This window comes from Oreochromis niloticus, linkage group LG3 (genome assembly GCF_001858045.2).
Source record: "Oreochromis niloticus isolate F11D_XX linkage group LG3, O_niloticus_UMD_NMBU, whole genome shotgun sequence".
NCBI lineage: Eukaryota > Metazoa > Chordata > Actinopteri > Cichliformes > Cichlidae > Oreochromis > Oreochromis niloticus.
Window position 1 is genome coordinate 31,260,982 of NC_031967.2, and position 142,965 is coordinate 31,403,946.

Consider the following 142,965-nt stretch of genomic DNA (forward strand, 5'->3'; position numbering starts at 1 on the left):
CTACTCTTTGAATGGGTGTTACATTTCAAACATACATCATATTATTTGTTTTTCCTTTTGCACAATGGCAATGCATTTGAGATTATTTTTTTCAGATATTCTATTCATGACATCACACAGAAATAGACAAATTAGTTTGCATCAAAGTGGTTATATAATGTAACATCAAATATTTAGACTTAATCCAAGCCAATTCTTAAGTCCTGAACAAACACTTCATAACAACAGCTGCATGTTACAGTAAGTCCTTCCTTTTGACAGAAGAAATAGTTTATTGAGCATGTATCTACAATATGCAGTTTTTCAAATGAGAAAATGAAAATGAAATAATCTTACCTAAAAATAATCAAAGTATTGAATGATAATGTAAAAATTAAAACATTACCTTGGTTTGATAGTTTAGTTAATGTTTTATCTCCATAGATTTTCCATGTCATGACATAGATACGGTCTTATATTCATACCTGTTGGTTGAAGGAAGTGTTTCTCAGGAAAATAATCTTGGTAAATTTTTCATTCATGTTCACTTATCCATTCATCTTTTGAATATTAACTTTGTCCTCATGTAAAAGCATTGTATTAGAATTTCTTTCATTTATGTAATATTCACATTATTTATTATATAATGCTTTGGTGCCACTGGGTTTTAGCATGTCTCAATGTCTCACACCTTATTCATGCCATTGAACAGCCGGGTGATTTTATCTCAAGTTGGAGGGAAGCAGACAATTCCACAGGAAGAGTCTTTTGTCTCTTCAACGCTGTGAGAGGTAACAAGAGAGTGTGAACTTTTCTTTGGGGGAAGACCAAAGGTGTGAAAACAGCAGTGTACTGCCTTTTGTTTCTGTGGAAAGTATTTAAACCCAGGGCTTTTCTGGGTTCAGGAGAGACTCTGCCAGTCATTCTTCCCGCAATGGTTCCTCTCACCAAGCTTAGATTTTTGTTCTTTTTTGATTAACAGAGGTTAGCTACCACTCACCGTTTGTCTGCAGGCTTTATTAAATGGAATCTTCCACAACAGCATCAAGCCCAACTTGTCTGACCTGGTTCCTTGTCTTTTGTTGCTTATGTAAGTTCAGTGGTCAGTGAGGGCAGGGACAAGTGTGGAGGCATGAGCTTGTGGGTGGAGCTCATCAGGATTTCCATATTTAATACCTGAAGTCAAATTAAAACTGGTTTACTTAACAATGTCTCTCCAACAGTTTGTCTGCTGTTTCTCTGTGATCGTTGTTCTCTTGTGCAAAGGTGAGAAATTTATTTTATTTGCAGTACTACACATTTTTCTTATTAGCTATAGCTTATACGAAGAGTTGACAGATTAATACAGAGATAGAAAACATTAACAGTATCCAGGCAGAAAAAAATGTGACCAATGTGTAAAGGGCTCACTTGGCATATTGCCTTTAAATTGCTGTAGGATGGGAAAATCACATTGTGTTATTTTATATAGATATTTCCAACTTATTCATCAATAGCTTCTGTGAAGCACTTTGTGATTTTTATCTTGAAAGGTGCTATATAAATAAAGTTTTACTTACTTACTTACAATAAACTGGCAACTACATGTTTAGCATGTGTTCAGCAGAGCTGAATTCAGTAACCTAATAAAAACCAGTGTTTATAAGGGAAGAGACGATACTGGCACAGGTGCAAATGACAAAATCTTTGAATTGCTTGCTGTTGAATAAATAAATAAAATTGAACTGTTAGAGACAAATGATATTAGAAATTGAATTTTTTAAATACATGGGCAATATCATAAGATGTAATGTAACATAATATAGTATAATATAATATATTAAATTTGATATTGGAAAAAATACTTTTAAATGTCCTGGTAGGACAGTTTTACTTTAGTTATGTTTTAAATCACTGACTTTTCCTAAAATTCTGTGAGCAGGTCCAATTTCAGTTTTTACATATTTGTTTCTTCTCTCTCTGACCCGTGCTGACAAAAGCAAATCGTGATGTGCAGCACACTGGTTTAACTAGTTATCGCTGTTTCAATTTTCAGATGGTCATTCACAGCAGCCTGGTAAGCATCCAAGAACAATTTTACACATTCTGCAAGCTTCAGGTTTCACCTTGATTATTTCCTCCTCTCAGCTGTAGACAATAGACAATACTCCTCCCATTTGTTTCAGCAACAAAGGAGTGCTCTGAGTCTTTCTCATTTGATATTAATCCTACTGTCTACACCCTTTGGATGCACTTTTTGTTAAGGTAAATGTTAAATGCCAAAGTTATGAAACTATGAAAAATGACTAAACATATTGGTTTTACGGCAAGGACAGGATACGATGCCAACATATTTTAGGACTGAATGTCTTGTCATGTCTCCCTCCCCTCACCCACTCGTGGCAAATGGCCGTCCCTCCCTGAGCCTGGTTCTGTCGGAGGTTTCTTCCTGCTAAAAGGACGTTTTTCCTTCCCACTGCTTGCTCAAAGGGGGTCATCCTATTGTTGGGGTTTCCTCTGTATTACTGTAGGGTCTTTATCCCCACAATATAAAGCAACGAGAGGCAACTGTTGTTGAGATTTGACTTTGAAAATTTTAATTTGGAGAGGACCGAATATCCGTAATATACTGACCAAGTCACAGCTTTGATTGAAGTTACCAGAGCCAACCAGTTAACAGAGCCAATATATTTGTCTAACCCTACTACATGCATTAAGGCATGATCATTTTTACACCAGCAATAAAATGTTGCATATTGTATTGCATTTTATATTACAACTGGCTCTCTCTGAAAATCTGAAGAATACTGCAGGAAGTCTACCTAAAATATAGTATTATTAAGCCCTGTTTGCAAAAAAACAGGAATCTTCACAAATATCAGCACCAAACTGAATAAAAAGCCACAGTCTGGGGAGGTTTGAAAGTTGACTTACAGTCAGTGGAGTTTGTTGTATAATCAGCATGTTTTAAGAATCTTTGCATCTTTTTTAGTAAAGGCACTTGCAGGCAGACACAATCAAAAACAACATGGCAGATAAATTGCCAAACATTACACCTAAAACGATAAGGAATGCTCTTTGCTTTACCTGTAAGTGGTTTTTATTGTGGCTGATCAGCGTACTCACCATTTAACTTGTGTCCATTTTTATTTATCAGCATGTGGCAAGGCTGCAAAACATGGCAGAATTGTAGGAGGTCAAGATGCATCCCCAGGAAGTTGGCCCTGGCAGGCAGGTTTATCCATTTTTGGCAGTTTTTCCTGTGGAGGGTCCCTCATCACTGACCAGTGGGTGTTGACGGCCGCTCACTGCATTTCATTGTAAGTCACCATTCTAAGTTTACATTTTTAGTGATAATAATGTTCCTGCATGGTGTTGCAGGAGTGAGCACTGTTTCCTGACTACAAAAAGTTCTGGGGTTTTTTCAGACTGGTGATTTGTAAGAAAATGGATAATGTTGCACATGTCTGGTTATCATGTCATCCCTTTTTTTTTTTTTTTTTTTAGCTATTTTTTGGTTCTAATCACTGATGGCTAATACTTACATGTTTAAAAGGCCTTAAGAAAATGTTGCTGTTGCTGTGATTTGACTCTATATAAATAGCACATTAAATCAAAGCCAGATGAGAAACTTTCCATCAACTGGAAATATATATATTACTGCGTTTGTTACTAAAGTGACTGTTATAAAGGTCAACATAAGATCCTATGAAAATAACTATATATTTTTTTCTTTTTTGTCAAGTTTTGATCTCTTCTTCACAGAGGTCCATTTGGGTCGCCACAACCAGTCAGGTTTAAACCCAAATGAGGTGACACGGACACTTGAAAACTTTGTTTGCCATCCCGACTACAACCATTTAACAAATGAGAATGACATATGCCTCCTGAAGCTGTCGGCTCCAGTGAAATTCACAGACTACATTCAACCCATCTGTTTAGCCTCACGAAAAAGCACTTTCTACAATGGGACCAGCAGCTGGGTCACTGGTTTCGGTACTACGTCAAGTAAGTTACAAAAGATTTAGTTTAGAAGTCCAGACGCTTGTCTTTCCACGTTCCTTAGACTACGATGACCTGGGTGACTGAGAACCTTCACAGACATACTGAGCTAAAGATGTTTAGATTTTCATTCATGAGTCAATCAGAGGGACAGCTCAGGTTGAGCGGTTTGGAGACATAGTTAGACAGATGGTTTATACAGTGGAGAAGAGATGAACAAGAGGGAATTGGACAAAGGGTATTGAATATGGAGCTGCCACGTAGGAGAGAAAAGAGCAAGACCACAAAAGAGCTTCATGGGTGTAGAGGAGGACATAGCAGGAAAGAATGCTAGGAATAGCATGAGATTGAGGCAGATGATCCACAGTGGAAGGAGAAGAAGATGGTGCTAGCTTCTTTAATAAAAGCTCTTGCATTTGAAATTTCTCCAATTAGATGGTTCACTTTCCAACATCCTGCAGGAGGTGGATGTACCAATAGTGGGAAGCAACGAGTGCAAATGCTACTATCAAGACATCATGGAGATCACAGAGAACATGATCTGTGCTGGGTTAAAAGCTGGAGGGAAGGATTCATGTCAGGTAACACCCACTGTTTGTTTACAAGACAGAGTGGGATGTTAATACAACAAACACTGCTAGTTACTTTTTAAGGAAGTAATGCATTATGTTACTTAATTATTTCATGTAGAAATCATTTGTTACACTACTTGTTACATTACTGCATCATGACCTCTTACTCAGACATGCAGATAATCTGTTTCATGTTGAATCAATTCATACTTCACCAGGATTGATCTTACCGAGACAAGTCAGGACCTCTAAAAGACGCCAATCTGTCTGAACTTTTATCGATTTCTTTTTACAGGGAGACTCCGGGGGACCACTTATGACAAAGAAAGAATCAGTCTGGGTCCAAAGTGGAGTTGTGAGCTTTGGTGATGGCTGTGCTGAGCCTATGAGACCTGGGATCTACACTAGTGTGTCCCAGTACCAGAAATGGATCAGTGACACCGTCACCGGCAAATCACCAGGCTTTGTTACCTTCACCTCGCCGGGCACTGACAGTGATTTAGACTTCACTTGTCCGATAGATGACAGTGTGTTTGGCAGTGGTGAAAACCTGATCCACTCCACTCGCTTCACCTCTCTCTGTGTTCTTGTTGTGTTGCTTCAAGCGTTTGTTGGAAGTGATGGAATTTAACTCATCACATTTACTCAAGTCCTGCACTGAAGCTTGAAATAATTTGTCTTTATGAAACTTTATAACCTAGAGGTGAAGGCTACACTTTTTCTTCCAATAGATTTATGGGGCAGCTTAAGTTTAAACTTACCCAATTTAGGATTTGAGTGTTTGAGAATACACAATTTAAAATCTTTATAAATGAAACACTAGATATGAAAGTAATGGTAAATACTAAAAATAGCTGAATCAGTGAGCATATTAGACATTATAACACAGAATAATTTTTATCTGAAAATGTAACATGTTTACTTATCTCTACTGACTAAAATATGGTGAATTGCTTTACTTTGTCTTACTTCATTTTAATCATTTAAGACATTTTAGTGATTAAAGCATGTATAATTGAATGTATTACTGATTTTTCTGTATTTCTCTTTCTGACTTGCAAACTGCTGAAAAAGCATTAAACAGCATACACAAAATTTGATGGGTTCCATATATGTGTGTTAGAAACAAATTGCCCTTTATGCAGGGCTCTAGGGTGCAACCAATTTGGTCACCTATGCGACTTAATTTCTCAATAGTGCGACTAAAAAAAAATCCTAGGTTGCGACCAGCCGTTCATTACAAAAAAAAAAAGTCTCCACAACTCTGAAAGTCTCTGAGTGGTCAACAACATACTCACATTATGCCTATATCGTGGTCTAAACCAATCAGAGATAGTCAGGGGCAGGACCTCTGTGATTGGCCGTGGTCCAGATATTCCTGTAGTCCTTCGCGTGTGCATGTTTGAAAGTGCAGGTGGATAGAAAGAGGTGAGTAGCTTGAATAAAGCGATATCGATTCATTAAATCCTGAATCAATTTTTAAATATAAATGTATTTTGCCAGAAATGCCAGAATCCCAGGTTAAAACTCACAAAACTATTTCAACAACCACCAAACAGCTAAAACAGCAAATGAGAGCAGGTAAACGGATTCTGCACAAAGACGTAAACACAAAGCACGGACCCGAAGCATCAGCTTTCTCACCCGACGCCACGTACACAGACACGCTGTCGGGACTGAAAGCTGACAGCTCACAGATCGGGCATCGGGTGTGCGCTCTATGTTTACATCTTTTCTTTGTGCTACATTCTGATGCTGCAGGTTTTGTCTCTCTCCAATCAAAATTGACTGATCCAGCGGCAAAAGAAGATCAAAAGTACGCTTCACATTTGATAAACATCATGAATTCCCTCTTGCTTTTGCTGTTTCGCTTCCACCACGATAAAAATCACATACACTTCCTGTGTACTTCAAGAACATTTTCTTGTCTCAAATCTCTGTTTTTTAGGGTTTTTTTTGCCTGTACCATTGGGTTCTTAAGCCATTAGAATTATTGTCTGAAGGCCAAGAAAAATGCCCAATGGATTTACTTTACCAAGTGGATCATCGCAGCCTTGCCATATTGGTCCATTTGATTGACCTTTGTTATTATTATTTATTTATTTATTTTATTTTAAGTTATAACAGACGGGACAGACATGACTGGAGGATAGGAAGGGGAACACCAAGGCCCTTTACCAGGGCCTTGGTGTTACATAGGGGCCACAACTGAAACAGGAATGCTGCCCACAGGGTAACTAGAAAAATCCAAAAAATCATTGGCAGCCCTCTGACACCTCTGGAGGCCATCGCCAGATCCTCGTGTCTCAGAAAAAACAGGGCTATCACAGGTAGCCCCTTGCACCCATCCCACCACCTGTTTGACCCTCTGCCCTTGAGTCAGCAGCTCAGGTCACCTCCAGATTCACTAACACTAACAGATTCGCCTGGGCCGTTCAGACTGTTAACAAACAACAATCTTTCTCCTTACATGCAAGATCTTGAATAATCAGGCTCCATCTTATCTCAAAGACCTCATACTACCGTATCACCTCGTTTGAGCACTTCACCCCGAGAGTGCAGGGTTAGGATATTTAAAAGTAGAATGGGAGGCAGAGCTTGTGAAAGCAGCCCCACATTATTAGCTTTTGTATTCATTTCTCTGCCTATCACATTTTAAATTTAATTAAAAATGTATGGACTATATTTCATGAGACAAATTTATTAGTAGTAGTTTTAGTAGTAGCAGATTTGGCATATTTAGCATGAAAACGTTGATTGATTGACAAAACAAAACACAAAATGTGCTCTGAATTGTGATCCAATGCAGATATGCCTTAAATCTAATAAAAGTATATCCAAAACCGAGATTCTGTGTCTCACTAAATTTAGTTCCTCTTTTTATTTCTTTTTAAGTTGGAAGTGTTCAAGGACACTTTTGAAATCCCAGGTTTTATTAACCTGGGTACTTTGCATACATGCTTAACTGTATATGCTTAGCTTTTTGGAGCATGACAATAATGTGGCAATTTCTGGATGGTAATATGTACATGAGCTAAGGACTGTTGTCACACCATAAAACCTTACCTTTCTGACCTGTTAAGCACTACCTTTTCTGCCCGCTCACTTCGATCTTCTTCTTCTATCCAACGTTATATGCCTTCCTCCCGCCTCACCACCATGGGAAGCAGAGCTTTTAGCTGCTCTGCTCCCAGGCTGTGGAACTGTCTACACCTAAGTATAAGAATCACTGGTTCTCTCCCCCAGTTTAAATCTCAACTCAAAACCCATCTGTTCAAATATGCAAATTCACTGTGAACCCACTGTTAATTTTATCTTGTGCTTTTGTTTTATTGTTCTTCATTGTGTCATTTTTCTATTATGTGTTTACAGTGTCCTTCGGTGTCTTGAAAGGCGCTTTATAAATACAATTTATTATTATTATTATTTTTACACAGTAAAATATTAAAAGGGTGGGGATGTGATATCACATAAACACAGGAACTGTTGTTCAAGTGAGATTCTCCACAGCAGAACAGATACAAGTTGTCATTATTATTGTGACAAAAAAACCTGCTAAGTCTATTCAAATAATGTTCATCCTTGCAGCTGAGCGGAGCAGGTGCTAGAGGACAAGAAGCATTTTAATTTACTTGGATTATCTTTGTCTAATATTAAGATTGATTTGATGATCTGAAATGTGTGACAGAACTACAAAGAAATCAGGAAGAGGCCAAATACTTCTTCATAGCATTGTGCATTAACTGCTCAAAAAAATATATAAAGGGAACACTTAAACAACACAATGTTACTCCAAGTCAATCACACTTCTGTGAAATCAAACTGTCCACTTAGGAAGCAACACTGGTTGACAATCAGTTTCACATGCTGTTGTGCAAATGGAATAGACAACAGGTGGAAATTATAGGCAATTAAAAAGACATCCTCAATAAAGGAGTGCTTCTGCAGGTGGTACCTATGCCTTCTCGCTGATGTTGTGGTCACATTTGAATGCTGGCGGTAATTTCACTCTAGTGGTAGCATGAGACGGAGTCTACAACCCACACAAGTGGCTCAGGTAGTGCAGCTCATCCAGGATGGCACATCAATGCGAGCTATGGCAACAAGGTTTGCTCTTTCTGTCAGCGTAGTGTCCAGAGCATGGAGGCGCTACCAGGAGACAGGCCAGTACATCAGGAGACATGGAGGAGGCCAGCAGCAGGACCGCTACCTCTGCGTTTGTGCAAGGAGGAACAGGAGGAGCAGTGCCAGAGCCCTGCAAAATGACCTCCAGCAGGCCACAAATGTGCATGTGTCTGCTCAAACGGTCAGAAACAGACTCCATGAGGGTGGCATGAGGGCCCGACGTCCACAGGTGGGGGTTGTGCTTACAGCCCAATACCGTGCAGGACGTTTGGAATTTGCCAGAGAACACCAAGACTGGCAACTTCGCCACTGACACCCCGCGATCTTCACAGATGAAAGCAGGTTCACACTGAGCACATATGACAGACGTGACAGAGTCTGGAGATGCCATGTAAAATGTTCTGCTGCCTGCAACAGCCTCCAGCATGACCGGTTTGGCAGTGGGTCAGAAATGATGTGGGGTGGCATTTCTTTGGGTCGCACAGCCCTCCATCTGCTCGCCAGAGGCAGCCTGACTGCCATTAGGTACCGAGATGAGATCCTCAGACCTCTTGTGAGACCATATGCTGGTGCTGTTGGCCCTGGGTTCCTCCTAATGCAAGACAATGCTAGAGCTCATGTGGCTGGAGTGTGTCAGCAGTTCCTGCAAGACGAAGGCACTGATGCTATGGACTGGCCCGCCAGTTCACCAGACCTGAATCCAGTTGAGCACATCTGGGACATCATGTCTCGCTCCATCCAACAACGGCACGTTGCACCACAGACTCCAAGAGTTGGCGGATCCTTTAGTCCAGGTCTGGGAGGAGATCCCTCAGAGACCATCCGCCACCTCATCAGGAGCATGCCCAGGCATTGTAGGGAGGTCATACAGGCACGTTTAGGCCACGCACATTACTGAGCCTCATTTTGACTTGTTTTAAGCACATCACATCAAAGTTGGATCAGCCTGTATTGTGTTTTTCCACTTTAATTCTGAGTGTGACTCCAATTCCAGACCTCCATGGGTCACTAAATTTGATTTCCATTGATAATTTTTCTGGGATTTTGTTGTCAGCACAGTCAACTATGTAAAGAACACAATATTTAATAAGAATATTTAATTCATTCAGGAGAGTCAAAGCTGTGCCGAATGGGGTTTGGAAATGACAGATCCAGTGAAGACATTTTACTTGTTTGCAGGTGGAGGTGCATGAGAGGGGAAGGTAGGGCTGTGGAGGTCTGGGTGAGTATACTAATGATCCAATTCAGAAGTCCAGGTAAGGAGGCAGGCGAGTGTAAGGTTGGAGTATTTGCTGGAGCTGAGGCTGTGATGGTGACAGGTGAGACCAGCGACCAGGCTGAGTAACTGCACATGGCTAGTAGATATGTTACATGCATAAAACTCATACATGAAGCACCATGACTGCGCCAAGAACTGACACTGGTTAGCAGATGATCTGGTGAAGAGTAGTTCTTAGCGCTGGTATTAAATACAGCTGTGATAATCAGCTCCAGGTGTAACTCCAGGGATAGATAGATGGCTTTTTGAGTAAAGGTTTAACTACTGCCAGCTTGAAGCCCTCTGGTACATACCTGATTATTAGAGATTGAATCATTAATTAATAACAGGACGTCTTTGAGCAGTCTTGTAGGAATGGGGTCTAAGAGACACGTTGATGGTTTCGAGGAAGTAATTACTGAAGTTAACACAAAAAGATCAATTGGCTGTAGATAATGTTACAGCTGTGAGATGATTATGAGTATTTTATTCTCTAATGGTTAAAATTTTATTTGTGAAGAAGTTCATGAAGTCATTACTAGTTAACGTTAAAGGGATTGTTGGCTCAATAGAGCTCTGACTTTTTGTCAGCCTGGCTACAGTGCTGAAGAGAAACCTGGGGTTGTTCTTATTTTCTTCAATCAGTGACGAATAGTAAGATGTTCTGGCTTTGCGGAGGGCTTTCTTATAAAGCAGCAAACTATTTCTCCAGGCTAAATGATGATCCTCTAAATTTGTGACACGCCATTTCCTCTCCAGCTCACAAGTTATTTGCTTTAGGCTATGTGTTTGAGAATTATACCACGGAGTCAGGTACTTCTGATTTGAGGCTGTATTTTTCACAGGAGCTACAGAGTCAATACTCCAAATTCATTTTTCATTAATAAACTAGGCACAAAGTAAAATGTTTCTTGGAAAAACATCTTATACCGTTAAAGCCTGTTTATTTCCCCTTAAACAATGTTTATGCATCTCAATCATTCAGGTAAGGAAATTCCCAAAAAGTTGATTCTGTTTATCTGGATAGAATCAATTGTAGCTTTTAGCGAAAGGAAACACTACGTCTAGATGGACAGAATCAACTTTTTTGGGGGTTCCCCTTAAACAATGCCACAATTTTAATGAAAATGTATTTGTATGTTGACAAGCAGAGTTGAGTATGTTTCAGCTGGCCTTTTTGTAAAAGTGACTGCATGCAACTGGGTTAGAGCACAGTGTTTAAATCTACAAATAGGATAAACGATGTGTATTCAGTTAACAATTAATGCAAAAACAACTGAATCAGCAAGCAGATTAGGTCATTTGAGACTTTTTTTCTAGAAACTGAAAATATATTGTTTCAGTTTCACAGACATGATGATTAACTAAAATTTCTGTCAACAGTTTTAATAACTAATTTTTGAAATTAGTTATTAAAACTTATTGAATTTTTGAGTTGGTGAATGAACTGCCATGCCAACAAATAGACCCTTTCTGTTGTTTGATCAAAACTGTAAAGAAATCTACTTACATTTTTGCAGGAATTTTAGTATCCAAACATGTTAAATGACAATAACATGCATAACTTAAATAGTATTTCTTGTCATTTGTTGTAATATTTTAAGTCAGTAAATGATGCCATGTCATGAACCATAGACTTTTGTGCCCGGGTTTATTTATTTAATAATATTTTTGGTAGTCTGTGTTTGTGGAGGTGTTTTTTGTTTGTTTGTTTTTTTTTCTTACAACAGATATTTTCAGGTTGGTTTCTTTAAGGTTATAGCCTTCTTTGTATTTCTTGTGTCTTTGACTCTCAGTGTGTCGTTTTTTGTTCCTTTTTTATTTTGTCCTTTGTTGCCTCTAATTGATTTCATTTGTGCTACCGTTATGTTTCCACTCCTCCCTAGTTACCCTTTATCCCTAATTTAAAGTCTCAGTTTGCCTTAGTTGTTGTTTTTTTTTGTGTGTGTCACAACTCGTCTAATGCACCTTAAACCTGCATTCTTTCTTGTGGCCAGCAGGTGGCAACTCCTGTCCTTTGTTTGCACCGCATCACATAAAATCATTTCTACCTGTGGGTATTAAAATTTGGGACTTTTCTTTATGACAATATTTTGTATATATTGTACATAGTATTGTTTTAACAATGGAATATTTTATTTGAATTTAACATGGAACTTTAAGTGCCTCCGTTTTGGTTGTTTTGTTTTGTTTTGTTTTTTACATAGGTGTTACTTTGTGTCTATAACAAAACAATTGCCCCCTTGGAAAAATGAAGGATTTTGAGTAAGATGTCTATCGAAGAAAGCAAAGAGTCTGTGAAGGAATATTTTTCCTGATGAATTTATGGTCACATTTGCTATTTTTAAGTCTTTCTGGATACAACATGATCTTCATCATGAAGGATGGACACACCTTCTAATTTTATGTTTTTTCTTTATGGATTTTTTATGACTATTTAAAATGTAGTCTCGCTGAAGGGATTAAAACTATGAACGAACACATTTGGAATTATGTAGTAAACAAAAAAGTGTGAAAAAACTCAAAACATGTTTTATATTTTTAGATTCTTCAAAAAAGCCACCCTTTGCTTTGATTACTGCTTTGCACACTCTTGGTATTCTCTTGATGAGCCTCATGAGGTAGTGACCTGAAATGGTTTTCCAACAGTCTTGGAGGAAGTTCTCAGAGATGCTGAGGACTTGTTGGCCCTTTTGCCTTAACTCTGTGGTCCATCTCATCCCAAACCATCTTTTTTGATAAGCGTAGGTGACACTCCATCACTCTCCTACTTGGTCAAATAGCCCTTGCACAGTCTGGAGGTGTGTTTGGGGTCATTGTCCTGTTGAAAAATAAATTATGGCACAACTAAAAGCAAACTGGATGGGATGGCATGTCGCTGCAGGATGCTGTGATTGCCATGCTGGTTCAGTGTGCCTTCAATTGTGAATAAATCCCCAACAGTGTCACCATCAAAGCACCCCCACACCATCACACCTCCTCCTCCATGCTTCACAGTGGGAACCATGCATGTAGAGACCGTCTGTTCACCTTTTCTGCATCGCAAAAAGACACGGCGAGTGGAACCAAAGATCTCAAATTCTCAGACCAAAGCACAGATTTCCACTGGTTTAAGATAAGATAACCTTCATTAGTCCCACACGTGGGAAATTTGATTTGTTACAGCAGAAAGTGGACAGTGCAAAGTTATATAGCAAAAATGAGAGAACACTGGAATAGAATAAGAATAAGATACTGTACAGAATAGTACCGAATAAAATAAAATACTATATACAATAGAATAAAATAATATATACAATAGGATAAAAATAGAATACAAATGCTATATACAACTGAGTAAAAATACAACTTTGTCAGAAAAGATTATTGCACATTAGTGGATGTGTGTGTTTGATCAGATGAAGTCCTTGTTGTGGAGTCTGACAGCAGTGGGGAGGAAAGACCTGCGAAATCTCTCCGTCCCACACCGTGGGTGCCGCAGCCACTGAAGGAGCTGCTCAGTGCTGTCAGAGTCTCCTGCATGGGGTGGGAGATGTTGTCCAACAGGGATGACAACTTAGCCACCATTATCCTGTCACGCACCACCTCCACTGAGTCCAGAGGGCATCCTAGAACAGAACTGGCCCGTCTTACATCTTACATCTAGCCCGAGCTACCCGTTGTTCTTTTATCAACTTTATTTGTTTTCACAGGGAGATGGAGGGGGAGCGCTCATGATCGAAACAGGTTCAGTCTGGATCCAAATTGGAATTGTGAGTTTCAGTGTCGGCTGCGCCCGACCTCTGAGACCCGAACTCTACACTCGTGTGTCCCAGTACCAGAAATGGATCAGTGACACCATCACCGACACAGAACCAGGCTTTGTTTCCTTCACCTCTACAGGCACTGACAGCGACTTGAGCTTTAATTGTTCAGCATTTGTACCACCTGCCCCTGCCCCTGTCCCTACCACTGCCCCTGTCCCTGTTCCTAACGTTGATGTGTGTGACAGTGTGTTTTGCAGTGGTGAAAATTTGATCCACTTCACTCCCTTCACCTCACTCTGTGTTCTCATTCCATTGCTCCATATGTTTGTTGGAAGCACTAAAATGTAACTCAACCCATGTACTCAAGTACTTTGCGTAAGTACAAACTTACATACTTTAAATCAGAACTCTTCCTTTATGCCAAGCAATTAAACAAGGAATATTATATATCTTATACCTAGGATCTTTTATGGGAAATCCTTATTTCTTTACTTTATTAACGAAAGTACGTCTTTAAAACATTATTATTAAAGCTTTGTGCTGTGTTAACATCAAATACATCAACAGCTGAAACAATGAGCAGATTAACATTTGGACACAAAATATTTTTTGTTAAAGATGATTTGTTATCCTTTCGTTAAAAATTTTCTCAATAACTGGTTTAATTTTCAATACTTTCTTAAGTTTTGACTGTATGTTGAATATTGTGGAGGGGATAATACATTTGCAATTGTCATTAGCAAAAATCATTTTAAAACAATTCCAGGGGGTGAATTGAAGTATTTCAGGTTTTAATTTTTTTTAATCATGTTTTGTTATAGAATTTTGTTAATCAAAATGTTTAATAATTAAAACATAAATAAAATAAAATAAAATAAAAACAATAAAAGCAGCTATGGTGTTTTCTTTAATGAAGCTTTCCAGATTTACAGACACATACATGTCAACATAACAGAAAAATGCTGCCTTTGGATTGGAGAATCTACATGGTGGAAAATATTTTCTGTGAATGGACTACTATTTTTATACACTCAAAAAACAGATTCAGGTCCGTCTTTCAAAGAACACATACAAATTTCGTTAGTTGTTCAGAAATGTAATTAAAAAATACCAAATTAATTTGATTTTCTTTGTGTAAACCTAAAGTTATTCTAAACCAGCAGAGGCTGATTCTGAACACAAAATGAATGAGTTTGTTGGGGCACTGGGGGTAGGGCGAGTACATTTTTGCACTTGCGCATTTGTAAACTCAAAGAAAAAAAATTCAAGCCCCTCTTTAAGCATTTAACATTTTTTTTAATCTCACTCAACGCAAATGTAGCACTCCAGTGTTACTGCAATTATTATTCGTGTGGTGAACCTAAATTATTTTCTCTTAAAGCAGTCTTTGTTACAAGAACACAAAGTTATTGAGTTACACAACGGTCCGCCCTCTTCGAAAATTTTGCGCTCTTTCAGGATCACCTAAATGAATGCAGCTGCTCTTGGCCTCTCTGTACTTTTTGGATAAAACTACACCTTCAGGTAAGGTAACATATTATTTTTTTTCATATATCCAATTGTGTATTTCTTTATGAGCGTATGGCAATGCTATTGACTATGTACACGTTAGCATATGCTACTTCCGGTGCGGAAACTCCTGTGGGGAGCTTTGTTTCCGGTGTCCTATTCGCGCCTTGTTTACGGTCCAAAACAAGTTAAGCAAATGAATGAATCAAGCAGCGATTTACATTTCTATAGATGTCTTGGGCATTTACCCAATATATCTGTAAATGATGTTCATCGACTTGTCGATATTTTTCCCCTGCACCTCAGAGCAAAAGAGAAAAGGGATTCAAATGTTATATTTCTCAGCTGTCCCTCGTTTATCGCGGGTGTTATGTTCTAAAAATAACCAGCGATAGGTGAAATCAAGTAGCCAGTTTTATTTTTTGACGCGTGGACATCGTGGACATACAGTACTGCACTTCAGAGTCACACTGCTAGCAATCGATGCAGTGATTCTGTACTGTACAGGAGAGACGTCACGGAGGAGATCGTCTGCAGGGATCAGGACGCAGGACACAATGTGATGTAAAAAAAAAAAAAAAAAAGCATGCAAACTTGCACTAAAAATCTGCGAAACAGCGAGGTGAAAGGTGAACTGCGTTATAGCGAGGGACCACTGTAATTTTGAAGGTAAGTCACAACACACCCTTCATAAATACTAATGTATAGAAACCCTTACCAGCAATCATTCATTTTTTTGTGTGGCTTTTTTTCATGGTTTGTTAACATGCTGTGTAGGTGTGTACTTGACTAGCTGATATTGACATAATGGGGAAACATCTGGTTTGACTGTTGTTCACCTGTAGTTTGACTGCTGAACATTTGCCTGTTTAAATGTCTTCTGCATGCAGTAATGCTATCAGGGCTCTGTGTGCAGGCGGATGGAGAGGTGGATCCAATCGCAGGACTCAGACACTGAATTGTAACTTAAACCTCAGCTTTATTGCTGGCACGAAAACAAAACATAAACTGAGCAATGGTAGCGAATACTGAACACTAACATGGAAACACACAGGCATAGTCTGATGGTACGACGCGACACCGGGTTGAGGAAAACACAGGGCTTAAATACACAGGGTAGTAATGAGGGAATGGGCAACAGAAGGGAGACACAGCTGGGAGAGATCAGGGCTAACGAGACGGGGGAACCAAGCTGCACACACTAACATAAGACAAAGACTTTCACAATAACACGGGAAACATGAATTACTGAACAAGCACGCAGACTTAACACTGAGAGACAGAAAATACCACATGGAACTCAAATACATGAACCCACAAATCCTAAAGCACGGAATAAACAGAAACATGAACTCTAATAATAACCATCATCATCACCACCACAAGAGAATGAGAAAACAATCCAAAACACCAAGATAACTGAAACACAAAGTACCAGAGAAACATAAAGAATAATCCATGATGCAAAAGTAAACCAAAACATAATAAACTCAAAATACTGGGTCCGACGGACCCAGAACCGTGACAAATGCAGTTCTGCTTGTGTTGAGCAATGTACACAACTGATCGATCTAAACTCTTTAAACGTCAAAATTGACCATTAGATTTTTTATGACCCAACAGTGGTGAGTGTTCCCACCTTCTCCTCTTTGTAACTTAAAGCAATCTTTCCGTTTTCGAGTTTTGGACATGACTTTGGAGTATATCTTCGCAGTAGCGATTGACCGCAAAGTAAAGCTACCGGAAATGTAATTAAACTTCTAGTTTACTATATTTATGTATGTTTTATTTCCAGGTGAATGCAGAGTTCCTGCAGATCACTACAAAACCCCTTCAGGCGAAGTTCTTGGCTCAGCTGGACAATTTAACAGACAAGCTGATGCAGATTTTTGAGGGGAGCAAAGGAGCAAAGGGCCAAAAGATCAAGGATATCATGGCGATCAGTAGTTTGGTCAGTACTAATGATAAACCCATCAATTAAATGCAATCAATGAATTACATTTTTTTCACCCTTTTTTTTCACCCTTGCATTAGTGTGATGACATCGACATAAAGAGGGAGCATACTCTTAAAAGCCTGGTGATCTACTTTAATGAAGATTCAGACCTACTGTTCAAGGAGTATCTGGTACGCTTATCACACTTTATTTTCTAGCTTCAATTTGAGTTAGGTTCATTGCACGCAAAATGCTCATATATTCAAATAAGACAATATAATTGTGAAATATGTATTATTCTTAATAGTCATTGTTGAAACTTGTACTGGAGAGCACTTTTTAAGGGGACAGATTCAGCAAAAATTCAATTGTTCATTTTTTGGGTGCTGCCATGTAGGTATCTACTGCCTCTATAAACACGGTAAATGTGAAGAAAACATTCATCCATTTTCTGTCAGTGTTTAAATTCAGTTTATTTATATAGCGGTATATCACAACAACAGTCATCTCAAGGCACTTCATAAAGTAAACACTCCAATGAAGTTCAGTTAATTATGCCAATTAGTAAAAAGTCTTCTATATAAGGAACCCAGCAGATTGCATCGAGACACTGACTAGTGTCACTGGCAGCAATCTTCTGGTTTCCGGAATAATGTGCCTAAAACAAGCTGTTTCAATAGGTTCCCAATTGTCATGAAATAAGGGAAATTGACCCAGCACACACACACACACACACGCACCTACACCTATAGACACTTGAGGAGCTGCTCCTCTATTTCAAGCCCCTCCCAAGGGGAGGTACATAATACCTAAACCCAAACTATAGCTAGGTTTCATTTGACGTAGACGTGACGTCGACGTAAAGCGCGAAAATTGACTGGCGGTCGGAAGTGAAAAAGATAAGCGCAAAATCACAGACAGACAGTACGCAAAATGCCTATGTCCTGTTGTGTTTACGGATGCTCCAGTAGGTCGACCAGAGAAACCGATAAACGGTATTTTAGGGTACCAAAAATAGCCCAACGAAGAGGAGAAAAATGAAAAATTCTAACCGAAAAATGTAGGAAAAAATGGATTTTAAATTTACGTTTACAGTCGGGAGGAGCAGAGTCTGCCAATGCCCGTGTCTGCAGCGACCACTTCGTCAGAGGTAATGTTATGTTTGCAAACGAACTTATTAGCATTAGGTTGTCGTTAAATTCTCGTTTACTTAGTGCTTTTAAGTTAGTAGTCTAATATTGACTTGATTGGGACTATAGGCTGCCCAAGTGCTTTGGATGACGAAGAGTCGGAGGACTGGGCTCCGACGGTCAATCTCGGCTACGAACGAAAACCCAGATCGGAATCAGTTCTCAAACGAGAGAAAAGAATGAAGCTTAAGGCAGAACAGCATCGATGTGCAGAGGCGATTTTGGATATGCAACAGACGGCTGAGAGCCCGGATTTGAGCCTAGTGACAGTGGAGAACCCCGAACTGCAGCTTCCAGCTGAGAATCCACAACCAGAAGACTTCAGTGTGAATGAGACATTCACTTATCCAGGTAAGATATTGTGCTGAGATGTAAAACAAACAAGAATCATGTCACTTCTCCATCCTCCTTTGCAATTACCCAAGTCTTCAGAGGTGTCTCGTTAGACCTCTGGGAATGGTTTACCTTGAAACAAACAACTGTCACTCTAACGAAGTCCTAAGGATGTGGCATGTTTGTTGACGTTAAAGCCGCTACCGCTAACTGTTAGCGTGTTTAAGATAAAGCAATATAAGAACAAACACTCACCCTTGCAAACACCAAACTGTATCCATCACGGAGACGTTTTGTTCCAAGGTTGTGGACCCACCCGCTGACAAAAAAATTGTACGCCTCCAGACTCTTGAAAGCTTTCATTTGCTGCCTAGTGTAGTAAGAAGTCTGGAGGACCAAGTAGTTGGTGATATCCACAGCCTCGATAGTAGGCAAATCCTTTACTTCTGTGGTGTATTCGGACATTTTCAAAGAATACGGATCACGTCCGATATATTTTTTAACTATCTGTTTATATCTCTCCCGAGAAACGGGGTCTAAAGTTGCACAATAGCTGCTCTCCTGACTCTCCACAGTGTCCTCCATGTTTACTTCCGCCCTCCACTCAAAAATCGCGCTGCCTCCGCACGTCATCAGAACCACGTGACCGCAACCCAACTATTGATAGAAAACAGATTGATGTGTTTTTTTTCATGTTTGGAGTGTTTATAGAGGCAGTAGAGACCCATATTTCAGCACAAAAGGAGACAAAGCTGAGTTTTGCATAATATTTCCCCTTCCAAGTGACAGAGCCCTTAAACCTGAAACATCCTGTTTTTCAGACCTCCTCCACTGAGGATGAACGGCTGAGATCCACTGCAGCAACTGTCATGGGTATTTACACCATCAGAAGAGAAGGCGTTCAGGAGCCAGAGGATGTTGGAGTTGTCATTGAAGGCACTACAGTTATGAACAACCTCGGTAGTGTCATCATGGCATTCATCGTCCTCTTTGGACTGATTTATGCACTTGATCTGAGCTATCCAAATGACCTCAAGTACACTTTCGAGTTTTGTCAGAAGATTTTAATGAATCTGGATGGACAAAGGCTCAGTACAAAGATGCAGCAAATGAAATTGAAGATGTTTGCTTAGGCAAACAAGACCCCAGCACAAAAGTTGATTTTGGCCTTTTTATCTCTTTTCTTCAAACTGTGACCTTTTTTTTTCCTTTCTTTTTTTTTGAAAAATGCAAGTTGTCTATTTTTGTCTGCTGTTCTGTTGTGAGTGATGTAACCTTTAATCTATACTACTATACATAGATAAAAGGACTGTGGGAATTTAGCTCAAAAAAAGTTTAATGGTTGTAACCAGCATCTTCTTTTTAATTGCTTTTGGGATTTTCAAAGAGACAAAACAAATGTTGACAAGTTTGGTGTCTTCCAGTGTTTTAAAGTTGGTGTTCCCGTTCTTATAAGCTTGTAAAAGTTTGAATGTAATTGGTTTTAGAGAAGTAAAGTTGAAAGTTTTTTTTATTTTTATTAAAATACCTCCCCTTTGGTAACACAAAATGTTCTTAATGAAAACCTTTTATATATATACATTATATATTTGTAATTAAGTATTTTTGGGTTGTTTAAAATGTTCGGTGACTGGCATAATATGGTGTGAATTGCAATGTTTAGTAGGTTATCATTGTGAATTTGCTGAAAACCTAACTGCAAGTGTCACTATAAATATATATACAGGGTGGGCCATTTATATGGATACACCGTAATAAAATGGGAATGGTTGGTGATATTAAAGTCCTGTTTGTGGCACATTAGTATATGTGAGGGGGCAAACTCCTCAAGATGGGTGGTGACCATGGTGGCCATTTAGAAGTCGGCCATCTTGGATACAACTTTTGTTTTTTCAATAGGAAGAGGGCCATGTGACACATCAAACTTATTGGCAATGTCACAAGAAAAACAATGGTGTGCTTGGTTTCATCGCAACTTTATTCTTTCATGAGTTATTTACAAGTTTCTGACCACTTATAAAATGTGTTCATTGTGTTGGATTGTCAATGCAACCCTCTTCTCCCACTCTTCACACACTGATAGCAACACCCCAGGAGAAATGCCAGCACAGGCATCCAGTATCCGTAGTTTCAGGTGCTGCACATCTCGCATCTTCACACCATAGACAATTGCCTTCAGATGACCCCAAAGATAAAAGTCTAAGGGGGTCAGATCGGGAGACCTTGGGGGCCATTCAACTGGCCCACGACGACCAATCCACTTTCCAGGAAACTGTTCATCTAGGAATGCTCGGACCTGGCACCCATAACGTGATGGTGCACCATCTTGCTGGAAAAACTCAGGGAACGTGCCAGCTTCAGTGCATAAAGAGGGAAACACATCATCATGTAGCAATTTCAAATATCCAGTGGCCTTGAGGTTTCCATTGACTATCGTTGTACCCCATATACCACACCAACTTCACCATTCACATAAAAGTTTGCCTCATCACTGAACAAAATCTTCTGTGTGAACTGAGGGACCTGTTCCAATTTTTGTTTTGCCCATTCTGCAAATTCTGGGTCATCCTCGTTGAGATGCTGCAGTAGCTGGAGTTTGTAAGGGTGCCATTTGTGAGTAGCTAATATCCGCTGAAGGGATGTTCGACTAATGCCACTCTCCAGTGACATGCGGCGAGTGCTACGCTGTGGGCTCTTGCTGAATGAAGCTAGGACAGCCACTGATGTTTCTTCATTGGTGACAGTTTTCTTGTGTCCACATTTTGGCAAATCCAACACTGAACCAGTTTCACGAAACTTAGCAAGCAGTTTGCTAACTGTAGCATGGGAGATGGTGGTCTCATAGGGTGTCTTGCATTGAAATCTGCTGCAATGACCCGGTTACTGCGTTCACCAGATATCAACACAATTTCGATCCGCTCCTCACATGTTAACCTCTTCGACATGTCAATGGCTGTGAACAAGGAGAAACTTGTAAATAACTCATGAAAGAATAAAGTTACATTGAAACCAAGCACACCATTGTTTTTCTTGTGACATTACCAATAAGTTTGATGTGTCACATGGCCCTCTTCCTATTGAAAAAACAAAAGTTGTATCTAAGATGGCCGACTTCTAAATGGCCACCATGGTCACCACCCATCTTGAGGAGTTTGCCCCCTCACATATACTAATGTGCCACAAACAGGACTTTAATATCGCCAACCATTCCCATTTTATTATGGTGTATCCATATAAATGGCCCACCCTGTACAATGATTCTTACGTGAAATCAGATTTTACAAATTCCAGTTTGTTTTCAGTCTTGCCTAGTAATACAAAGGTGTGTGCTATTCAGATTTGATATTCATTTCAAATGTAAGGCACTTTTTTGTGAGCACTTTGATTTTGTTAAGGTTAATTTGACCATGTGACATGTATGTTTATTCACAGTTTATTCAAGTGAATAAAACTGAGTTGAAAAAACAAATTTATTTTGTCATTTTTTTAATAATTAAATTAGTTTTCTGGTAATTAAAATTATGATTTAGTTGAACTTAAAATAATCATTTCAATTCGAAAGAAAATCTAGCTCAAATGAATGACATTGTATTGAGTTGAACCAACCAAAACCTTTCACATCTTATTAATGTAATTTTTTTCCTTTTAAATGTGTTTAAAAAATTGTGTTCTACTGACTCAATTTAATTAAATTGTCAGGATGTATGCAGATTTGGTTGAACCAAAATAAATGTATTACGTGGAAAACCTGCCATCAATCAAATTGAGTTCATCCAATGACTAATTTTTATGAGTGTATCCTGGCTCCCTGTTAAATCCATAATTGAATTCAAAATCCTGCTCCTCACATACAAGGTCTTAAATAATCAGGCCCCATCTTAAGGACCTTGTAGTGCCATATCACCCTATTAGAACACTTCGCTCTCACACTGCAGGCCTACTTGTTGTTCCTGGAGTATTTAAAAGTAGAATGGGAGGCAGAGCCTTCAGTTTTCAGGCCCCTCTTCTGTGGAACCAGCTTCCAGTTTGGATTCGGGAGACAGACACTATCTCTACTTTCAATATCAGGCTTAAAAATTTCCTTTTTGCTAAAGCATATAGTTAGGGCTGGACCAGGTGACCCTGAATCCTCCCTTACTTATGCTTCAGTCACCTTTCTCACTCACTGTCTCTGCATTTAGTTTTTACATTATAACAACATCAGTTATTCTTAATCTCTCGCTCTCCTCCACAGCATATCTTTGTCCTCTCTTCCTCCCATTACCTCCAGCTGGCAGCAGATGGCTGACACTTCCTGAGCCTGGTACTTCTGGAGTTTTCCTCCTCCTAAAAGGAACTGTCGCCAAAGTGCTTGCTAAAAGGGGGTTGTCTAATTTTGGAGGGGCTTCTCTGTATTATGGTAGGGTCTTTGATTCAATAAAAGGACTGACAATGCATTGCTTCAAATGGAGAAAGTCTTGAGGGATGGCTACTATGAGGAAAAGCAATATAACGTACAATATAAAGTAACTTGAGGTGACTGTTGCTGCAATTTTTGAGCTATATAATAAAACTGAACTGAAGTGAACAGAATTCAATTGAATTGAATGACAGTACAATCAGCAAAAGACTGAATGAGTATGGTTTGTTTGGAAGCATGCCAGTAGAAAAGACCATGGCAGCACAGCTTAGGTTTGCAAAGCAGCATTACTTTTAAATGCCTGCAGTCTGAGAGTGAAGTGCTCTAATGGGGTGATACAGTCTTAGACTTAGAGACTTTGCACAATGACAATAAAAAGCGCTATTTCTTCCACAGGGAAATTGGGTAGCTGGACCACAAAGCTGCAAAAGTAAGAAGAAGAGAAACCAATATACAATGAGGGGGGGAAAGAAATAATATAAATAAGTAAAATAAAATAAAAGCAATGTATATGTATACATATATGTGAGCGAAACTATATACATGGTATATGTGTAAGAAACATTGAAACAGAAACATTGTGGGTCTGTATACAAGGACAGTTGTATAATGTAATAAATAAATAAGGGTGGAGGGGCTATGGTCATTGAGGGTGGAGATGGTAGTTCTACTGGGACCAAAATATTGCACAGGACCGAAAAATATTGCACATACCAAGGATATTGCACATGAGCCAAAAATATTGCAGAGAACATGGAAAGACTGAGATATTGCACATAGATGATCAACAGCAGTGTCAGAGTGGATGTGTTGGGTAAGTCTGTACACACTCTTAGTTTGCATTAAGAGTTCTGACAGCCAGGAAGAAGCTGTTCTTTAGTCTGTCGGTTTTGCACCTGATGGATCTGAGCCTTTTTCCAGAGGGCAGGACTCGAAGATTCCTTGCACTGTTACTGGAGGCCAAGGTAATGAGTAATTATCTGGTTAGATACCTGGTTAGATTTCTAACATTTTTAGGGCCGAGTATAATAATCTCAGTTTTATATGAATTTAGAAGTAGAAAATTAGAGATCATCCAGGACTATATCTTTAAAATATTGCTGCAGTTTAACTAATTGGTGTTTGTTTGCTGACTTAATGGATAGATAAAGCTGGGTGTCATCTACATAGCAGTGAAAATGTATACTCAGTCTTGTAATGATACTGCCTAAAGCAGTGGTTCCCAAACTTTCTTTGCTATGCCCCCATTTGTTTTACAAGCAATACTGCGGTAAATACCTCACCACCAGTATCGCTTCACAGAAACTTTGATGGGGGCAGTTTTTTTTTCTTCTATGCAGAAAAAAGGGTATGCTCTTTTGGAGCAACATCTAACCAAGGAATAAGTTTATTGCTGTGCATGTGTTTCTGTAACTGAGATGTCAGACTATACTGGATGTCATACTCTTTCACCTCTTTTTCTTCCTCCCAAAATGTTTTTTTTGTTGTTGTTGTGAGGCTGGAGTAGCAAACCTGAGCAACAGAGTTAGTGTTTTGATTTTAAAGCTTGTCTGCGAGCAAAATAAATAGCAAACAGAGAAAGATCAAGTGTGTTAAAACAATTTATATGTAAATGCCTAGCTTGGCTTTTTTGCTGCCTCAGTTGCAGCTACAGTTCTAGTCCGGCAACTGTTTGATTCAGGAGCCACATGGGTGGCATCCTCTCACACATACACACAGCTAACTACATTTTAGTTTCTAAAAGTATTTAAAAATTAAGTTGTTACCTTGAATAAGATGACACTTTTTGGATTACAGACTATTCAAAAGAAGTGGCACTGCGTCCTCGAGTTGACACAACTTTGACTTTGGTTTGGTTAAATAGGTGAGAAACTTTCCAACTATGTGACTCTCTCAACGGCTAGATCTGAATCTTTAAAGATTTCAACAAACTTAACCAGTGACTCATGTCTTACTTGGAAAAGATTAAAACAAGATGTTCCTCTATCAAAAACTATGCGGTTTGGTTACCATGCCAAGACTCGCCATGTTACACTGAGAACTTCAACCAAACAAAAGTCAAAACTGGAATTTTCTCGAGCTACTAAAACAAGTTGTACCACAACTCATATGATACAACAATGAGGATGTTACTGACTTTATTTTTCTAAGCAAGTCATTGTTTGGAAGCATTTTTCATCACCTGGCAAAACAGCTTCTGTCTTGGCTAATTAAGTTACCAGTAAAATGATTAATTGCAGCCACAGATTCACCATAAATATCCAGATTAGTTTCAATGCATCTATAATATGTGCTAGCTCCAGTGCATCATGTAAACTGTATGATACACATACTGACCCAGGGTCAGTGTAAAATATAATCCTACCTGTGTGAACAAAGTCTGGCTCCTTTAATCCTGCATGACAAACCTCAGGATGCAGTTTTATTGAGCCTCTTTCCTGCTGGCACACCTGTTACACCTGACAGTCAGCGAGAAACTTACACTAACGTGGACATCATGCAAAGACTGCCAGACTCTGTAATACTGTAAATGTTCAGTAACCTTGGTTAACAATAATCTTTTAACTGTACCTCTCTGTCTGTGTGTCTGTGCTGAACGTTTATAAAAGTGTTGAATCAGGCTGCATCAGCTGAATCTGTTATTCGTAAATATCAGTATTTTTTATTCAGGTGTGGGAAAAATACTTAAGAGTAAACACTCCAGGACTGTTAACATTACGGTGGTCAGGAGATGTACTTCATTAATGCCCACACATATACATATACATATACATATCTATCTATATATAGATAGATAGATATGTATAAACTGACTAAAATGAATCAAACATAAAATAAATGAATAAAAACAACTTCATATGAAGTTGGTAGTCCTAAGTAAAAGCGTTTCAAAGAGAAAAAAATTAATATATGAAGTTGGAAAAATCAGACTTTAGCATTAAAAAAAGCAAACCATGGACCACAGAGGCCCCGAAACAGCTCAGAATTAGGTTTTGCAAAAATCCACCAGTGAGGTTTAAAATCAAACCAGAGTTAAAACACTGCAAAAGACTAACTTACATCAAAGCTAAAAAGCCGGTGCTGAAGGAAGTTGACCAAAAGTGGCTTAAATAAAATTATATAAGATATTGCACAAATTTAAAGATTAAAATCCCAGGATGTGATGGACTACTGAAAATGACTGAATGCTGAACCAAACCAAGAGTAAAACAGAGTAAAAGTGCAATCCTTTTTGGCTATAACATGTTATGGTCTTAAAGAGGGTTAAAATGTTACTGAATCCACCAGTTGTTTGTAAAGTTGCTGTTCAGTAAACAGGCATACCTACAGAAATACAATCTGATAGCTGATTGTTTCTCATGATTATATTTGGTTAAAGGTTTGTATGGGAACTTTGGTTTTATCTTTTGAACAATATTGGGGTAAATATAGTTAAATCAACAGCTGACTGGGCAATGACACAGCTTTTGTTATTTTACAAAAATTGTATTGGAAGTGCTGCACATATTTTTATGCATATCCCCTACCCTAAAGTTGGTCATCATTCAGTGACAACACTGGATTAAACCCCTTGATTTAAAGCTAAACATCAGCACTTCAGCCACAACTTGGTTGATTTAAATCCCACTGTGATGGTGTACAAAGGCAAAATTAGAAAAATGGTGTCACTGTCCTAACGTGAACTAAGCGTCTCTAAACCTTTTGATTACATTTTTTGTTGTTGTTGTTTTTAAACCTGATGTTGATTCAGGTTTCTATGCATGGTTGTCTCCAAGTAAAGACGTGGGTGTAGCTGAACATCAGTATTTAGTGCCAAAGACAGCCTGAAAAAGGGGGCAGTTAAAAATGGCTTTCCAAAGGTTTGTGTGCTGTTTCTTTGTGATGATCATTGTCTTATGCAAAGGTGAGCAAGAATGGCTGATTTTCTTTAGTCACATATTAAATGTATATATATTATATATAGTGTTTATATTGCAATTAAATTATTTTTTATTTTAATTCAAGAGTTAATTAAAACATTTCAGTACAGTAACTATGTGCTCACTGGAAGTGTTGAATTCAGTAAATACAAATAATAACAAGTAAGTTGATAGTTAACTGTTGGAGTTTTAGTTTGCTGTTAACAAAAATGTTTACTCACTGGTTAATAATTAACATTATCTGGATGATTATTGTTAACTTGCAACTTTCTAAATAAGAACATATTTAAATATTATTTGGATAGTTATCATAATGTTGACACTCATGTTTAGAATATTTTGTATTAAATTGTAATTTTACATATCGTGTCATCAGTCGACTGTGAAGGCTGTGGATCATATCCTGTTTGTTTTGGTTGTTGCTCAGTTTGGCACCAAAACTAGTTGGTGAGGTTTAGGAAAGGTTCAGTTACAATATGTTCCTTCACACCACATTACACAATGATGTTTAAGGGTTATTAAGGGTAAGAAATGCTGTGGTGAGATTGGCTTAATTGTTGCTACTGCAGGTCTGTCAACAAGATCTAAAAAGAGAAGTCTTGACAAAGTGAATGTTAGCAGTTCTGGAATAAACAATAATTGGAATAAATGTCTGAGTAGTAGGTCGGTCAGTAGGTCCATGTTAAAAACGGGTTTTTTGTTTGTTTTTGGCACATATTCACAAAAACAAGTCCTCATCTACAATAAACTGTTTAACATGGATGTTTTTTCTGTTAAAATTTTCAGACTGTCATTCACAGCAGCCTAGTAAGTAAACAAAAGCAATGTTACACTTTCTTCACATTTCAAGCTTTACAGCAGACAGTACTGTAATAACCTATTTTGTTTCAGTGACAGAAAATGTGCTCTGTCTCTCTTTTAATATTTAATTTATCTATTTAAACTACAGAAGCAAATTATTATCTAGCTTTGACATCTGGCATCGGCCAACATCATTTGTCACCAAAGTAACTGTGGCTAAAACCAGAATTGATCTCTAACAAGAGAAACACTGAAGTATACAGGATTATGAAAAAATCAGCAGGCACAAGATTTTGAATGTTATTCAATTTGACCTGTGAGTGGTTTTAATGTTGTGGCTTTTTTTTCCCAGCTTATGTTAAAAAGGCTGTAAAAACCATCAAAGTCCTTGACCGTCAAGCTACAACCCCAGTAAACTGGCCCTGGCTGGCCTTTATAACTGTTTTTAAGCAGTTTAAGTGTGGAGGGTCCCTCATCAGTGACCAGTGGGTGCTGACAGCTGCTCAGTGCATATCACCGTGAGTCACTGTTGGAAGTTTACACTGTTGGTGATGATGAGGATAATGTTGGATATGACTGCTATTGCCAATCTTTCAAATAATATTGCAAATTGATAATTTTAAAGTTAACTATTAAAAAAAAAAATTCTCCAGAGCAAATCAGAATTTAAAATAATTACGGGCAGACAGATGCATTATATTGGAGAGAGTTGTTGCATCAATGCGAGCTGAGCTGAATCAGCTTCACTGCCATATGGGCAATTTTAGAGAGGCTACTCCACTGCCTAGTAAGTGGTAAAGAGGGTGATGAGAATTATTCATGGTTGATAGCAGTTTAATTGCATTCATAAATACATGGTATTGCTCAAGTTATGGCCAGGGGTGTAGCTAATTTAATCACCGATTAGGTTAAAACAGTTAAAACTGTGTGTGTGTGTGTGTGTGGGGGGGGGGGGGGTTAAAAAAACATGGAGATTTCTTTTTTTTCAGTAATCAAATGAAGTGGTTTAAAAGAACTTCCTCTCTTTTTTGTTTTAAGTCAAGAGATCGGTGACACAGCTGTGTTTCTGGGCGTCCAGAATCTGACAGGTCCATTTCCACCTGTAGTGGGTCTAAGAGTTGATAAAATCATCTGCCATCCTGACTACAGCAACTTGACCCTCAAAAACAACATTTGTCTGCTGAAGCTGTCCACTCCTGTGAATTTCACAGACTACATTCAGCCAATCTGCTTAGCTGCAGAAAACAGCACTTTCTATGCTGGGACTAACACCTGGCTCACTGGCTTTGGTATAACGAGTAAGTTCAAAGGTACCAAGTAGCAGAGCAGTCATAGCTTTCTCACTGTAAGGACTCAGGATTCCTTTACAACTCCTTAACTTTGAAATGTCTCTGAAATTAGGTAACCTCACGTTCCCCAACATCCTGCAGGAGGCAAATGTGCCAGTAGTGGGAAACAATGAGTGCCAGTGTTACTATGAAGACTTGACGTTCTCCAGTATTACAGAGAACATGATCTGCACTGGACTCCAAGCTGGAGGGACGAGCTCATGTTATGTAATGTTTTGTTTTTTTAAGTCACTTTACTGTTTTTCTTTCAACATGTTCATAATTATTGCTGATAAACATGCCAGCTTTGATGAAATGTCCAATGTTCTTTGAATGATGGCTCATTTCATTTGATTTTGACTCATTTATTCAACAAGGATTGAATTAATTACAATTGAGATAAACTGAAGTAAATTGACTTCACAGCTATTGATATTTGAGGACATCATTACTAAAAATGTAAATGAAATCAGAAATGTCATATGTTTCTTCAATACTAAAACTACTTCTATATTACTAATACTGTCTAATAATAACAATAAGACTAATTAATAATATTATTGTCTTTTAAAAATTATTTACATTAGATGCTATAAAGTCAAGTCATTCTTCCACAGACTGGATGCTGCAGGAACAGGTCAACCTCTAAGAGGTAAACGTCGTTCTTTTATCAACTTTATTTGTTTTCACAGGGAGATGGAGGGGGAGCGCTCATGATCGAAACAGGTTCAGTCTGGATCCAAATTGGAATTGTGAGTTTCAGTGTCGGCTGCGCCCGACCTCTGAGACCTGAAGTCTACACTCGTGTGTCCCAGTACCAGAAATGGATCAGTGACACCATCACCGACACAGAACCAGGCTTTGTCTCCTTCACCTCTACAGGCACTGACAGCGACTTGAGCTTTAATTGTTCAGCATTTGTACCACCTGCCCCTGCCCCTGTCCCTACCACTGCCCCTGCCCCTGTCCCTACCACTGCCCCTGTCCCTGTCCCTACCACTGCCCCTGCCCCTGTTCCTAACGTTGATGTGTGTGACAGTGTGTTTTGCAGTGGTGAAAATTTGATCCACTTCACTCACTTCACCTCCCTCTGTGTTCTCATTGCATTGCTCCATATGTTTGTTGGAAGCACTAAAATGTAACTCAACCCATGTACTCAAGTACTTTGCGTAAGTACAAACTTTAAATACTTTAAATCAGAACTCTTCCTTTATGGCAAACAATTAAACAAGGAATATTATATATCTTATACCTAGGATCTTTTATGGGAAATCCTTATTTCTTTACTTTATTAATGAAAGTATGTCTTTAAAACATTATTATTAAAGCTTTGTGCTGTGTTAACATCCAGGGGCGGATCTAGAGAAATTTTCTTAGGGTGGCATGAGGGTGGAAAAGAAATCAAATGGGGTGGCAAAATCAAGGCTTTTCCCCCAAACACATATGCAGGTGGTTACATATGGTTAAAATGATTCAAATGCAGTAAGTATACATGTTTTTCATATAAATATAGTCTATAACTTAATTATTGTCTGTAGTCCACATAATTACACACTTTAGTTACATAAAACATGTGAGTTTTGATGTTATGTACTGTATAGCCTGTATAATAAATAAATATGTAGCCCAATAAGTATAAAATCCAGAAAGCTACACAACATGGGGCGGTTCATTTACAAACACAAGTCTAACTTAAGTTTCACTGTTTTTTGTTAGAAAACACTCACATTGTTACAGCTTAAATTACACAAAATGTCAGAAATCTGCACTGTCATGAACAACAATTTAAACCTAATTTTTCATAATTTGTTGGATTAACCCTCTGAGGTCTGAAATACAACCGGCCATTTTTGACTCCTTTAGAGTTTACGTTTGTATTTCACCCTCAAATTGTTTCATTTTATTTTTCCCCCTTGCCTTGTTTGGTATCATTCTTTTCAGCTCAACTGAATTTAGTTGTTTTTTTTCACTGACATACTGCATTAGTATTACTGATCTGAAATCACACAAAGAACTTAAAATCCTGGTAGTATTTTTTACTGTAAAGAAAAACCCACAGACATGTTGAGTAAATTTTTATAACTTGAAATGCAAATATAAATTGTACATTTTGTAAACATATACAACTATTTATCTAAAAATGCAGCCAATACACCTGCCGTTTTTTCATTTTGTACAACCATTTAAAAATATTACTAAAACCAAAATGAGAGAACAATCAGGTTTCGCAATGAGATGCCCCACAAATTATGTGTCACAGTAAAAAAAAAAAAAACAAGTTTGTCCACCAAAAGACAGATGAGAACAGCACAGGGATAAACCTGCAGGCCTGACAACAGGGGGTGTATCACTCCGCTGGTTTTCTACTTAGTGTTTACGTTGCAAATGTGCCTTTGTGACATTCATTAGTGCCCTCACTGACACACAAAACAAAATAACTATACAACAAAACAACTACACAACTTATTTTAATAAACAACACTGTCATATGCAAAACTGGGGTGGCACTTGGGGTGGCAAGGGATCATTTTAGGGTGGCACTTGCCACCCCATGCCACCCTTCTAGATCCGCCCCCGTTAACATCAAATACATCAACAGTTGAAACAATGAGCAGATTAACATTTGGACACAAAATATTTTTTGTCAAAGATGATTTGTTATCCTTTCGTTAAAAATTTTCTTAATAACTGGTTTCATTTTCAATACTTTCTTAAGTTTTGACTGTATGTTGAATATTGTGGAGGGGATAATACATTTGCAATTGTCATTAGCAAAAATCATTTTAAAACAATTCCAGGAAGTGAATTGAAGTATTTCGAGTTTTTATTTTTTTTAAATCATGTTTTGTTATAGAATTTTGTCAATCGAAATCTTTAATAATTAAAACATAAATACAATAAAATAAAAACAATAAAACCATAAAAGCAGCTATGGTGTTTTCTTTAATGAAGCTTTCCAGATTTACAGACACATGTTAACATAGCAGAAAAATGCTGCCTTTGGACTGGAGAATCTACATGGTGGAAAATATTTTCTGTGAATAGACTTCTCTTTTTTTATCTCCTGGCTCCCTGTTAAATCCATAATTGAATTCAAAATCCTGCTCCTCACATACAAGGTCTTAAATAATCAGGTGCCATCTTATCTTAATGACCTTGTAGTACCATATCATCCTATTAGAGCACTTTGCTCTCACACTGCAGGCCTACTTGTTGTTCCTAGAGTATTTAAAAGTAGAATGGGAGGCAGAGCCTTCAGTTTTCAGGCCCCTCTTCTGTGGAACCAGCTTCCAGTTTGGATTCGGGAGACAGACACTATCTCTACTTTTAAGATCAGGCTTAAAACTTTCCTTTTTGCTAAAGCATATAGTTAGGGCTGGACCAGGTGACCCTGAATCCTCCCTTACTTATGCTGCAGTAGGTGTAGGCTGCTTGGGGACTCCCATGATGCACTGAGTGATTCTTCTTCAGTCACCTTTCTCACTCACTGTCTCTGCATTTAGTTTTTACATTATAACAACAATAGTTATTCTTAATCTCTCGCTCTCCTCCACAGGATGTTTTTGTCCTCTCTTCCTCCCATTACCTCCAGCTGGCAGCAGATGGCTGACACTTCCTGAGCCTGGTACTTCTGGAGTTTTCCTCCTCCTAAAAGGAACTGTCGCCAAAGTGCTTGCTAAAAGGGGGTTGTCTAATTTTGGGGGGGTTTCTCTGTATTATGGTAGGGTCTTTGATTCAATAAAAGGACTGACAATGCATTGCTTCAAATGGAGAAACTCTTGAGGGATGGCTACTATGAGGAAAAGCAATATAACGTACAATATAAAGTAACTTGAGGTGACTGTTGCTGCAATTTTTGAGCTATATAATAAAACTGAACTGAAGTGAACAGAATTCAATTGAATTGAATGACAGTACAATCAGCAAAAGACTGAATGAGTATGGTTTGTTTGGAAGCGTGCCAGTAGAAAAGACCATGGCAGCACAGCTTAGGTTTGCAAAGCAGCATTACTTTTAAATGCCTGCAGTCTGAGAGTGAAGTGCTCTAATGGGGTGATACAGTCTTAGACTTAGAGACTTAGCGCTTTTTATTGTCATTGTGCAATTTCTTCCACAGGGAAATTGGGTAGCTGGACCACAAAGCTGCAAAAGTAAGAAGAAGAGAAACCAATATACAATGAGGGGGGGAAAGAAATAATATAAATAAGTAAAATAAAATAAAAGCAATATATATGTATACATATATGTGAGTGAAACTATATACATGGTGTATGTGTAATAAACATTGAAACAGAAACATTGTGGGTTTGTATACAAGGACAGTTGTATAATGTAATAAATAAATAAGGGTGGAGGGGCTATGGTCATTTAGGGTGGAGATGGTAGTTCTACTGGGACCAAAATATTGCACAGGACCGAAAAATATTGCACATACCAAGGATATTGCACATGAGCCAAAAATATTGCAGAGAACATGGAAAGACTGAGATATTGCACATAGATGATCAACAGCAGTGTCAGAGTGGATGTGTTGGGTAAGTCTGTACACACTCTTAGTTTGCATTAAGAGTTCTGACAGCCCACGGCAAGAAGCTGTTCTTTAGTCTGTTAGTTTTGCACCTGATGGATCTGAGCCTTTTTCCAGAGGGCAAGACTCGAAGATTCCTTGCACTGTTACTGGAGGCCAAGGTAATGAGTAATTATCTGGTTAGATACCTGGTTAGATTTCTAACATTTTTAGGGCTGAGTATAATAATCTCAGTTTTATATGGTATTTAGAAGTAAAAAATTAGAGATCATCCAGGACTTTATATCTTTGAAATATTGCTGCAGTTTAACTAATTGGTGTTTGTTTGCTGACGTAATGGATAGATAAATCTGGGTGTCATCTACAAATTATGTGTCACAGTAAAAAAAAAAAAAACAAGTTTGTCCACCAAAAGACAGATGAGAACAGCACAGGGATAAACCTGCAGGCCTGACAACAGGGGGTGTATCACTCCGCTGGTTTTCTACTTAGTGTTTACGTTGCAAATGTGCCTTTGTGACATTCATTAGTGCCCTCACTGACACACAAAACAAAATAACTATACAACAAAACAACTACACAACTTATTTTAATAAACAACACTGTCATATGCAAAACTGGGGTGGCACTTGGGGTGGCAAGGGATCATTTTAGGGTGGCACTTGCCACCCCATGCCACCCTTCTAGATCCGCCCCCGTTAACATCAAATACATCAACAGTTGAAACAATGAGCAGATTAACATTTGGACACAAAATATTTTTTGTCAAAGATGATTTGTTATCCTTTCGTTAAAAATTTTCTTAATAACTGGTTTCATTTTCAATACTTTCTTAAGTTTTGACTGTATGTTGAATATTGTGGAGGGGATAATACATTTGCAATTGTCATTAGCAAAAATCATTTTAAAACAATTCCAGGAAGTGAATTGAAGTATTTCGAGTTTTTATTTTTTTTAAATCATGTTTTGTTATAGAATTTTGTCAATCGAAATCTTTAATAATTAAAACATAAATACAATAAAATAAAAACAATAAAACCATAAAAGCAGCTATGGTGTTTTCTTTAATGAAGCTTTCCAGATTTACAGACACATGTTAACATAGCAGAAAAATGCTGCCTTTGGACTGGAGAATCTACATGGTGGAAAATATTTTCTGTGAATAGACTTCTCTTTTTTTATCTCCTGGCTCCCTGTTAAATCCATAATTGAATTCAAAATCCTGCTCCTCACATACAAGGTCTTAAATAATCAGGTGCCATCTTATCTTAATGACCTTGTAGTACCATATCATCCTATTAGAGCACTTTGCTCTCACACTGCAGGCCTACTTGTTGTTCCTAGAGTATTTAAAAGTAGAATGGGAGGCAGAGCCTTCAGTTTTCAGGCCCCTCTTCTGTGGAACCAGCTTCCAGTTTGGATTCGGGAGACAGACACTATCTCTACTTTTAAGATCAGGCTTAAAACTTTCCTTTTTGCTAAAGCATATAGTTAGGGCTGGACCAGGTGACCCTGAATCCTCCCTTACTTATGCTGCAGTAGGTGTAGGCTGCTTGGGGACTCCCATGATGCACTGAGTGATTCTTCTTCAGTCACCTTTCTCACTCACTGTCTCTGCATTTAGTTTTTACATTATAACAACAATAGTTATTCTTAATCTCTCGCTCTCCTCCACAGGATGTTTTTGTCCTCTCTTCCTCCCATTACCTCCAGCTGGCAGCAGATGGCTGACACTTCCTGAGCCTGGTACTTCTGGAGTTTTCCTCCTCCTAAAAGGAACTGTCGCCAAAGTGCTTGCTAAAAGGGGGTTGTCTAATTTTGGGGGGGTTTCTCTGTATTATGGTAGGGTCTTTGATTCAATAAAAGGACTGACAATGCATTGCTTCAAATGGAGAAACTCTTGAGGGATGGCTACTATGAGGAAAAGCAATATAACGTACAATATAAAGTAACTTGAGGTGACTGTTGCTGCAATTTTTGAGCTATATAATAAAACTGAACTGAAGTGAACAGAATTCAATTGAATTGAATGACAGTACAATCAGCAAAAGACTGAATGAGTATGGTTTGTTTGGAAGCGTGCCAGTAGAAAAGACCATGGCAGCACAGCTTAGGTTTGCAAAGCAGCATTACTTTTAAATGCCTGCAGTCTGAGAGTGAAGTGCTCTAATGGGGTGATACAGTCTTAGACTTAGAGACTTAGCGCTTTTTATTGTCATTGTGCAATTTCTTCCACAGGGAAATTGGGTAGCTGGACCACAAAGCTGCAAAAGTAAGAAGAAGAGAAACCAATATACAATGAGGGGGGGAAAGAAATAATATAAATAAGTAAAATAAAATAAAAGCAATATATATGTATACATATATGTGAGTGAAACTATATACATGGTGTATGTGTAATAAACATTGAAACAGAAACATTGTGGGTTTGTATACAAGGACAGTTGTATAATGTAATAAATAAATAAGGGTGGAGGGGCTATGGTCATTTAGGGTGGAGATGGTAGTTCTACTGGGACCAAAATATTGCACAGGACCGAAAAATATTGCACATACCAAGGATATTGCACATGAGCCAAAAATATTGCAGAGAACATGGAAAGACTGAGATATTGCACATAGATGATCAACAGCAGTGTCAGAGTGGATGTGTTGGGTAAGTCTGTACACACTCTTAGTTTGCATTAAGAGTTCTGACAGCCCACGGCAAGAAGCTGTTCTTTAGTCTGTTAGTTTTGCACCTGATGGATCTGAGCCTTTTTCCAGAGGGCAAGACTCGAAGATTCCTTGCACTGTTACTGGAGGCCAAGGTAATGAGTAATTATCTGGTTAGATACCTGGTTAGATTTCTAACATTTTTAGGGCTGAGTATAATAATCTCAGTTTTATATGGTATTTAGAAGTAAAAAATTAGAGATCATCCAGGACTTTATATCTTTGAAATATTGCTGCAGTTTAACTAATTGGTGTTTGTTTGCTGACGTAATGGATAGATAAATCTGGGTGTCATCTACATAGCAGTGAAAATGTATACTCAGTCTTGTTGTCGTGGTGTGTGGAAAAAGCGGACTCGAGCGCAGATGAGACAGTGAATTTATTTACAGAGTGAAACAATGACAATCCAGTGAAATCCCTCAGCCGTGGCTCCCTGTGGTCCATTCACCCAGCTCCCGTGTTCTCCTCTCCACCTCCTGGTGCGAAAGACAAAAAAGGAGTAAACAGCAATCCGAAAGCGAGTTGGAAAGAGCACACGATCAAAACACTACTAACGAGCTTAGTCTAATGATCCAGCACTGACTGAAGCCTGGTCACCGTGTTAAATACACCGGGGTCAGATGGTGGATAATTCACGGCAGCTGGTGAATGTTAATTAATCGGCGGTGTGCCGAAGCGCCGAACGGAGCTACTTCCGGGTCGGCGGACCTGCCTCCGGGGAAGCGCGGCTCCATCAAAATAAACACAAACATAAATGATCAGGTCGCCCAGCAGGGCTGGTCAGACCATGACAGTACCCCCCCCTTGACGGGAGCCTCCCGGCGACCTACCAAACTTGTCCGGGTGCCGACGGCGGAATTCTCTCACCATGCCATCATCAAGAATCGCGGACCGCGGCACCCAAGAGCGCTCTTCCGGACCATACCCTTCCCAATCCACCAAAAATTGAAAGCCCCTACCGTGACGCCTAGCATCCATAATACGTGTTATGGAGTAAGCTGGCGCGCCGTTAATAATCCGGGCTGGTGGCGGGGCCCTGGAAGGTGGGCATAACGGGCTGGTCCGGACCGGTTTCACCTGAGACACATGAAACACATTGTGAACCCGCATAGTGCGAGGGAGGGTCAAACGCACAGTCACAGGATTGAGGACCTCTTGCACAGGAAACGGGCTGACGAATCTAGGAGCAAGTTTCTTAGACTCAGTCCGCAGTGGGATGTTTTTAGAGGAGAGCCATACCTGCTGCCCGACACGGTAAACAGGAGCCGGAACGCGATGACGGTCCGCCAGCTCCTCATTCTGCTCTGCTGTCCTGAGCAATGCCGCCCTGGTAGTCCGCCATGCCTGTCGGCAACGCCGCATGTGATGTTGCACTGAAGGAACCGCCAACTCACCCTCAGTGACAGAAAGGAGTGGGGGTTGGTATCCCAAGGACACCTCGAAGGGAGACACCCCTGTGGCTGTCGAGGTGCTAGCGTTGTGGGCATACTCCACCCAGGCCAAATGCTCGCTCCAGGAGGACTGGTTGGAGGAGGCAACGCACCGCAACATCGCTTCCAGCTCCTGGTTAGGCCTTTCAGCCTGGCCATTAGTCTGAGGGTGAAAACCAGACGACAAACTGACTCGGGCCCCCAGCTCAGAACAAAATTCCCTCCACACCTGGGAGGTGAACTGGGGACCCCGATCAGAGACAACATCTTGAGGAACGCCATGTAGCCGGAACACATGTTGTGTGAGCAGCTGAGCCGTCTCCAAGGCAGAGGGAAGTTTGGGCAAGGCCACAAAATGCGCCGCCTTGGAGAAGCGGTCAATGATTGTGAGTATGGTGGTATTACCTGCTGAGGGCGGCAGTCCTGTGACGAAATCCACGGCAATGTGCGACCATGGGCGTTTAGGGACGGGGAGCGGTCGCAGGTGGCCCGACGGTGGGGAGCTTGGCACCTTGTTTTGAGCACAAATAGGGCAGGCAGCCACATATTCCCGGACGTCCTTGGCGAGGGAGGGCCACCAAAACAGACGCTGGAGGAAGCTAAGGGTGCGATGTCGACCCAGATGGCAGGAGAATTTTGCCGTATGTACCCAATGGATCACCTTGCCCCGAACGGCCACAGGGACATACTGTCGGCCCACCGGGCCAGACCCAGGGTCAGGGTCCTGCTGCAGGGCGTTTCTGATCAGCCTCTCGATTTCCCAGGTAACCGCCCCGACGATACAGGAAGCAGGCAGGATGGGTTTGTCTCTGTCCTCTGCATCCCCCACCGGTGAGAATTGACGTGAGAGGGCGTCGGGTTTAGTGTTGCGTGAGCCTGGCCTGTAAGTGATGACAAGGTTGAAACGGGTGAAAAACAAGGCCCACCTGGCTTGTCTGGCGTTGAGGCGTTTAGCCGCTTGAAGGTAGGCCAGGTTCTTGTGATCCGTCCAAACGAGAACGGGGTGCTCGCTCCCCTCCAGCCAGTGACGCCACTCCTCAAGGGCCAGTTTGATAGCAAGCAGCTCTCGGTCCCCCACATCATAGTTGCGCTCGGCCTGAGACAGACGACGTGAGAAGAAGGCACACGGATGTAATTTACCTTCCAATCGCTGCGAGAGCACCGCCCCCACACCAGAGTCCGATGCAGCCACCTCCACTACGAATGGTTGAGTAAGGTCCGCCTGGATGAGAACAGGCGCAGAAGAAAACAGGCGTTTCAGCTGGTCGAAGGCCTGCTGTGCCGCCAGTAACCACAGGAACTGCTGTTTGGGAGAGGTGAGGTGGGTTAAAGGGGACACCACTTTACTGAAGTTGCGGATAAACCGTCGGTAAAAGTTGGCAAACCCCAGGAACTTCTGGACCGCTTTCCGGTTCTTGGGTTCCGGCCACTCCACCACCGCCTTAACCTTCGCAGGATCCGCCCTCAGTCGCCCCTGTTCCACAATAAAGCCCAAAAAAGAGGCAGACTGCACATGGAACTCACACTTCTCGCCCTTCACAAACAATCGATTTGCTAGTAGCCGCTGCAGCACCAGACACACGTGTTTAATGTGTTCTGCACGGGACTTGGAGAAAATGAGGATGTCACCCAGATAGACAAAAGCAAAATGATTAATGAAGTCCCGAAGGACATCATTCACCATGGCCTGAAAAACCGCTGGAGCGTTGGTGAGGCCAAATGGCATGACGAGATACTCGAAATGCCCCAGGTGAGTGTTAAACGCAGTCTTCCACTCATCCCCCTCCCGAATGCAGACCAGATGGTAGGCGTTGCGGAGGTCGAGTTTAGAAAAAATAACGGCATCCTGCAGGAGCTCAAATGCGGAGGCTAGCAGCGGGAGGGGGTACTTGTTCTTGACAGTTATGTTATTTAACCCCCGAAAGTCAATGCAGGGGCGCAGGGTCTTATCTTTCTTCTCAACAAAGAAGAATCCCGCCCCGAGGGGAGACGAGGAGGGCCGAATAATACCTGATGCGAGGGAATCTGTGATGTAACGCTCCATGGCCTCACGTTCAGGCTTAGAAATACTGTACAAACGGCTGGTAGGCAGGGATGCTCCAGGAAGAAGATCAATACAGCAGTCATAGGGGCGGTGGGGTGGGAGCGACAGTGCTCGGTCCTTACAAAACACTGGGGCAAGGTCGTGATAATCGCTGGGAACGTTAGAGAGGTCAGGGGTCGTGGAAACCTCTGCTGGGATATTATCTGTGATGTTAGGTACTGCCGACTTTAAACATAGCTCGTGGCATTTAACACTCCACCCTGTCACGCAGCTGTGAGACCAGTCTATTTGGGGGTTGTGCTGCTGTAGCCACAGATAACCTAATACCAGAGGTGTTTCAGGGGCTTTGAATAAAAACAGACTGATCTTCTCAACATGGTTGCCGGAGAGTACCAATTGGATCTCCTGAGTACAGTGAGTCACTTCGGCAAGTAATTTCCCATTCAAGGCTGACACTCTTAAAGGTTCCCGTAATGCAATTAATGGGATCTCTAACTCCCTAGCAAATGCTTCAATAAAGCTTTGCTCAGCCCCAGAGTCTATTAAGGCTTCGCACGGGTGAGTGCGCGAGAGAAAAATAAGCTTCGCAGGGCAACTGAGATGGGGCAACATGATTTTAGTAGCACCAGATAATACTCTCACTGACACCGAGGATCCAGGTTCTTTAGACTGGACTGGACAACTATCAACAACCTGTCCCTTTCTCTCACACAAAACACACTCACCCGTTTGGCGTTTCTTCCTCCATCTAGCAGTCTTGAAGCTTGCTCGCCCCAACTGCATAGGCTGTTCCTCGTCATCTCCAGGTTCCTGTTCAGCTTTTCTCCATTCAGAGGGAACAGGATGCCCCCATGCGTTCGAGGACCCCATGGGGCAACGAGACTCCTCCGACTGCCCCCCGAACTCCCGCATGTGATCATCCAACCTGATGCACATATCAACAAGGGCACTCAAAGTTGTAGGCATGTCTTTGGTGGCCAACTCACGTTTTATCCTTTCATTGAGGCCATTCAGAAAAGTTCCTCTAAGCGCCTTCTCCTCCCAGCCCGCCTCCTCTGCCAGGGTCCAAAACTCTACAGAGAAATCAGCCACACTCCTGCCCTGCTTCAGGGAGAACATACGGTGGGCCGCTGTCTCTGGGCTGGAGCCTTTATCAAAAACACACTTAAACTTGGCCAAAAAATCTGGGTAGGAAACATTTGGGTTGGTGCTTAAGACAGCTTGAGCCCACTTCAAAGCCTGGCCCGTCAATAACTGAACAATTAAAGTGATCTTAGCACAGTCTGTAGCATAAGCACGTGTCTGCTGCCGGAAAATCAGGGCACACTGCGTCAAAAAAACCCCCACATTTGTCCAAATCCCCAGAAAACTTTTCAGGCATAGGAAGAGTGTGTTCACGTACCGGTGGTGGAGGAGGGGGAGGCAGCGGGCAGGCAGCTGCCACACTTAGCGGAGGCAAGGTAGGTGGAATATTGGCTGCCGCTGCAGGTGTATGTTGCAACATACCTTTAATGTCTGAGACAGCCTGGAGCAGAGTGCTCTGTTCTTTCACCAGGTGATGCAACATTTTCTCATGGCGGTCCAAAAGGTCTGCTTGGACACATAACTCCCGTTTAACAAGATCGGAGTCTGCCGAGTCCGTGGGTGGCTGGATCATTCTGTCGTGGTGTGTGGAAAAAGCGGACTCGAGCGCAGATCTCCTTGCAATAAGACAGTGAATTTATTTGCAGAGTGAAACAATAACAGTCCAGTGAAATCCATCGGCTGTGGCCCCCCGTGGTCTATTCACCCAGCTCCTGTGTTCTCCTCTCCACCTCCTGGTGCGAAAGACAAAAAAGGAGTAAACAGCAATCCGAAAGCGAGTTGGAAAGAGCACACGATCAAAACACTACTAACGAGCTTAGTCTAATGATCCAGCGCTGACTGAAGCCTGGTCACCGTGTTAAATACACCGGGGTCAGATGGTGGATAATTCACGGCAGCTGGTGAATGATAATTAATCGGCGGTGTGCCGAAGCGCTGAACGGAGCTACTTCCGGGTCGGCGGACCTGCCTCCGGGGAAGCGCGGCTCCATCAAACTAAACACAAACATAAATGATCAGGTCGCCCAGCAGGGCTGGTCAGACCATGACACTTGTAATGATACTGCCTAAAGCAGTGGTTCCTAAACTTTTTTCGCTATGCCCCCCTTTGTTTTACAAGCAACACCCCCCACCCCCCACCGCACAAACACATCCTCCAACCACACGCGCAGTTTACTCCACACCTCAAATGTTTTGTAAACAATTAAACAAAGAAAAGTTAATTGCAATAAATTACAGGTTGCAACAAATAAACCACCACCTCTTTCAAATAAGAGAAAAACAAACCATCTTTATGGTGTAATTATTTTACGTATGGTTTGTTTGTTTGTTTTATTCTACTGTGTAAGAATATTCAACACTGCTATCGATACATTTTTTTAAAAATGTCTCTCTGTGCAAAATGGGTTTAAAAACATAAAGAGCTGTGGGATACTGTTTGCCTGTGATTTGAACCGGGGGAACAAATTGTAGCAGGATCAGTGTTGCGCCAAAGTAGGTATCACCTGCAAAATTTGTTCCCCCTGCCTCAGGAGCATTCGCTGGGCACGTAGTGCGGATCCAGTTTACTCCGCCTCCATTACAGACAATTAGATGTGGAAGTAGTGATGTCTTAGTTTTGTGAAAAAGTGAAAAATGAGTGTCGTTACATTACCATTCAGTTTGAGGTTTACAACAGAAAATTATATATTTATTGTTCTCACGTAGTATCGGATGGAATTATTTTAACAAACGAAGGGTATTTTTTCTGATAATTATTTTATACTCCTGTAACTTTACTGTATAAAGAGCTAAAACCTCCAAAGTTTCAGGAGTAGTTAGTCATTATAAGAAGTGTTTGTGAACTAAAAATCAAGATGCTGGGATACTGTTTGTCCGTGATTTAAAGAGACCAGCATGTGCTGGTGCAGGGGGAACGAATTCTGTCGTGGATACCTAACTTGGAACGACAGCTGTTGTGCAGGTGAAGCCAAAAGCAAGATATGCTTCATCATATGTTCCAGGTTTGGTTTGGAAAGATGTTGGTTTGGAAGCATATTTGGCGATGCTTCATCCTCTGCTCTGTGTTTGTGTGAGAGCCTCGTCAAAAAACCAGTCCATTATGCTAGGAGTGTCCAAACATTGTTTTTTTTGGTAAATACCTCACCACCAGTATCGCTTCACAGAAACTTTGATGGGGGCAGTTTTTTTCTTCTATGCAGAAAAAAGGGTATGCTCTTTTGGAGCAACATCTAACCAAGGAATAAGTTTATTGCTGTGCATGTGTTTCTGTAACTGAGATGTCAGACTATACTGGATGTCATACTCTTTCACCTCTTTTTCTTCCTCCCAAAATGTTTTTTTTGTTGTGAGGCTGGAGTAGCAAACCTGAGCAACAGAGTTAGTGTTTTGATGTTAAAGCTTGTCTGCGAGCAAAATAAATAGCAAACAGAGAAAGATCAAGTGTGTTAAAACAATTTATATGTAAATGCCTAGCTTGGCTTTTTTGCTGCCTTAGTTGCAGCTACAGTTCTAGTCTGGCAACTGTTTGATTCAGGAGCCACATGGGTGGCATCCTCTCACACATACACACAGCTAATTACATTTTAGTTTCTAAAAGTATTTAAAAATTAAGCTGTTACCTTGAATAAGATGACACTTTTTGGATTACAGACTATTCAAAAGGAGTGGCACTGCGTCCTCGAGTTGACACAGCTTTGACTTTGGTTTGGTTAAATAGGTGAGAAACTTTCCAACTATGTGACTCTCTCAACGGCTAGATCTGAATCTTTAAAGATTTCAACAAACTTAACAGGTGACTCATGTCTTACTTGGAAAAGATGAAAACAAGATGTTCCTCTATCAAAAACTATGCAGTTTGGTTACCATGCCAAGACTCGCCATGTTACACTGAGAACTTCAACCAAACAAAAGTCAAAACTGGAATTTTCTCGAGCTACTAAAACAAGTTGTACCACAACTCACATGATACAACAATGAGGATGTTACTGACTTTATTTTTCTAAGCAAGTCATTTTTTGGAAGCATTTTTCATCACCTGGCAAAACAGCTTCTGTCTTGGCTAATTAAGTTACCACACTGTAAAATGTAATATTGTGTTTAATTAAAAATATTAAGTAGGCAGAACTCAGTTTTTATCAATTTGTTATTAGAACTCAATTTAAGTAACTTACCAGTACTTTTTATGCAAAAATCCTGATCAACTCAATTTATTTGAGTTTTCTTTACTTAGAAAAGCTAAGTAAGCTGAAAATGTTGCTTCTCAGTGCGGAAGGATGAAACGATGTGGTTTGAAAATGCCACGTCACTACTGTCCTCCTCCCTAGCACGGATCAGTCCGCATGTTCATGGCGCATTTTTTCTGGAATATGTTGAGCAAACCCGGAGAAGCTTCAGCTCAAGAGATTATTGTCATTGCTGTGGATTTTTACCTGATACACTGACTTGGTGAGTAAATGTTTACTCTTATTCAAACTGATTTTGTGGCTTCTCTTAGTTTAGCTCCAGGTTTATAATCTTGCTAGCTAGTTAGTGTTAGCCTAGCGTTGCTGCTGCCGCTGGGCTCATGTTACTTAAAAATTAACACCACAGCCCTAAAAATCTTATAAAAATATGTCTGTGAAATTTTCTGTTGATTGTTTGAAATAAAAAAGTGAGATAAGAGCCTAGAAAAAAGTTTTCGGGAGGTGCAACCGTTAGGGGTGGGGTGTGGGGGGTATTTTCAATCCATAGCCCTAACTAACTATATATATCATGTTTAACCTGAGTAGCAAAAGACCACAGGGGGGTTGAAAACGACATGCCAGGAGTTAGCTGTGCTCGGCTGCTCTATTGACTATGTACACGTTAGCATATGCTACTTCCGGTGCGGAAACTCCTGTGGGGAGCTTTGTTTCCGGTGTCCTATTCGCGCCTTGTTTACAGTCCAAAACAAGTTAAGCAAATGAATGAATCAAGCAGCGATTTACATTTCTATAGATGTCTTGGGCATTAACCCAATATATCTGTAAATGATGTTCATCGACTTGTCGATATTTTTCCCCCACGCCTCAGAGCAAAAGAGAAAAGGGATTCAAATGTTATATTTCTCAGCTGTCCCTCGTTTATTGCGGGTGTTATGTTCTAAAAATAACCAGCGATAGGTGAAATCAAGTAGCCAATTTTGTTTTTTGATGCGTGGACATCGTGGACATCCAGTACTGCACTTCAGAGTCACACTGCTAGCAATCGATGCAGCGATTCTGTACTGTACAGGAGAGACGTCACGGAGGAGATTGTCTGCAGCGATCAGGATGCAGGATACAATGTGACGTAAAAATAAGCATGAAAACTTGCACTAAAAAATCCGCAAAACAGCGAGGTGAAAGGTGAACCATGTTATAACGAGGGACCACTGTAATTTTGAAGGTAAGTCACAACATACCCTTCATACATACTAATGTATAGAAACCCTCACCAGCAATCGTTCATTTTTTGTGTGGCTTTTTTCACGGTTTGTTAACATGCTGTGTAGGTGTGGACATAACGGGAAACATCTGTGACTGTTGTTCATCTGTAGTTTGAATGCTGAACATTTGCCTGTTTAAAGAATAAGACCAGTCACTATACAGAGATGTGCTTCTGAATGTGGACGATGTGTCTTATGCTGCAGTGATGCAGTTCTGCTTGTGTTGAGTGATGCAAACAACCGATTGATCTTAACTCTTTAAACGTCAATCACGTGGTTACCGGCTACCTGCGAAAATAATGGAGGAAATCCCGACGGTAAGCCAATTTCTGTCTTAGCGCATTTGCGCAGCTGTGTGTTTTTGTGGTCTTCTTTTGCGGCTAATTCAGTGAATTTTGGTCTGATCGTGGTGAAACTTGGTATGTGGAGTCAGTGATAGCTCTGGGAGCTAACCAGCCTATCTTTAACTGGCTACATGAAGTCTGAAGAATTTCTGGTTCGGTTTTGTTTGTTTAGCGGACTTCTGCGCATTTACGTAACTGCTCGTTTAATCGCGGCTTATTTTCAGTGTGTTTGGTGGTTGTAGAAATGGTTTATATGACATTTTAGCTGAGATTCTGAGGTTTCTGTGGATACCACACATGTCTGGACTATCATTATTATTATATTTCTCAACCCGCGTTATAACCGATTAAACGTGATCTCCTCCTTTTTGCCCCCCGTATGGGGGCGTGGGGCTTAAGTGGTTTTAAACGTCAAAATCTATCATTAGATTTTTTGTGACACAACAGTGGTGAGTGTTCCCACCTTCTGCTCTTTGGAACTTAACGCAATCTTTCCATTTTCGAGTTTTGGACATGATTTTGGAGTATATCTTTGCAGTAGCGATTTAGCAAAGTAAAGCTACCGGAAATGTACAACCCCACATCCGGCCTCAAACCAGGAAGTTAGCATTTTCTCGTGCACATAGTCAATAGAGCCTTGACCTCCCGGTCAGCTATCGCGCTGGTGGATAACAGAGCTCTCGAAAACGTTGAAGCACTTTTGCAAATATGTGATATTTTGTTAAATTAAGTAGATATTTGAGCATTGCACAGATACATTCTCGCCTGAAAATATCTTAAAGGTTTATTTGGTGACCCAGAAAGGGTAATTTAGGGAAAAGGAGGATCGCATTTGTCGGCCGCAGTTGTCGGAGCCTGTCTATGTGTAATTGTGTGTACTTGTGTACTTGTGATACGTTGGAGAACAAGTACTGTTCCAGTTCAAAGTACACATGAAGCCGGGAACGCGAAAATTTCCGGGATGTGTTTTTGCTCCTCTCGTTTTATCGAGCATGTATCGTGACTTGGGTGGACTTCGAGGGACGTGGTACAGCTAAATATCCCAGAATGCAATTGTCCAAAACTCAAACGCGGCAATGGCGGAGGAGCGCAGCTAAAAAATCTTTAAATATTACATTTCCTGGGTCACAAAATAAACTTTTAAGATATTTTCAGGCGAGAATGTAGCTGTGTAAAGTTCCAGTATCTGCTCGATTTATCAAGACATCAAATATCTACAAAAATGCTCCGACGTTTTCGGAGACATCTATTTTTTTAATGCTTTGTGGCAGCTTTTGAACATCTGTGGCATCTATTAATGTCAAATCTAGCCTTTATTTAACAACATAAGCAAACTGCTTTTATATTTAACCACTTTTCTGTTTAATTACATTTTAAATAATAATATTAACAATAGTATTTATTTTGTTAAAACATGTGTTTAAAAACAAGTTTTGTTGTGAAAGCTATAATCCACATAAGTGGCCTGTTAAATGGTTAACGTCTAGGTTGGCTTTATAACTGAGAATCAAGTAATATAGCTTGTCCTTCTAAAGAATTAACTTAAATTACACAGTTGAATCATAAGAAACATTATGTTGCATATAAACCCTGCCATATGTTAGATCTGGTCAGTTTGCTTATAAGAAACTTTATATGTTGGAAGTTAGCTTTTAACAAGTATGTAATGATTATATTTAAATTAGGTGGTCTTTTTTTAAACACATATCTCTTTAGGCCTAAACTGACAGTGCCAATACCACACATTCAGATACAGTAGTAGATTGTGTTTTTAATACTATATGTGTTAGTCTAATTTGGTTGTATGGGGTCTACATTGACCTTCTGTGTTGTAAGTTATTATGACTGCACAGCCATTAAGGATCAAATCAGCTTCTAAATAAGCTTCTGTCTTGGCTAATTAAGTTACCAGTAAAATGATTAATTGCAGCCACAGATTCACAGTAAATATCCAGATTAGTTTCAATGCATCTATAATATGTGCTAGCTCCAGTGCATCATGTAAACTGTATGATACACATACTGACCCAGGGTCAGTGTAAAATATAATCCTACCTGTGTGAACAAAGTCTGGCTCCTTTAATCCTGCATGACAAACCTCAGGATGCAGTTTTATTGAGCCTCTTTCCTGCTGGCACACCTGTTACACCTGACAGTCAGCGAGAAACTTACAGTAACGTGTACATCACGCAAAGGATGCCAGACTCTGTAATACTGTAAATGTTCAGTAACCTTGGTTAACAATAATCTTTTAACTGTACCTCTCTGTCTGTGTGTCTGTGCTGAACGTTTATAAAAGTGTTGAATCAGGCTGCATCAGCTGAATCTGTTATTCGTAAATATCAGTATTTTTTATTCAGGTGTGGGAAAAATACTTAAGAGTACACACTGGACTGTTAACATTACGGTGGTCAGGAGATGTACTTCATTAATCCCTGCCCAAAGGTGTCATGCTATCTGGACCAGCCAAATCAGCCTTTTGTGAGGTCTGTTTAAGTAGACTCTAAATAATTAACTGCAGGTTCCCGAGAAGTGGATTTTGAATAAAGGAACACATGGTCATACGTACAGCTGTAGCAAGCTTGCAGTAATTTTAAATAGAAATACTTTAATGTCCGTCTCTCTGTCTTGCGACAGACCGATAACCTGTCCAGGTGTGCTCTACCAGTGACGACTGGGACAGGCTAAAGCCCCCCACCCTATTGTGACCCTGATTTGAATAGACAGACTCATGACGCTCAATTTGAGCTGTTGGTGTGTCCTTGGATTTTGTGGTATTAACAGTCTTTCTTACAGAATCTATGCAATGAGCCATGCTCACTGAGATTATTCATATATTTACTTGAAGGCTCTGAAAAATGTGCTGGGTACATGAAGGATGCCAATCAAATCACATCATAACTGCTTACAGTTGAGGAACTTATTCATATGTATTTGAAAGATTGATGATTTTCTATAAATTTGAGATCCATTTTTGATTACTGATTCCAAGATAGTCTTTATGGATGTCAAAGGTCAAACAGCTGGAAAGGAAACCATGCTGTGTACTGTGATGTTTCACCAACATGTGGGAGATGATGTTTTATCTATCTATCTATCTATCTATCTATCTATCTATCTATCTATCTATCTATCTATCTATATATATATATATATATATATATATATATATATATATGTATATATATATATATATATATATATATATATGTATACACACACACTGACTAAAATGAACAAAAAATAAAATAAATGAATAAAAACAACTTCATATGAAGTTGGTAGTCCTAAGTAGAAGTGTTTCAAAGAGAAAAAAATTAATATATGAAGTTGGAAAAATCAGACTTTAGCATTAAAAAAAGCAAACCATGGACCACAGAGGCCCCGAAACAGCTCAGAATTAGGTTTTGCAAAAATCCACCAGTGAGGTTTAAAATCAAACCAGAGTTAAAACACTGCAAAAGACTAACTTACATCAAAGCTAAAAAGCCGGTGCTGAAGGAAGTTGACCAAAAGTGGCTTAAATAACATTATATAAGATACTGCACAAATTTAAAGATTAAAATCCCAGGATGTGATGGACTACTGAAAATGACTGAATGCTGAACCAAACCAAGAGTAAAACAGAGTAAAAGTTCAATCCTTTTTGGCTATAACATGTTATGGTCTTAAAGAGGGTTAAAATGTTACTGAATCCACCAGTTGTTTGTAAAGTTGCTGTTCAGTAAACAGGCATACCTACAGAAATACAATCTGATTGCTGATTATTTCTCATGATTATATTTGGTTAAAGGTTTGCATGGGAACTTTGGTTTTATCTTTTATCGGAAGTGCTGCACATATTTTTATGCACATCCCCTACCCTAAAGTTGGTCATCATTCAGTGACCAAGTCTCATCTTAACCCAATAGAGCCGCTTTTGATTCACCAAAGACAAAACTGGAAAGAAAGTAGCCCCAAAACAAGCAGCCATTGCTTGTGGCTTTTGGAAATGCTTGGCAGAGCAGCGGTTAATGGATGTTAGACTTCAGGCACTCATTGACTGCAACAGATTTTCATCCAAGTATTAAAAACAATCCTTATATTTAAAATCATGTTAGCTTGTCCAAATTCTTTTTGAGCCTCTAGAAATTGGGGGACTATGTATAAATTTCTGTAATTCCTAAATAGTTAATGCAACACTGGATTAAACCCCTTGATTTAAAGCTAAACATCAGCACTTCAGCCACAACTTGGTTGATTTAAATCCCACTGTGATGGTGTACAAAGGCAAAATTAGAAAAATGGTGTCACTGTCCTAACATGACCTAAGCGTCTCGAAACCTTTTGATTACATTTTTTGTTGTTGTTGTTTTTAAACCTGATGTTGATTCAGGTTTCTATGCATGGTTGTCTCCAAGTAAAGATGTGGGTGTAGCTGAACATCAGTATTTAGTGCCAAAGACAGCCTGAAAAAGGGGGCAGTTAAAAATGGCTTTCCAAAGGTTTGTGTGCTGTTTCTTTGTGATGATCATTGTCTTATGCAAAGGTGAGCAAGAATAGCTGATTTTCTTTAGTCACATATTAAATGTATATATATTATATATAGTGTTTATATTGCAATTAAATTATTTTTTATTTTAATTCAAGAGTTAATTAAAACATTTCAGTACAGTAACTATGTGCTCACTGGAAGTGTTGAATTCAGTAAATACAAATAATAACAAGTAAGTTGATAGTTAACTGTTGGAGTTTTAGTTTGCTGTTAACAAAAATGTTTACTCACTGGTTAATAATTAACATTATCTGGATGATTATTGTTAACTTGCAACTTTCTAAATAAGAACATATTTAAATATTATTTGGATAGTTATCATAATGTTGACACTCATGTTTAGAATATTTTGTATTAAATTGTAATTTTACATATCGTGTCATCAGTCGACTGTGAAGGCTGTGGATCATATCCTGTTTGTTTTGGTTGTTGCTCAGTTTGGCACCAAAACTAGTTGGTGAGGTTTAGGAAAGGTTCAGTTACAATATGTTCCTTCACACCACATTACACAATGATGTTTAAGGGTTATTAAGGGTAATAAATGCTGTGGTGAGATTGGCTTAATTGTTGCTACTGCAAGTCTGTCAACAAGATCTAAAAAGAGAAGTGCTGACAAAGTGAATGTTAGCAGTTCTGGAATAAACAATAATTGGAATAAATGTCTGAGTAGTAGGTCGGTCAGTAGGTCCATGTTAAAAACGGGTTTTTTGTTTGTTTTTGGCACACATTCACAAAAACAAGTCCTCATCTACAATAAACTGTTTAACATGGATGTTTTTTCTGTTAAAATTTTCAGACTGTCATTCACAGCAGCCTGGTAAGTAAACAAAAGCAATGTTACACTTTCTTCACATTTCAAGCTTTACAGCAGACAGTACTGTAATAACCTATTTTGTTTCAGTGACAGAAAATGTGCTCTGTCTCTCTTTTAATATTTAATTTATCTATTTAAACTACAGAAGCAAATTATTATCTAGCTTTGACATCTGACATCGGCCAACATCATTTGTCACCAAAGTAACTGTGGCTAAAACCAGAATTGATCTCTAACAAGAGAAACACTAAAAGAATACAGGATTATGAAAAAATCAGCAGGCACAAGATTTTGAATGTTATTCAATTTGACCTGTGAGTGGTTTTAATGTTGTGGCTGATCAGTGTGTCTTTTTTCTTTTTTTCCAGCATGTGTTAAAAAGGCTTTAAAAAGCGTCCCATTCCTTCTACGTCAAGCTACAACCCCAGTAAACTGGCCCTGGCTGGCATTTATAACTGTTTTTAAGCAGTTTAAGTGTGGAGGGTCCCTCATCAGTGACCAGTGGGTGCTGACAGCTGCTCAGTGCATATCACCGTGAGTCACTGTTGGACGTTTACACTGTTGGTGATGATGAGGATAATGTTGGATATGACTGCTATTGCCAATCTTTCAAATAATATCGCAAATTAATACTTTTAAAGTTAAATATTAAAAAAAAGAAAACTCTCCAGAGCAAATCAGAATTTAAAATAAAAAAAAACATGGAGATTTCTTTTTTTTCAGTAATCAAATGAAGTGGTTTAAAAGAACTTCCTCTCTTTCTTTTTTTTGTTTTAAGTCAAGAGATCGGTGACACAGCTGTGTTTCTGGGCGTCCAGAATCTGACAGGTCCATTTCCACCTGTAGTGGGTCTAAGAGTTGATAAAATCATCTGCCATCCTGACTACAGCAATTTGACCCTCAAAAACAACATTTGTCTGCTGAAGCTGTCCACTCCTGTGAATTTCACAGACTACATTCAGCCAATCTGCTTAGCTGCAGAAAACAGCACTTTCTATGCTGGGACTAACACCTGGCTCACTGGCTTTGGTATAACGAGTAAGTTCAAAGGTACCAAGTAGCAGAGCAGTCATAGCTTTCTCACTGTAAGGACTCAGGATTCCTTTACAACTCCTTAACTTTGAAATGTCTCTGAAATTAGGTAACCTCACGTTCCCCAACATCCTGCAGGAGGCAAATGTGCCAGTAGTGGGAAACAATGAGTGCCAGTGTTACTATGAAGACTTGACGTTCTCCAGTATTACAGAGAACATGATCTGCACTGGACTCCAAGCTGGAGGGACGAGCTCATGTTATGTAATGTTTTGTTTTTTTAAGTCACTTTACTGTTTTTCTTTCAACATGTTCATAATTATTGCTGATAAACATGCCAGCTTTGATGAAATGTCCAATGTTCTTTGAATGATGGCTCATTTCATTTGATTTTTACTCATTTATTCAACAAGGATTGAATTAACTTACAATTGACATAAACTAAAGTAAATTGACTTCACAGCTATTGATATTTGAGGACATCATTACTAAAAATGTAAATGAAATCAGAAATGTCATATGTTTCTTCAATACTAAAACTACTTCTATATTACTAATACTGTCTAATAATAACAATAAGACTAATTAATAATATTATTGTCTTTTAAAAATTATTTACATTAGATGCTATAAAGTCAAGTCATTCTTCCACAGACTGGATGCTGCAGGAACAGGTCAACCTCTAAGAGGTAAACGTCGTTCTTTTATCAACTTTATTTGTTTTCACAGGGAGATGGAGGGGGAGCGCTCATGATCGAAACAGGTTCAGTCTGGATCCAAATTGGAATTGTGAGTTTCAGTGTCGGCTGCGCCCGACCTCTGAGACCTGAAGTCTACACTCGTGTGTCCCAGTACCAGAAATGGATCAGTGACACCATCACCGACACAGAACCAGGCTTTGTCTCCTTCACCTCTACAGGCACTGACAGCGACTTGAGCTTTAATTGTTCAGCATTTGTACCACCTGCCCCTGCCCCTGTCCCTACCACTGCCCCTGCCCCTGTCCCTACCACTGCCCCTGTCCCTGTCCCTACCACTGCCCCTGTCCCTGTTCCTAACGTTGATGTGTGTGACAGTGTGTTTTGCAGTGGTGAAAATTTGATCCACTTCACTCCCTTCACCTCACTCTGTGTTCTCATTGCATTGCTCCATATGTTTATTGGAAGCACTAAAATGTAACTCAACTCATGTACTCAAGTACTTTGCGTAAGTACAAACTTACATACTTTAAATCAGAACTCTTCCTTTATGGCAAACAATTAAACAAGGAATATTATATATCTTATACCTAGGATCTTTTATGGGAAATCCTTATTTCTTTACTTTATTAATGAAAGTACGTCTTTAAAACATTATTATTAAAGCTTTGTGCTGTGTTAACATCAAATACATCAACAGCTGAAACAATGAGCAGATTAACATTTGGACACAAAATATTTTTTGTCAAAGATGATTTGTTATCCTTTCGTTAAAAATTTTATTAATAACTGGTTTAATTTTCAATACTTTCTTAAGTTTTGACTGTGTGTTGAATATTGTGGAGGGGATAATACATTTGCAATTGTCATCAGCAAAAATCATTTTAAAACAATTCCAGGGAGTGAATTGAAGTATTTCAGGTTTTAATTTTTTTAAAATCATGTTTTGTTATAGAATTTTGTCAATCGAAATGTTTAATAATTTAAACATAAATACAATAAAATAAAAACAATAAAAGCAGCTATGGTGTTTTCTTTAATGAAGCTTTCCAGATTTACAGACACATACATGTCAACATAACAGAAAAATGCTGCATTTAGACTGGACAATCTACATGGTGGAAAATATTTTCTGTGAATGGACTACTAATTTTTATATCCTGGCTCCCTGTTAAATCCATAATTGAATTCAAAATCCTGCTCCTCACATACAAGGTCTTAAATAATCAGGTGCCATCTTATCTTAATGACCTTGTAGTACCATATCACCCTATTAGAGCACTTCGCTCTCACACTGCAGGCCTACTTGTTGTTCCTAGAGTATTTAAAAGTAGAATGGGAGGCAGAGCCTTCAGTTTTCAGGCCCCTCTTCTGTGGAACCAGCTTCCAGTTTGGATTCGGGAGACAGACACTATCTCTACTTTTAAGATTAGGCTTAAAACTTTCCTTTTTGCTACAGCATATAGTTAGGGCTGGACCAGGTGACCCTGAATCCTCCCTTATTCATGCTTCAGTCACCTTTCTCACTCACTGTCTCTGCATTTAGTTTTTACATTATAACAACATCAGTTATTCTTAATCTCTCGCTCTCCTCCACAGCATATCTTTGTCCTCTCTTCCTCCCATTACCTCCAGCTGGCCGCAGATGGCTGACACTTCCTGAGCCTGGTACTTCTGGAGTTTTCCTCCTCCTCCTAAAAGGAACTGTCGCCAAAGTGCTTGCTAAAAGGGGGTTGTCTAATTTGGGGGGGTTTCTCTGTATTATGGTAGGGTCTTTGATTCAATAAAAGGACTGACAATGCATTGCTTCAAATGGAGAAACTCTTGAGGGATGGCTACTATGAGGAAAAGCAATATAACGTACAATATAAAGTAACTTGAGGTGACTGTTGCTGCAATTTTTGAGCTATATAATAAAACTGAACTGAAGTGAACAGAATTCAATTGAATTGAATGACAGTACAATCAGCAAAAGACTGAATGAGTATGGTTTGTTTGGAAGCGTGCCAGTAGAAAAGACCATGGCAGCACAGCTTAGGTTTGCAAAGCAACATTACTTTTAAATGCCTGCAGTCTGAGAGTGAAGTGCTCTAATGGGGTGATACAGTCTTAGAGACTTAGAGCTTTTTATTGTCATTGTGCAGTTTCTTCCACAGCAAAATTGGGTAGCTGGACCACAAAGCTGCAAAAGTAAGAAGAAGAGAAACCAATATACAATGAGGGGGGGAAAGAAATAATATAAATAAGTAAAATAAAAGCAATGTATATGTATACATATATGTGAGCGAAACTATATACATGGTGTATGTGTAAGAAACATTGAAACAGAAACATTGTGGGTCTGTATACAAGGACAGTTGTATAATGTAATAAATAAATAAGGGTGGAGGGGCTATGGTCATTTAGGGTGGAGATGGTAGTTCTACTGGGACCAAAATATTGCACAGGACCGAAAAATATTGCACATACCAAGGATATTGCACATGAGTCAAAAATATTGCAGAGAACATGGAAAGACTGAGATATTGCACATAGATGATCAACAGCAGTGTCAGAGTGGATGTGTTGGGTAAGTCTGTACACACTCTTAGTTTGCATTAAGAGTTCTGACAGCCCACGGGAAGAAGCTGTTCTTTAGTCTGTCGGTTTTGCACCTGATGGATCTGAGCCTTTTTCCAGAGGGCAGGATGTTGAAGAGGTGGTGGTTAGGATGGAGGTGGTCCTTTATAATTGCCCTGGCTCTGGAGAGACATCTTGAGCTGGCAATTAAGTCCAGGGAGGGGAGTGGACAGCCAATCACCTTCTCTGCAGTTCTGATGACCCTCTGTAGTCTCTTCTTGTCAGCTGTTGTGCAACCAGAGAGGGTGTGGGGAGCCACAGCCCCGTCCTCAAGGGCATGAAGCAGGTATGGAGGAGATCCAGGCTCCAGACATCCAGAGACCCCCAGAGCGCAAGAGTCCAAGGAAGACCAATGGAGGGGCAACCGTGCCACCCTCCTGGAACGAGCTGAGGAGAGCCCCAGACAAGTCACGGTGCAGAAGCCAGAGGGGGTTGCAGTGATGTGCCCGTGAGCTTCGCCGGCAGCCAGCTGTGCCAGAGTGGACTGAGCCCCAGGCCCAGGGCACCCCACCCCCGAAGGGGCCCGACCGAGCCACAGGTGCCAGGCCCCGACAAGCAGCCACTGGGAGTGAGCCGATGCATACCTGAGCGCCCAGCCCCGGACACCAAGAACCACCAACGCACCGATCTCTGATGGTGTCAGCCACCGGCAGGGAGAGTGGTGAGGGGAAATGGGCCTCCATACCTTGGAGAGCCTGAGATGTCCCTAGAGAGGTGGCGTCTGATACCCGACCTGCAATATAGACACAGACAAACAGGCACACACAGATACAAACATCCATTTCCACCCCCATGCACACATATGCAAAGACAGACAAATAGACACTGTACACACAATCACACTCCCTAAACGTACTCTATACCCCAGGTCTAGGTGCCCTTGACCCTGGAGGGGGAAACTGCACCCAGACCCAGGTAGTGTTACCCTCTTCCCTGGGGTGGAGAGAAGCAGACCGCCCCGACTCTGCAGCAGCAGGGAGGCCCCACATTCCAGACCCCAATCAGACGGCCAACTCCTCCTCCTAGCCCCCCCCGCTCCAGCGGGCCGCATAGAACGGGGGTGTGTGAAGACTCCAAACCTCCCTCCCCCGCTCATATGTAGTGTTGATGCATGTGTGTTCTAAGGTGCATTTAAAACCCAGGAGGGCATGGAGCTACCTGCCAGAGAGCAGCAGGTAAGCACATAGCCCCTCCTGATAGCCCTCAATGTCTACATGTATTTTAAATTGAGAGGTGGGCAACGACGCCAGGGGTGAGGTGTACACCCTGATGATCTTTTAGATTCCGTGTAGCGTGCCCAACCCCAAGGTCCTATATGTATGTGTTATGAGAGTGTGAGTAATGTGAATGTCTAAGTTGTGGAATAAAATTGAGGCACAGGCGGCCAGAAGGGGACAGAGAGGGGGGGTATTCAATTCTGGATTTAACAGGGAGCCAATGCAGAGAAGCCAGTATAGTCCCTGTCAGTACTCGTGCTGCGGCATTTTGGATTGACTGAAGGCTTTAAGGGAGTTTTTAGGAAATCCTGTTACTACCGATTTACAGTAGTTTGGCCTAGAAGTAATAAATGCATGAACTAGTTTTTCAGTGTCACTCTGAGACAGGATATTTCTAATTTTAGAGATGTTGTGCAAATGAAAGAAAGCAGTCTTACATATTTGTTTAACATGTGCATTAAAGGACATATCCAAGACTCGAAGATTCCTTGCACTGTTACTGGAGGCCAAGGTAATGAGTAATTATCTGGTTAGATACCTGGTTAGATTTCTAACATTTTTAGGGCTGAGTATAATAATCTCAGTTTTATATGAATTTAGAAGTAGAAAATTAGAGATCATCCAGGACTTTATATCTTTAAAATATTGCTGCAGTTTAACTAATTGGTGTTTGTTTGCTGACTTAATGGATAGATAAAGCTGGGTGTCATCTACATAGCAGTGAAAATGTGTACTCAGTCTTGTAATGATACTGCCTAAAGCAGTGGTTCCCAAACTTTTTTTACTATGCCCCCCTTTGTTTTACAAGCAATACAGGGGTAAATACCTCACCACCAGTATCGCTTCACAGAAACTTTGATGGGGGAAGTTTTTTTCTTCTATGCAGAAAAAAGGGTATGCTCTTTTGGAGCAACATCTAACCAAGGAATAAGTTTATTGTTGTGCATGTGTTTCTGTAACTGAGATGTCAGACTATACTGGATGTCATACTCTTTCACCTCTTTTTCTTCCTCCCAAATTTTTTTTTTTTTTTTTTTGAGGCTGGAGTAGCAAACCTGAGCAACAGAGTTAGTGTTTTGATTTTAAAGCTTGTCTGCGAGCAAAATAAATAGCAAACAGAGAAAGATCAAGTGTGTTAAAACAATTTATATGTAAATGCCTAGCTTGGCTTTTTTGCTGCCTCAGTTGCAGCTACAGTTCTAGTCTGGCAACTGTTTGATTCAGGAGCCACATGGGTGGCATCCTCTCACACATACACACAGCTAACTACATTTTAGTTTCTAAAAGTATTTAAAAATTAAGCTGTTACCTTGAATAAGATGACACTTTTTGGATTACAGACTATTCAAAAGGAGTGGCACTGCGTCCTCGAGTTGACACAGCTTTGACTTTGGTTTGGTTAAATAGGTGAGAAACTTTCCAACTATGTGACTCTCTCAACGGCTAGATCTGAATCTTTAAAGATTTCAACAAACTTAACCAGTGACTCATGTCTTACTTGGAAAAGATTAAAACAAGATGTTCCTCTATCAAAAACTATGCGGTTTGGTTACCATGCCAAGACTCGCCATGTTACACTGAGAACTTCAACCAAACAAAAGTCAAAACTGGAATTTTCTCAAGCTACTAAAACAAGTTGTACCACAACTCACATGATACAACAATGAGGATGTTACTGACTTTATTTTTCTAAGCAAGTCATTTTTTGGAAGCATTTTTCATCACCTGGCAAAACAGCTTCTGTCTTGGCTAATTAAGTTACCACACTGTAAAATGTAATATTGTGTTTAATTAAAAATATTAAGCAGGCAGAACTCAGTTTTTATCAATTTGTTATTAGAACTCGATTTAAGCAACTTACCAGTACTTTTTATGCAAAAATGCTGATCAACTCAATTTATTTGAGTTTTCTTTACTTAGAAAAGCTAAGTAAGCTGGAAATGTTGATTCTCAGTGCAGAAGGATGAAAGATGTGGTTTGAAAATGCCACGTCACTACTGTCCTCCTCCCTAGCACGGATCAGTCCGCATGTTCATGGCGCATTTTTTCTGGAATATGTTGAGCAAACCTGGAGAAGCTTCAGCTCAAGAGATTGTTGTCATTGCTGTGGATCTTTACCTGATACACTGACTTGGTGAGTAAATGTTTACACTTATTCAAACTGATTTTTGTGGCTTCTCTTAGTTTAGCACCAGGTTTATAATCTTGCTAGCTAGTTAGTGTTAGCCTAGCGTTGCTGCTGCCGCTGGGCTCATGTTACTTAAAAATTAACACCACAGCCCTAAAAACCTTATAAAAATATGTCTGTGAAATTTTCTGTTGATTGTTTGAAATAAAAAAAAAGTGAGATAAGAGCCTAGAAAAAAGTTTTCGGGAGGTGCAACCGTTAGGGGTGGGGTGTGGGGGGTATTTTCAATCCATAGCTCTAACTAACTATATATATCATGTTTAACCTGAGTAGCAAAAGACCACAGGGGGGTTGAAAACGACATGCCAGGAGTTAGCTGTGCTCGGCTGCTCTATTGAGCCTTGACCTCCCGGTCAGCTATCGCGCTGGTGGATAACAGAGCTCTTGAAAACGTTGAAGCACTTTTGCAAATATGTGATATTTTGTTAAATTAAGTAGATATTTGAGCATTACACAACTACATTCTCGCCTGAAAATATCTTAAAGGTTTATTTGGTGACCCAGAAAGGGTAATTTAGGGAAAAGGAGGATCGCATTTGTCGGCCGCAGTTGTCGGAGCCTGTCTATGTGTAATTGTGTGTACTTGTGGACTTGTGATACGTTGGAGAACAAGTACTGTTCCAGTTCAAAGTACACATGAAGCCGGGAACGCGAAAATTTCCGGGATGTGTTTTTGCTCCTCTCGTTTTATCGAGCATGTATCGTGACTTGGGTTGACAGGGGATTTCTTTAAATCACCCTGCCGTTCTTTCTTTAGCCAAGACTCCTGAGTTTAGAAAACACACAAACACTGCAGTTCTTCTTTTACTCGCGAGGGCAGCCCTTTAGACGCTGGATCTGCGTCTATTGACTGTCCGCGTCCTTTATTTCTACAAGATGTTCCTGTGTGTGTGTGTGTGTGTGTGTGTGTGTGTGTGTGTGTACAAAGGTAACAACGTCATTAAGAGCAGCGGGTTTTTCCCCTTCACTACATTTGCATGTTCTTCTAATAGAGCTGAGTCTTCACTTCTCTGTTCTCTGAAGACAGGAAGCGGTTAGTATCTGCAGAGGTTCAGCACACAAGTTACTAGGTGAAAAGTCACTTAGACATGTCCTTAATAATAAGATAAAAAGGTACATTTCATATAGCTGATCATATTATACAATATTCTCTTAACATTCCCTCCTGTTGATCACGAAGTGAAATGTACAATTCATCAGTGTGTTTCTCACATTTTCAGTTACTACATCATTAGTTACACTTCATCTCCATCTGACAAATAGGAAAAGAAGTCTTCATCGGTTTTGGTACATCTGCGTATGCTGTGAATGACAAACTAATCATCTGTGAAATTACAGCTTTAAACAAAGAATAACATAAGTAAAGAAAGGCAAAATAAAATCAAGAGAAAATTCAATGATGATCAACAGTCTCTTTAAAACTTGTTAAAGTTCAGGGCTTCTTCCTGGATCAGGATGTTGATGATGTTGTGCACCTTACAAAAGTCATTAGATCAGATTTGGTGCACTTGTTCCAGGGTGTTTCTCATACATGGCTGTATTAATATGCTCGGCATGTGCGAGCAAACATAACAGTCTTTCTCTGTGGTTTTGTTAAACACATATCTGTATCAGTCACCTTTCATCCAAGGATGGATGTGATCTTGTGTCATGTCCATTAGGTGTAAGCTGTCGTGCGTCCATCTTCTCTGTCTGCCTTGTGGCTCGGCTGCTGTTGGCATCAGCTGGGATCCTGTAAGGGTGAGCTTTTATAGTCAAGGTAACCAGCAGGGTTCCCCTTCACATTGTCGCACATAGGTCCATCACACCTACACCTGGCTGCCCTAAAGTTGATCGGATGGAGATTAGAGTGCGGGCTCACCCTACGGGGACCCAATCGCACTGCTCCCCCTCACCCCCGAAGCAACCAAGCGTAAGTGAGGCTTCCCTAATGTGCTTCCTCCTTGGTGTCGGGGCTTCTCGGGACCTCAACCTTTTTGCAGTGGCTCTGATGTATCCAGGAGGGTCTCTCTGCAATTTTACAGGCTGTGGGTGTTGTCAATAACACTTGGTATGGACCCTCCCAGCGAGGCATACTCCAATTTTTCCTCTGGAGCACCCGTAACAGGATCCAATCACCTGGTTTCAACCTGCAAGAGACTGGAGAAGAGTTGTACGGCAGTTTATTGTTCAAAACAATATCCTTATTTTCTAGTAGTTTTGCCATCCATTCTGCCAGAGTTGTTTCTCTGACGGATTTTTCTAAAGGTTCGCTTGTCACTGGCAGTGGAAAAGGTCTCCCATGAACAACCTCAAAAGGTGTCAGTTTTTGAGAGCCTTGTGTTAATCTCATCCACATTTTTACTAGGCCTATGCATTCAGGCCATGGTCTTCCTGTTTCTGCCATGCATTTTCTGAGTCTCTGTTTTATTGTGCCGTTAGTTCTCTCTACCAACCCTGCACTTTGTGGATGATAAGCACAATGGTTTTTTATGCTGAATCCTAGTGCTTCAGAGACTTTACTAATCACATCATTAACAAAATGTGTCCCATTATCTGATCTTATCAGAGTAGGGATACCATATGTTGGAATGAAATGATTGCATAAACATTTTGCAACTGAGATTGCATCTGCTTTTTTCACTGGATAAATCTCTGGCCATTTTGAAAATACGTCTACAATCACTAGAGCGTATTTTGAGCCTTGACTTTCACTTAATTCAATAAAGTCCATGTGAATGGTGTGAAATGGATGAGGTGGTGTGGGGAAATGTCCTCTTTTTGTCCTCAGATTGCCTTGTGAATTGTGTTTTTGACAGATCATGCATGTCCTCACAAATTCCTTTGCTGAAGTTTCAAAATTCAGAGTATAGAAGTGTGTGTTTACAACTTGGACCATTCCCCCCGTCGAAACATGGGTCACCCCATGGGTCACCAATGCTGCTGTTCTGTGTAGGGACTTTGGGAGTATTGGTTTACCTTCACAAGTCATCAAATCATTTTGCAATTGTGCTCCACACTTTAACCATTTCTTTTGTTCTGCAGTTGATGCGGCTCTTTGTTCATCTTTAAGCACATCAAGTGGTATTTGCATAGAGGATGCAGACATTAATGTGTCTACAGTTTGTTGTGCGGCTAATTTTGCTGCTCGATCTGCAAAGTTATTGCCTTGAGTTATTTCTGATGTATCTTTCTGATATGCAGCACATTTGCATAATGCTAACCGTTTTGGCAATGTTATCACTTGCAACAGTGCTTTCAGAAGATTTCCATGTTTCACTGGATTACCAGTAGAGGTAATCATTCCTCTGTTCTGCCAAATTTTAGCAAAATGGTGCACTGCTGAGAAAACATACTGGCTGTCAGTGTGGATATTTATGTCTTGGCCTGCGTGCAATTCACATGCACGTATCACTGCTGTTAGTTCTGCACTCTGTGCAGAGTGTGAGGATGTTAGCGGTTCCGCTTCTACGACTCTATCTGCTGTAGTTACTGCATAACCTACACAGTTTTGTCCTAGGCTATTTTTAGACGCTGAACCGTCTACAAAAATGTCAGTGAAACCAGCTTGTGGTGTGCTGTAGATGTCAGCTCGTGGCTTTGTCTCCTCATCTAACTTTGTCATACAGCAGTGCGGATAGCCTTCGTCGGGTGAGGCCAAAAGTGTGCCAGGGTTCAATTGACCACACTTCTCAATGCTGATGTGTGATTGTGACAACAAGATTCCAACATACGACAGTTGTCTTGCGTGTGTGAGGTAGGACAAATTGGCTTGGAGTAGTATTGAAGTCACTGCATGGGGTACCTTGATAATCAAAGTATGCCCTAAAACAATGTCAGCTGACTTTTTTACTGCTTCTGCTGCTGCTGCACAGGCCTGTACACACGTAGGCAGGCCTGAAGCAACAGAGTCTAATTTACAGGAGTAAAATTTTTAGTATGGGCTTGTCTTCTAACAGTGTGACTAGTTCATACACATTAAACACTTCTGTATCATCCTGTTTTTCCTCACTTCCCTGTTCTCTGTCTAGTCAGTCTTCATTCCTTCCTTCTTTTTTCTTTCCTGATCTACAGTCTCTAGAAAAGTGTCCCTCCTTTCCACATTGCCAACAGGTATTGTCTCTTTCCCTGTCGAAACGTTCTGATCTGTTATTTCCTCTGCCTCTATAACCTCCTCTGCCCCTTCCTCTGTTTTCACTCCTACGTCCTTGCATCTGTCTTCCCGAAAATGCAATAAATCCTGTCTCTGGATCTACTGTGAATGTGCCTACATTCTCATTTTTCTTTTTTAGAACACGGACAGCATGCTCTGCATATTGCAGTGCATCGGGCAGTGATCCTGTGTTCATAGTCACCCAGTGTTTTTCTACATGTGCTTTCACTGGTGGTAGGAGGCCATTTAAAAAGGCATTCTTTAGTTGTTGCTGATATGGGGTCTCTGGACCCTCTTCATAATTTAAACCTGAATTTTGTCTAAAAATTGGACGCAGGCGGTCCAAAAAATCAGAAGCTGCTTCGGCTTCTTTTTGTTTCACCTCTCCTATTTTTCCATAGTCAGCCCTTGGGGCCAACCGTACTCTAATTCTCTCATATAAATTTGTTAGGTCATTGATTAGGTCGGTGCTTCCTGGTGCGTATGCTACACCCCCAGCATTTGAGCCGGTAAAATCTCCTCTAACTGTTCCTATCTTTAATCCTAATAAATCTTGCACAACCTGAAGCATTTCATGACCGTTTAAATACCATTGTCTTCTGATCAGTTCTACAGCATCCCTCCATGGTATAAAACCTTCATTCAGTGGAGGAACGTCTTTCAGGACATTTTGTCTGTCTTTTTGTGACCACGGACGAAAAATATGTATGTTTGGACGGTCATCTTGCTCTTCTTGTCCTTCTGGCCCTATTATTAGGCCAAATCTGGGGTTAGCTACTGCTACCATTGGGTAGATACCAGTGGCTGGCGGGTCGACTGTGTCTCCCCAGATGTCGGTCCCAGTGGGATCACGACCTATTTCTTCTTGTGGGTTATTTTTGAGTGAAAGTTCGTTTAGCATTGTCTGTGCTTTTACATAAGGCTGATGATGTGTGTGTGACCTAGTTCTTCCTGATATGGGTGAGTGCATAGTAAGTGGTGCTGTAGCTGTAGCTGCAGAAGCAGGTGATGCTGCAGCTGTGGCTGCAGAAGTGGGAGGTGGCGGTGCATATGGTGGTGGATTAATACGCATATTGCGAGCACTGCACAGTGTCTCGTCTTCTGGTTTTACTAAACTGGCGGTTAAATTCTGTTTTTCTGACTTTTTATCTTTTTTCTCTTGTTTTTTCTTTTTATTCTCCTCTCGTCTAGCTGCTTCTTTCCAGGCCTGGAAATATTGTGATTCCTGCGAGCGTTTTCCTTTCTTTTTTAAGTTTTTTGTTTCTGCTATTTCTTGCAAAAGAGCTTCTTTCAACTGTGTAAGTGCTGAGGGGCTGCATTTCCCCTCCCAAGTGGGACATTTTGTTTTTTTTAGGATTTCTCCATCTACAAGCACTGATTTGTCCGGCGCCTGGACATTTCTTTTCTAACCACTGCTCGTCAGCAGTGAATTTTGTGGGCTGATTCCCCATTGTTACAACACACCTGCAGAGCTTTCTCTGGTATGAGACTCAGGAGTGGTTGCTGACACGCCCTTCTACTCCGGGGCTACTTCCGCGGAGCGGTGTCAGTTTTACGGGACGGAACCCAACCCACTTCTTCGTCACCAGTACTTCAGCGTCTTACAGCAAATAAAACAACAATAACAACTGGAGGCAACTCAGCAGCGTATTGTGCTGTAAAATTAGTTTACCTCCAACAGACAGAAAAGTGACATACACAAAACACATATATTCACTCTTGTTTCTTTACGCGCGCGGGTCCTTGCGGCGGACCAGGCCAGTTCTAACTTTTATGCACCCGTACAGTGGGTCAGCCTAATGCGCTATTAATCCTTGCGGCGGATAAGACCTATGCGCTTCTCTTTTGTGCACCCGTGCAGTGGGTCAGCCTAATGCGCTATTAATCCTTGCGGCGGATAAGACCTATGCGCTTCTCTTTTGTGCACCCGTGCAGTGGGTCAGCCTAATGCGCTATTAATCCTTGCGGCGGATAAGACCTATGCGCTTCTCTTTTGTGCACCCGTGCAGTGGGTCAGCCTAATGCGTTATTAATCCTTGCGGCGGATAAGACCTATGCGCTTCTCTTTTCAAACCCTTGCGGCGGGTTAGACCTAAAAAGTGTTTTCTTACCCTCAGTTGTCTTTTGCTGGTTGTTCAGGTCATCTGGCTGGACCCCAACGCCGTGGACCAGGCCCGGCCTGGATACGAATTTACGCCCAGGGCTTTCACCTCTACCTGGAGAGGGCTGTCGACAGACTTCGGTTCTGGCTTCCCCACGACGTCAGGATGCAGCAATCAGACCTTATTGGAGTCACAGAAACGTGTCTGGTGTTTCCATCTCTAGGTTCGAAGGACCAATTTAAATGACAGGGGATTTCTTTAAATCACCCTGCCGTTCTTTCTTTAGCCAAGACTCCTGAGTTTAGAAAACACACAAACACTGCAGTTCTTCTTTTACTCGCGAGGGCAGCCCTTTAGACGCTGGATCTGCGTCTATTGACTGTCCGCATCCTTTATTTATACAAGATGTTCCTGTGTGTGTGTGTGTGTGTGTGTGTGTGTGTGTGTACAAAGGTAACAACGTCATTAAGAGCAGCGGGTTTTTCCCCTTCACTACATTTGCATGTTCTTCTAATAGAGCTGAGTCTTCACTTCTCTGTTCTCTGAAGACAGGAAGCGGTTAGTATCTGCAGAGGTTCAGCACACAAGTTACTAGGTGAAAAGTCACTTAGACATGTCCTTAATAATAAGATAAAAAGGTACATTTCATATAGCTGATCATATTATACAATATTCTCTTAACATGGGTGGACTTCGAGGGACGTGGTACAGCTAAATATCCCAGTTAGCTGTCCAGCAGCCTCTTTCAGCTCTGTCTCCAGTGCCTCTTTTAGTTCAGTCTCCAGTGCCTCCAGTGTCACCTCTAGTTCAGTCTCCAGTGCCCCCAGTGTCACCTGTAGTTCAGTCTCCAGTGCCCCCAGTGTCACCTGTAGTTCAGTCTCCAGTGCCCCCAGTGTCACCTGTAGTTCAGTCTCCAGTGCCCCCAGTGTCACCTGTAGTTCAGTCTCCTGTGCCCCCTGTGTCACCGTTACTCGTAGTTCAGGCTCCAGTATTACCAGGTTCACTCGTTCACTCCATGCAGGGAGAAAGTCTTACTTCTACTCAGGGTGCGTTTCAAGGTTTCGCCGCCATTGGCACAGTTTGCCACTCCAGGGCTTCCCCAGAGGCTAGGTCTCAGTCCCCAGCTGATTCTGGACCCCTGAAGTTTAAGCAGCCCCATGAGAACTGCACCATGTCTGCGTTGCCTGGGCAGAGCCAGTGCTCAGTGCATTGCCAGTTGCCTTTGTGTCAGCTAGTGGCCTGCATGACTGCTGGCTTAGTGATGGCTTCTGCTGGAGGGTCCGAGGGACCGCTCCGGCCTTCGTCTCTAGTCTCCGCTGGAGGGTCCGAGGGACCGCTTCGGCCTTCGTTTCGTGTCTCCGCTGGAGGGTCCGAGGGACCGCTCCGGCCTTCGTTTTGTGTCTCCGCTGGAGGGTCCGAGGGACCGCTCCGGCCTTCGTCTTCAGCCTTCGCTGGAGGATCCAAGGGACCCGTCCAGCCTGCAGCGCCTCCGTCTCTGGCCTCCACGCCGCCGCCTGCAGCGCCTCCGTCTCCGGCTTCCACGCCGTCGCCTGGGAAAGGGAAAGACCATCTCTGAATCGAGGAGGGGGCCTAAGGGTACATCTTTCGCCATCTTACAATGCTGTGATTGCAGCCATTCCCCAAATCTCTGTGAATGGTACTCATGGCCATTGATCAGTGGGTTTTGGTCAGTGATTGTTGATCAATGGTCATGAGAATTTGCATAATTATGATTAAGGAACTGACCTCCCAGCCCATTGTTCCTTCAGTGGGCTGGTTTCAGTCATTATGCAAATGTACTGTTTATAAGATTGGGGAAACCTGCAGTCAGCTGAGACTGAAGAAGTCACTTGGATGAGTAACGAAACGTTTCTCCCACAAAACGCTACGTCCAGATGAACAGATTCAACTTTTGGAGCTCAGAATTAGGTTTTGCGAAAATCCACCAGTGAGGTTTAAAATCAAACCAGAGTTAAAACACTGCAAAAGACTAACTTACATCAAAACTAAAAAGCCGGTGCTGAAGGAAGTTGACCAAAAGTGGCTTAAATAACATTATATAGGATATTGCACAAATTTATAGATTAAAATCCCAGGATGTGATGGACTACTGAAAATGACTGAATGCTGAACCAAACCAAGAGTAAAACAGAGTAAAAGTGCAATCCCTTTTGGCTATAACATGTTATGGTCTTAAAGAGGGTTAAAATGTTACTGAATCCACCAGTTGTTTGTAAAGTTGCTGTTCAGTAAACAGGCATACCTACAGAAATACAATCTGATAGCTGATTGTTTCTCATGATTATATTTGGTTAAAGGTTTGTATGGGAACTTTGGTTTTATCTTTTGAACAATATTGGGGTAAATATAGTTAAATCAACAGCTGACTGGGCAATGACACAGCTTTTGTTATTTTACAAAACTTGTATTGGAAGTGCTGCACATATTTTTATGCACATCCCCTACCCTAAAGTTGGTCATCATTAAGTGACCAAGTCTCATCTTAACCCACTAGAGCCGCTTTTGATTCACCAAAGACAAAACTGGAAAGAAAGTAGCCCCAAAACAAGCAGCCATTGCTTGTGGCTTTTGGAAATGCTTGGCAGAGCAGCGGTTAATGGATGTTAGACTTCAGGCACTCATTGACTACAACAGATTTTCATCCAAGTATTAAAAACAATCCTTATATTTAAAATCATGTTAGCTTGTCCAAATTCTTTTTGAGCCTCTAGAAATTGGGTGACTATGTATAAATTTCTGTAATTCCTAAATAGTTAATGCAACACTGGATTAAACCCCTTGATTTAAAGCTAAACATCAGCACTTCAGCCACAACTTGATTGATTTAAATCCCACTGTGATGGTGTACAAAGGCAAAATTAGAAAAATGGTGTCACTGTCCTAACATGACCTAAGCGTCTCTAAACCTTTTGACTACATTTTTTGTTGTTGTTGTTTATAAACCTAATGTTGATTCAGGTTTCTATGCATGGTTGTCTCCAAGTAAAGACGTGGGTGTAGCTGAACATCAGTATTTAGTGCCAAAGACAGCCTGAAAAAGGGGGCAGTTAAAAATGGCTTTCCAAAGGTTTGTGTGCTGTTTCTTTGTGATGATCATTGTCTTATGCAAAGGTGAGCAAGAATGGCTGATGTCAATGGAAAATTGTACTTAGTAGTCAGTATAAGCTTTTAATGATATAAGTTTGCATATGATAGAATACTGTATGTTTACCTCTGATGACTTAGACTGTTGTCCACTACAAGACTGTTTTATAAATTCTTTCTCACAGAGATAATAGCTGAACAAGCAGGAAGAGGAGAGCTGGACACTTTTATCTGCGCTCTCTAACAAGAAGAAGGGCTGCGTCCTGAATCTCACAACACACACACATACACCTGAACCACTCTTATCTTCACTCCCTACGCACTAACATTCCGGAACGGAACGTTCCAGTAAGATAGCCACATACTGTTGTATAGTCATTTTTCTGAGAAGAGCGAAAATACGCCGCCCTGTTGTGTGGGCACCAGTGACTATAAATGCACGAATAAAGAAGTACACTGTGTGACTCTCTTCTGAGACGCTCACCCATGTACATGTGATTTATTACGCTGTCTCATTGTGTTTCTGTTTATATTTGCAGTTTGCCATTTGGGATTTTCCCTTAACAGCTGATTTTCTTTAGTCACATATTAAATGTATATATATTATATATAGTATTTATATTGCAATTAAATTATTTTTATTTTAATTCAAGAGTTAATTAAAACATTTCAGTACAGTAACTATGTGCTCACTGGAAGTGTTGAATTCAGTAAATACAAATAATAACAAGTAAGTTGATAGTTAACTGTTGGAGTTTTAGTTTGCTGTTAACAAAAATGTTTACTCACTGGTTAATAATTAACATTATCTGGATGATTATTGTTAACTTGCAACTTTCTAAATAAGAACATATTTAAATATTATTTGGATAGTTATCATAATGTTGACACTCATGTTTAGAATATTTTGTATTAAATTGTAATTTTACATATCGTGTCATCAGTCGACTGTGAAGGCTGTGGATCATATCCTGTTTGTTTTGGTTGTTGCTCAGTTTGGCACCAAAACTAGTTGGTGAGGTTTAGGAAAGGTTCAGTTACAATATGTTCCTTCACACCACATTACACAATGATGTTTAAGGGTTATTAAGGGTAATAAATGCTGTGGTGAGATTGGCTTAATTGTTGCTACTGCAAGTCTGTCAACAAGATCTAAAAAGAGAAGTGCTGACAAAGTGAATGTTAGCAGTTCTGGAATAAACAATAATTGGAATAAATGTCTGAGTAGTAGGTCGGTCAGTAGGTCCCAGTTAGACAGGGTTTGTTTGTTTGTTTGTTTGTTTGTTTGTTTTGGCACATATTCACAAAAACAAGTCCTCATCTACAACAAACTGTTTAACATGGATTTCTTTCTGTTAAAATTTTCAGACTGTCATTCACAGCAGCCTAGTAAGTAAACAAAAGCAATGTTACACTTTCTTCACATTTCAAGCTTTACAGCAGACAGTACTGTAATAACCTATTTTGTTTCAGTGACAGAAAATGTGCTCTGTCTCTCTTTTAATATTTAATTTATCTATTTAAACTACAGAAGCAAATTATTATCTAGCTTTGACATCTGGCATCGGCCAACATCATTTGTCACCAAAGTAACTGTGGCTAAAACCAGAATTGATCTCTAACAAGAGCAACACTAAAAGAATACAGGATTATGAAAAAATCAGCAGGCACAAGATTTTGAATGTTATTCAATTTGACCGAAGAGAAGAGAAGAGAAGAGAAGAGAAGAGAAGAGAAGAGAACCTTTATTAGTCCCGGCGTGGGAAATTTGTTTTGTTACAGCAGTGGACAGTGAAAGTTGCATAAAAATTTTTTTTTTAAAAACACTGGAATAAGATATCAATAAGATACTGTACACAATAGAATAGAATAAAATAAAATAAAATACTATATACAATTGAATAAAATTGAATTGAATAAAATAGAATACAAATGCTATATACAATATGAGTATAATACAACGATGTCAGAAACGAGTATTGCACTTAGTGTTATTGCACATGTGTGGATGTGTGTGTTTGATCAGTTCAAGTCTTTGTTGTGGAGTCTGACAGCAGTGGGGAGGAAAGACCTGCGGAGTCTCTCCGTCCCACACCGTGGGTGCCGCAGCCTGCCACTGAAGGAGCTGCTCAGTGCTGTCACAGTCTCATGCATGGGGTGGGAGATGTTGTCCAACAGGGATGACAGCTTAGCCACCATTCTCCTGTCACTCACCACCTCCACTGGGTCCAGAGGGCATCCTAGAACAGAGCTGGCCCTTCTGATCAGCCTGTTCAGTCTCTTCCTGTCCCCGGCAGAGATGTTGCCACCCCAGCAGACCACACCATAAAAGATGGCCGAGGCCACCACAGAGTCATAGAAGGTCTTCAGGAGTGGGCCCTCCACTCCAAACGACCTGAGTCTCCGGAGCAGGTACAGTCTGCTCTGCCCTTTCCTGTAGAGGTCGTCTGAATTATGAGTCCAGTCCAGTTTGTTGTTCAGATGAACACCAAGGTACCTGTAGCTGTCCACAGCCTCGATGTCCATACCTTGGATGTTCAGTGGTTGCAGTGGAGGATGTTTGTGCCTGCGGAAGTCTACCACCAGCTCCTTGGTTTTACTAGTGTTGATCTGGAGGTAGTTCTGCTGGCACCAGTCCACAAAGCCTTGTGTCAGTTCTCCCTGTTGTCCCCATCAGTGATGAGGCCAACTATTGCAGAGTCATCAGAGAACTTCTGCAGGAAGCACTGGGTGGAGTTGTGGGAGAAGTCTGCAGTGTAGATGGTGAAGAGGAACGGAGCCAGAACCGTTCCCTGTGGGGCCCCCGTACTGCAGATGACCCTGTCCGACACACAGCCCTGAGTCCTCACATATTGTGGTCGGTCGATGAGGTAGTCCAAAATCCATGTAGTGAGGTGATGGTCCACTCCAGAGTTCTCCAGCTTGTCCTTCAGGACCGAGGGAAGAATAGTGTTGAAGGCACTGGAGAAATCAAAGAACATGATTCTCACAGTGCTCCCAGCAGTCTCCAGGTGCGCGAGGGAACGATGTAGGAGGTGAATGATGGCATCATCTGCTCCAATGCCAGGTTGGTAGGCAAACTGAAGTGGGTCCAGTGATGAGCTCACCAGGCGCCGAAGCTGAGTCAGGACCAACTGCTCCAGGGTCTTCATCAGGTGGGATGTCAGAGCCACCAGCCTGTAGCTGTTGAGGTCCTTGGGGCGTGAAGTCTTTGGCACTGGAACAACACAGGAGGTTTTCCAGAGCTGTGGGACTCGTCCCAGCCTCAGGCTCAGGTTGAAGAGGTGCTCCATCACCCCACACAGTTGGTCTGCGCAGGACCTGACGACCCTCGAGCGGATGCCATCTGGACTCGCTGCCTTCTTGGCTTTAATCCTCCTCAGTTCCCTCCTAACCTGGGTGGTTGAGAGAGACAGGCTGGAGCCTTGTGCCTTGTGTTGAGTGTGTATTGGATGCTGTTGTTGAGGGTGGGGAGGAGTGAGCAGGGTGAATAGGGCTTTGGAGTTGACGTCACGCCGCAGTGCATTGTGGGATCGCGGCGCCATGTCAGTAGGCTAGAAGGCAAAACAAGCGCACAGTGTTCGAGTATTGGAATTGGGACTGCCAGAAACATGCTCAAAATCAGCACAAAAGACAAAGGGCTGTATCGCGACCGCTTGCGCCCAGACGCCAAGAGACGGTACTTTGAAAAAATTCCATGCATCGGTAATGTGGACCCGTATGAAATAAGGTAGCGGAGTGGAAACCCAGACGACCTACCACCTTTTCCTATCCCGATCTTCGCATACCTTGTCTGTGGAGTCAGCGCATACACAGCGACCCAGTTTAAGAATTATAAATCCCTGGAGGCCCACATCCAATTCACGAACGGCTGGGTGCAAGATTTGTCCATCTTTAAGCCTCCACGCTGCGCGTACGTTGTCGTTAAGACAAAGGTAAGTCGGTTTGAACTTGATAACTTTCTAAACAACTTCCTTCTTACAGTTTTTGATTTGCACGTACAGCCAACCCATCTATATTAGCCTTGGTTCATTACAGACTTTTTATTAAAAGTGGTTTTTGTGTGTTTCAGGTACAGCACTCACAACGACTGAATGAAACTGCACTCCAACCAGTGTGACCTCGTTGTGTGGACACAGAGAGACCTTGCTTTGATACGCATCTTCCCTGATGTGGATTTCTGGGAACCACGTTTAAAGCAAGAACAAGACTTCTTTCTTAAAGTGTGTCTTCCTGAACTTGTTGGGAAATACTTCTCCAAACAACGTGCTACTCTAAATAGCCTGTAATGTTTCATTTTGTGGTTCAAGATTGATGCCAGCTGTGTGTTGCCATGTAAATAGTTTGCATTTCGTTTTTATGTACTTGTGAACAGATCAAGAATAAAAAAACAAACAAAGATACTATTTTCTGTTTTATTGAAACTACTTCACTTTATTGAAACTACTTCTTTATTGAAAACTTTGTGTGATTAATGATGGTGTGATAGAAACTGTACAACAAGATGTTACATACTGATATCTCACTTGAAAGTTATACTGACAACAGGAGGGAATGTCAATGGAAAATTGTACTTAGTAGTCAGTATAAGCTTTTAATGATATAAGTTTGCATATGATAGAATACTGTATGTTTACCTCTGATGACTTAGACTGTTGTCCACTACAAGACTGTTTTATAAATTCTTTCTCACAGAGATAATAGCTGAACAAGCAGGAAGAGGAGAGCTGGACACTTTTATCTGCGCTCTCTAACAAGAAGAAGGGCTGCGTCCTGAATCTCACAACACACACACATACACCTGAACCACTCTTATCTTCACTCCCTACGCACTAACATTCCGGAACGGAACGTTCCAGTAAGATAGCCACATACTGTTGTATAGTCATTTTTCTGAGAAGAGCGAAAATACGCCGCCCTGTTGTGTGGGCACCAGTGACTATAAATGCACGAATAAAGAAGTACACTGTGTGACTCTCTTCTGAGACGCTCACCCATGTACATGTGATTTATTACGCTGTCTCATTGTGTTTCTGTTTATATTTGCAGTTTGCCATTTGGGATTTTCCCTTAACAGCTGATTTTCTTTAGTCACATATTAAATGTATATATATTATATATAGTATTTATATTGCAATTAAATTATTTTTTATTTTAATTCAAGAGTTAATTAAAACATTTCAGTACAGTAACTATGTGCTCACTGGAAGTGTTGAATTCAGTAAATACAAATAATAACAAGTAAGTTGATAGTTAACTGTTGGAGTTTTAGTTTGCTGTTAACAAAATGTTTACTCACTGGTTAATAATTAACATTATCTGGATGATTATTGTTAACTTGCAACTTTCTAAATAAGAACATATTTAAATATTATTTGGATAGTTATCATAATGTTGACACTCATGTTTAGAATATTTTGTATTAAATTGTAATTTTACATATCGTGTCATCAGTCGACTGTGAAGGCTGTGGATCATATCCTGTTTGTTTTGGTTGTTGCTCAGTTTGGCACCAAAACTAGTTGGTGAGGTTTAGGAAAGGTTCAGTTACAATATGTTCCTTCACACCACATTACACAATGATGTTTAAGGGTTATTAAGGGTAATAAATGCTGTGGTGAGATTGGCTTAATTGTTGCTACTGCAAGTCTGTCAACAAGATCTAAAAAGAGAAGTGCTGACAAAGTGAATGTTAGCAGTTCTGGAATAAACAATAATTGGAATAAATGTCTGAGTAGTAGGTCGGTCAGTAGGTCCCAGTTAGACAGGGTTTGTTTGTTTGTTTGTTTGTTTGTTTGTTTGTTTTGGCACATATTCACAAAAACAAGTCCTCATCTACAACAAACTGTTTAACATGGATTTCTTTCTGTTAAAATTTTCAGACTGTCATTCACAGCAGCCTAGTAAGTAAACAAAAGCAATGTTACACTTTCTTCACATTTCAAGCTTTACAGCAGACAGTACTGTAATAACCTATTTTGTTTCAGTGACAGAAAATGTGCTCTGTCTCTCTTTTAATATTTAATTTATCTATTTAAACTACAGAAGCAAATTATTATCTAGCTTTGACATCTGGCATCGGCCAACATCATTTGTCACCAAAGTAACTGTGGCTAAAACCAGAATTGATCTCTAACAAGAGCAACACTAAAAGAATACAGGATTATGAAAAAATCAGCAGGCACAAGATTTTGAATGTTATTCAATTTGACCGAAGAGAAGAGAAGAGAAGAGAAGAGAAGAGAAGAGAACCTTTATTAGTCCCGGCGTGGGAAATTTGTTTTGTTACAGCAGTGGACAGTGAAAGTTGCATAAAAATTTTTTTTTGAAAACACTGGAATAAGATATCAATAAGATACTGTACACAATAGAATAGAATAAAATAAAATAAAATACTATATACAATTGAATAAAATTGAATTGAATAAAATAGAATACAAATGCTATATACAATATGAGTATAATACAACGATGTCAGAAACGAGTATTGCACTTAGTGTTATTGCACATGTGTGGATGTGTGTGTTTGATCAGTTCAAGTCTTTGTTGTGGAGTCTGACAGCAGTGGGGAGGAAAGACCTGCGGAGTCTCTCCGTCCCACACCGTGGGTGCCGCAGCCTGCCACTGAAGGAGCTGCTCAGTGCTGTCACAGTCTCATGCATGGGGTGGGAGATGTTGTCCAACAGGGATGACAGCTTAGCCACCATTCTTCTGTCACTCACCACTTCCACTGGGTCCAGAGGGCATCCTAGAACAGAGCTGGCCCTTCTGATCAGCCTGTTCAGTCTCTTCCTGTCCCCGGCAGAGATGTTGCCACCCCAGCAGACCACACCATAAAAGATGGCCGAGGCCACCACAGAGTCATAGAAGGTCTTCAGGAGTGGGCCCTCCACTCCAAACGACCTGAGTCTCCGGAGCAGGTACAGTCTGCTCTGCCCTTTCCTGTAGAGGTCGTCTGAATTATGAGTCCAGTCCAGTTTGTTGTTCAGATGAACACCAAGGTACCTGTAGCTGTCCACAGCCTCGATGTCCATACCTTGGATGTTCAGTGGTTGCAGTGGAGGATGTTTGTGCCTGCGGAAGTCTACCACCAGCTCCTTGGTTTTACTAGTGTTGATCTGGAGGTAGTTCTGCTGGCACCAGTCCACAAAGCCTTGTGTCAGTTCTCCCTGTTGTCCCCATCAGTGATGAGGCCAACTATTGCAGAGTCATCAGAGAACTTCTGCAGGAAGCACTGGGTGGAGTTGTGGGAGAAGTCTGCAGTGTAGATGGTGAAGAGGAACGGAGCCAGAACCGTTCCCTGTGGGGCCCCCGTACTGCAGACGACCCTGTCCGACACACAGCCCTGAGTCCTCACATACTGTGGTCGGTCGGTGAGGTAGTCCAAAATCCATGTAGTGAGGTGATGGTCCACTCCAGAGTTCTCCAGCTTGTCCTTCAGGACCGAGGGAAGAATAGTGTTGAAGGCACTGGAGAAATCAAAGAACATGATTCTCACAGTGCTCCCAGCGGTCTCCAGGTGCGCGAGGGAACGATGTAGGAGGTGAATGATGGCATCATCTGCTCCAATGCCAGGTTGGTAGGCAAACTGAAGTGGGTCCAGTGATGAGCTCACCAGGCGCCGAAGCTGAGTCAGGACCAACTGCTCCAGGGTCTTCATCAGGTGGGATGTCAGAGCCACCAGCCTGTAGCTGTTGAGGTCCTTGGGGCGTGAAGTCTTTGGCACTGGAACAACACAGGAGGTTTTCCAGAGCTGTGGGACTCGTCCCAGCCTCAGGCTCAGGTTGAAGAGGTGCTCCATCACCCCACACAGTTGGTCTGCGCAGGACCTGACGACCCTCGAGCGGATGCCATCTGGACTCGCTGCCTTCTTGGCTTTAATCCTCCTCAGTTCCCTCCTAACCTGGGTGGTTGAGAGAGACAGGCTGGAGCCTTGTGCCTTGTGTTGAGTGTGTATTGGATGCTGTTGTTGAGGGTGGGGAGGAGTGAGCAGGGTGAATAGGGCTTTGGAGTTGACGTCACGCCGCAGTGCATTGTGGGATCGCGGCGCCATGTCAGTAGGCTAGAAGGCAAAACAAGCGCACAGTGTTCGAGTATTGGAATTGGGACTGCCAGAAACATGCTCAAAATCAGCACAAAAGACAAAGGGCTGTATCGCGACCGCTTGCGCCCAGACGCCAAGAGACGGTACTTTGAAAAAATTCCATGCATCGGTAATGTGGACCCGTATGAAATAAGGTAGCGGAGTGGAAACCCAGACGACCTACCACCTTTTCCTATCCCGATCTTCGCATACCTTGTCTGTGGAGTCAGCGCATACACAGCGACCCAGTTTAAGAATTATAAATCCCTGGAGGCCCACATCCAATTCACGAACGGCTGGGTGCAAGATTTGTCCATCTTTAAGCCTCCACGCTGCGCGTACGTTGTCGTTAAGACAAAGGTAAGTCGGTTTGAACTTGATAACTTTCTAAACAACTTCCTTCTTACAGTTTTGATTTGCACGTACAGCCAACCCATCTATATTAGCCTTGGTTCATTACAGACTTTTTATTAAAAGTGGTTTTTGTGTGTTTCAGGTACAGCACTCACAACGACTGAATGAAACTGCACTCCAACCAGTGTGACCTCGTTGTGTGGACACAGAGAGACCTTGCTTTGATACGCATCTTCCCTGATGTGGATTTCTGGGAACCACGTTTAAAGCAAGAACAAGACTTCTTTCTTAAAGTGTGTCTTCCTGAACTTGTTGGGAAATACTTCTCCAAACAACGTGCTACTCTAAATAGCCTGTAATGTTTCATTTTGTGGTTCAAGATTGATGCCAGCTGTGTGTTGCCATGTAAATAGTTTGCATTTCGTTTTTATGTACTTGTGAACAGATCAAGAATAAAAAACAAACAAAGATACTATTTTCTGTTTTATTGAAACTACTTCACTTTATTGAAACTACTTCTTTATTGAAAACTTTGTGTGATTAATGATGGTGTGATAGAAACTGTACAACAAGATGTTACATACTGATATCTCACTTGAAAGTTATACTGACAACAGGAGGGAATGTCAATGGAAAATTGTACTTAGTAGTCAGTATAAGCTTTTAATGATATAAGTTTGCATATGATAGAATACTGTATGTTTACCTCTGATGACTTAGACTGTTGTCCACTACAAGACTGTTTTATAAATTCTTTCTCACAGAGATAATAGCTGAACAAGCAGGAAGAGGAGAGCTGGACACTTTTATCTGCGCTCTCTAACAAGAAGAAGGGCTGCGTCCTGAATCTCACAACACACACACATACACCTGAACCACTCTTATCTTCACTCCCTACGCACTAACATTCCGGAACGGAACGTTCCAGTAAGATAGCCACATACTGTTGTATAGTCATTTTTCTGAGAAGAGCGAAAATACGCCGCCCTGTTGTGTGGGCACCAGTGACTATAAATGCACGAATAAAGAAGTACACTGTGTGACTCTCTTCTGAGACGCTCACCCATGTACATGTGATTTATTACGCTGTCTCATTGTGTTTCTGTTTATATTTGCAGTTTGCCATTTGGGATTTTCCCTTAACAGCTGATTTTCTTTAGTCACATATTAAATGTATATATATTATATATAGTATTTATATTGCAATTAAATTATTTTTTATTTTAATTCAAGAGTTAATTAAAACATTTCAGTACAGTAACTATGTGCTCACTGGAAGTGTTGAATTCAGTAAATACAAATAATAACAAGTAAGTTGATAGTTAACTGTTGGAGTTTTAGTTTGCTGTTAACAAAAATGTTTACTCACTGGTTAATAATTAACATTATCTGGATGATTATTGTTAACTTGCAACTTTCTAAATAAGAACATATTTAAATATTATTTGGATAGTTATCATAATGTTGACACTCATGTTTAGAATATTTTGTATTAAATTGTAATTTTACATATCGTGTCATCAGTCGACTGTGAAGGCTGTGGATCATATCCTGTTTGTTTTGGTTGTTGCTCAGTTTGGCACCAAAACTAGTTGGTGAGGTTTAGGAAAGGTTCAGTTACAATATGTTCCTTCACACCACATTACACAATGATGTTTAAGGGTTATTAAGGGTAATAAATGCTGTGGTGAGATTGGCTTAATTGTTGCTACTGCAAGTCTGTCAACAAGATCTAAAAAGAGAAGTGCTGACAAAGTGAATGTTAGCAGTTCTGGAATAAACAATAATTGGAATAAATGTCTGAGTAGTAGGTCGGTCAGTAGGTCCCAGTTAGACAGGGTTTGTTTGTTTGTTTGTTTGTTTGTTTGTTTGTTTGTTTTGGCACATATTCACAAAAACAAGTCCTCATCTACAACAAACTGTTTAACATGGATTTCTTTCTGTTAAAATTTTCAGACTGTCATTCACAGCAGCCTAGTAAGTAAACAAAAGCAATGTTACACTTTCTTCACATTTCAAGCTTTACAGCAGACAGTACTGTAATAACCTATTTTGTTTCAGTGACAGAAAATGTGCTCTGTCTCTCTTTTAATATTTAATTTATCTATTTAAACTACAGAAGCAAATTATTATCTAGCTTTGACATCTGGCATCGGCCAACATCATTTGTCACCAAAGTAACTGTGGCTAAAACCAGAATTGATCTCTAACAAGAGCAACACTAAAAGAATACAGGATTATGAAAAAATCAGCAGGCACAAGATTTTGAATGTTATTCAATTTGACCGAAGAGAAGAGAAGAGAAGAGAAGAGAAGAGAAGAGAAGAGAAGAGAAGAGAACCTTTATTAGTCCCGGCGTGGGAAATTTGTTTTGTTACAGCAGTGGACAGTGAAAGTTGCATAAAAATTTTTTTTTTAAAAACACTGGAATAAGATATCAATAAGATACTGTACACAATAGAATAGAATAAAATAAAATAAAATACTATATACAATTGAATAAAATTGAATTGAATAAAATAGAATACAAATGCTATATACAATATGAGTATAATACAACGATGTCAGAAACGAGTATTGCACTTAGTGTTATTGCACATGTGTGGATGTGTGTGTTTGATCAGTTCAAGTCTTTGTTGTGGAGTCTGACAGCAGTGGGGAGGAAAGACCTGCGGAGTCTCTCCGTCCCACACCGTGGGTGCCGCAGCCTGCCACTGAAGGAGCTGCTCAGTGCTGTCACAGTCTCATGCATGGGGTGGGAGATGTTGTCCAACAGGGATGACAGCTTAGCCACCATTCTCCTGTCACTCACCACTTCCACTGGGTCCAGAGGGCATCCTAGAACAGAGCTGGCCCTTCTGATCAGCCTGTTCAGTCTCTTCCTGTCCCCGGCAGAGATGTTGCCACCCCAGCAGACCACACCATAAAAGATGGCCGAGGCCACCACAGAGTCATAGAAGGTCTTCAGGAGTGGGCCCTCCACTCCAAACGACCTGAGTCTCCGGAGCAGGTACAGTCTGCTCTGCCCTTTCCTGTAGAGGTCGTCTGAATTATGAGTCCAGTCCAGTTTGTTGTTCAGATGAACACCAAGGTACCTGTAGCTGTCCACAGCCTCGATGTCCATACCTTGGATGTTCAGTGGTTGCAGTGGAGGATGTTTGTGCCTGCGGAAGTCTACCACCAGCTCCTTGGTTTTACTAGTGTTGATCTGGAGGTAGTTCTGCTGGCACCAGTCCACAAAGCCTTGTGTCAGTTCTCCCTGTTGTCCCCATCAGTGATGAGGCCAACTATTGCAGAGTCATCAGAGAACTTCTGCAGGAAGCACTGGGTGGAGTTGTGGGAGAAGTCTGCAGTGTAGATGGTGAAGAGGAACGGAGCCAGAACCGTTCCCTGTGGGGCCCCCGTACTGCAGACGACCCTGTCCGACACACAGCCCTGAGTCCTCACATACTGTGGTCGGTCGGTGAGGTAGTCCAAAATCCATGTAGTGAGGTGATGGTCCACTCCAGAGTTCTCCAGCTTGTCCTTCAGGACCGAGGGAAGAATAGTGTTGAAGGCACTGGAGAAATCAAAGAACATGATTCTCACAGTGCTCCCAGCGGTCTCCAGGTGCGCGAGGGAACGATGTAGGAGGTGAATGATGGCATCATCTGCTCCAATGCCAGGTTGGTAGGCAAACTGAAGTGGGTCCAGTGATGAGCTCACCAGGCGCCGAAGCTGAGTCAGGACCAACTGCTCCAGGGTCTTCATCAGGTGGGATGTCAGAGCCACCAGCCTGTAGCTGTTGAGGTCCTTGGGGCGTGAAGTCTTTGGCACTGGAACAACACAGGAGGTTTTCCAGAGCTGTGGGACTCGTCCCAGCCTCAGGCTCAGGTTGAAGAGGTGCTCCATCACCCCACACAGTTGGTCTGCGCAGGACCTGACGACCCTCGAGCGGATGCCATCTGGACTCGCTGCCTTCTTGGCTTTAATCCTCCTCAGTTCCCTCCTAACCTGGGTGGTTGAGAGAGACAGGCTGGAGCCTTGTGCCTTGTGTTGAGTGTGTATTGGATGCTGTTGTTGAGGGTGGGGAGGAGTGAGCAGGGTGAATAGGGCTTTGGAGTTGACGTCACGCCGCAGTGCATTGTGGGATCGCGGCACCATGTCAGTAGGCTAGAAGGCAAAACAAGCGCACAGTGTTCGAGTATTGGAATTGGGACTGCCAGAAACATGCTCAAAATCAGCACAAAAGACAAAGGGCTGTATCGCGACCGCTTGCGCCCAGACGCCAAGAGACGGTACTTTGAAAAAATTCCATGCATCGGTAATGTGGACCCGCATGAAATAAGGTAGCGGAGTGGAAACCCAGACGACCTACCACCTTTTCCTATCCCGATCTTCGCATACCTTGTCTGTGGAGTCAGCGCATACACAGCGACCCAGTTTAAGAATTATAAATCCCTGGAGGCCCACATCCAATTCACGAACGGCTGGGTGCAAGATTTGTCCATCTTTAAGCCTCCACGCTGCGAGTACGTTGTCGTTAAGACAAAGGTAAGTCGGTTTGAACTTGATAACTTTCTAAACAACTTCCTTCTTACAGTTTTTGATTTGCACGTACAGCCAACCCATCTATATTAGCCTTGGTTCATTACAGACTTTTTATTAAAAGTGGTTTTTGTGTGTTTCAGGTACAGCACTCACAACGACTGAATGAAACTGCACTCCAACCAGTGTGACCTCGTTGTGTGGACACAGAGAGACCTTGCTTTGATACGCATCTTCCCTGATGTGGATTTCTGGGAACCACGTTTAAAGCAAGAACAAGACTTCTTTCTTAAAGTGTGTCTTCCTGAATTTGTTGGGAAATACTTCTCCAAACAACGTGCTACTCTAAATAGCCTGTAATGTTTCATTTTGTGGTTCAAGATTGATGCCAGCTGTGTGTTGCCATGTAAATAGTTTGCATTTCGTTTTTATGTACTTGTGAACAGATCAAGAATAAAAAAACAAACAAAGATACTATTTTCTGTTTTATTGAAACTACTTCACACAAAGTACAGTTATTTACAATGAACCACACATGCAACACAACAGCTTTATGAATACTCAACAAGAGCAAGTTTCATTTGGCGCTGGTTTGACAACCACACATATTCACCAAAACACAGCAAACCTTAACAATCTTATCAAGCAGTGTTGTGTTTATTTCTGCTCTGCCCTGTGCATTGCACACACAATCCTTCGTCTGCCCTTTAGCTTCCTGTATGCTGTCCGATCGCCACTGTCCACATTTGCAGCTGGTACCTCAACCTCCACTTGTCCAACACAACTGCTGTCCACAGCCTCCATGACATGGTGATTTTGTTGTTGTTGTTCTGTCTGATCTTCATCGATTACTTCTGCAAGGGGCACACCTTCAGACTCTGCAGCTGCATAATAAAAGCCTGTAAGATAAAATTAGTGCACATGACAGGTGTGTGATTCATCTGGAAGTTATGTGCAGATTAGTGTACAATGAGAGCAATTTAGTATGTTTTTAGAGGCCCATGTGCAGTGTGGGTGCCCAGTCTGGATTTGTTACATCCATTTCATATGCTGGTTTGCCTGCAATAATGCTAAATCATAAGCTACTCAGTCGACATGATGACATGACGTGGTTCTGCAGCATCACACATTAGGATGTTTTATCTCATTATCTATGACCTCAGCACATTGAAAAAACACTTAAAGGCACTTAACACTTAAGAGCAGTGTTGGGACTAACGCGTTATTAAGTAACGCGTTACAGTAACTACGTTATTATTGTGGTAACGAGCACGGTAACTAGTTATTATGCCAAAACCAGGAACGCGTTACTCGTTACTGGGATTTAGATAGGCTCGTTACTCGTTACTTCGTGTGGTGGATATCGCGGAGCTTCCACAGATTCAATAACATTAGCAAGTGGTGGAAGCCAGCAGGTGGATGAAGGAAAAGGGAGGCAAGAGGAGAGACCCGAAGCGGCCGCCGGTCCGCGTGTCAGGTGAACTGAACTTCAGGTAAGAAGTTATGACCTGCAGTCTATCGGAGTCAGATATAAACCAAGTTTAGGTGGAGTTTATTTTCGGTATGCTGACATTTTCGTACTGCGTGCTAGCTAGCATGACGGAGTTTCTATACAGCTGGGTGGGTGCTATGTTACTGATGTTGAACTTTATTTTGTTCATAAGGTTAATTATTAGAGTTGCCAACCGTCCCATAAAAAACAGAATCGTCTGGTATTCAGAGAAAATATTACGCGTTTCGTACTGAGGTGAAAAGGAACACAGTTTGTCCCGGACTTCAGCTACAATGAAAAAGACACAAAGCTGAAGCTGCACAGCTGCCTCTTCTTCTCTCATTCTCTCCTCTCCTGTTTCTACTTCAATCACAAAACTGATCAATGATCAGCTGATCGGCTTTTCTCTCTTGTTTATTTATCGCCCACTTTGCGCCAGAAAGAGGAAACCAGCGGATGTTGCGTTAAACAACAGCAGCACGTTTAAGCTTGATCAGCTGTTGTTAGAATTTATTTAATATTAATTTCTAGTATCAGCTGATGTTTGCTGGAGCCACAGCTGTAAAGCTGCTGATCATGATGGTTTGTATATGTGGTGAGAGGGAAACATGAAGATGAAACCAGGAGATGTCCTTACTGAATCATCAGAGCTGAACAGGTGATGGAGAAACAGATTTACCTTTTAGGTGACATGAATGAGTTGAAGGGAAGTTATGAGCTGTTTCTGAGAGACAAATAACACCAGGATCCTTTTCTAAGTAGCTGACAGCTGGTAACTGTGCAGGGGCGGGTCTAGCAAAGTGTTGCCAGGGGGGCAGGTAGGGCATTAACAGGGAAAGGGGGGGACAAGGAAATACTTTTCTTTATTATTCTCATTTAAAATGTCTCGCTTTAAAAAAAAAATAATTATCTGAGTCTTACAACAAACAATTGATAGATTGATACATATATACCATCAGAACAGTGTACATCACTGTCACAACAGTGTTTATTTTCATTCAAAGGCTTTATGATTTTTCCTATAATGGTGGGCCGGTCTCTAGTCAAAATGCCCGGGATGATTTTTTTGTCCCAGTCCAGCTCTGTATGCAGCTCATCTGCAGTCTGGTGTTACCTACATCTTCCTATTCAGAAGGCAGAATTTCCAAGTTCTGAGTACAATCAAAAGCACCACGACTGCAGTTTTTGTGTTGGATGTAAAAAGCAGGCTAGAATCATGGCGGCGGTCAACGACGGTCCAGGCGTGGGATTTCTCTCGTGGAAATGTGCACATTATTTTTTCCTTTCTAGTGGTAGGTGGCACAGTGCACTTGTGGCAAGTAAGCAAGCTAGAAGACTGGCAGTCTGGCTGGGTATCCAGTTACGGAAGCAACACATTAACAAGAGAATTCTGAGTAAAACCAAAGTTACTTTCCCTAGTAACTAGTTACTTTGAAAGTAACGAGTAACTTGAAGTAACTGAGTTACTTTTTTAGAGAAGTAACTAGTAATGTAACTAAGTTACTAATTTAAAGTAACTTACCCAACACTGCTTAAGAGTGATATGAATTAATTTAGAATTAATTTAGAACTCACCGGAAAGAAAATGCAGAGAGCAAACCAACAAAAAGCTGGGGATTGCACAGAACTCGATCCGCTCGTCTCACCGCTGCAATGCAAGCCTGACGTCTTTGTTTAGTAATATCGGACACATGGGATCCCTCACGTTGCCTCCAGGATGGAAAACGATGAAAGGAGAGCCCATTATCCAGGTTCTTGCCTTCACGATCGTGTGATCTAACGTTGCAACTGACAACACATCACGTACGAGCCATAGCTGAAGCTGTATCCTGTGTCTAGCCTACTGTCATGGCGGAAGGGGGCGTGGCCCACCTCCCGTGACATCACGCTCCAAAGCCCTATAGAGGAGGTGTGAAACGTCTGAGGTGTCAGAAGTGGAACAGCAGCAGTGGGGGTGGGTGAGTCTGCAGCCGATGTTGAAGACTGCCTCATGGATGAATCAAATCTGTTAAAGAAATGATTCAGTTCGTTTGCCCACCGCACATCCCTCCCAGGCAGAGAGTTCTGATCTTTGTGGCCCAAGATAGTTCTGAGGCCTCTCCAGATTTCGCCAGTGTTGTTTTGTTGAAGTTGCTTCTCCATCTTCTACCTGTAGCTGTCCTTCCCATTCCTTATCAGTCCCCTCAGCTCTCTCTGCACCCTTTTCAGCTCCTCCTTGTCTCTAGACCTGTGAGTGGTTTTAATGTTGTGGCTGATCAGTGTGTCTTTCTTCTTTTTTTTCCAGCATGTGTTAAAAAGGCTGTAAAAAACATCATGATCGCTGTACGTCAAGCTACAACCCCAGGAATTTCGCCCTGGCTGGCATTTATAACTGTTTTTAAGCAGTTTAAGTGTGGAGGGTCCCTCATCAGTGACCAGTGGGTGCTGACAGCTGCTCAGTGCATATCACCGTGAGTCACTGTTGGAAGTTTACACTGTTGGTGATGATGAGGATAATGTTGGATATGACTGCTATTGCCAATCTTTCAAATAATATCGCAAATTAATACTTTTGAAGTTAAATATTAAAAAAAAGAAAACTCTCCAGAGCAAATCAGAATTTACAATAAAAAAAAACATGGAGATTTCTTTTTTTTCAGTAATCAAATGAAGTGGTTTAAAAGAACTTCCTCTCTTTTTTGTTTTAAGTCAAGAGATCGGTGACACAGCTGTGTTTCTGGGCGTCCAGAATCTGACAGGTCCATTTCCACCTGTAGTGGGTCTAAGAGTTGATAAAATCATCTGCCATCCTGACTACAGCAATTTGACCCTCAAAAACAACATTTGTCTGCTGAAGCTGTCCACTCCTGTGAATTTCACAGACTACATTCAGCCAATCTGCTTAGCTGCAGAAAACAGCACTTTCTATGCTGGGACTAACACCTGGCTCACTGGCTTTGGTATAACGAGTAAGTTCAAAGGTACCAAGTAGCAGAGCAGTCATAGCTTTCTCACTGTAAGGACTCAGGATTCCTTTACAACTCCTTAACTTTGAAATGTCTCTGAAATTAGGTAACCTCACGTTCCCCAACATCCTGCAGGAGGCAAATGTGCCAGTAGTGGGAAACAATGAGTGCCAGTGTTACTATGAAGACTTGACGTTCTCCAGTATTACAGAGAACATGATCTGCACTGGACTCCAAGCTGGAGGGACGAGCTCATGTTATGTAATGTTTTGTTTTTTTAAGTCACTTTACCGTTTTTCTTTCAACATGTTCATAATTATTGCTGATAAACATGCCAGCTTCATGAAATGTCCAAGTTTTATTACTATTATCACTAAAAATGTAAAAGAAATCAGAAATGTCATATGTTTCTTCAATACTAAAACTACTTCTATATCACTAATACTGTCTAATGATAACAATAATAATAATTCATGTTTTTGTCTTTTAAAAATTATTTACATTAGATGCTATAAAGTCAAGTCATTCTTCCACAGACTGGATGCTGCAGGAACAGGTCAACCTCTAAGAGGTAAACGTCGTTCTTTTATCAACTTTATTTGTTTTCACAGGGAGATGGAGGGGGAGCGCTCATGATCGAAACAGGTTCAGTCTGGATCCAAATTGGAATTGTGAGTTTCAGTGTCGGCTGCGCCCGACCTCTGAGACCTGAAGTCTACACTCGTGTGTCCCAGTACCAGAAATGGATCAGTGACACCATCACCGACACAGAACCAGGCTTTGTCTCCTTCACCTCTACAGGCACTGACAGCGACTTGAGCTTTAATTGTTCAGCATTTGTACCACCTGCCCCTGCCCCTGTCCCTACCACTGCCCCTGTCCCTGTTCCTAACGTTGATGTGTGTGACAGTGTGTTTTGCAGTGGTGAAAATTTGATCCACTTCACTCCCTTCACCTCACTCTGTGTTCTCATTGCATTGCTCCATATGTTTATTGGAAGCACTAAAATGTAACTCAACTCATGTACTCAAGTACTTTGCGTAAGTACAAACTTCCATACTTTAAATCAGAACTCTTCCTTTATGGCAAACAATTAAACAAGGAATATTATATATCTTATACCTAGGATCTTTTATGGGAAATCCTTATTTCTTTACTTTATTAATGAAAGTACGTCTTTAAAACATTATTAAAGCTTTGTGCTGTGTTAACATCAAATACATCAACAGTTGAAACAATGAGCAGATTAACATTTGGACACAAAATATTTTTTGTCAAAGATGATTTGTTATCCTTTCGTTAAAAATTTCTGAAGTTCTGACTGTATGTTGAATATTGTGGAGGGGATAATACATTTGCAATTGTCATTAGCAAAAATCATTTTAAAACAATTCCAGGGGGTGAAATGATCAAATGCTGATATCATACAGGGTCAAATCATGTTTTATGGTGGCATTTGTTAATCAAAAATGCTTGAAACATAAATAAAGAAAACATAAATGTTTGTGGATGATTTTATTTCAAGGAATTTTTACAGATTTACAGACACATGTTAACATAGCAGAAAAATGCTGCATTTAGACTGGACAATCTACATGGTGGAAAATATTTTCTGTGAATGGACTACTATTTTTATATCCTGGCTCCCTGTTAAATCCATAATTGAATTCAAAATCCTGCTCCTCACATACAAGGTCTTAAATAATCATGCCCCATCTTATCTTAATGACCTTGTAGTACCATATCACCCTATTAGAGCACTTCGCTCTCACACTGCAGGCCTACTTGTTGTTCCTAGAGTATTTAAAAGTAGAATGGGAGGCAGAGCCTTCAGTTTTCAGGCCCCTCTTCTGTGGAACCAGCTTCCAGTTTGGATTCAAGAGACAGACACTATCTCTACTTTTCAGATTAGGCTTAAAACTTTCCTTTTTCCTAAAGCATATAGTTAGGGCTGGACCAGGTGACCCTGAATCCTCCCTTACTTATGCTGCAGTAGGTGTAGGCTGCTTGGGGACTCCAATGATGCACTGAGTGATTCTTCTTCAGTCACCTTTCTCACTCACTGTCTCTGCATTTAGTTTTTACATTATAACAATATCAGTTATTCTTAATCTCTCACTCTCCTCCACAGCATATCTTTGTGCTCTCTTTGTCCCTTTACCCCCACCTGGCAGCAGATGGCTGACACTTCCTGAGCCTGGTACTTCTGGAGTTTTCCTCCTCCTCCTAAAACGAACTGTCACCAAAGTGCTTGCTAAAAGGGGGTTGTCTAATTTTGGGGGGTTTCTCTGTATTATGGTAGGGTCTTTGATTCAATAAAAGGACTAGATGGACTAATAATGCATTGCTTCAAATGGAGAAAGTCTTGAGGGATGGCTACTATGAGGAAAATCAATATAACTTACAATATAAAGTAACTTGAGGTGACTGTTGCTGCAATTTTTGAGCTATATAATAACACTGAATAGAATTGAATGACAGTACAGTTAGCAAAACACTGAATGATTATGGTTTGTTTGGAAGCATGCCAGTAGAAAAGAACATGGCAGCACAGCCAGTAGCGGTTTTTGATACGGGCGACACGGGGCAGCATCGTGTTAGGGGGCGGCATCACGGGCATCGGCAAAAAAATTAATAAAAATTACTCGTACTCATGCTGCCCCGACATCAGCCAGCGCATATTGGGAATGGCATAGGCACTGATCGGTTTTCTATTGCCCATTTGCTGGGAGTAAGGGCGCCCGAGGGGCCCGTTCAGCCTTCGTCGCCTGCAGTGCCACCACCTGCTCCTCCATCTGCGGCTCCCACGCCATTGCCTGCAGTGCCACCTCCTGTTTCGTTGCCTGCGGTTGCCATGCTGCCATCTGGTCCTGATTCGTCTATGCCTGAGGCCTTTGCACGGGCTGGTTCCGCTTTGTCTACGCCGGAGGTGTCTGCACCGTCTGGCCCTGCCTCACCTCGTCCTGTCCGGCCTGCTCGTCCTTGTCCTGTCTGCTCGTCCTTGTCCTCTCCGGCCTGCTTGTCCTCGTTCTCTCCAGCCTGCTTGTCCTCGTCCTGTCCGGCCACTTTCCAGGCCGATGGCTGGACCTCATTGCCATCGTGGACACCCTCCTGAATGGTGTCGTTCTGTGCTGCCTTCCGCGCGGACAGCCTCCTAAACTGTTTTCTGGACTCTTGGGCCGTCGACCTCGGGTTTGGGCTGACACTCTTAAATACCAGTGTTGTGAGAGAGAAAAATATGCAACATAATGTGTGTTTTATTATCAATCTCTAATCTAATTCATTTGACACTAGATCCATGTTTGCTATTAGCCATTTACTGTTAGCTTTACATTTCAGCAGCTCTTATGTCATTTTATTGTCTCTCAAAAACACTTTTATTGTGTTTTATGAGTTTTGTTTTCTTTTTGTTTGCTATGGCATCGTGGAGGTGTTTGCTTTTGCAGCATTTTTCCATTGCCTGGTGTTTTCTTAAGTTGCTTTGTGTTTGGCCTCTCAATGCACCACACTATGTTTGGGGAATAAACAAATGTCTGAAAATCTCAATGAACTGAAGAGTGGGTTTAAAAAAAAAAAAAATTATCAAGGAGAGACTGTCAAATACCTGTAGAATGATATGAGAAACAGACAACAGCTACCTCAAGTCAAAGGTGAAGAGAGTCCTGTAGAGTGTTGAAATTTTCCCTCACAGCTCTATTCCTGTCTGCTGACAATGTCAAGGCCAAGATTTGGCATACTACACAGAACTCTTTTACAGGTCATAGGTTAACACACTGGAATGTGCACAAACAACTGAACCGATTTGTGTCAAGCCTTTTATCATAATGAGGAAGTGACTGTATTTATTCTTCTAATTCACTGTTCATTCTTCATGGGGGATATTTTACCACTTGCAGTATTAAAAACAAGGGTGTGACACACAGCACACAAGGACATACAGTAGTGGGGCGTTGTTTGTGACTCAGCTGCACTGGAGGGCTCGAGCAGTGTGTTGTCAGGGGAGGCTGACTCACACACCTGACCTCCATCATCCCCCCCCCCCCCAAACTACCTCAGTAACAGGTCTCAGTGCATAAAATCTGACGGTTTATGTTCTAACTTTGTTACAGTGCACAACAGGGTGCCACAGGGTTCTGTATTAGGTCCACTTCTATTTATCACTTACGTAAACAATCTTAGTCTAAATGTGCCAGATGCAAACTTGCACTTCTATGCTGATGATACAGTTATTTACAGCTGTGGTTCAACTCAAAACTTGTCCAAGCCATTGACTCCTTGCAGAAAGCCTTTTCTGCTGTCCAGCACTCATTACTTCAGCTTAAACTTGTTCTCAACGCAGACAAAACAAAGCTCCTGCTGTTTTCCAAATCAAGGAATTGGGCCCAAACAATCCCATCAGTAACCACTCTTGGAGGTAATAAAATAGAGTTGGTTCACACCTATAAATATCTGGGAATCTTAATTGATGACTCGCTCACCTTCAAACCACATGTAGAGAATCTTGTGAAAAACCTGAAGTTAAAACTGAGATTTTATTTTCAAAATAAGTTGTTTCTCTTTTAATACAAAGAAGCGGCTTGTTGCTGCAACATTCTTGCCTGTGCCGGTTTATGGTGATATTCTATATATGAATGCTTCTGCTCAGTGTCTTCGAATGGTTGATTCTGTGTATCATGCTTCTCTGAGGTTCATCACTAACCGTAAATTTCAGACTCACCACTGTGAGTTATACTCTCAGGTAGGATGGCCCGCTTTGGTAAGTCGGAGGAATTCTCATTTATACAGTTTTATATATAAGGCGATACTTGGGTTGCTGCCTCCTTATATATGTTCCCTGCTTGCAATAAAACATGCTGGTCGGTATTCTCTTCGTCCACATGGTTACTTGTTGCTTTCTGTTCCATTTGCCCGAACTGAACTTGGTAAAAGAGCTTTTGTCCATTTAGCACCCTTGGCTTGGAACAAACTGCAGAAGGAATGGAAAATGACTGAATTCATTTCATTAAGTGCTTTTAAATCTAAACTACGAATCCTTGAGCCCAAGTCCATAACATGCAACTGTTTCAACTAGATTGTCATTTTCACTGACTTTTTTATTTTTATTTGAATTTCATTGAATTTTATTTTATTTTATTTGTATTCTTTCACTTAATGTTGCAGCCTGTGTTTGAGTAATTTCTGTAACTGTGAGACACCTGCTGCTGCCTATCTTGGCCAGGTCTCCCTTGAAAAAGAGATTTTTAATCTCAATGGGATCTTCCTGGTTAAATAAAGGGTAATAAATAAATAAATGTCACTGGGAACAGAGGAGATCTGTGTGTGGTGTGAAGCCGGAGGAGAGCAACTTGAAAGCTGCTGCAGAAACAGATTGTAAATAAAAACGAAGACTTAGCATGCAACACTGTGTGCATTGGTCATGTCACACATACCTTTTTGTTGACCTAAGGTCAGTGGATTATTTACTGGACCCTAGGACAATGGAACCAATCCATCCATCCATTCCTTTTCAGGGTCGCGGGGGGCGCTGGAGCCTATCCCAGCTGTCATAGTGCGAGAAGCGGGGTACACCCTGGACAGGTCCCCAGTCTGTCGCAGGGCTAACACGCAGAGACAGACAACCATTCGCTCTCACATTCACTCCCGCATTCACACCTATGGGCAATTTGGATTAATCAATTAACCTATCCCCACAAACTGCATGTCTTTGGACTGTGGGAGGAAGCCGGAGTACCTGGCAGTACCCAGCCTCCAGTACTGTCAGTCGAGGGTCTCCACCTTCAACCTCCAGATCTTCTTCACCTTCTGGATGGCCTGAAAGGTACAGCAAGTTGCCGCTGGCCTCGAGAACTGTTCACCTAATCTGTGGGTTGCTTATGCTAAAAACATTTTTTTTACTAAGACATGGACTTCTAATTATCATTTTAGTGAAGTCAGAGGTACAACCATGTGCTTGGTTTGTGTAAAGCAGACTGCCATGTTTAAGGATTATAACCTGAGTCACTATGATAACACAAAACACACACCAATACAAGAACATGACTGTTACACATCAGGAAAGAATATCTGAACATTTACAGTGTTTGCATGACAAACAACCTTGTAATGTATAACAAAAATCACAAAAAAAACAGTCAATTATTCTCTGATTTGCAGTTTTCCAAAGAGTGTTTGGTCCATTCTGCGGCACTAATATGCCTGGAGAAGAAAGAAGCCAGAATGTGCCACTCTCCAGACAAACAGAAACAGGACAGATAAGTTAATTTTCAAGAAAACAAAGAAAAACCGTTTTGACTTTTCTTCTCTGCGTGAGAGCTCTCTGACACAGCTTGGTTGCCCATTTTTGTACTTTAATTGCAGACGTAGACCGATTGCAGCAACTAAGGGAAGCTTCAGGGTCATGTGATCCAGCCCTAACTATATGTTTTTACAAAGAGGAAAATTTTAAGCCTAATCTTAAAAGAAGAGATGGTGTCTGTCTCCCGAATCCATACTAGAAGCTGGTTCCACAGAAGAGGGGCCTCACAGCTGAAGTCTCTGCTTCCCAATCTACTTTTAAATGCTTGCAGTCTGAGAGTGAAGAGCTCTAATCGGGTGATACAGTACTATAAGGTCATTAAGATAAGATGGGTCCTGATTATTCAAGATCTTGTATGTGAGGAGCAGGATTTTGAATTCAATTCTGGATTTCACAGGGAGCCAATGAAGGGAAGACAATATAGTCCCTGTCAGTACTCTTGAGGCAGCATTTTGGATTAACTGAAGGCTTTAAGGGAGTTTTTGGGAAATCCTGATACTACTGAACTACAATAGTTTGGCCTAGAAGTAAATGCATGATCTAGTTTTTCAGTGTCACTCTGAGACAGATATTTCTAATTTTAGAGATGTTGTGCAAATGGAAGAAAGCAGTCCTACATCTTTGTTTAATATGTGCATTAAAGGACATATCCAAGACTCCAAGATTCCTTGCACTGAGATCATCCAGGAATTTATATCTTTGAAATATTGCTGCAGTTTAACTAATTGGTGTTTGTTTGCTGGCTTAATGGATAGATAAAGCTGGGTGTCATCTACATAGCAGTGAAAATGTATACTCTGTCTGGTAATGCTACTGCCCAAAGGATGCATGTATAATGTAAACAGAATTGGTCCTCACACTGAACCATGTGGAACTCAATAATTAACCTTAGTGTGTGAAGAGGACTCTCCATTTACATGCACAAAATTGAGCTGTTAGGTAGTTACTGATACTGTAGTGGTTGGAATCGTATCACTGCTGAATTTTCATTTTCATTTTTCTTTTCTCAAGGAGGAGAACTTTTGATACTTAAAAATACATACACAAACCATGTTGCTGATCAAACATTTCCACTGTTGGTGTGCTTCTGTTTCAGCTTACCACCTCATCACTGTTACATTGGCACATTTGAAAGGAATCATCACACATTCTGAAAGGTTTTATTCTTAAAGGCACAGTTCACCCCATAATCACATTTAAACATTTTTCTTCTTATCTTTAGTGCCTTTTATCCATATTGTAATCTGAGTTACCTGGTTTATCAGCTTCAGATCTCTACCTTCTGGGAAAGGCCAGTTTTTCCCATCAGGTAAGGTGATCGGTGATAAGGTGATTCTTGCCAAAATCTGACACACTAGACTGGGGACTTCTAAAAACATGGCACAAAGTGGAATGTCACCAAACAAGTAAAGGTACTTGTTTCATAACTCATGACCTTTATTCTGTGTTCTAAGTACTGAGGGGTCTGATAAAATGCTTTTGCCATTATGTAATCTGTAATTTCCACATAGTATGCTGATCACTGTGATTTTCAATGATTAAACTGTAGTAGAGACAAGCAAACAGGTTGGCAGATCTGAGAAGGAAAACCTGTGTTATGAGAATGATTTTAACCTTTTATACATGATTGCATTTGAGCATATTAAAGAGCTGTGGCTCCTGGTCAAGTGAAGGTCAGAAACTCTTGGCGGGCGTTATGATCAGCCAATACACGGTGAGGAGGACAGGAGCTCTGAAAGGAATTGCAACACACCTGCTTACATGACATACGCCTGGAGTTATTTTTATCTTTTATTACTTATATTCTTTAGAGCTAAGATTTAGGTTTGTATCATTTATCACTTCAAGTTTGTATCATTTATCACTTATATCCTTTGAAGTAAGTTTTAAGTTTCATTTATGTTCATTTTAAGTAAGTTTCCTTCATGGTTTGAGTAGCATCATCTGAGTGTGACATTTAGTCTAGAAGTCACACATAGTTCAGCTGTGTACGAGCGCAGGCCTTATGTCTGGCTAGGACGAGAGGTGTGAGGTGAGCCGGAGTGCAGGAGAGGTCATGACACATACATAGCATACACAGCAGACACACACACACACACACACATACACACCATAGTAGATCCACTTTAGTAGGTAAGAAGTTAAGATGTATTTTTGCTGCAATTGCAAGCTGTGCCGGCATGTCAGATGCTTACAGGAAGTGCACCAGATGTTCTGGGAGATAAGAATGCGTACATGGTGCGACACCGGGATGGAGATGAGACTTGGTGTAATTTAAACTATGTTAGAAAAAGTTAACGGAACATTTTGTGGTTTGGATTGACGTAAGCTGTACTTTGTCTGTTTTTGCAAAAGGGGGGGCTTTGTTGTCTTACCCCTATAAAACCTTTGTCTAATTACTGTAAGTTTTAGTTCAATCGCTGACGTTGCTCAGTGTTGAACTCCACGCGTGTAAACAATAAATCTTCGCTTTGATCACATCTTCTGGACCAGAGTTGTTATTTGCTTGAGAGCCCTCCATACTCCTTTTCTCCAACTTTTGAACCTTAACAGTACCAAAACTTGTTTGGAAAAATTCATCACCAGTATCGCTTCACAGAAACTTTGATGGGGGCAGGTTTTTTCTTCCATGCAGAAAAAAGGGTATGCTCTTTTGGAGCAACATCTAACCAAGGAATAAGTTTATTGCTGTGCATGTGTTTCTATAACTGAGATGTCAGACTATACTGGATGTTATATTCTTTCACCTTTTTCTTCCTCCCAAAATGTTTTTTTTTTTTTTTGTGAGGCTGGAGTAGCAAACCTGAGCAACAGAGTTCGTGTTTTGATTTTGAAGCTTGTCTGCAAGCAAAATAAATAGCAAAACAGAGAAAGATCAAGTGTGTTAATACAATTTATATGTAAATGCCTAGCTTGGCTTTTTTGCTGGCTCAGTTGCAGCTGCAGTTCTGGTCTGGATACGGTCTGATTCAGGAGCCACACAGGTGGCATCCTCTCACACATACACACAGCTAATTACATTTTAGTTTCCAAAAGTATTTAAAAATTAAGTTGTTACCTTGAATACGATTATATTTTTTGGATGCAAGACTATTCAAAAGCAGGGACACTGCCTCCTCGAGTTGACACAGCTTTGACTTTGGTTTGGTTAAATAGGTGAGGAACTTCAATAAAATTAACCAGTGACTCATGTCTTACTTGGAAAAGATTAAAAATAAAATCTTCCTCTATCAAAAACTATGCGGTTTGGTTACCATGCCAAGACTCGCCATGTTACACTAAGAACTTCAACCAAACAAAAGTCAAAACTGGAATTTTCTCAAGCTACTAAAACAAGTTGTACCATAACTCACTCACTCACAACATGATACAACAACGAGGATGTTACTGACTTTATTTTTCTAAGCAAGTCATTTTTTGGAAGCATTTTTCATCACCTGGCAAAACAGCTTCTGTCTTGGCTAATTAAGTTACCAGTAAAATGATTAATTGCAGCCACAGATTCACAGTAAATATCCAGATTAGTTTCAGTTCATCTATAATATGTGCTAGCTCCAGTGCATCATGTAAACTGTATGATACACATACTGACCCAGGGTCAGTGTAAAATATAATCCTACCTGTGTGAACAAAGTCTGGCTCCTTTAATCCTGCATGACAAACCTCAGGATGCAGTTTTATTGAGCCTCTTTCCTGCTGGCACACCTGTTACACCTGACAGTCAGCGAGAAACTTACAGTAACGTGTACATCACGCAAAGACTGCCAGACTCTGTAATGCTGTACATGTTCAGTAACTGTGGTTAACAATAATCTTTAAACAGTACCTCTCTGTCTGTGTGTCTTTGCTGAACGTTAATAATCAGGTTTGAGTCAGGCATCAGCTGAATGTGTTATTGGTCAATATCAGTATTTTTTTATACTTAGGAGTACACACTCCAGGACTGTTAACATTACGGTGGTCAGGAGATGTACTTCATTAATCCCTGCCCAAAGGTACCATACTATCTGGACCAGCCACATCAGCCTTTTGTGAGGTCTGTTTAAAGTAGACTCAAAATAGCGCTTTTCTAGACACTCAAAGCACTTTACAATTACACTATTCATTCACTCTCACATTCACACACTGGTGGAGGCAAACCACAGTTGTAGCCACAGCTGCCCTGGGGCAGACTGAAAGAAGCGAGGCTGCCATATCACGCCATCGGCCCCTCTGGCCATCACCAGTAGGCAGTAGGGTGAAGTGTCTTGCCCATGGACACAACAACCAGGACAGAGAGAGCTGGGGATTGAACTGGCAGCCTTCCAGTTACAAGATGAGCTTCCCAACCCCCTGAACCACGGTCACCCCTCAATCGTAAATAATTAACTGCAGGTTCCCAAGAAGTGGATTGTGAATAAAGAAACGCATGCTCATACATACAGCTGTAGCAAGCTTGCAGTAATTTTAAATAGACTTGTTACTCTGATGTCTGCCTATCTGTTAGTCCTGTGACAGAATGGTGACCTGTCCAGGTGTGCTCTACCTATGACTACTGGAACAGCCTCCTGCCACCCACCCTCCCACTGTGAACCTGAATTGAATAGGCAGAAGAAACTGAATGGATAGACTAACGATTTTTTAAATTGTTCTAGAAATTTGAGCTGTTGGTTTCTCCTTGGATTTTGTGGTATTAATATTAGAGCTAGCAGTCTTTCTCACAGAATCCCTACAATAAGTAATGTTCCTTGAGATTATTCCTATATTTACAGTGGCTTGCAAAAGTATTCAGCCCCCTTGAACTTTCACACATTTTGTCACATTACAGCCACAAACATGAATAAATTCCACATGAAAGACCAATACAAAGTGGTGTACACGTGAGAAGTGGAACGAAAATCATACATGATTCCAAACATTTTTTACAAATAAATAACTGCAAAGTGGGGTGTGCGTAATTATTCAGCCCCCTTTGGTCTGAGTGCCGTCAGTTGCCCATAGACATTGCCTGATGAGTGCTAATGACTAAATAGAGTGCACCTGTGTGTAACCTAATGTCAGTACAAATACAGCTGCTCTGTGACGGCCTCAGAGGTTGTGTAAGAGAATATTGGGAGCAACAACACCATGAAGTCCAAAGAACACACCAGACAGGTCAGGGATAAAGTTATTGAGAAATTTAAAGCAGGCTTAGGCTACAAAAAGATTTCCCAAGCCTTGAACATCCCACGGAGCACTGTTCAAGCGATCATTCAGAAATGGAAGGAGTATGGCACAACTGTAAACCTACCAAGACAAGGCCGTCCACCTAAACTCACAGGCCGAACAAGGAGAGCGCTGATCAGAAATGCAGCCAAGAGCCCCATGGTGACTCTGGACGAGCTGCAGAGATCTACAGCTCAGGTGGGGGAATCTGTCCATAGGACAACTATTAGTCGTGCACTGCACAAAGTTGGCCTTTATGGAAGAGTGGCAAGAAGAAAGCCATTGTTAACAGAAAACCATAAGAAGTCCTGTTTGCAGTTTGCCACAAGCCACGTGGGGGACACAGCAAACATGTGGAAGAAGGTGCTCTGGTCAGATGAGACCAAAATGGAACTTTTTGGCCAAAATGCAAAACGCTATGTGTGACGGAAAACTAACACTGCACATCACTCTGAACACACCATCCCCACTGTCAAATATGGTGGTGGCAGCATCATGCTCTGGGGGTGCTTCTCTCCAGCAGGGACAGGGAATCTGGTCAGAGTTGATGGGAAGATGGATGGAGCCAAATACAGGGCAAACTTGGAAGAAAACCTCTTGGAGTCTGCAAAAGACTTGAGACTGGGGCGGAGGTTCCTTCCAGCAGGACAACCACCCTAAACATAAAGCCAGGGCAACAATGGAATGGTTTAAAACAAAACATATCCATGTGTTAGAATGGCCCAGTCAAAGTCCAGATCTAAATCCAATCGAGAATCTGTGGCAAGATCTGAAAACTGCTGTTCACAAACGCTGTCCATCTAATCTGACTGAGCTGGAGCTGCTTTGCAAAGATGAATGGGCAAGGATTTCAGTCTCTAGATGTGCAAAGCTGGTAGAGACATACCCTAAAAGACTGGCAGCTGTAATTGCAGCAAAAGGTGGTTCTACAAAGTATTGACTCAGGGGGCTGAATAATTACGCACACCCCACTTTTCAGTTATTTATTTGTAAAAGATGTTTGGAATCATGTAGGATTTTCGTTCCACTTCTCACGTGTACACCACTTTGTGTTGGTCTTTCACGTGGAATTCCAATAAAATTGATTCATGTTTGTGGCTGTAATGTGACAAAAAGTGGAAAAATTCAAGGGGGCCGAATACTTTTGCAAGCCACTGTACTTGAAGGCTCTGACTAATGTACTGTGTACATAAGGAGCATGGAAATTAAATCACATCATAACTGCTTGCAGTTAAGAAACTTATCATATTTAATTGAAAGATGAACCAATGATTTCCTATAAATTTGTGATCCATTTTTGATTACTGATTCCAAGACTGTCTTTATGGAAATCCTGTTTGGCTTTTTGTAATTTTACTTTTCTTTACAGTTTGCCAGGGCAGCTCTCCACAGTGACTGTCCACATGTGTCAGTGGGAACAAGAAGCACTCTGGTAATGTATGGACTTTGACCAGCAACATCCATCAATACCCAGATGGCGTTTTCCATCACCCTGCAATTTTTTTTTTTCGTCTGTTACTGGAGAGTCAGATTTTTGATAAAAATCGCTGTGCTCGAGGAACAGCCTCACACTTGCAGAGGTAAGTCAGTTTTCAGAGGTCATCTTAAAACCCTTCCACCCTGACTTTTATGTGGTATATTTATTATTTTAAACAGTAGTATTTCAGTGACTGCTGCTAATACCACAGAATGTAGCAATTCATTGTACAGATTAGGAGGGTTTCGATAATCGACTTACAGCCAGAGCAGGAGCCGAACCCAGAACGCAGATGGCGTGGAATGGAGAGAGTGTGGACCAAAATGTAGACAATGGAGGTGGAAGTTTAACAAAAAGCGAGCCTTTATTTTGGGCTGCACAATACACTGCAAACAAAAGGCGAAAGGGACTGTGATAAACTAACAAAAACCTAAACTGGAGACAGCTAAACATAAGAAAACGAGATGCATAGAAAAACAATGCAGAAACCTGGAACGAGGACCCTGAGACCTGAAGAAACCTGGGACTTGGGAAACACGAGGAGCAATAAGCAGACCACCCAACGAGGAACAAAGGAAAATAAACTGCAACATGGAGACACAACTGACTGGAGACAAACGGAGATGCACAAACATAGAGAAAGAAAAGACAAGAAAACATAACTGACTTGACGTGACACATGGAACACAAGGGAGGCACAGTAACAAAACCTAAGATTTAAAAATCTCTAAAGTATAACCAGATACTAACTGAATCAAAGAATATTAATAATCAAATACATAGACACTGAGTCACTCACCAGACTCTGTACTATGGCAGTGTTTCTTACAGAATAGAATAGAATATCCCTTTATTGTCATTGTACACGTACAATGAAAAAGTAACAAGTGCGGCAGTTGGCAACACGTTGTGTATTTCTATTTGTCCTGAAATAACATGAATAGAATTTAAAAAATAAACAGATAAACCCTGAACCACACCCTATAGAGAAATTATAGAGCTGATTTTGGAAAAGCCAAATGTGTTTGGCACCACACTGCATTCAGATCATAATTTTCATTGCAAAAGCTTCCATACAGGACAGGATTTAAACTTAAATTTAAAAATTAATAAAAAAAATAAAATAAAAATTAATACAAATGAATTAATTAATATATAAGGATGTAAATAAATGTTTGTGATGTGCTATCCTCAAGGTTTGTTTTAGCATTTGGGCTAATCATGTTAGTTTTTGGAGCCTACACTGTCCATATTTGGACAGTAGGGTGGACTGCTTAATAATCAGTTAACAGCGACATCCATCCATAGACTATATACATAAGTATTGAATACTTCACCAATTTTCTAATAAATATATTTCTAACACTGCTATTGACATAAAACAATACATCCAATCTAAGTAAGTAATCTATAATAACCTAGTAATCTTTCTAATTCACCCATGCAAAGAAATCAAACTATAGTTGTCAATAAATTATGTGTAATAATGAGAAATAAGACAGGGATAAATTATTACCCACGCTTACCCAAATTTATTTAATACATTGCAATTTAAGTGCAAACTTATGGTCCTTTGCTTATATGACACTTTACAATTTTGAGGCTTATGCTACATTTTTTAATCCACTACTTTTAGTTTGTTTTAAATATATCAATTTTTATACACTATTATTTGTTTCAAACAAATCATATAAAATGTTTAGCTTCATTTTTTTTTAACGCTGAATACAAAAATAGCTGAGTAACAGTGAGTCAATTAAAGATTTTGATACAAAATAATTTTGATATGAAAATAGCCAATATTTTGTCATTTCAGTTTCGGAAATTTGGTGATTTGATGTCCTAACTTTTGATTAAATTTTAATTACTTACTAGATTTTACTTACATACATACTTACTTGATTGATTACAGGTATATGAGCTTATGAAGGTATTATTAACTTTGAGACTGTCATAATCAAATCATACACTTTTCATAATACTCATAACTCTGGGAAGTGAGGGGAAAAAACTGTTATTACATGTGTTATTTTCAATTTTTCCCTCTTACAAACACAATAATAATGATGAAAAACTTTTGCAGATCATGCGATTATTAAGTTAGCACAAATTTTATAAAACTGCAAATTATACACATTAACAAACAGGGATCAACCAAGGACTGTATTTAAAAGATGGCCATAGCAACCTTGTATGAAAAGTGAAGCCAGGTAGCTATGTTGGCGTATACATAAATTCTTAATGGCCTCAGTCTAGGACTAGAAAAAGCAGAAGAGTGCAGAGGCATTGTATGAGAAGACAATGGGAAAATGATCTTTCTCCTGACTTGCTTCAGGACGTCAGCAACATTCCTGATTAGTTTATGGTCTTAATAATTTCATGTCCTATTGGACACAACACAATGTCATTTTGTTTCTTGCATTTAAAGAAGTGAGGTTCTGTCAGAACAAGTCAAGCACGGAATCCATGCCTTGTCAAATCTAAATATATACATAAATTAAAATGGACCGAAGTATCTCCTTTCATCTCACACAGTACTGTCATAAAGTTCCTTACCAGTTGATTAATATGTGCATTCAGTATTACTGCCATCTTGTGGCCAGAGTCAGCTATTGTCACTATTTTTAATCTCATAGTATTTTCTCATAGGAAATCAGAAGAATTTATTGATCTCTGAGAAAATTAATTTTGGTAAAAAAAAAAAAAAAAATGAAAAAAATAGCTCGAATAAATGAAATTAGCTTAATTATAGATATCCAAGGACAAGGCAAATGAAATATATATGGTTGAAATTGTACTATAAACTGTAAAACTTTGTTATTTTGACTGTGGAGTTTAGGGTTAGCTTTTTTTTCCCCGGTGGCTTGCACATGCATATTCTGGAGAAACCACTTAAGTTTGCCAGTAAACTGTCAGGAGACCAGCAGGCAAGCTACGGCTGGCTCAACTTTCACTGCTCTGAGATCAGTTATGACCTGTGCTTCCTATAAAAACCCAGCTGGCAGGTAGAAATTGAATTAGTGATGGTAAATTTGATTCTTTTTACTGAATCGAGTTTTAATGAGTCACTCACCAAAGTGAATCGGGTTTTTTGAGTCATTTGAGTCACTGAGTCAGTTGACCAGAGAGTGCAAAAAATGTACATTTTCACTCAAACTTAATTTGTTTCTCTTTTAATGTAAATCCTACTGCTAAGATGAGTGATTCTTAAAGAAAACAACTATTTTATATAGCAAAAAAGAGCAAAAGAATTTCTAAAGGGAACATTTCTTTTGTTTATTTTTATTTTATTAGTATTTTCCTTACATGCGTCAAATATATATTTTCTCATCTAAATGTCCACTGAGCTGTGAGCCAGGGGGCGGTAGTGCGCCTTAACATTGGTTGCCAACCAAGAAGAAAAAGAAGTAGCTGCGAGCCAGGAGGGAGGGGGTGAGTGAGTGAGTGATTCGTTCGCTCTATGATTCAGCAGATGAAGGGAGGGGGTTAGTGAGTCCTGAGTGATTTGCTTCCCCTACGATTCAGCGCAGGAAGGGAGGGGGTGAGTAGCTCAAATGTGCTGTTAGCATGTTAGCAATCCTTTCTGGCATCGTTGTATTTTTACTCAGTTGTATATAGCATTTGTATTCTATTTTTATCTTACTGTATATTTTATTCTATTTTATTCTGCTGTATATAGTATTTTATTTTATTCTATTCTGTACAGTTGTGTACTGTATTTATTCTTATCTTATTTTATTCTAATTTTTCCTTCACAACTTTTGCACTGTCCACTTCCTGCTGTGACAAAACAAATTTCCCACGTGTGGGACTAATAAAGGTTATCTTATCTTATCTTATCTTAGCAGAGCGATGCTACTGTGAACCGAGGAGCTATTGTCTTGATGTGAGCTTCTACTCAGGGTTTTTTCTTCCAGTTCAGAGCAGAAATGTTTATGTTATGTTGTGTTTTTGGATGTTGTGTTTTTCTTCACAATTTGAATTATAAGCTAGATATATTTCTACTAATGAAATTAGTTTGCTAACAGCAACAGGGATGAGTCAGTGAGTCAGTTGCGCTTGTGAATCATGATTCACGAGTCAGTAAAGTGATTCTCGAGTATTGAACGATTCGTTCATGATTCGCGCATCACTAAATTGAATGAATGCGATACATTTGGCGAGCTGCTTTGCCAATACTTGACATTTATTTTTAATTAATAAACATAGCACAAACGATAAAAAAGTAGATTTTTTTTCTTTGTTGTGGCAATGCATCTTGTCATAAATCATATACCATTGGAAAGCATGTTTATTTCTCCTTAATCTGTGTTGATGCATACTCAATCACCCTGGTAAGAAAATCCCAAAAAAGTTTATTCAGTTAATCTGGACAGCTTTTAACTTTTAGCGACTGAAAATGCTACGTTTAGACAAAAACAATCAACTTTTTTGGTATTCCCCTTAAACAGTGGCACAATTTCACACTAGCCTATTCCACATAAATCTTTTTTTATGTATTTGCTCAATGTTTTATCTTTATTATTTTGTAAATTATTATGTTTGTTGTTGTTATTGCTTGTGTACAGTGTCCTTGAGTGTTTTGAAAGGCACTTTCTTAAATAAAATGTATTATTATTATTATTATTATTATTATTATAATTATTATTATGATTAATTTTAATGAAATGTATTTGCACAGTGAGCAGGAGAGTTGAGTATGTCTCAGTTTGCCTTTTTGTAACAGTGACTGCATGCAACTGACTAGAAACTGAAAATATTTTACTATTTCAGGTTCACGAATATGGTAATAAACTAAAATTTCTGTCAAAAGTTTTAATGACTAATTTTTAAAACCCTTTTTGAATTTTTGAGTTGGTGAATGAATTGCCGTGACAACAAATGGTCCTTTTATGTTGTTTGATCTAAACTGTAAACAAATATACTCATAATTTGTCATGGGACTCGGTCTGTGATCCAGTATTTGTGTTTCAGGTTTGAGTCAATCTTCTTTTATTTTATTTTTTTGCTTATGTTATAGCTTTAGTCTTTAGATTTCTGTCTCTCTGATTCCTGTTTCATGTTCTTCATGCCTCAGTTTTCCATGTCCCCTCTCTGTCTTTTCAGTCAGTCATGTCTCCTTTCTCGGTGTCTAGTCCATGTCTCTGTGCTTGTTCCTTTTTTACTTTGCTGGTTTTGTGGCCAGGATGGTAGCCAAGTTGCTGATGATTTAATGATGATTAAAAATCTATGAATAATATAAAAACATATTACAGTTAAATTCAACTGGTATAGCAGAATCGATTGAAGACAATATGCAAGTACCCCAAGCCGACTTTTTAGATGGCCAGTCTAAAATGTTAAAATGTGTTTTTAAGAAATAAATATAGATTTTTTTTTTAAAAAGAGAGATAAAAAGACAAATAATACGGTTAACCTTGATTCTCTGAGTGAGAGACAATCTCTCCACTCCGTTACATATTCCATATTACGGTGGCCCCTAGAGACAAAACACGTACAAACTCCAAAACACATACAAACTCCAAAACACATACAAACTCCAAAACACTTGCAAACTCCAAAACACTTGCAAACTCCAAAACACATACAAACTCCAAAACACTTGCAAACTCCAAAACACTTGCAAACTCCAAAACACAACGGAAGTGCTCCAGAACGCTAGGGGCAGTGTTGAGCTTTTGTTACCTAGTAACTACACAAGCCATGAAGTACCAATGACCGGATTTGGGCTGTAGGCCGCATTTTAAGGCCGATTACTTCACAGCGACACGCTGTACCAATTCAAAGTCTGCTCCAAATGCGGCCCTTAATTTCCCTGAATTTTAAGGAAGGGTCGGTGTAGCCTTCATGGCCGAACATACCCCAGATTTCATAGCGCGGTGGTGGTGTGGATAATTTTGCCGAAAAAAAAAAACAGCGGAAGCGGAGCAGCCGAAGAGTAAACTTTCAGAAGTAAGTACTGAATATTATGTCAGTTATTTATGCGCAAATGTTTTTATAATGAAGACCATTAAAACATTACTATTGGCCACATGTCGGGAAAGTTATGTGACATTAGCTTGGTTTTAAAGCCTTTACTTAAAAATATTCCCCGTTCAATAGTCGACCTTAGTCTTACAGAGAATGTGAGGATTTCATGGATAATTAAAGTCAGTCATATATCCACAAACACAACAAGATGAAAGTTCGTGATGCTGCTCGGTTTGCAGTCCTGAATATGAGGGTACAAGCAGGATTCACTGCACTGTTAATGTTAGCTATGTTATATTGCTGCCTCTGTTCGGTGGTGTCGAGCCAAACGGACTTTAACGCGTGTTTGAACGAGCTGACGGTTCACTCGTTAAGATGAAAGAAAGATGCTTTAATCACAGGAGTCACACATGTGTCCACTGCACCATCTGGGAACTCTTCTTGTTTAGCACTCGTAATAACACAAACACTAAATCCTCCTTCTCTTGTGCTGTTTTGTAGCAGTGTATACACCTGAGACTGTCACCTGTCTGTCTGTCCTGCACTCTCTCTCTGTTTCTTTCTCTCTGATTGTGGAATAAAAGTATGAACATGTATTTATAAGTTACACTTGTGTTTGAATCCTGCAGCTTATCACACATTTGATTTCCATGTGTGACAACTGCAAGTGTCCAGAGTGAGGACAGACTGAGGCACCCACTGCTGCACATCACCTGTGAGGCTTTGCACCCCTGATGATCCACCAGGACAAACTCAGCAGTGTGTGAGGAAGAGGAGGAGGAAGAACCAGCAGCAGCTGACAGATGGAGAGAATAGACAGACTGTTCCCTGTTTGTGAAGGACTGCTAGGAAAGTTTAACATAACTAATTGTCTGTCCTGAATCAGTCTTATTAGGTAATGTTCAAATAATATTATCATTCCAGTGTTTTCAGTGTGGGAGAAAGTACTCAGGGCCTTCAAGTTACACACTATGAAAGGCAGCAACAAGTTTAATATTCAGAAACCTAAAGTATGTATCAGCAGCAGAATGGAGCTAAAAATAAATGTTTGTTTCAGTTCTATGAAGCTTTGAGTATTTTGGATTAGTAGCACTGCTGTGTTTGTTGCATCATGTTGCTGTAATTGTTTATATGCTTTATATATTGTGAGCTAAGTTGATCTATAGTGTTACATCATATTCTATAAGGATGTTATGTGTTTGTATACTTTCTGCCCAGTTTGACCCATTTAGCAGAAGTCAGCCTGTTTAAGGCTCTGATATCTATTCTGTATGACTTAAAGCAGTTATGACATGGTCTGATTTTCTCACCCAATAAAGGAATATTTCATATATCAGTCTACTCTTCATTTTATAAGAAACAGTTATCACAGCTCATACATTTTCTTTTTATAAATATATGTAAGCAATGAGCCAAATTTAGTGATGCCAACATACTAACAACATTTGTCTCTTGTATATGATACACCTATATATATATGCACTGTCAAAGATACTTGTCTTTGAGTGAAGATTTAAGGTGATAAGACATAAATAACTGCAACTTGAATCTGTAAGCTCAGTATTTAACACAGAGTTCATGTTAACTGCCGTAATAGCTAATAATGATCAATATAATAACTATAATATTGGCCATATTATATTTACATTAGTGATATGACTAGTCTCATGAACAACATTAGCAAATTGTTATTTACTAACTAATCTTAAATGACTGTTCAGTACAGAAATGAAGCCCAAAAATCATGTTTTACTGTCCTGTGGTCTCAGCCTCAGATACTTATCAAATCACACAAAGCTCATGTAGAAACAAACAAACAAATGAACAAAATGTGTTCTTCATTTCTGTCAAACAAAGTTGTATGACACGTTTCCAGCGGTTAGTATCATGGTTGCTAGGCAACCTGGGAAGCGTGACGGTCATTGGTACTTCATGCCTTGTGTAGTTACTAGGTAACAAAAGCTCAACACTGCCCCTAGCGTCCTGGAGCACTTCCGTTGTGTTTTGGAGTTTGCAAGTGTTTTGGAGTTTGCAAGCGCTTTGGAGTTTGCAAGTGTTTTGGAGTTTGCAAGTGTTTTGTATTTTGCAAGTGTTTTGGAGTTTGCAAGTGTTTTGGAGTTTGCAAGTGTTTTGTATTTTGCAAGTGTTTTGGAGTTTGCATGTGTTTTGGAGTTTGTACGTGCTTTGTCTCTAGGGGCCACCGTACCATATGTACGGGGTATGAACCCCCCTGGGTCGTGGCTTGCGGATATTTCTTTAAGACACTCCGGCTAGCCGGCCACACCCCACAGCTTACATATAAAACAGCTGTGCAAATGTGACACCAGTGATAGTTTGATTGGAATGCGTCTCTGAGTGGCCTGAAGGTGGAGAAAGTTTCTCACTCAGAGAACCAAGGTTACAGTATAACCATACGTTCTCTATCATTATCAAGACTATTTCTCCACTCCGTTACATATTCCATATGTACAGGGTAATTCTGTAAGACACCCCGCGAGGAGACAGTGCAACTGAATCCCAGAGTGAAAGTACCAATGAACTATTGAAAAATGTACATATATGCGTGCCACCCTGATCAAGGCATTGCCAGACGCAAGGGTGAGCCGGGGTGGGGGGGGGGTGGAGGCATCAGCCAGCCAGACCTAAGACTGGCCTGAGCTGGTCCTGCAAGATGCCAGGACTGCAACTTAGCGGCCGCTTAAGGTCAGCCCATGAGCCGCCAGGCTGACCGCCAGGAAGCGTAGCACACCAAGCTACCAATTTAGGTCCCACTGGCCGCGTAAACCCGCGTAAACATGCGGGCAATACCCCAGACAGAAAGTTGGTGCTATAGACTGGAGAACTCTCACTTGCTGGCTGACATATCAGACACAGCGAGGTCTGACTGGCACGTAAACCAGCGGGCTGCGGTGACCTGTCCATCCCCAAAGCCGAAAAGCCGCCCTGCGTTGCAGACAGGGGAGGGGGCTGGAGCCTAGCTTTCTGAAAGTGGAGGGCCAAGCATGGTGGTGACCTGAAGGTCCGCCCCCAGCACCGAGCAGCCACTATGCGCTGTCCGTAGATAGATGAGCAGCAAAAGTGAATTTGCGAAAGAGACACTTGTGAACAGTCATTAAGTTTCAGTTCACTGAGCGGGCCCGTGCTGGCCTTGCAAACCCACGACCTGCGGGCAATACGCCAGACAAGAGCCGGCGCTACAGGTGGCAAGATGCGTCAAAACCCGCGGTGCACCCGGGGCCTGTCTCAATATGCACACTTGTGCGTACTTGCGGTCTGGTGGACTCAGGCAATAAAAATGAGATAATAAATACACAGAATATACAGTATATACACAGTTTTAAAATTAAAGTGACTGAATAGGTGAATAAATAACTGTAAGTGACTAAAAGTGAATAAAGTGTCGGCAGTATAAAAAGAGTATAGAGTAGTTTATGTTTCTGGTGTGGGAAATGGTCTTATCAGCTGGAGTTAAAAAGCAGAATGGCTTTGGGGACAAAGTTGGCTCTCCTCCTCTCAGTCCTGCAGGAAATGCAGCGGAGGCGCCCAATGCGGGGTGAAGAATGTGAGAGGGGTCGTTGATGATTTTGGCTGCCTGTCTAAGGGCTGGTTGGCTGAAAACCTGTGCAAGAGTTCTGACAGGCAGGCCAGTGATTTTAGTGATTTAGCCAGTGATTTAGCCAGCAGAGGTGGAACGGAGACCGGAAAGACAGTTGTTGACCCGAACTTTCTGAGTCACGTTGGTCGAGAAGTCCAATATCTACCGGGTTAGCTGATCATCCAGGTGAAATTGGGAGGAAAGTTTAGTGGTCAGGATATGAGGCTGCAGAGTATTGAACGCTGATGAGAAATCAGCAACCAGAAGTCTGGCAGAGGAGTCAGGGAGCTCCAGATGTTTGTGGATGGAGTCCAAGATGAAGATTTTTGCATCCTTTGCGTGCACGGTAAGCAAACTGAGTGGGTCCATCACGGGGTCAGTTGCTCTTACAATGTGCTGTTTTATGATGTTCTCCATGGCCTTCATCACCAGGGAGGTGAGGGCCACAGGACGAAGATCATTCAGAGACTTTGGGTTGTTTCTTTTGGGGATGGGGATGACTGTGGAGTGTTTCCACAGCTGGGGAATGCTGTGACTGTCAATTGAGTGTTGAAATAAATTTCGAAACACACTTCCTAGTTGCCCTGCACAGTGCCTCAGAACTCGACTGCTGATGTTGTCGAGGCCGGGTGAGCTCCTCTCCCGGGACCTCCTGAGGGCTCTCACCATGTCCTCAGTCTTGAAGATGTTTGCAGAGCTGCCAGGTTTGAGTGAGGATCTGGACTCAATTCAGTTCAATTCATTAAAACTTTATTGATCTCGAAGGTTGACCCCGAAGGAAATTGGGTAAAGGCTGCCGACCTTTGCCAGCGCCATCTTACCCTTCCGACCATACATACATTACACAACATCACATGGGGAAGACAGGTAAGAGAGGTTTAACAATGAAAAATGCACAACATGAGAAAAGACGAGGAGAAAAAAGAACTCCCCCCAGACTGAGCTCCAACAGGGAGATCAGTTTGAGAGCAGAAAAAACACCTCAGCACATAGCACATGAATCATCACATCTCACAACATAGAAGACATAAGCTTCGAAGGCTTTTGGAGGGGTTGGGGGGTGAGTGTAGGTCTGTGTCAGTGTACATGCGTATGTGTGAGTGTGTGCGTGTTCCATGTTCAGATGAGAGGAAATGTTCCTTCACCCGGTTAGGCAAAAGTCTACAATTTTCGGTCGACGCGGGTGACCTTGAATGAGGTGGGAGAGAGTCACAACAAACAGTCTTATTATTTAACCCTTGTATGGTGTTCGTATTTTTGTTACTCAGCCAGTGTTCATGGGTCTGGTGGACCCGCTAGAGTTTTGGCTTTCCAATTAACACTATCAAACAATTTTATGTTAAATTACTCAACAGATGTTTACTTTATCCCAATTACAAGCCATGTAAACAGCAAACATGGTTAATTTTTTCCTTTTACCTTTGTTCAGTCACATTTATGAATTAATGTGCTTCTCGTTTTTTGTCAATAAAATGTTATAAAAAAAATAAAATCAGTTCTAATCAAGTGTACATATCCTTATACCATATTTTGCAGGTTTTGATGGTATATACTGCCTAAAGAGGCAACGGCCTCTAAATGGCATGGGTCTCACAGACCCGAACACCATACAAGGGTTAAGGGAGAATTGTTATTCCTGTCAGCTTTTGCCTTGAGCATCCAGCTGGAGCCAGGGGGGCCTCATGAGATGAAGATGGTAGTTAACCATATAGCAGAGCCATGAGTTTCTCTAAGATTTTATCCATATTGCGTTCAAAAAAACACAGTCTGAGTATTCACAGCCCTGCCCATCGTCGATCATGTCAGCTAGCCTTGTGGGATTTTGAACAGCTGTAGCCGCTTTTGTTCTCCGATAAGCCAGGTCCAGGCCAGCTCCAATCAGCCAGAACTCTGTTATCATGGTTCTGAATTGGTAGATGGTTCTGAATTGGTAGCAGTTTTTATGGCCCTCTTGACCTCCCTGTTGAGCTCCTTTTTATCCAGTGCAGAGCCGGTAAAAAAAATCCATCTGGTACAGACAGTGTTGCCAACTTAGCGACTTTGTCGCTATATTTAGCGAGTTTTCAGACCCCGTTAGCAACCTTTTTTCTAAAAAGCGACTAGCGACAAATCTGGTGACTTTTTCTGGTGTTATTGGAGACTTATTTATGACGACTTTTTGACATGAAAACGCGTATCGCTCTTACTCTCAACAAGCAGCGGGTGCTACCGTGGGCACCTCACCTGTGCCAAAGCGCTCACAGGCGGAGGATAGTCCTCCCCCAGTTGCTATCAGGGCAGGAGATGTTCACCCCTATGCGTCCAAACTGCAAATGAATCGCGCATGAGCGAAGCCGCTGCTCCCCCACTGACTGTAACGCAGTCAGTTCTTCTTTTACTGTTATGCTGTTTTGTGGATCACAAAGTTTAAAACTACTAATAAACGAACACACAAAGTAACTCCAGCAGAGTGCCAATCTCGGGTCACTTTTGCCGGTCCAAGCCCGGATAAAGGAGCAGGGTTGGAATTGTGACATTAAAAAACAATAATTGCTAAAAGAAATTTAATTTGTAGATCTAAATGAATTCTAACTGCGTTTAGGACGTTTTTTACTCACTTTATGTCTCTTCCACGATGTTCTTTCTCTCTCCAACAACGTAGGTTACAATTACATTAGCATGACCAATTATGCAAATTAGGCGATGACATCATTTAGCGACTTCTAGCAACTTTTAGGACAGCCAATAGCGATTTTCCTTACTGAGGACTTGGCAACACTGGGTACAGAGCCATAGCATTTTCCAGTCTTCCCCTGCTGTGTGCTGCATGTAACATACTGTTGGTATCCTTTAAGCGACTTGTCAGGGGAACAGTTGTTGAAATCACCCAGGATGAATTTGGGAGAGTCCGGTGGTAATTGTTCCAGTTTGTACAGAATGTTGGTGAAGTATTCTGCGGCTTTAGCTGCATCAGCTCTGGGGTGGATGTAAACCACGATGATGAAAAGCTGTGGGAGGTAGTAGGGGCGCAGTGAATAAGCCAGAAGCTCGATGTCTGTAATGCACAGCTTCTCCCTCACAGTGACTGTAAAGCACCAGCTGTTGTTTACATACAGACACGCGCCACCATTTTGCTTCCTGGTGCATTTGCAGTCTCTGTCCTGACGAAGGGGGTGGTGAAAAGCCATCAATGTGCAGCGTGCTGTCATCATGGCTGTTGTTTAACCACGATTCTGTAAATTCCAGAACGGAGGCAGTTCTGTACTCATGCAAGTGGTTGACGCAGGCTTGCAGCTCGTCCAGCTTGGAGTGGAGAGACCGCACATTAGCAAGGATCATGGACAGGAGTGCTCATTGTTTGTATGTCTCCCTCTTGAGTATGGCTCTCACCCCACTCTTCTTTAACTCCCTCCCTGTTACCTTCTTATTGTGAGTTTTTCCGTTTTTTCCATGTCCACGGAAGTTGACACGGTATGAGGGTGGGCCCAAGTTCTTTCGCCGGTTAGATTCCCACCTGAGATTGGCGATCCCGCTGCAGCGTCTCTAGACTGTGTGTGTGAATGAAAAAGGTTAAAACTTGTTACAGCTTACAGTCTGCAAGACAGTGAGGCCAAGTTCTTTCGCCGGTTGGAATCCGTGCTGGGATTGGCGAGCTTGCTGCAGTGCCTATAGACTGTGTGGGTCAATTTTGGGTTGAAATTTGTGTCTAAAACCATGTGTTTAACTAGTCATTAGGTAATTAATGCAGTTCGAATATAGTAAATTGTGAGATGTTTTCTGCTGATTGAGCAATACACGTGATTACTGTATGAAGAAAATTCTATTTTGTGGTAATATTTTAAATATGCATTTCTGTTGTCCTGTCAACTTAGTGAGTTATGAGTCAATATGCTAATTAGTTGATTGTTGTTATATTAGGGAAAGATGATTTGATCTCACAAGTGAATAGATTATAACAAAGGGTTGAATTAGTGGAGACTAAAAGAGTTTCTTGTTTCGGATGCATGAGTGAACCTTGCATCTAGATAAACACACCCACATGAAAAAAAAAACAAAAAACAAAAACTTGCTTGTGGAATACATGACAGCATATTACATGTTTTATTTAGGAAGAAGAAAAGTTAAGTAAAATGAGGGGGTCTGTGACTAAAATGAATGCAAGCGTACAGACGTGGGGAAAAAAATCACATTCCAGGGATGAGGTATTTAGTAAAACAATATTGTTGTGCGAATTGGCCAGCTGCTAACAAAATCTCTCTGTGTATTTGGCAGGTGGAGCTATGCAAGTTGACCCCAGACTATCCCGAATTGTGGAGCACTTGTGGGCAACCAGTAACTATAGGGGTGCAACGGTACACAAAATCCACGGTTCGGTTCGGTTCGATACTTTGGTGTCACGGTTCGATATTTTTTCGATACAAAAAAATGTTCATGCCTTTTTAATTAGTCATTTATTAAAATTATAAATATATATTTTAACTCAAAAGTACAGTTTTTAAATTTAATGTTGCTGAAACAACAAAATAATAAAAAAAAAAATCTATCTGATCGAAAAATCACTCATCTTTGGAAAAGAGTTTATTACAGAGAAATGGCTCTTTCCAAAATAAAAGCTATACTATACGCTTCTTCTGGGGTATATTCTCATCAGCATCTTAAACATATCAGGTCCCCATAAGGAGAATCATGTGCTAACGGCTGTCTAAATGACTCGGGTAAAGTTTGTAGCATGCATGCTTGTTGTTTTTGTCTGCTTCCACTTGTCTTTGCACTAGGATGATGTCGGCGTAAATGTGCAGTCATATTCGTTGTGTTCCCACTAGTGCTGTCAGCGTTAATCTCGTTAAAATGACATTAACGCCATAACGCGGCAAATCTCCATTTCAAGAGTTACCGCGGATCGCGCCGTGCGTGGGGCTGGACGGCGTCAACACGTTAACAAGCAAGCTAACTGCGCTAACGCACTAGTTCCCACCAATTGAGCATTGTGTGGCACATCCAACATACTGTTTTACTTTTGTCCATGACCCGCTTACCGTCAGGGTCATGCTTCACATGAAAACCAAGATAGTTCCAAACGTCACATCTGAATGAGGGTGGGGGAGGTTCAATTTTAGTTAGCGTTAAGGCAGTTGCCATGTTGCAACGAGCTTAGCTTCTGTCTTGCTAGCTTGCGCTGCGCTCAGTGGATCTGCACTCGACAGTGCAGCCTAGGCGGAGTAGTCGAATGCAGATCCACTGAGCGCTCAACATAGACAGCATCATCAGAAGAAAAGTTGATAAAATAAATAAAAAATGTTGTATTGTTCGATACATATGCATACTGAACCGAAAGCACTGTATCGAACAGTTCAATATCGATACGAGTATTGTTGCACCCCTAACTATGATGTGGGGAAAATGAACAGAGGTAGTGACTCTGAAGTTTGAGTTCAGACTAGGTAAGCAACAACAATTGATTAAAGCTAGGAGCAGTGGCGATAGCACTGCCTGTTATGGTACCGGAAGTTCTAATCCCTACATCATATTGTTTTATTGGGGGTGGAAGTTTTTCTGGTTCATTTTTTGAGAGGAAAATAGTTTATGTTTGGGTGTGTCCTGAAATAGGCCTAATATTTTATATATATATATATATATATATATATATATATATAACAGTGCACTTAGAAGGACCTGTCGGGCATCATCCCTCCGGTAGTGATGTCTTGTTGATGATTGAATAATCATCTCTCTCTCTTTATCTTTTAAGCAGGCCTGCAAGATTGGAATTAACAGCGCTGTAAAACATTTTCTTGAGAGCAAATACAGTCAAGCCCATAATTATTCATACGCCTGGCAAATTTTGACTTAACGTTACTTTTATTCAACCAGCAAGTGTTTTTTTTTTTTGACTGGAAATGACACAGGTGTCTCCCAAAAGATAATAAGACAATGTACAAGAGGCATTATTGTGGAAAAAAATATTTCTCAGCTGTTATTTACATTTGAACAAAAAGTGTCATGTCCAGAATTATTCATACCCTTCTCAATAATCAATAGAAAAGCCTTTATTGGCCATTACAGCAATCAAACGCTTCCTATAATTGGAGACCAGCTTTTTGCATGTCTCCACAGGCATTTTTACCCATTCATCTTTAGCAATGAGCTCCAAATCTTTCAGGTTGGAGGGTCTTCGTGCCATCACCCTGATCTTTCGCTCCCTCCACAGATTCTCAATTGGATTCAAGTCAGAACTCTGGCTGGGCCACTCCAAAACATTATTGTTGTTGTCTGCTAACCATTTCTTCACCACTTTTGCTGTGTGTTTTGGGTTATTGTCGAACTGAAATGTCCACTTGTGCCAAAGGCCAAGTTTCTCTGCAGACTGCCTGATGTTGTCGTTGAGAATCTTCATGTATTGCTGTTTTTTCATGGTGCCGTTTACTGTGACTAGGTTCCCTGGTCCATTGGCTAAAAAACAAACCAAACGCATTAGACAGTGGGGATGGTGTTCTTTGGGTTGAAGTTCTCCTTTTTTACGCCAAATGAAGGAAACATCATTGTGACCAAACAATTCAATTTTTGTTTCATCTGACCATAACACAGAAGACCAGAAGTCTTCTTCTTTGTCCAGATAAGCATTTGCAAAGGCCAAATGAGCTTTTGTGTGCCTTATCTGGAGAAATGGCGTTGTCCTTGGTCTGTATCCGTGGAACCCAGCAGTGTGCAGTGTCCGTTGGGTTGTCTGCCTTGAGATGTTGCCATCAGCAGAGCCCAGATTCACCAGAATGGCCTTGGTAGTGATCCTAGGATTCCTTTCACCTCTCTCATTTTCCTCCTACCCAGCACACGTGTCACTTTTGGCTTACAACCACATCCTCTGAGATTTTCCACAGTGCGGAACATCTTGTATTTTTTAATAATACTTTGCACTGTAGCCACTGGAACTTGAAAACATTTAGATATGGCCTTGTAGCCCTTTCCTGACTTGTGAGCATCCACAATGCTCAGCCTCTGGTCCTTATTGAGCTCCTATGTCTTAGCCATGACTGTCCTCAAACCAACTGCAGAGAGCTGCTGTTTTTCACCTGTTGAGTTGAGTTAAAATAGCTGTTCCCAAATAATCAGGGTAATTAGGATGCTTTAGAACAGCTTGGACTACTTGGAATGGTATATAACTTTGGATTTTCCTAGAGACAGTTTGTGAAGGGTATGAATAATTCTGCACCGGTGCGCCCATGGCAAAAAGTTAGTCTAGAGCCCTGGTCTAAGGCCTTTATTATCAGGGCCGCGTACATTCCATACTACACTTTATAGATATTACATGAGACACTGTGACATCCTGCTAAATTTCAGACTCAAACATGAAATATGGTGCCAGGGCTGATTTTTTAAAGATTTTGTTGGTAGCGCTGTTGAATCATTTTACAACATTCAATAACCAAAGCCATAAAAACCAAAAATCCTTAATCGGGTCAGAGGGGCATGCCTAGTGTTATGACTTTTCAGGCTTCCCATGCCCCTCACTAACTGATTCTTGTTTATGGAGAATCACCATAAAACCACGATAAATGAAAACTTTCGCAATTTTATCAAGGTATTATTTTTAGTCTGTCCAATTTTGAGGCGGATGTGGTCAACGTGGTAGAAGTACATCAAAGTATAAATCGTTACATTTGCTGTTCCCACTAGGTGGCACTCTAACTATTCCAGACAATTTGCATATCAATCTGTTCAGGGCGGGACTATCATCAATCCTATGAAATTTGGGGTTGAGTTACTGTAATTTCATACTTCATCACAAAACATCACAATTCTGTCTTTGATGAAAACACACAGTTTTTTTTAAATAACCTAAGAACAACTTGAGACTTTTCTTACCAAATTCGAGGTTACTCAGGTCAACCACATTGAAGCTGTACCTCAAAGCTTCAATGTGGTCATGTAATTCATGTAATTTCCTGTTCCCATTAGGTGACAATGTGACCTGAAATTTGTTTATGGGCAGACACTTATCACCCTTAAAAGGTTTGGTCCAGATTGTACAATGTATGTGTGAATGACAGCAAATTCAAATTTGATGGCAAACGTTTAAAAATTCTCGAAGGCACCATGGTCAAGCCTTTGATAAAAACTCACTACGTGTGGTGATGTTCAGAGGCATGCAGGCCAAACATGTGTAGACCCAAGTGTGTATGCCTCTAAAGCAGTGTTTCTCAAAGTATGGGCGCAGAGTTCTGACAGGTGGGGCACAAGTTACCTAGCAGAAAAGTCATGTGGAACTAATGTTTAACATCAGAATCACTTTTATGGCGGAACAAAGAAATTCGCGACAGTTACATTAATAACATGTGCATCTGCTGAAAGTCTGCAGCCGCGTGTGTAAGTCAACAGTCGCAATAAAGAAGTGAAAAGTGTGAACCTGTGGTCTGGTGTCGTGCCAAGGTAGGCATCCCCGACAGATTTTGTTTCCGATGCGTTGGGAGCACGCACTGGGCTCTCCAAATCACAGACAAACAGTTTCCCACATTCTTGACTTTTAGTTCACAAACACCTCTTATAATGACTAACTACTCCAGAAATTTTGGAGGTTTTAGCTCAGTCCAGTTACAGAAGAATACAAATAATTATCAGCCAGGAGGATAAAAATAATTATCAGAGAAAATGTCCTTGGTTTATTGAAATAATCCCGTCCGATAACACGTGAGAACAATAAATGTATCATTTTCTGTTGTAACCCACGAACTGAATGGTAATGCAACACTCATTTTTCACATTTTCACTAAAACAGTTTATTACTTCCACGTCTAGTTGGTTCCTTTTGTGCATAATTTTATATCGTTGTTGATAATACATTAATTAAAGCAACAAAACAACCTGAAGAGCCGGATGGGAGCCAAAAGAGCTGGCTTTTTTTAGTGAGCCGAGTCGAAAGACCCGGTTCTCTAAAAAGAGACAGAATTCCCATCACTACTGCAGACCTCGCCCCACCACAGCTCTGCAGTCAAAAACATTCTGACTGCAGCCACTAAGAGTGAATAGTACTAAACTCTCACTAAATTGTATATTTTTCATCTCTGTTCTCAAGTTTCTGGATTTCTTTTTTTTTATGAGGCTAAGACTGAACTTTATTTTTCCATTTCTGCCAGTGTTCACATTCTGTTTAACTTGTTGCTTTTTTGAAGAAGTGGTTCGTGGTGAAGAAGCACTCTAGTGACAAAAGTGACACATACTTGTTTGAAATGAAGTTGTTTGTTTAAAACAAAAATTACTTAAGGATTCCTTGTGAATGAGTTTGTTATCAAAATAAAGTTGCAGCTAGGCTTTTCTGTCATTGTTTTGTTTAGATGGGGCATGAAAAAAAGTTCTTCCTGCCATGTGGGAATGATGTAAAAAGTTTCAGAACCACTGCTCCAAAGCCTTCAAGACTAACATGTTTGACTAGATTTTAAAAGACAAGAAAATCTAAATCTATTTTTGTACTTTTTGCCATTACCAAGCTAACATCAAATGGGGAGAGTGGTATAGAATGCATTAGAAGTACCAATGAAGATTTTTCTAAATCACAGGTTCAGGAATGTATAGGTACACACAGTAGCGGTTTTAGATACGGGCGACACGGGCGGTTGCCCGGGGCGGCATCGTGATGGGGGGCGGCATCACGGGCATCGGCAAAAAAAAAAAAAAAATGCTCGTACTCATGCTGCCCCGACGGCAGCCAGCGCATATTGGGAATGTCATAGGCACCAATCGGTTTTCTATCGCCCATTTGCTGGGAGTAAGGGCGCCCTCTGTTTGCAAGGTGCGCCTGCTGCTTGCGGCACAGGGAGGAGAGGGCGGGGCAGCGGGGGATTCTCTGGCTGGCTGGAGCAGCATCTAATAACCAACTCGCAAAATAAAACAAAATAAAAACAAAACAACAAACACGAAAACACCAGACATTATGATACAGACTTATAATTTGCACCAATGTTTTTTCGAAATTCTATACACGAAAACTGAGCGCGAGAGCCCTCGGTGCGCCTGCGCGCTGCTGAAGTCAAAGTAAACCTTATTGTCATACAGTCCAGTATATAGAGAGACGAGACGACGAGGCTCCAGTTACAGCAGTGGAAATAAACGAACAATAAATATAGTAGAGTAAGAAAATAAATATACACTTTAGAACTCGGGGTAAAGGGATCAATAACAATTTAAAATGTATAATTTACAGTTTGATGATTTAAAGTCTCACACATAACCCGTCGAAAGGGGAGGGAGACCTGCTGCTTCCAAATAGAGCACATTTCATTCATAATGTTGTAAATCCAAGTCCATTATGTATTCATGATTTGAATCCTGGGTTGTGTGAAATCCCGGAAATACACCCTAGACAAAGTTAATCTGTGAACTAAGGTGTAGGTCTGTTAGGTTATGTTGTGGTGATCCTCTGGTTGAGGGATGGGTGTTCATACTGGAGTGCAAAATTAAAACCAATGGAAGATGGACAAGAAAAGTTCAAAGCCATCAGGTGCTCAGTTTAGAAAAAAGAGAAAAGAAGCGGAGGAGAAACGAGCAAAAGATACAGGTAACCAGATGTATCATTGGATAATGGCAGGTCATCCTGAAACAATCAGAATCAGAATACTTTATTAATCCCTAAGGAAATAATGTGGGTTACAGTTGCTCCAAGAAGAAATGGTAAAAATAGTAACAGTAACAGACTAAACTCCAAACAATACATTATGTTACAGATTTTAATATTAATTAGTCACTGTCAATTGTTGATTTGTCCTGTTCTCATTGTATGACGAATTATGATGGCTGTTTGGTAGCCGTTTGCATACTATGCATACTCTCTCTCTCTCTTCATATGTGTGTGTGGACAACAGTTTTATGTTAAATCCTTAACATGTTTTGTGTGTGTGTGTGTGTGGGGGGGGGGGGGGGGGGGGGGGGGGGGGGCGCCAGAGGGAATGTTTGCCCAGGGCGCCAAACAGGCTAGGACCGCCACTGGGCGTTTCCCAATATGCGTACTTGTGCGTACTTGCGTTCTCGTGTACTCGTGATACGTCATCAGTCGGAGACCAAGTACTGTTCCAATTCAAAGTACGCATCAAGCCGAGAACGCGAAAAAGTCCCGGATGTGTTCTCGCTCCGCCCGTTTTATCGAGCATGCATCGGTGTGGACTTGGTACAGCTAAATACCCCAGAATGCATTTCGTCCAAAACTCAAAGGCGGCAATAGCGGACGAGCGGGGCTAAAAAATTTTAAATATTACTCTTTCTGGGTCACAAAATAAACTTTTAAGTTATTTTCAAGCAAGAATGTAAACTTCAAATATCTGCTCGATTTATCAAGATATATTTCCAAACGCGCTCCGACGTTTTCGGAGACGTCTGTCACCCGCCAGCTCCATAGCAGACACCGAGGTCGAGGATTATTAGAGCCGGTGAGAACAGCGGACTCCCTGCACATCGTTTTCAACCCCCTCCCCGGCCTCCCGCGGTCTTTTCACTACTCAGGTTAAAGAAACCCCAGCAGCTGTCTATAGTATTGAGTGTCCACTAAAATAAAAATAAAAGCGTTCTAACATCTCACCTGCTTGTTTTTATTAAGGTATGTACATGTATGTACATGTACACTATTTTTATTATTAGAGGTTTCACTACTGAGGTTAAAAATGATATATAAGTCACTTAGATCACTTCTAAATGTTAATGTTTGGTTTATTAGAGTGTTTTATTTGTTCCTGAGTAAACCGGTTTGGCTGTGATTACAGTTAAGCTTCATAACATGTTACTCACAGTTAAATTAAGAGGGGACGGCAGTAAAAACTCCGGACCTGTGACATCATCAAGTATGCTGGTGTTCCAATTGTACAAATCACGAGTCCGTGCTCGCGTTCTCGGCGAGTCCGTACTCCCGTGCGTTCTCGGCGAGAACGCGAGCACATACTCGCGTACTTGAGAATTGAGAAACGGCCAGTCTCTTCTCAGGCTCCAGCTCTCAGTCTCTTCCGCTCGTCTCTTCCTTAACTATAAAAATAAGCGGAGACTGTCGTCAGTCAATTGCCACCACCTGTGGCCTCACCTGCCTCCCGGCATCGCCCCCTTAAGCTCACTGCACCACTCCTCCCTTGCAGCTGAGACAGTGACCACACCTCCGCCTCAGGGAGTAATGAGAAACTGGGACTGTTGTGGTGGGCTGCACTAATAAGCTGAACTCAATTCTGTTCAATATTTGTTTTATCTCTTTAACAGCTGCTACTGATAAGAAAAGCTGTTACAATCATGCTTTGACAATGTGAAACTTCTGATTCGTAAGCTATTACTCAGCATGTCTTCACTTGTCTTATTGTCTACTCCATAGAATATTTGAACAAAGAGAAAAATAAACACAAAGAACAGACAATGGGAGAAAGATGTTATTGCTTTCACTGTGTTAGGTAACGCATTTAGAAAGTCTTCAATTCAATGAAGACCAGAACCAGGAGAAGAACCGAAAAGGAAAATGTCTGCCAGCAAAAAAAAAAAAAAAAGTTAAAGCACAGAATTAAAATTCCATTAACCATTAGACCAATGTGGACTGAAACAGTTGAGTAATAAATTGAGCCCAGTTCAAGTTCATTTTGAAATCAAACCATAATTATGATATCAGAGAACACAAACTTATAACAAAGAGTCAGTGAGGACCAAAGGGGGGTGAAATGCCTGAAAACACGGAAAGATCATCATGGACTTGTGGAAATGACTGAATACTAGAGCAAAGCAAGGCTGATCTACCAATAATAATGGCTAAAATGCAAGTACTGTATTTTCCGCACTATAAGACGCACTTAAAATCTTTTAATTTTCTCAAAAATCGATAGTGCACCTTATAATCTGGTGCGCCTTATGTATGAATTCTGGTTGTGCTTACTGACCTCGAACTGATTTTATGTGGTACATGGTGCTCAAAAGTCTGTCAAAAAATGTTTTAGTACGACTTTGGTAAGCTACAAAGCTGCATCGCTTGATGGATTGTCGGAGCATTACTGCTACCGTAGTCAGGAGACTCGCGGAGTAATCTGGGTCCAGAACTCTGTCCGCTTCAGGTCCCAAAGTCAAACGAACACCGCGGCATCACTGAGAGATAAAAACTGTTTAAATTCATTCATCTTTAATAGAATGATCAGCGTTGCTGCTTTACTGGGCGTAACAATTAAGTTTAACATCCAGGCAGAGTTAGAAGTTAGCAGGAAGTTAGCTTGCTAGTTTCCACCTAAACATGATATAGCATGCTCTGACTGTGAGATTTCTGAAAAAATTAAAATGTACAGCTCTGCTGTCACTTCCAACATAAATGAAGACAGAAAACTAAACAGCAGTGATGTTTGCAGGGTTACTGAAGTTGGACTAGCTGGTATATTATGATGCGCCACGTGATCGCTAGCGACACAGCTATGTTAGCATAACATAAACACAGTGAAGCTGGAGGATGAACGCTAATTTTTTCCACTCGATAAAAGTTAACGTGAGGGTTCCCGATTAGTTATGGACAAATGGAATTGCATGGCAGGATGCTGTAAACCAGGGGTAGGCAACCTTTCTGATGATGAGTGCCATCCAAAATTTCCTTAGAAGTCAATGTGCCATATGATTGAATTAGCAATAAATTTAATAACGCTCTATATGAACAGTTACACACGATATAGAACAACTTTCTAGAATTGTATTTGTTCGCAGATGTTGGCAGCCATCAGTAAATAGTTATCAGCTATTTTTAAACATTAAAAAAAGACACTTTTTATCCATAACAAGAACTCCATAACAGCAAATGAATTGTACAACAGAAAATGCAAATGCTATTTATGGTCTCCTCACAACAATGATAAGAAAAATAAACTGTGCCAATATGGAATGTTTGTTAATACAGAGATACACATGTTAATGTGATGCGAGCTAATTTGCGATGTGCACCACTGGTCTGGCCATTTATTTTTTAATGCACCTTCTCAGATTAATTCACTGCGTGTCGTGCCATCAGTCAACCCTTCACGTGCCAGCTGTGGCACGCGTGCCCAAGGTTGCCAACCCCTGCTGTAAACAGACCAAACTTCAGTCAGGAGAACAACTGAGATAATCCATCCACAATGAGAGGTTAGTCATTAATATACTACAACAACACGGGAATAGAGCAGCTGCGAGAGAATTCAACATTAATGAATCACTAGTACGGAAGTGGAGGAAGCAAGAAGAATGATTTGAGTAAAGTTTGACTTATCTGATTTTGTTTCGCTTAATGCGCCTTATAATTCAGTGCGCCTTATGTATGAAAACAGAGCTGTTCATCGACAGTGCGCCTTATAATCAGGTGTGCCTTACGGTCTGAAATATATGGTAAGTAACAGAGAAGCTTAGAACACTACTGAATTCACAAGTTTGTTTTAAATGTGGCACTGTTACTATTAAGGCAACAAAAGCAGACCCACTACAAAATAAAAGAAAGGGGATCATAGCTTATTTTTTCTCAGGATTACAATGTGCTAAAGATCATGGCAAGGTCATGGCAAACACGATTTTACCTCTTGCATAATATTACAGTAAACCCATTCCTTTTCTGCTTCCAAGAAAAGGTATGATTACCAAAGTATTTGAGTGTTTGCGCCAAGTAACGTCTTCATGGGTGGAGCTAAGCATCCCTTTTTTGTATTTAATGCCAAAGACTGTAAGAAACGGCTACAGTTAACAATGGCTTTCCAAAGGTCTCTGTGCTGTTTCTTTGTGATGATCCATGTCTTGTGCAAAGGTGAGGAAAACTTTGATTTCTCATTTACACATTTATTTTGTCATTGACTATATCTGTCTGTCTCTCTCTCTCTCTCTCTAAATATATATACATGGAAATTCAGCTTAAAAAATAATTGGTCAAAATTAATTAATTTGAACATTTTGACATGCCAGCATTTCTGGAATAAATAAGAGAATGTCTGACTACAAGTTAACAGGGCTCATTTAAACACTGTGTGTGTGTGTGTGTGTGTGTGTGTGTGTTTATTTGTTTGTTTGTTTATACATATTCAAAAATGTAATTACCTTCAGTAAATTGTTCAACATGGATGTCTAATTTTCAGACTGTCATTCACAGCATCTTGGTAAGTAAACAAGAGCAATTTTACATTTTCTTCAACTTTCAAGCTTTAATTCTACCTTGTGTTTTTTTTCCTTCTGTAAGCTGTAGCCAATAGACACTAACCTCTTTTGTTTTAGTTCAAATAATACTTCACCTTTCTAACATCATGCCTAAAAAAATGACCACTGGTATGCAACAATGTTTAGATGGGTGATCAACCATAAAATAACATCCATGTAAATACCAGAATGTTACATTGTATTGTATTAAAGTGAGGTGATGAATGTTATTCAGTTTGATCTTAATGTTGGGGCTGATCAGTGTATTTACTGTTTTACCGACATCTTTTTTCTTTTTTTAGAATGTGGCACGGCTGTGAAAAACAGCAGAATTATAGGAGGTCAAGATGCAACCCCAGGAAATTGGCCCTGGCTGGCATTTATAACTGTTTTTAACCAGTTTCAGTGTGGAGGGTCCCTCATCAGTGACCAGTGGGTACTGACAGCTGCTTCTTGCGTAACACCGTGAGTCACTGTTTAAAGTTTATATTTTTAGTAATGATGAGGATAATTTTGCATATGACTGGTACTGCTCATTTTGTAAATTATTTTGTAATTAATATTTTTAAAGTTAAATATTAAAAAAAAATTCTGCAAAGGAAATCAGAATTTTAAATTATTCTTTGGTAGACAGATGCATTGTATTGGAGAGAGTTGTTGCATAAATGTGCCCCTTTTGGTTACATAAATTTAAATATTTATTTAAATTATAATTTATATAAGAGTTTTGTGGATTTTGGCCCAGTGTATAGCTTTTTTACGCCCTGATGTAGTGACATGACCACAGTAAAACGTATTGGTAAAAAGTATTCGCTGGTCTGAGAAGGAAAAGTATTACCTTATTTCCTTGTGTGTGTGTTGGAGAGAATTATCTGTTAAATTATTCATTTAAAAAAAAGATGAAGATCACATATCAGTACTTTTTTTTAATAAGCTCTTTTAATTATCAATAAGCGTTACTCGATCTCTCTCCCAATATTTTTTTTTAAATTTAAGTCAAGAGTCCGGTGACACAGCTGTATTTCTGGGCGTCCAGAATCTGACAGGTCCATTTCCAACTGTAGTGGGTCGAACAGTGAATAAAATCATCTGCCATCCTGACTACAGCCACTTGACCCACAAAAACGACATTTGTCTGCTGAAGCTGTCCACTCCTGTGAATTTCACAGACTACATTCGGCCAATCTGCTTAGCTGCAGAAAACAGCACTTTCTATGCTGGGACGAACACCTGGGTCACTGGCTTTGGTATAACTAGTAAGTTAAAAGATACCAAGTACTAGAGCATTAGTACATTTTTAACTGTAAGGACCTGTGATTCCTTTACAACTCTGTTTTTAAAACGTCTCTAAAATTAGGTAACCTCACGTTCCCCAACATCCTGCAGGAGGTAAATGTGCCAGTAGTGGGAAACAATGAGTGCCAATGTTATTATGAAGACGTGCAGTTCGCCAGTATTACTGAAAACATGATCTGCACTGGACTCCAAGCTGGAGGGAAGAGCCCATGTTTTGTAAGTATTTTTTTACTGACTGTTTTCTTGCTGTATACAAAGTTATTGCTTCTTTTTCTCCCTTTTTAAAATAGTTTTTCATGTCATTTCATTTGGATTCATCTGTTAAATTAGGATTCAATTAAATTAAATTTCACAGGGAGATGGAGGCGGACCACTCATGATCAAAAAAGATTCAGTCTGGGTCCAAATTGGAATCGTGAGTTTCAGTGTCGGCTGCGCCCAACCACTGAGACCTGAAGTCTACACTCGTGTGTCGCAGTACACGAAATGGATCAGGGACACCATCACCGACACAGAACCAGGCTTTGTCACCTTCACCTCTACAGGCACTGACAGCGACTTGAGCTTTAATTGTTCAGCATTTGTACGGCCTACCCCTGCTCCTGTTCCTACCACTGTTCCTACCACTATTCCTACCACTATTCCTACCACTCTTCCTACCACTCTTCCTAACACTGTTCTTACCGCTGTTCCTTCTACTTTTCCTAACATTGGTGGGTGTAACAATGTGTTTTGCAGTGGTGAAAATCTGATCCACTTCACTCACTTCACCTCACTCTTCGTTCTCATTGCATTGCTCCATGTGTTTGTTGGAAGTGGTGAAATGTAACTCAACCCGTGTACGCAAGAACTTTGCGTCAGTACAAGCTTTATGGGAAAGCTTTATTTAGTTACTTTATTAATGAAAGTATGTAATTAAAACCCTGTTATTAAAGCTTTCTGCTATGTTATACTTCAGACTAACATCAAACACATCAACACCTGAAACAATGAGCAGATTAATATTTTGACACAAAATACTTTTTGCTTTAAAATGATTTTTTATCCTTTTAAGGTTTTAAGATTTCTTAACTACTGAATTAATGAATTTTTTTTTATAATTTCTGAAGTTTTGACTATATGTTGAAGATTGTGGAGGGGATACTACATTTGCAATTTTCATTAACAAAATCATTCGAGGGAGTAAAATGATCAAATGCTGATATCATACAGGGTCAAATCATGGTTTGTGGGGAAATTTTGTTAATAAAAACTGTTTAATAATTAAAACAGAAATAAAGAAAACACAATAGATGTTTGTCGATTATTTTATTTTAAAGATGCTTTACAGATTTACAGACATATACATGTTAACATAGCAGAAAAAAGCTGCCTCTGGACTGGAAAATCTACCTGATGAAAATATTTCTTGTGACTGGACTACTATTTGTTATTTCCTGGTATAGAAACTATTAGCATCTCTCTATATAACCAGACTTTTAGCTCTTCATGAGTTTTATTGTGTTGCAGAGTGATGAGCAGGCCTGCCAGAGGCCTTGATGAAATGGCATACAGCCTTTGTAGAATTGTTTCCTCAGATGTTTACGTTACTTGTGGATTGACATTTTTAGTTTTGAACAACATAATCTGTACTCTTATTGTGAAATGGCATACTTATTGACTGTGTGAAATAAAATCTGAACAAAAAAAGGAAACTGGACTGTTGAACCATTAAAGGATTGTTTCTTTCTCCTTCCAAAGATTTGTTTATTACAGCCCTTTTTATGCTTCCATTGTCGGATTATCCCATTTGGGCCTGTTGTTATGTTATTCGTGGATTACCTGGACAAAGAGAAATGGGCAACGACAATAGGACAAAACGTGTATCTGTAACATCTTTCACAATCATAAATACATTTTTCTTTGCATTACACTAGAGCTAAGATCAGATAAGAGAATGAACACTGTAGGTCTTAAAAATTATACAAACAAATTTCAATTCTGCTCTTTTTCTTTTGCATCAATATCATCTGATCAAACAAGAGAAGCGAGGATTGTACAGAAGAGCCAGACCCTTTGAGTGCATGAGATTTTTCTGTTTTCTGTATAAAAGCAAAGTTTGTTTTTTGTAACGGTATAAACAATTAAAGGTGGTGCATTGGCCAATTGGTCATGATCAACTCTGGGCTGGACCAATTAAAGCTGAGGAGGTCGGATGCACCCTACCCCTTGCTTGGGCAACGGCTCTGAAAGCAATCTCATCACAGACAAACAGAAGAAAATGGTATCGAGGTTTCCGTATTGAGGTGAAAAGGAACGCGAAAAAAAGACAAAGCTGGAGTTATTCTGTGTCTTTATGCTGCGCGGCTACCTCTTAATCTCTCATTCTCTCCCCCTCCCTCTCCTTTGCTACTTCAATAGTGAAACTAATCAATGATCAGCTGATCGGCTTTTCTGTTGCAAGTTCCGTCTCTCTTGTTTGTTTATCGTCCACTTTGTACCTGAAAGAGGAAACCAGCAGATGTTGCACTAAAAAACAGCAGCACATTTAAGCTTCATAAGCTGTTGTTAGAATTTATTTAATATTAATTTCTAGTATCAGCTGATGTTTGCTGGAGCCACAGCTGTAAAAGCTGCTGGTCATGATATCAGTTCTGGTGAGAGGGAAACATGAAGATGAAACCAGGAGATGTCCTTACTGAATCATCAGGGCTGAACAGGTGATGGAGAAACAGGTTTACCTTTTAGGTGACATGAATGAGTTGAAGGGAAGTTATGAACTGTTTCTGAGAGACAAATAACACCAGGATCCTTTTTTGACGTAGCTGACAGCTGGTAACTGTGCAGGGGCGGGTCTAGCAAAGTTTTGCCAGGGGGGCAGGTAGGGCATTAACAGGGAAAGGGGGGCACAAGGAAATACTTTTCTTTCTTACTCTCATTTAAAATGTCTCGCTTTTAATAAATAATTATCTGAATCTTACAACCAAAGTGGTCATCTGATGTAAAATTATTAGAAATCATCAGTGTTGGGAAGGTTACTTTTAAAATGTATTCCATTACAGAATACTGAATACATGCCCCAAAATGTATTCTGTAACGCATTCCGTTACGTTACTCAATGAGAGTAACGTATTCTGAATACTTTGGATTACTTAATATATTATCGTGCTGTTTACAACTACGTGAATGTACTATTGCTGTGATTTATTACTGATACTGAAGGTCCGCGGCTCCGAACCGTAGTAAAGGGACCTCTGGCTAATACGGTGGGTTCCGTGTCGGGCTGGTAGCCGAAAACTAGCTTTACTTTGTTGTCTGGGTCAACTTTGCTTGCCAGAGACAGAGAGAGGCGTTGAAAGGCTGCTCCAACGGAACTTATTTTTTCCGGAGGAAAACACGAACACAGTGTACAGTCGAGTCTTAATAACTTACTTACAAATGGGCTCGTCAGGCACTCTTCTTGGCTGCTGTGGTTATTATTATATTTACATGCTTCCAGCTCCCGTTTTTGCTCCGTGACAGCTCAGACTTTTCCTTTCTCTCCCTCCCTCGCTCACAGACACATGTATGGCAGTCCATTCTCGCTGCATGCTACATTCTTTAGGGCCATGCCTGTAGCATTCTGCCTTTTAGCTTAGCACAACAACAACAACAAAAAAAGCGTTCTCTCACCCAGGAAACACGCAGAGAGAGAGCGCGTCACCCTGTAACCATGGCAATCGTAACGCTGCCGCCTGGAACAACATTACGTAGCTGTCAAACAAAGCCCAAACAGTCCTGACCCACGACAATATGAAACAGGGAAGTACCGCCGTGTAATCCATTTATTTCAACAAAGTAACTGTATTCTGAATACCACCTTTTTAAACGGTAACTGTAACGGAATACAGTTACTCATATTTTGTATTCTGAATACGTAACGGCGGTACATGTATTCCGTTACTCCCCAACACTGGAAATCATACATATACCAGTAAGACAGTGTACATCACTGTCACAACAGCGTTTGTTTTCATTCAAAGGCTTTATGGCTTTTCCTATAATAACTGGTGGGCTGGTCTTGGTTTTGAGCATGTGGGGTTTAGGCAGGACCCTTACTGGAAACTGGGTGGGAATCGAACTTGCGATTCTCACTCCAAAGGTGTGTAGTCTTCCCACTACACTAGCCTACACAAAAGCTGTTTGGAGCAGAAATGCTGTGTTTTGCGTAACTATTATTAAATCCCGGTAGAATTGCAACCACATAAGCTACACTGCAAAAAACGATTTTCAAGAAAGTAAAAAAACCCTTGTTTATGGACATTTTTTCTTATTTTTTGTCTAAAAAGAAAATATATTCTTAACAAGCAAGTTTTGCACAAGAAAATAAATCTTATTCTAGGAAAATATGTCTAACTTTTCCTTAAAAGGATATTTCAGCTTATCTTGAGCTTTATTTACCAGTTACAAGGTATGAAAACGGTTCGGTTGAAATTCCAGAATAAAAACAAGATTATTTTTCTCATTTCAAGAGTAAGGCCACTTAAACAGCTGCTCAGTTTAAGAAATGTATTTATTGACACTAAAGTGTAATAAAACTGCTGTCAAGTTTGACACAACATTCACAAAAGCTGGAACTAAAAGCACATGATAAACATGAAATACAGGCCCATTTGAAAAACAGACAACATAACTCATTCACTTTAGGCCAGGTCAAACAGATTAATAGATCAGCATCAGACAAGTATCAGTATCTTATACATATCTTATACATATCTTCACTATGGCAATGCTACAAACACATTCAACTGTCAGATTTGATAGAAAACTCAACAACAAAACTGTCCAAAGCAATAACCTGATAATACAGTTCATGCATGTAAAGCAGTGTACCTTTTATAAAACATCTGTTGAACTCATGTGTAGTCCAATTACATCACACAGGTAATATTTCATGACTGCATATGTCATATCTTTGTGTGTGAAACTGTAATATGGAGTGAAATCTATAAGATTATCAGCAGATATCAGTTCCGTTGCTTGTGCCATGTTTGGAATCTCTATCTTATATGACATGTAATCTCTGTCATAACAAATGGTATTGTGCTGCTGGAATTCAAAACAGTACAATGATGAATTGATCACATAGATATTTTTCACAAGCCCAAATATAGGTAAATCACTAGAACCAACAGCACAAACAATTAATGACCTATCCCTTACGTATTTGTTACCATTTAGATTAAGCCATTTAACAGTCACTGCATGGTTTACTTCATCATTTCCAAGGAAGGCCCTCATTTTTTCTTTTAAGTATGACACGTTGCTTACTTCTGAGGTTGGTCCTAATGTGCATTCATTGGAAAAAATGGGGTGATCAAAACTATCCACATTCTGACAACATTCATACATTTGATTATGCTTTATTAAAGATTTGCAAACATTTTTAAAATTTATTTTTGATGCCCATTGTTTGAAAAAGCAATGTTTCGATTCAAATCTCATGCACATATGACGGACCATTGGTCCCAAACGTTTAATTTGGCTTGGTGTATGAATCAAATAATGTTGTTTTGGTGTTATGTTGTTATCTGGGAAAAGGGCTTTCATGTGCTTCAAGTGCTGTTCAATGAGGATTTTCAACTTGTTAATTGTCTGCAGACTGATGACAGGAGCAAGTAAAATCTGAACTATCTCAATGAGTTCAAGAATGAATGCGTAGTGTTCAGTACCTTTGGCTGCATCAATCAGAAATGGCAAAATTTTCAAAAGCACAATCATTTGCCCCGAGGACTGCTTCAACTTATTGTCACTGGAAGCTAATGTACTGTAGGTAATAACACTTGGTTTATCTCTAATATCAACTGGAGAGTATGGGAAACCAGTCAATGCAGCATTGAAGAGATCTAAGTCTAGCTCTCCCATAAGAACTAAGTGTTTCAACACACACTTTATTTCTAATGGAGCAATCCCTTCAAAAATTACATGCATCATGTCTTGGGGTGTTTGTTGGATCAAGTTGAATGCTGGGAAATTAATAAGTTTGCTTCTTCTGTTTATTCCATATGTTGTTTTTAAGCTGCTTCTTAGATACTCTGTGTTGGCCTTCTCAATTTCGCTACATTGCCGGACATGTCGTTCAAATGTCCGTTCCTCAAAGTTATCCTCATCAAAATAAATTTGCATGTCCTCAAATGAACATTCACACTGCCTGCATTTACTATGAGCAAACCCAACACCCTCTTTAAACCCGCAAAGCTCATGTTGCGCCAAAGTGTCTCCACATAATGAAACTAATGCTCCAAATATTTCACGTTCACCATTTCCAGTTTGAATTTTAACTCCATTATATAGCTTCACTAAGTCCTCATGCAGCCTTTGCAAGATTCCATCTACACCACATTCAGAAAGCGCACTCTTTTTTGCAATGGCAAGTAGACGAATGGCAGCTAGTTTTGATCGATATTTAGGATTAATGTTTCCCAAAGTATAATAGAACATTACCAACTTATTTTTGGAGGCATGAGACCCAAGTGGGTTACAAATTTCAATTTCATCTGAGTAAAGGATAATCTGTAAGGCAGAAGGGTGTGCAGAAAATAAACGGTGAGACTTCATGAGTTCTCCATCTATGATATCGTATAAATAATCATTTCTGTAGTTTTTCTGCTCATCTATCAATGCCAAAACTCTTGGATGGGAGAATAACTGCTCCAAACTTCTGACAAGCGGAACATAATGAAAACATTTGGGCACAGTACTGAGGAATCTTTTTTTCCCTTTTTTTACCATGACAGCAGTATACCCAACACAAACCTCCTCAGATTCCACAAAATTGAAATTTCTCTTTATCACATCATCCTGCCTGTATGTTGTTGAAACAGAGGCAAATGGATCCTCAATCTGGTCGAACACTGCCAAAACATCTTTTTCAAGTCCACTTCCATGATGCTGCTGGAAAACCTTTTGTACCTGACTTCTCAGATTATTGACCAACGATGCCTGATACTGTTGTAATGCTGCAACGACATCATTCACACCACTCTGAAAAACAGACAGAAAGAACAAACGACATCTTAGTTGTTCGCTATTAAAAGAGATTTATTTTTAGCAAATAGACAAATTATAATGTAAGGACTAATAATGTACGTAGCTCTGGAACCAAAAAACTGCATAGAATTATTTGACTGTTTCTTATAGATTTTTTCCTCACTGAAATTAAAAAAAAACCCAAACAAGTTTTGAATTCCTTCTCGGATTTCTTGCAAAAATAAAATTTTTAGTTTAATTAAGATTACAATTTTCCTTTTTAAACTGAGACTAAGAGTTGGGTGGTGGAGGAAGGCTTGAGATGGGAGCAACCCTGAAAAGGATAGGCGGAGGCAAATGGATGGATAGCTGGAGACTATGACTGCCTTAGGTAAACTGGAAAGTTGGAGGCACATACAAGTGATGCTCGGTTTTCCATAGTTACTATTAGGATAATCATAATGAATTAAAGGCTGTCACAGGGAAAATCGTTAATAATAAATGATGAAAAAAATAGAGCCACATGTTAAAATAATCATTCTAATTTTGTATGAGCACAAACCTGTGAAAGACGATGTTTCTCTCTTGCAGTCAATACAAGAGCTGTTGCTTGTCTGGTAAGAACATCGTGGCAGGAGTCATCGTTCAGAAAAGAGAAATAAATATAGGAGTGTAATAAACTGGTAAAATGTTTTATCAAAAGAAGTTGTTATTGTTCAGTAGTGATAGACTCACCATAGATTGGCATGATGCTACTCCATCTGCGAACCCGCTTGGACAATCTGCTGAAATGTTTGGAGTCGAGGTATCATTGTTGGTCTGGGATGGAACAAGGGGCCTTTGCGAGATATGGCGGCATCATCGAAGCCAGAGTACAATGTCATATTACTGTCAAAAGTGCCAAAATGTTCCGGGCACACACTGTCCGGATCATGCTGTATTGCGTTTTGCTCAATCACTGCATCTTCTCCTGAGTTCAATCTGGTGTCTACAGCCACATCCATTGTTGGCTGGCTTGTTGGCTGGTTTTCGACCACTGGATCAGTCCTGTAGGCCCACATGTTACTCAGACCTCTGTTCACCGCTGATGAGGGTTCCCTCCTAGAACTGCAATTGAGATTAATTGATTAATTGACTAGTTAAAGATATTTCTAAGATAATTTCTAAATAATTCTATTCTGCATTTGATAATTTACGCTAAAATATGTATATTTTCAGACTGAGTTTAATAAATTGTTACTAATTTAATGCTGACTGATATTTGGCAGCTTAACTGTCGTTTAAAAGCTTTAAAGATCCTCAAAACTAAACCTGGAGAGCTAAACTTGGAAAATGTTGCAAAAACCTTACAATCTGGAGCAAGGAGCATGAGACATGAAACCTGAGGGGGGGGCAGATAACAGAGGAGAAAATGCAGACGATCCGACAAAGAACAGAGGGAAGCACACACTAAATATACAAACACACAGGGAAACGAGGAATTGGCAGACAGGTACGAAACACAGCTGACACTAATCAGATGAGAAGAGACCAGGGGAAGGGCAACAGAATACACGGATGCAGGGCATGGGACTATCAAAGTAAAACAGGAATAAACATGAACATCAAACCAGGACACTTGACTCAAGACAAGGGAGGCACGGAGAACATCTAAACACTGGAAATAATTAACAAATAACCAGGACACTAACTGAAACAATGAATATTAATAAACACAAGCAACCAAGGAGACTCTGGACCATGCCCATAGGTTTATTTAAAACAAAAGTTTAAAAAAAAATAAAAAATGCTGTTTTCTCTATTAGGAGAAATTAAAGACTCAGAAAGTCTTTATAAATAGATAGCATTGTTGTGGATCATAAGGAATTAGCATTAACATATCTACTGTTAAGCTGTAAAAACAAGTAGGAATCTAACATGAATACTTTATGTGATTTTTTACAAAGATATCAAAGTATATAGTCAGTCTCACCTTACAGATTTTTGTGTCATAGTCGATCCACTGCATCGTCCATTGCCAAGGTGGTCAGAGTGTGTTCGACGAATGTGATACCAAAATGAATTGTAAACACGATATTCTTTGACACATCCATCTATGCCACAAACTACACGGAAATCTGGACTATGGCTATGTGCAGAATTAATATGACTCAGTAAGGATTTGAGGGTCAGACCCACAAAAACAAAGCAGATAACACAGCGCCAAATCATTTTGTTTCACTGATCTGTGAACCGTTTTTTCCCATAATGCCAAGATGACCAGGATTATTCCATTAAGGGGTAGGAATGGCTATCCTAATTCGCTGCCTTATAACCGCTGTAGTAAGTAATACTACCGACATGTCAGTATTTACTGAATATAATCTAACCAAATAGTCAAATCTTTAAATATATAGAATTTTATAGATGTAAAAGAGCGAACTAAACCATTTCTGTACACAACCCCATACTCCTCCTGAGTTGGTACAGTCCAGCTTCGCGCCTCTAGCTTCGCGCCTCCAATTTGGATTGCAGGATTAGTAATATTTTTGGGTCCGGGATACAGTGGTACAGTGTGAAGAATTTAAGGCACACTATGGAGAAACTGGACGAAATAACAATTGCCACCCTGAAAGGTATGTGACTGTTTTGTTTTTTATATGTTTTGTGTTCTGCTATGTTGCATGTTAAGTCGCTTGCATGGCAGGCTATACTCGATTGTTAGCTTAGCTTGTGCGGTTAGCTTAGTTGCATTAGCATATTTAAATATGCTAATGCTATTACACTACATACAAGGGTATTTTTGAAAACTGAGATTTTCCGTTTTTGGTTTTAAAAAATAATCCCGTCCATAAGTAAATGCAGAAATGAAGGAAAATGCTGCCAAGAACATGCCAAAGCAACAGGGGGCGATATATTCCCAACCGTGTAGAAATGTTGGCCAATCAGAAGTCTAGAAGCCTCAGTGGAAAATAGTAAACAAAGATGGGGCGTAGAAGCAGAACCCAGTCCTATGTGTGGAGGGACAGTAACTGTGTGTGTATATGTAAGCATTTAAACAATGCAGAGAGTACAATTAACAGTAACAGTATTGTAGAAATTCATTTCACCGAAACAATAAGGCGGCGCACAGTGTGACGTCAAAAAAGGCGCACATCTTTCTCCGTTTTGATAATATCCACCTTGGCAGGCCTTTTTAGAAATCTCCGTTTTCAGTGACCGAAAACGCCGTTTACGTGTGGACGAAAGGTGCAAACGCATACAAAAATCAGCTTTTTCAAAAATACCTGGGTAGGTGTGGACATACGTCTGTGAATTTATTCAACAAGTGTGCAAAGTGCCATAATTTAATGCCAGTTTTACAGAAATTGTGGGAGTTTCAAATTTCCATTAGTAAAGTTATTTCATTATATACTTTAGCACAGGAAGTTAAAAAAAGAGACATTTATATGTATACACTTATATAATTGATGTATCACAAATATAATACTTTTTCCAGTCAATGGGAAGAAGGTAATTTAGAACCTGTGGAGCAGTCAGGAGGGAATATAATGGAATAGAGTATTGTTTTTAAATGGTAAATATTAAATTATGTTTCTTGTGTATCCTGTGTGTTACCCAAGCAAAGCTGTCAGCTGGCTTGCACATGAGGATAATGCAATGTAGTGATAATTGGAAACTCCTATTGCAGAAGCAAATGTTGGAGAAGACCTGCTCTCATCACTTTCACGAGATGACATCAAAGATCTGTTTCCTGGTCCTGAACATTTCCTCAGGCGTCGGGCTCTATGGCTTGCAGTGCACAAATGTGAAGAAGTAAGTTCAGTCCTATCGCTGTGTGACAAAACTGTGAGCACACCAGCTTGTTTTATGCAGTTTCAAATAATTCCACCAATACTCACTTAACAGATAGACAGTAGAATCTTCTTTTAGTTTTGGTTTAAATAATGTGGCCTACACATTTATTAAATATACATATTTTTTTATTGTTCAACACTTTACTGATATTTTGTTGTACTTTCTTTCATGTTTAGAGACCTAAAGTTCTTGTGCAATTTTATGTGAAATTAGCCCTATGTACACTGTATTTTAGAACAAGACTGCTGCTGAAAAACCGCTAACAACTACTGGAGATGGTGACTTCTCCAGAGAGGAACCCAGCACTTCTAAGTTTCTGACTATGTCCAATCCAGAGTACATAGTCTTTACAGACAGTGAACTTGAGCAAGCTCGACGTTCCTACTTTGAAAAGAAGCGGCTGGGGACAGAGTGTGCTGAACCTTTGTCAAAGGAACTCTTTTGTCGACTCGTAAGAAACACCATGACAAACATGATTTCCATAGCAAGAGCAGCCGAGGACTCCAGATACCCCAGCAAACATGAGGTTGATGCCATGGCAAAGCGATTAATGGAGTACTACCCAATGCTTAAAGAAACGTGTGGTGAGTGGGTAAGTAGCATTTGCTCAATACCACTCTGTGTTAATCATGAGTGATGTATCTTATCATCTTTTAATTTTTACCATTTGTATCTGTTAGGAGCATGTTGCTAAAAGCTAATGAAGAGACTCTCCAATGTCAAAAGTCCAAGGAAGGGCAAAAAACCACCTGCGAAGAAGCCAAGAAAGGATGGGAATGAAAGCATTGCAAAAAGTGACAGCAGTGGGGAATCCAGTGCATCAACTATTATTCTAGATAGATCACCAGTTAGATCGATGGGCACCCCAGTGCACCACCAGGATGGCAGTGATGAAGAATGTAAGTATAATATAATGCACCCTCTTATTACACCCTGAGTGTAAATGTGGTTTGGACAATACTTTCTTTTTTTCTTCAAAATTCTGCTAACAATGGAACGCAACTACTTCACTGTTTTTCTTGGAATCTTTGCGTTCCATTTAATAGTGACAACTTGACAGGATGAATGAACAATTATAAGATAGGTGGTTTAGTTAATTTGTTGATCTAATCTACAGATATACTTTGGTATTTTTGTTTTATTGTTTTGCACCAATAACAGATATATAAAGCCTTACTGTGGCAATAAATGATTTACACCTCTGCTCTGTGTGTTTAGCTGGTTCAGCTGACTTCTTTGACAGCCACAAAACCCAGGCAAGACACTACAAGACACTTCAAGACATGTACAAGACCAAAAAACCGAACAAAGCTGCTGTTACCCAACTGCTGAACCTGGAGTTTGAGTCTAGAAGACAATTCATTAACTCTGATGCTATAAAGGAGCAAGACAGAGCAGTGAAGATACTAGAGGCGTATCCTTGTTTCAGAGAACTGGATCATGTAAGCAGCACTTATTTCTTTTAGCCATCCTGTTATTCCTTTGGGGACATTTTGATATGATTTTCAAATTTCTTAAATACTGACCCTCATGTTTAAATTGTTATCACTTATTGTCAAGACCAGATACAGAGCTAGACAGATCTATCTCAGTTGGGTTTCTGTCTGTATTTTTCAGGTCCTTGATGAGCTGCGGAGAATTATTCAACCATCCAACTTGAAATACATTTCTGAGATGAAGGATAGATGGGAAATCTTCTACTCGAAGGTGCAGTTTTATGGTGTCATGAAGAAAGTTATGAAGCCGCCAAAAACTTTGGATGGAGGTAATGCTACAGTATCTTGTGTCTACATTTATGCTTTGCAGATTACATTATTTGCAATGCTTAATGGTGTTGCCCTGTCTTATTTTTCTTTTTTCAAACCAGTGGAACATGCAGCAGCTGTGTTCGGAGCCCTTCCCATGCTTTTCCCTTCCAGCACAGTACCACCTAAGAAGCTGGGCATCTGTAGTGAGGCTTTTTTCCATGTCCTAAAGGTAAGGCTGCAATAGTCTATGTGTATATATTGTTGAATTTTGCAGTTACTCATGTTTTCATTTTATATATTTTACTGTGGAGTCAGTCAAATATTCTTAAAGTTCAGATCCCCATAACATGTTGATTTTAAGAAAACCTACAAAAAAGTTATCTATTTTAAACTGTAATGCAACTCAAAAATTGTGTTTCTTACGGTCTTATTCTAATCCTCTTTTTTTTCTGTCATGTAGACTTCAGAAGACCCTGAAGGCTACCTGCGTCAGCGACCCCTGGCTTGTCCAGTTCTGCTTGTCTCTGAAGGCAACTGCATGATAGCTGTTGGAACCACAGCGGTGAGCACTTTTGACCGGAAGGATCTTAATGAGGGACTGCTCTATCTGATGGCATAATACTATGCCCTCCACCTCACATATCCAAAGTGCATTTCCACGCTGCTGTCTGTCTTGCAAACTGAAATACTCAAAGACTCCATCCATGACCGAGATTCAACCCCCTCTTACAGGAAGGCTCTTGGTGAGTGGAAGTCATTCATTGAGTGAGTCTCTCAGATGACAGACTCCATCTGCCTTGTTTATCAGTCTCAGTGTTAGTCAGTGAGGTTGTTTTTCTTTTCTTTTTTTTCTCTAGAAAAGTTGTTCAAATGTAAAACACATGTTTGTTTGTGTGGTCGTTAAACTTGTTCTTCTAAAATGTTATGTAATATAGTATTTGCAATAGTGATTGTTTTAAGCTTCAGCAAAATTTATTTTTGATACCAGCCATGTTATACTGTTATTATTCATGTTAAGAGCACTTGGCCATGTTACACCCTGCTGAAATGTATAATTTTAGACATGATTCTACTGACCCAATAAAGCGCAAAAACTAAGAGTGCTTTTGCTGTCTTAATTTAAGATAAATTCCCTTATTTTTAGTAGGTTTTTGAAGAGATGGTGTCTTATTCTCAGGAATTTTGGCTGATTATTGTTCTCAGACTCGAAACATAATTCTTATAGTTAGCTCAATCAAGAAAGAAACAATTCAGATTTAAGAAAATTTGTCCTATAGTAAGGTGTTTTTTTTTATGTGAAAAATCTAAATTAAGGTGTAGAATCTTAAAGTAAGCAAATAATTCTTGAAAACAGCTTGTTCAAGAAATCATAATACTCATTTTAGGTACAGATTTTCTAAATATCAAAGTGTCTTTTACTTATAATAAGTCACATTTTCTTGAATTAAGCATACATTTTAGACAATTTTGTCTAGTTAAAAGGCATATGGCAGTTAGGTTAATTTGCTAGTTTTAAGAATTCTAGTCAAGCAACTTTTGCTTACCCCATTGGCAGATTTTTTTGCTCAAAACAAGAAAATTTTGTCAGATTTAAGAATATTTGGCTTGTTTCAAGTATAGCTGTTTTTGCAGTGTAGTGCAATAACTTTTTTTGCATAGGAAACTAGAGGAGTTGTACTTACATCTTATGCCATCAGTTTGTCCTAGATCACGGTTTCCTTCAACATATGGTTTTGCAAAACTTGCATAAAAAGCACTTGCAGAAACATAATATTCCAGAAACACGCTTTTCCGAATCGATCAGCTGTTCATAGCACTTCCTACGTTGGAATAGACGTCAGCGCAAACTTTTGCATGTCTGCCATTACCTGCCAAAACCAGAAGTGACGTCATACTTCATGGGAAACGCAGTTCTTCCCTTCAGGGCCTTTATAAGCCTATACTGGTGTTTATAAAAGTAAGCATTGTAAGATGGTAAAAGATTAGGCCCTCTCCTCGATTCAAAGATGGTCTTTCCCTTTTCATGTAAATAGCCTAATTGACTCCCCACTCAAACCAGCGTTCCTCCCTGTTCAGGATGTGTACATCCTCATCATTGAAAGAGTGCCCACTGGCCTGTAGGTGTAAATAGACTGCGGAGTCCTGGCCTAACGAGTTAGCTCTTCTGTGTTGTGCTATCTGCTTCGCTAGAGGTTGTTTGGTTTCCCCAAAGTATAAATCATGGCAATCCTGGCACTTAATAGCGTACACTATATTGTTCTGTTTGCCAGGGGACCAGATCCTTGGGGTTGACCAGTTTTTGGCGCGACATGTTTTTGGGTTTAAAAGCCACAGAGACACGGTGTTTAGAAAAAATGTGTCGCAACTGTTCCAATTCTCCTGACACATATGGGATCGCTACAGGTTTTCGCTTAGGCAGCGGTTGTCTTTCTCTCCTGAATCGGCTGGAGCTTTCTTTAGGTGCCTTTCCAGCTTTGACAAATGTCTAGCTGGGATAACTTCTTGATGTGATGTTCTTCTGCTTCCCTGGCTGCTGTGTCCGTGGGGATGGTGTCCACGCTAAGTTGTAGTGTCCTGATCACACCCAGTTTATGCTACAGTGGATGATGAGAGTCAAACCTTAAATACTGATTCATATGGGTAGGTTAATGATACACATCAGCTTTTAGATGTCCCACATTACTGATGGAAATCTCACAGTCTAAGAAGGCTAACCTGCCACTTTTCATATCCCCCCTGGTGAATTTGATGTGTTGGTTCACCGAGTTAATTTGGTTCGTGAATTGTGGTACGTCCTGAGATTTGATTTTCACCCAGGTGTCATCCACATATTTGAACCAATGACTTGGTGGTGTTCCAGGGTAGGATAGCAAAGCCCTCTTTTCCACTTCTTCAATGTACAAATTGGCCACGATGGGTGAAACTGAGGAACCCATGGCACACCCATGTTTCTGCCTGTAGAACTGACCCTTGTATGTGAAGTAGGTGGAATGAAGACACAGTTCCAAAAGCAAACACACTTGGTCGGTGCTGAAAGTGGTCCTGTTGCTGAGGTTGGGGTCATCCTGTAATCTGTTACGAACTACCTCCAATGCTTCCGTGACTGGGATGCAACCGAAGAGAGATGTAACATCGTACAAAACCATTGTTTCATCTACCTCCGTAATGACATCTCTCACCTTCTCAACAAAATCCAAGGTGCTCTGGATGTGGTGTTCAGAGCTGCCTACCAGCGGGTGGAGGATCAAAGCCAGAAACTTTGACTACGTTCACACTGCAGGCGAAAGCGCATCAAATCCGATTTTTTTGACCCTATGCGACCCATATCCGATCATGGTATGACAGTGTGAACAGCACAAATCCGATATTTTCAAATCCAATCTGGGTCACTTTCGTATGTGGTACTGAATCCGATACATATCCGATGTTTTAGAAAGTGACTGCTGTTTGAATGGCCATATCGCATTAAATCCGTCTTTTACGCCACTGACACAAGACAGACGCCAATTATCAGCGCCGGAGAAGCGCCCGAGAAGACATTGCAAACGTAAAGTTCGAAGTCTTTATATTAAGGGCCATCAGTCAAACAATACTGTTTGCTCTGGGTCTAAACAGAGCACGTTGTGTGTGACGTCTTCCTTTGCACATGCGGGCCGCTTTGAGCGTTCACACTAGAGCGCGTTTGCTGTCGCATTTTATTTGTAGTGTGAACAAGCAGACATAAAAATCCGATTTGATAAAAAAATCGGAATTGAGCATTAAGACCTGCAGTGTGAACGTAGCCTTAGAGATGTTATAGGTAACTGAGTTGATCATACAGACAATTGGTCTTAAAGGTGCACCCTGTTTATGTATCTTCGGTAAACCATAAAGACTTGGTGTAGATTCCCCTTGGTATAGGCTGTGGTATGAGGTCCAGTCAATAACATTATCTTGTTCTAACTGCTTCAGACAATCTATCACCCTCTTCTCATAACCACTTCCTCGGTCTCATTTCAGGGGCTCATAAGTATTTTTGTCACTGAGCAGTGACAAAATTCATGATAGTCTTTCTGGTTTAGCAAAACCGTGCACCTTGTCTGACGGAAGTGTTACCGGTGCCAGACCTAGGGGAAATTTGGACCTGCAGCAAGCAGGACACAGGCCAGAGAGCACTGCGTGGCCAATTTAAAATAAAATAAGAGATTTCATAAACAAAAATAAAGCTACACAAAGCATTCTTTCAAAAGCAAAATAAATACAAATTAATTTCAAAATAACCTTACATATTCACATGTGCAGAACTAAAACAAAACACTCGTGGCTAAAGAATAACATCATAAACCAAAATAACTCATTCAACATTCACACAACCTTTCCCCACATTCGCACCATATGCACCATTACTGTTGAGCATAGAGTCACCTGAACGTAAACACATCATGTCAGCAGATGACTGCAAATGACATGCTCATCAACTTACAGGCTTACAGGCTTTCCTCTTAACTCTTGTACTTAATACTGCCTGGTTAACATTAGAACAACTCAACAACACATTTTCTGAAGTTGCATGTTGCCACTATCATAGCATACGCTTGTAGTGCTACTTAACATACTAGCCTTCTGCAGATGATACACTGACGCTCGTCATGACAAAATACCACAAAACGACACTGTCACAATCATCTCAAAACAGATCAGTTGAAGTTTGCGTCTTGCTCAGGTCGGAGCTCATTTATTTCTGAGCTGCGCACACACGGAGCCTGTAGCTAGTCTCTCTGGTAGTTCCACAGTAGTACAAGAGCATCATCTACTGACATAATGATGTATAACCTTGGTATGAACGCATAACAGTGTTAGAATAGGTCACAATAATAGCTAAGAAATAGGGGGGGGGTTGTTCTTTTTACAAAACTAAACGTAGCATTTTCCAATCTACTAGAAGGATGATAATGTTGTTGTTGTTACTAAGTGATATGAGTGCCTTCCTCTCCTCCATGCTGATGCTGGATGCTGGGGGCTTTGGATTTCTGAGACAGGCCGAAACCTTCGCAGTCGCAGTTGTTCTGCTTCAACATCTGCAATGTTGTTGTTTCGAATCGCTGTTTCTGTGGTTGTGATCAGTTCCTCCAGCTGGATTTGATTCTGTGTCACAGCACAGTTTAACCCTTTTGCAAGGATGTTTTTCTCTGCTTGGTGAGCATTTTTCACCCACTTGTCCCCATCCTCGGTGTGGCATCTTCTCTCTTCTGGCTGCTTTCACCATTTTACTCACCATCTGACTCATGGCCATTGATCAATGACCACATTGATCAGTGGTCATTGATCAATGATCAGTGGTCATTGATCAGTGCATAATGGTCTAGTTTCAGTCATTGTGCAAATGTACTGTTTATAATGTTGGGAAACCTGCAATCAGCTGAGACTGAAGAAGTCACTTGGATGAGTGATGAAATGTTTCTCCCACTGAAAACGCTACGTCCAGATGAACAGAATCAATTTTTGGGGTTTTACTTACTTGGGATTATCGAGCATGCATAATCAAGAATAATCTCTGGCTCTCTTCCCAGCTGGTGGCAAATGGCTGACCCTCCCTGAGCCTGCTTCTGCTGGACTTTTCTTCCTGTTTAAAGCAACGGTTGGGCTTTTCTCTTTTTTATCTGTATTATTGCTGGGTCTAACAATAGCTTAAAATATAAAGTACATTGAGGCAACTGTTGTTGCAGTTTGGAGCTATATGAATAAAACTGAACTGAACTAAACTGAACTGAATTGAAATGAATTCAATGACTGTACAACTGGGAAAACACTGAATGAGTATGGTTTGTTTCGAAGGGTGCCAGTAGAAAACAACATGGCAGCATGGCTTAGGTTTGCAAAGAAGCACCTGAAAGAGTTCTGGAACAACGTCCTTTGAACAGATGTGCGGTGGCCCTGAGATGTCAATTGCGCTGCAACTTAAGAAAACACCAGCAA

General features: G+C 40.4%; 8 protein-coding genes and 2 long non-coding RNA genes across 16 annotated transcripts; 7 read left to right on the top strand and 3 right to left on the bottom strand.

Annotated features, from left to right (window-relative positions):
* The first annotated feature begins 1,127 nt into the window (after window positions 1–1,127).
* Window positions 1,128–5,544, top strand: LOC100706855 (serine protease 27-like). Its single transcript, XM_003453936.4, has 6 exons — window positions 1,128–1,245; window positions 2,015–2,035; window positions 3,116–3,278; window positions 3,704–3,966; window positions 4,396–4,541; window positions 4,828–5,544. The coding sequence occupies exons 1-6, from the start codon at window positions 1,188–1,190 to the stop codon at window positions 5,161–5,163; spliced, it is 987 nt and encodes a 328-aa protein (XP_003453984.2). The 5' UTR covers window positions 1,128–1,187; the 3' UTR covers window positions 5,164–5,544.
* A 12,610-nt stretch (window positions 5,545–18,154) lies between these two features.
* LOC112846192 (uncharacterized) lies at window positions 18,155–19,293 on the top strand. The gene is made up of 3 exons (XR_003219047.1): window positions 18,155–18,256; window positions 18,366–18,647; window positions 19,205–19,293. It is a non-coding gene; the product is annotated as an uncharacterized LOC112846192 (long non-coding RNA).
* On the bottom strand, window positions 18,456–19,205 carry LOC112846193 (uncharacterized). The gene is made up of 2 exons (XR_003219048.1): window positions 18,885–19,205; window positions 18,456–18,660 (listed from the first exon to the last, which is right to left on the bottom strand). It is a non-coding gene; the product is annotated as an uncharacterized LOC112846193 (long non-coding RNA).
* A 7,508-nt stretch (window positions 19,294–26,801) lies between the features above and the next one.
* On the top strand, window positions 26,802–30,518 carry LOC109197627 (chymotrypsin-like protease CTRL-1). 2 transcript variants are annotated; one of them, XM_019353143.2, is made up of 6 exons: window positions 26,802–26,932; window positions 27,735–27,755; window positions 28,102–28,267; window positions 28,788–29,059; window positions 29,151–29,305; window positions 29,770–30,518. In XM_019353143.2, exons 1-6 carry the CDS (start codon window positions 26,875–26,877, stop codon window positions 30,217–30,219), a joined length of 1,122 nt encoding a protein of 373 aa, XP_019208688.1. In that variant the 5' UTR covers window positions 26,802–26,874; the 3' UTR covers window positions 30,220–30,518. The 2 variants fall into 2 exon arrangements, with proteins under 2 accessions (XP_019208688.1, XP_019208689.1); XM_019353144.2 differs by having other exon boundaries at window positions 26,820–26,932; window positions 28,788–29,047; window positions 29,770–30,517.
* Window positions 30,519–50,125: 19,607 nt separating this feature from the next.
* LOC100706314 (serine protease 27) lies at window positions 50,126–53,756 on the top strand. Its single transcript, XM_019353146.2, has 6 exons — window positions 50,126–50,196; window positions 50,999–51,019; window positions 51,385–51,550; window positions 51,795–52,054; window positions 52,158–52,312; window positions 52,778–53,756. The coding sequence occupies exons 1-6, from the start codon at window positions 50,139–50,141 to the stop codon at window positions 53,225–53,227; spliced, it is 1,110 nt and encodes a 369-aa protein (XP_019208691.1). The 5' UTR covers window positions 50,126–50,138; the 3' UTR covers window positions 53,228–53,756.
* A 14,161-nt stretch (window positions 53,757–67,917) lies between these two features.
* On the top strand, window positions 67,918–86,762 carry LOC100706051 (serine protease 27-like). Of its 4 annotated transcripts, none has more exons than XM_019353148.2 (6): window positions 67,918–68,136; window positions 78,503–78,523; window positions 84,850–85,015; window positions 85,254–85,525; window positions 85,617–85,771; window positions 86,122–86,762. In XM_019353148.2, exons 1-6 carry the CDS (start codon window positions 68,079–68,081, stop codon window positions 86,521–86,523), a joined length of 1,074 nt encoding a protein of 357 aa, XP_019208693.1. In that variant the 5' UTR covers window positions 67,918–68,078; the 3' UTR covers window positions 86,524–86,762. The 4 variants fall into 4 exon arrangements, with proteins under 4 accessions (XP_019208693.1, XP_019208692.1, XP_019208694.1 ...); XM_019353147.2 differs by lacking the exon at window positions 78,503–78,523 and adding an exon at window positions 69,478–69,498 and having other exon boundaries at window positions 67,923–68,136; XM_019353149.1 differs by lacking the exon at window positions 78,503–78,523 and adding an exon at window positions 69,478–69,498 and having other exon boundaries at window positions 67,980–68,136; window positions 85,254–85,513.
* Window positions 86,763–87,617: 855 nt separating this feature from the next.
* On the bottom strand, window positions 87,618–91,848 carry LOC109197465 (cold shock domain-containing protein 4-like). The gene is made up of 4 exons (XM_019352466.1): window positions 91,794–91,848; window positions 91,242–91,321; window positions 88,294–88,717; window positions 87,618–87,736 (listed from the first exon to the last, which is right to left on the bottom strand). Exons 1-4 carry the CDS (start codon window positions 91,846–91,848, stop codon window positions 87,618–87,620), a joined length of 678 nt encoding a protein of 225 aa, XP_019208011.1.
* A 30,759-nt stretch (window positions 91,849–122,607) lies between these two features.
* On the top strand, window positions 122,608–126,161 carry LOC100705789 (serine protease 27-like). The gene is made up of 6 exons (XM_005458603.4): window positions 122,608–122,759; window positions 123,085–123,105; window positions 123,445–123,607; window positions 124,139–124,398; window positions 124,500–124,654; window positions 124,794–126,161. The coding sequence occupies exons 1-6, from the start codon at window positions 122,633–122,635 to the stop codon at window positions 125,265–125,267; spliced, it is 1,200 nt and encodes a 399-aa protein (XP_005458660.2). The 5' UTR covers window positions 122,608–122,632; the 3' UTR covers window positions 125,268–126,161.
* Window positions 126,162–128,671: 2,510 nt separating this feature from the next.
* LOC106097785 (uncharacterized) lies at window positions 128,672–132,271 on the bottom strand. Of its 2 annotated transcripts, XM_025904372.1 has the most exons (3): window positions 132,161–132,271; window positions 131,988–132,039; window positions 128,672–131,440 (listed from the first exon to the last, which is right to left on the bottom strand). In XM_025904372.1, exon 3 carries the CDS (start codon window positions 131,186–131,188, stop codon window positions 129,293–129,295), a length of 1,896 nt encoding a protein of 631 aa, XP_025760157.1. In that variant the 5' UTR covers window positions 131,189–131,440; window positions 131,988–132,039; window positions 132,161–132,271; the 3' UTR covers window positions 128,672–129,292. The 2 variants fall into 2 exon arrangements, with proteins under 2 accessions (XP_025760157.1, XP_019207893.1); XM_019352348.2 differs by lacking the exon at window positions 132,161–132,271 and having other exon boundaries at window positions 131,988–132,134.
* Window positions 132,272–135,961: 3,690 nt separating this feature from the next.
* LOC109197388 (uncharacterized) lies at window positions 135,962–138,641 on the top strand. Of its 2 annotated transcripts, XM_019352374.2 has the most exons (5): window positions 135,962–136,161; window positions 136,481–136,704; window positions 136,880–137,027; window positions 137,130–137,239; window positions 137,471–138,641. In XM_019352374.2, exons 1-5 carry the CDS (start codon window positions 135,963–135,965, stop codon window positions 137,627–137,629), a joined length of 840 nt encoding a protein of 279 aa, XP_019207919.1. In that variant the 5' UTR covers window position 135,962; the 3' UTR covers window positions 137,630–138,641. The 2 variants fall into 2 exon arrangements, with proteins under 2 accessions (XP_019207919.1, XP_025760201.1); XM_025904416.1 differs by having other exon boundaries at window positions 136,880–137,239.
* The last annotated feature ends 4,324 nt before the right edge of the window (window positions 138,642–142,965 follow it).

Bases quoted from the DNA above. Each gene is read 5' to 3' on its own strand.
- LOC100706855 (XM_003453936.4), top strand. From the start codon at position 1,188: ATGTCTCTCCAACAGTTTGTCTGCTGTTTCTCTGTGATCGTTGTTCTC. The intron at 3,279-3,703 runs GTAAGTCACCAT...TTTTTTGTCAAG, and splicing joins GCCGCTCACTGCATTTCATT to TTTTGATCTCTTCTTCACAG. The intron at 3,967-4,395 runs GTAAGTTACAAA...TTCTCCAATTAG, and splicing joins TGGTTTCGGTACTACGTCAA to ATGGTTCACTTTCCAACATC.
- LOC109197627 (XM_019353143.2), top strand. From the start codon at position 26,875: ATGGCTTTCCAAAGGTTTGTGTGCTGTTTCTTTGTGATGATCATTGTC. The intron at 27,756-28,101 runs GTAAGTAAACAA...TTTTTTTCCCAG, and splicing joins CTGTCATTCACAGCAGCCTA to CTTATGTTAAAAAGGCTGTA. The intron at 28,268-28,787 runs GTGAGTCACTGT...TTTTGTTTTAAG, and splicing joins GCTGCTCAGTGCATATCACC to TCAAGAGATCGGTGACACAG.
- LOC100706314 (XM_019353146.2), top strand. From the start codon at position 50,139: ATGGCTTTCCAAAGGTTTGTGTGCTGTTTCTTTGTGATGATCATTGTC. The intron at 50,197-50,998 runs GTGAGCAAGAAT...TAAAATTTTCAG, and splicing joins GATCATTGTCTTATGCAAAG to ACTGTCATTCACAGCAGCCT. The intron at 52,055-52,157 runs GTAAGTTCAAAG...CTCTGAAATTAG, and splicing joins CACTGGCTTTGGTATAACGA to GTAACCTCACGTTCCCCAAC.
- LOC100706051 (XM_019353148.2), top strand. From the start codon at position 68,079: ATGGCTTTCCAAAGGTTTGTGTGCTGTTTCTTTGTGATGATCATTGTC. The intron at 68,137-78,502 runs GTGAGCAAGAAT...TAAAATTTTCAG, and splicing joins GATCATTGTCTTATGCAAAG to ACTGTCATTCACAGCAGCCT. The intron at 85,772-86,121 runs GTAATGTTTTGT...TTGTTTTCACAG, and splicing joins GAGGGACGAGCTCATGTTAT to GGAGATGGAGGGGGAGCGCT.
- LOC109197465 (XM_019352466.1), bottom strand. From the start codon at position 91,848: ATGGGCAACCAAGCTGTGTCAGAGAGCTCTCACGCAGAGAAGAAAAGT. The intron at 91,322-91,793 runs GTTTTTCTTTGT...TGTACCTTTCAG, and splicing joins AGAGAAGAAAAGTCAAAACG to GCCATCCAGAAGGTGAAGAA. The intron at 88,718-91,241 runs GTACTCCGGCTT...CTGGTATTTAAG, and splicing joins TGGAGGCTGGGTACTGCCAG to AGTGTCAGCCCAAACCCGAG.
- LOC100705789 (XM_005458603.4), top strand. From the start codon at position 122,633: ATGGGTGGAGCTAAGCATCCCTTTTTTGTATTTAATGCCAAAGACTGT. The intron at 123,106-123,444 runs GTAAGTAAACAA...TTCTTTTTTTAG, and splicing joins CTGTCATTCACAGCATCTTG to AATGTGGCACGGCTGTGAAA. The intron at 124,399-124,499 runs GTAAGTTAAAAG...CTCTAAAATTAG, and splicing joins CACTGGCTTTGGTATAACTA to GTAACCTCACGTTCCCCAAC.
- LOC106097785 (XM_025904372.1), bottom strand. From the start codon at position 131,188: ATGGTAAAAAAAGGGAAAAAAAGATTCCTCAGTACTGTGCCCAAATGT.
- LOC109197388 (XM_025904416.1), top strand. From the start codon at position 135,963: ATGAAGAGACTCTCCAATGTCAAAAGTCCAAGGAAGGGCAAAAAACCA. The intron at 136,162-136,480 runs GTAAGTATAATA...CTGTGTGTTTAG, and splicing joins GGATGGCAGTGATGAAGAAT to CTGGTTCAGCTGACTTCTTT. The intron at 137,240-137,470 runs GTAAGGCTGCAA...TCTGTCATGTAG, and splicing joins CTTTTTTCCATGTCCTAAAG to ACTTCAGAAGACCCTGAAGG.